The 144,179-nt window shown below is 34.0% G+C and overlaps 4 protein-coding genes and 1 non-coding gene across 9 annotated transcripts; all 5 read right to left on the bottom strand.

Annotated features, from left to right (window-relative positions):
• Window positions 1-36,852: 36,852 nt before the first annotated feature.
• LOC139876703 (mediator of RNA polymerase II transcription subunit 33A-like) lies at window positions 36,853-87,654 on the bottom strand. 5 transcript variants are annotated; one of them, XM_071864074.1, is made up of 7 exons: window positions 87,545-87,654; window positions 87,345-87,455; window positions 86,899-87,247; window positions 85,680-86,214; window positions 84,887-85,233; window positions 41,910-42,120; window positions 36,853-37,001 (listed from the first exon to the last, which is right to left on the bottom strand). In XM_071864074.1, exons 2-4 carry the CDS (start codon window positions 87,361-87,363, stop codon window positions 85,836-85,838), a joined length of 747 nt encoding a protein of 248 aa, XP_071720175.1. In that variant the 5' UTR covers window positions 87,364-87,455; window positions 87,545-87,654; the 3' UTR covers window positions 36,853-37,001; window positions 41,910-42,120; window positions 84,887-85,233; window positions 85,680-85,835. The 5 variants fall into 5 exon arrangements, with proteins under 5 accessions (XP_071720175.1, XP_071720177.1, XP_071720178.1 ...); XM_071864076.1 differs by having other exon boundaries at window positions 36,853-36,996; XM_071864077.1 differs by having other exon boundaries at window positions 41,910-42,093.
• Window positions 62,715-64,388, bottom strand: LOC139874686 (uncharacterized). The gene is made up of 3 exons (XM_071862096.1): window positions 64,191-64,388; window positions 62,985-63,963; window positions 62,715-62,803 (listed from the first exon to the last, which is right to left on the bottom strand). Exons 1-3 carry the CDS (start codon window positions 64,386-64,388, stop codon window positions 62,715-62,717), a joined length of 1,266 nt encoding a protein of 421 aa, XP_071718197.1.
• LOC139878926 (small nucleolar RNA R71) lies at window positions 68,487-68,593 on the bottom strand. The gene has a single exon (XR_011769788.1). It is a non-coding gene; the product is annotated as a small nucleolar RNA R71 (small nucleolar RNA).
• A 19,508-nt stretch (window positions 87,655-107,162) lies between the features above and the next one.
• LOC139877686 (sm-like protein LSM2) lies at window positions 107,163-109,863 on the bottom strand. Its single transcript, XM_071865116.1, has 3 exons — window positions 109,738-109,863; window positions 109,491-109,649; window positions 107,163-107,306 (listed from the first exon to the last, which is right to left on the bottom strand). The coding sequence occupies exons 1-3, from the start codon at window positions 109,852-109,854 to the stop codon at window positions 107,187-107,189; spliced, it is 396 nt and encodes a 131-aa protein (XP_071721217.1). The 5' UTR covers window positions 109,855-109,863; the 3' UTR covers window positions 107,163-107,186.
• Window positions 109,864-128,146: 18,283 nt separating this feature from the next.
• Window positions 128,147-132,777, bottom strand: LOC139877685 (BTB/POZ and MATH domain-containing protein 1-like). Its single transcript, XM_071865115.1, has 4 exons — window positions 132,109-132,777; window positions 130,691-131,039; window positions 129,555-129,831; window positions 128,147-128,518 (listed from the first exon to the last, which is right to left on the bottom strand). Exons 1-4 carry the CDS (start codon window positions 132,510-132,512, stop codon window positions 128,337-128,339), a joined length of 1,212 nt encoding a protein of 403 aa, XP_071721216.1. The 5' UTR covers window positions 132,513-132,777; the 3' UTR covers window positions 128,147-128,336.
• Between the last annotated feature and the right edge of the window lie 11,402 nt (window positions 132,778-144,179).

Genomic DNA, 144,179 nt, shown 5'->3' with positions numbered 1-144,179 from the left:
TTACACTTTATCGAAGCATGGTTGGTTCTTTAATGTATCTGACTGCAAGTCGACCTGATATTACACTTGCTGTAACTGTCTGTGCCCGCTTTCAGTCAAACCCTAAGAAATCTCATTCCAAAGCGGTTGTTAGGATTTTTCAGTACCTTAAAGGTACACCTAACCTTGGGATCTGGTATCCTCATGGATCCGATTTCAATCTCACTGCTTACACTGATGCGGATCATGGCGGTTGCCATGTTGATAGAAAAAGCACATCTGGATCAATTCAGATGTTGGGGAATAGGCTAGTTGGTTGGTCATCCAAAAAGCAGAACTGTGTGTCTTTATCAACAGCTGAGTCTGAGTTCATTGCTGTAGCTCATTGTTGTTCACAAGTTTTGTGGATGCAAATTCAACTTTTAGACTATGGCTTTAAGTTTTCTAAGACCCCGATTTACTGTGATTCACAAAGTGCTATTGCAATAACAAGCAACCCGGTCCAGCATTCTAAGACTAAACACATAGATATTCGCTATCATTTCATTAAGGACCATGTAGAGAAAGGGGATGTAGAGTTATACTTTGTGCCTACCAAAGTGCAATTAGCTGACATGTTCACTAAGCCTTTAGATGAACTTAGGCTAAAGTTCTTGATCAAAGAGATTGGCATGGTAGAGTATAGTGCTTGATATTCCTTAGATCTGTTGGGACTTATTCTTGGGATCTTGTGTTTAGGGGGAGTAGATACTTTCTAGGGGGAGCAACTACTTTCATATGCTTTGGATATCATCTTTTAAGGGAGAGCCTTTAGATTTATGATAACTTCCTGGATATAATTGTTCAATGGTTACGAAAGGGGGAGGTAACTCATTGATACCATATTTCAAGGGGGAGTTAATTCATTTTCTTGGGAATTTTATCAAAATGCTGATTTACATTCTTTTATATCACATTTTGAGGGGGAGAAAAAGGGAGAAAATGAGAAAATTACTAAAAAATGTTGTTTTTCAAAAGTGAATTCATAAATTCTTTGTTTTATATCTGAAATAATTCACTAAGGCTTGTATACATTTCAGTATGCAACCCGTTTTAATAATTGGTATCACTGAAGATTTGTACTTTGTTCACTAATTCAAAGTTCTTTTAAGTACAAAATCTTATTTTGAAAAATTCATAAAAATTGGAAAAGATAAAATCCAAAAATATTTGATTTTTACTGAATAAATGCTATTTTTAGCATTATACCGAATCTGACATCCAACAGTACAGATTCAGTAAGTTCAAAGTTTTCAAAAATTATCCCAGAATTGTTTACCATGAAAAGATTGAAATGAATTTTAATAGGAAAAATCAATTTGTCAAGATTTTGAAGTTAAAATTGATAAACTTTTGAAAAGTGGACTGTATTCGGTAAAATAGGCCCATTCGATATTTTATCTTTGGTATCTATAAAAGGAGGGTCAAAGTCAAACTAACTCTCTTACTGTGCTTAATTACCTACCGAGTCTTACTGATCATACCGAATCTGCCTAAACTACCGAATCCGTTCTTCTATTTCTTCAAATCTTTGGTATAATTTCATTTTTATCATTGCTTTAGTTACATTCGTGTAGATCTGAGATAATTAAATGTTTTTCAATCAGAAAAGATCAAAATAACTAGATTGTGACTCTCAATTTTGAAATTCTGTTGTTTATACCGAGTCTGAGTCGTATTCTTTTAAACTTTGATTAAACTCAATTGATTTGGTTAATTAACATGAATTCTTGTCTACTCTGAGTTATACTGATTGATCTATCATTTGACCAAGCTTGATTACATGTTTAATTAATTGTTTGATGGATTCTGTATCTACCGAATATGTTCTGTCTACTGTACCGAGTCTGTTCATACGATTAACATGTTGATCTGCTTCTAATTGAGTGGTTAATTGATTATGGTTGTGATTTTACATGATAGAATATGCATGTTTGAGTGACTTTATGTTAATTTTGGAGATACCGAATCTGTTCTTCTCTTGATGCCGAATCTGACTTTTGGTACCTTGAAACTTTCTGATTTTTATCTTCAAACACTTAACATGTTTATTCTATATCTTTCTGATCTGAAAACTCAAGCTTATTTGGTTACAGAATCTCAAGTTTTCATGACTACCGAATCTGCTTGATATTGTATTTAAAAATTGACTAAGTGTTGTTCTGATTCTTTGTGTTATATAATTGATTTTGCATGATGAATTTGTATTGTGATGAATATCATATGATTGTCATGATTGTCAATTACTTGTTCATATTTGAGAATAAAGGATTTTTATATCTTAGAAAAACTATAAAAATCATAAAATATAAAAGATAAAACATATACAAAGGATTTCAAAGGCAAATAAGAATAGAGATATATGCTTAATGTTAAATATCTTGTGGTCTTCTATTTCTTATTTATATAGTTAAATGACGAACAATCACTTCATCAACTCTGAAACCAACATTCCCTGCAATTACTGGATTGTAATTCTAGAGAGGCCCACTCTGTGGCCTGCTCTAAACTCTACAGTCAGTGTACCTGTAACAGATCTGGAGCTACTTAACAGAACAATTAGGTTTGCGGAAGCTTCACAACCTACTGGTGAAAATCCAGAGGGAACACAAGCTCGTTTTGAATTTCAACTGAGAGGAGTTCAAGGGAGGAGGAGTATCACTAAGGCTGATTTCAGGATGATATTCAGACTTCCTGTTGTGCAAAATGCTCCTGTTTTTCCTGCTACTCAACAGATGATGTCATCTGTCTTTGATCTTGGTTATGTTGGAGCCCGCAATGTTCCTCCGGCTAAGTTTCAGAAGAAATATCTGCACTCAAGGTGGTATGTGATCTTCTCAATCATCAATAGATGCTTGCTGATGACAAGGAGGGGATTCGACAGCCTGACTGTGCCTATGCTGAAGTTGTTCTACTCTTTCATAAGAGTAGAAGCTCCTGACTATGCAGAACTAATATGGGATTTGGTTCAAGCTCAAGTTGATAAGCCAAGGGGTTCATACATCCCTTGCGAAAGGTTTTTCTGTATCTTTATCCATGATGCTATAAATGCTTGCAGAAATGCAAATATATTTTTACCAGGTACACATGGATTACAGATGAAACGATTTGGGGAGCTGAAGATGAATACCCCGATGGTATCTGATAATCAATTCACTGCACCGATTCTAAATTGGCTAGTGAGGCTAGCTGAACCCCAAGACGCTCGTATGCGTTCTTATTTTGAGGCTGTAGGAATACCTCTTCCAAACCCGGTACAACAAGAACAAGTTGAACCCGTCGCGGTTCCAGCCCCAGAGGTTGTAGAGGAACCTGTAGTTCAACCACCCGGGCCAGCTAATCCTCCACTTAGGGTGAACCTTAAACGTTCTAGGGCAGCACACCAAGCTCAACCCGTGAGGATCAGGGAACCTAGTCCAACTAGGATTGAATCAACTCTTTCCACAACACCCGAAGTGAGCAGTGACACCGACACTTCAGCAACAGCATCTGAATCGTCTCCCGAACATTCTCCTAAGAGAACTCGATATATACTTGATGAGATGATTCAGACTCCACCAACCCAACGAGTAACTAGATCTAGGACTTCGAGACCTATCGTCTGCCAAACAGTTACTACAACCATTGGTGATACGGACCAAGACCTAGAACAAATTAGGTCACCCTCACCCATCTCCATATCACATCCAATAATAACAGTAAGCCCTACGCTAAATGAAGTGCAAGTTTCGGTAGGCTAGAGATTTAAATGCACGGATGGTACAAAGACCACTAAGCCTATCCAATCTAAACAGGACTTAATAATAAATCCTACAAAGCAAGGTGCTTCAGCATCTAAAGAAGTAAAGTCTTCCTCTGCAGTAAAGTCTGCGTTGACTCAATCGATTGAGGAAACTCAATCATTGAAGTCCAGAACGACCGAAGGGGAGCCGAAAAGTCTTGAAAAGGCACCCTGCGTATCGGCTGGAAATCCTCCTGTGCCTCAACGTACAACAGGGTGTCGAGGTCTGGCTTATCTTGATGAGGGAGATCTGCCGCGTCCCATGGAAACGAGTCAACATGACAATCCTTCGGGATATTTATCAGACTTCCAGCAGACTGATCCCTTGATTCATGAAAGTGATTCATTGGATCAAACCACTTCTCTTCCGGATTCTGAATCTCAGGGTCTGGAGGAAGAGTCTTTAACTGAAAGAGTTTTGCCACCTCATGGTATATTAATGATTTCAGGAGTCGGAGATAGTAATATCTCTGCGAGAGCTAAACCGACGGGTAGTTCTGCTACTCTGTCAGAGTCCCATGAGACTAAAGTCATGGAGGCGGATGCTTAGAAAGAAACTTCGCCGGTGACAACTCCGGTTGTTACCCAACCTCCATCAGAAGGGGATATCACGAATCTGACTAGTAGTATGTACAACCCTACATATAAGAATAATACCACACAATCATCCTTACTTGCCCTCACGGCAGCTCACACACTTCCATCGACATCACCTTCAACAGATGCTGCTGATGCTGCTTTTGTTCATGGTTACACCGTTGTTTCACCAACTGGGTCACCTTCTCGGATTTCAAATAGATATGGATTACAGTATCTCTCTGACAATGAGGTGGAGGAGCTCTATCTTGCTGAGCTAAACGGACTGATCTTGATGAAGTTCGCGAGACTATGATGATTTATCTTGAGCAAGCATGGATAGTGTATCCTTTCTCTCCATGCAAGTTACCTGGACCAATTCACATGCCTGATCATGATGATTTCGATCCCGATAATCTTCATGAGGGGGAGAATAGACAAAGTGGTCATCGGTCCAGTGGTTATGAAGCTGGTACATCTAGTCAATAGAAGGATAAAGATGTTGTTGATATATCTGATTCCGGTAGTGATGAAATTGAGGAAATCCAGCAGTGTGAAAGTTTTCTAGATGAATCAGAAAGTCAGAGAGAGGGTGACTCAGGGATGTTAATGATTATGGATACAACTGATCAATCAGAGAATAAGTCATCTCAAGAGAACAATCAAAATTTTGACAACATTGAAGATATTTTGAAGGGGTCATCGAGTATCGCCAATGAATTCAATGATCATCAATTTGTTAACCTGACATCTCCAACTGTTGAATTTGGAATACACTTCGAAAAGGAGATTTTCTCTAATGGCAAAGAAGATACTACGACTCCTCCTGATTTGAATGTTCCATTTCAAACTGCAGAGATTGTCCTTGAGCGTGATGCTGATTACCAACTAGGTGAGGATGAAGAGAAAAAGATTCTTCGTTCACCATTCATTGAACAACAAGCGTATAGAATCTATGGTGATTCTGATCTCGTCCTTTCTGCATCAATGAGTGTTCTGGGTGCATGGAAATATCATAAGAAGCCAGAATATCTCAAAGCTTATCTGAGTGTTCGCAATAAATTCAAATTGAAGAATGAAGAGAAACTTCAAAATTAGCGGAATTCAGAGATCAAAAGCATAAATAAGATTTTGATGATTAATAAGGATGAAGTGAAGATGCCATTGTTTCAAGTTACAAGAATGGATGATGAGGATTATCAGTTTTCAGAAGCGGATTTTGATAAACTAAAGATGGACGACATTATTTTCATTTACAATTATCTGATTAACTTGAATGAATCTGCAATAACTTATCATGCTACTGCAATGAAGGCAGTCTACAGGTTTATTCTTGATTCAATGAGATGGATGTCTGTTCATGATTTTCAAATGGGATTGGAATCTGGACACAAAAATCTCGGAATCAAACCTCCAAATCAAGTGATTGAAGAGCTAAGATACATGTCCTTACTTGAAGTGAGTGACTGTCCATATGGGTTTGCATTTGTCAATTCTCACTATACAAAGATCTTCATCAGAGTCTCAGATTTCAGAAGATGCTCAGACGGAACGTTGATGTATGCTTTCAAATACATGAGATGGAGACTGATCAATAAATGCTATTCAACTGAAGATAATGAGATTGTCAAGTACATTCTCACTAGATTGAAAAGTCGTCTCAAAACAAGAGTGAATATACGAAGATATGAGAATCTCAAGGGATTCAAATCTAAAGTTCACTTCAGAGGAACAAAGTTCCTTTAGATGTTTTCAATAGGATTATATTGTAAAGTTCACATTTAACACTAAGGGAGAGATTGTTCGGACCCCGAAGTTGTATAGTGTTAATGTGAATTAAGCTTAAATGAAGGTTCCTTATAAGAGGGCTATATAAGGAACCTAAGTAGTCCTAATTAGATAGCCATTGCATTGTAACCGAGTTCTAGAAGCTGTGGAATGTAATTTTACCGATTCTCTCTCATACCGAGTCATCTCCCTATATACCGAATCTCACTCTATCTTATCTTTTCTCTCAATCTCAACATGATCTGACCTATCAGTTTTGCTACTTTGGAGAAATCTTGGATGAATCTTCTGTAGTAACCAGCCAATCCTAAAAATTGACGTATATGCTTTGGAGTTTTTGGGGTTTCCCACTTTTCAACGGTTTCGATCTTTGCCGGGTCCACCTGGATACCTTCTTTGTTCACTATGTGACCGAGGAATTGAATTTCTTCCAACCAAAATGCAAACTTTGAAAACTTAGCGTACAGTTTTTCTTTCCTCAATACTTCTAGCACTTTTCTCAAATATTCTTCGTGCTCTTGATCATTCTTTGAGTAAATAAGTATGTCATCAATGAAAACAATGACAAACTTGTCAAGATATGGCCCACACACTCGGTTCATAAGGTCCATGAACATAGCTGGTGCGTTAGTCAATCCAAACGGCATAACCATAAACTCGTAATGACCATAACGCGTCCTAAAAGCAGTTTTTGGAATATCATCCTCCTTTACTCGCATTTGATGATATCCAGAACGTAAATAGATTTTCGAATAAACCGACGAGCCTTGTAGTTGATCAAATAAGTCGTCAATTCTCGGTAGTGGATAACGGTTTTTGATAGTAAGTTTATTCAACTCTCTGTAGTCAATATACAACCTAAATGTACCATCCTTCTTCTTGACAAATAAAATAGGAGCTCCCCATGGTGATGTGCTTGGTCGAATGAAACTACGTTCTAATAGTTCTTGCAGTTGGCTTTGCAGTTCTTTCATCTCGCTGGATGCGAGTCTGTAAGGAGCACGAGCTAATGGTGCAGCTCCTGGTACAAGATCTATTTGAAATTCAACAGATCGATGTGGAGGTAGTCCCGGTAATTCTTTCAAAAATACATCGGGAAATTCTTTTGTGACGGGAACATCATTGATGCTCTTTTCTTCAGTTTGTACTTTCTCGACGTGTGCTAGAACAGTATAGCAACCTTTTCTTATTAGTTTTTGTGCCTTCAAATTACTAATAAGATGTAGTTTCGTGTTGCCCTTTTCTCCGTACACCATTAAGGGTTCTCCTTCTTCTCGTACAATGCGAATTGCATTTTTGTAACATACGATCTCTGCTTTCATCTCCTTCAGCCAGTCCATGCCAACTATTACATCATAACTCCCTAACTCTACTGGTATCAAATCAATCTTAAATATTTCGCTACCCAGTTTAATTTCTCGATTCCGGCATATATAATCTGCTGAAATTAATTTACCGTTTACTAATTCGAGTAAAAATTTACTATCCAATGCCGTCAATGGACAACTTAATTTAGCACAAAAATCTCTACCCATATAGCTTTTATCTGCACCCGAATCAAATAAAACGTAAGCAGATTTATTGTCAATAAGAAACGTACCCGTAACAAGCTCCGGGTCTTTCTGTGCCTCTGCCGCATTAATATTGAAAACTCTTCCGCGGCCTTGTCCATTCGTGTTCTCCTGGTTCGGGAAATTTCTAATAATGTGGCCCGGTTTTCCACATTTATAACAAACTACATTGGCATAACTTGCTCCGACACTACTTTCTCCGCCATTACTCGTTCCGACATCATTTGTTCCTTTCGTTCTGTTAACCCCTGGTCCGTAGACCTCACACTTCGCCGCGCTATGACCATTTCTTTTACACTTGTTGCAAAATTTGGTGCAGAACCCCGAGTGATACTTTTCACACCTTTGGCATAGCTGCTTCTGATTGTTGTTGTTGTTGCGGTTGTTATTGTTGTTGGGATGATTATTGTAGTTGTTGTTGTTGTTGTTGTGTCGTTTGTTGTAGTTGCGATTGATGTTGTGATTGTTGGGATAGTTGTTGTTGTTTTGGTGACTCTTATCATCGTTTTCCTCCCACTTTCTTTTGACTAGCTTCACGTTGGCCTCTTCAGCTGCATGTTCTTTAATTCTTCCCTCAATCTGGTTCACTAGTTTGTGAGCCATTCTACATGCCTTTTGTATGGAGGCAGGCTCGTGTGAACTTATATCTTCTTGGATTCTCTCCGGTAACCCTTTCACAAACGCGTCGATCTTCTCTTCATCATCTTTGAACGCTCTCGGACACAATAGGCACAATTCTGTGAATCATCTTTTGTACGAAGTAATATCAAATCCCTGTGTTCGTAACCCTCTAAGTTCTGACTTGAGCTTATTGACCTCGGTTCTGGGATGGTACTTCTCGTTCATCAAGTGCTTGAATGCTGACCACGGTAGCGCGTAAGCAGCATCTTGTCCCACTTGCTCTAGATAGGTATTCCACCATGTTAACGCAATACCTGTGAAGGTATGCGTAGCGTACTTCACTTTGTCTCCTTTAGCACACTTACTTATGGCAAACACCGATTCAACTTTCTCGGTCCACCGTTTCAATTCGATTGGTCCTTCGGTCCCATCAAATTCTGAAGGTTTGCAGGCAGTGAATTCCTTGTAGGAGCATCCTACACGATTTCTTGCGCCGTTAGCTGTATTGCTAGATTCAGAGTTATTGTTGGTATGTAGCGCGGCCTGTACTGCGGCTATGTTTGAAGCAAGAAAGGCATGAAATTCCTCTTCGTTCATATTCAAGGTGTGTCGAGTAGTCGGTGCCATTTCCTTCAAAATAGTCAAATGAAACAAGTTAATCATACAGAATATTAAGAGTAGTCAATAGTATCTCGTAGCATAATATGAACTCATTTATAAAAGCTTTTTCTTCATATTAGCATTTTATAAGTTTAAATTCGGGTACTACCTACCCATTAAGTTCATACTTAGTAGCTAATATACAATTAAACTACTACAATTTCATATGAAAAACTGATTATAATAATATATCACATACAAATATTCTTCAAACTTACAACTTCGCTATATTACATATAACATGAAATATAGTACACTATGATACAAGACAGTTTTGAAGATAAATCTAGTTAATACGCAAGTTGTTTAGCAAAGGAAATAAAGACACGTAATTCATAAGTCCAGAAATAAGTCATGCATTCTGGTTTTACGAAGACGACTTCCCATCCTTGGTCTTGTGGAAAATAACCGTTATGACCATTGGCTAGGCAGCATGTTGTAATGTTGTCAAAAGGACTAGGGTTTCGTAATGTCCAACAGCCCCGTAATAATCTAAAAACCTTGTTTCTCACCCCAACTACTGAATCCGTCACTTGTGGGAAAGTTTTATTTAAAAGCTGCAATCCTATGTTCTTTTTCTCACTTTGGTAATAAGCGAACATCACTAACCCGTAAGCATAACATGCTTCTTTATGTTGCATGTTAGAAGCTCTTTCTAATTCACGAAATCCTATGTTGGGATATGTTGAGTCAAAATAGGTTCTTAACCCGTAGCGTAAAATTGCATTTGGGTTCCCCGCATTTAACGCTTTAAAGAAAACACGGCATAACTTAAAGTCTCCCCAATGTGATATACCCCACCTATCAAAGGAAAGCCTTTTATAAACTAAGGCATTTCTGGAAAGTCTTTCAAATGTTTGACAAGTTAATTTCGCCATAACTAGATGTGCTGATGAATTTTGACCGACTCTAGACAAGATTTCCTCAATCATATCCTGTGGTAGGTCTTCTAAAATATTCGGTTGTCTACCCTTAACGTCCATTTTGTTTTTATACTGTAAAATAGACAAGGATTAGATTCGTAATAATAAACAATACAAGAAATTTTTACATAGAACATAAAAGTACAAGCATACTACAATACATTTATTACACAACATGCTCACACCCCTCTAATCTGAATCACTGATTTCTTATTCTTTGGACTTGGTTCTTTTTCCTAATTTTCTAGGGATATATGATGTTCCTCTAATACGAGCTGTCGTTTTCCACATTGGTTTAGAAAAACTTGGTGGTTTAGAGGTTCCCGGGTTATTGTCACGATATTGAAAATACGGGTGTTGACGGTACATATAAAGTTCATCGGGGTCGGAATCAGATTTCTCTATTTTGATGCCTTTCCCCTTATTATTTTCTTTTGCCTCATTAAATTGGGTCGGGGTAATTTCTATAACATCATCGGAATCCTCATCAGGATCCGATTCATCGAAAAATTGGTAATTTTTCCAATATTTTGCCTCCTTAGCGGAAACACCATTGACCATTATTAACTTTGGTCCATTGGTTGAGGATTTTCTTTTATTTGACCGGTTTTCTGTGGTTCCTACTATTCCCCCCTCCGGAACCTCTTCTTCTTCCGGTTCCGTTTCCTCTTCTTCCGGTTCTTCGGGAACTTGTGAATCTTGCCAATATATATTCGACTCTTCGTTATTATTAGGTGAGTCAATGGGATTTGTGCTAGAGGTAGACATCTATCACACAATATCAAACATGTTAAGAGATTAATATATCACATAATATTTACATGTTAATAATATATAGTTTCCAACAAAAATGTTAAGCAATCATTTTTAAAGAAAACACGGTCGAAGTCCAGACTCACTAATGCATCCTAACAAACTCGATAAGACACACTAATGCAAATTTTCTGGTTCTCTAAGACCAACGCTCTGATACCAACTGAAATTTCCCGTTCATATTGATTATAAACATTCCATATTAATTGATTTCGTTGCGAGGTTTTGACCTCTATATGAGACGTTTTTCAAAGACTGCATTCATTTTTAAAACAACCATAACCTTTATTTTATCAATAAAGGTTTTAAAAACATTACGTAGATTATCAAATAATGATAATCTAAAATATACTGTTTACACACGACCATTACATAATTGTTTACAATAGAAATATATTACATCGACATATGTTTCTTGAATGCAGTTTTTACACAATATCATACAAACATGGACTCCAAATCTTGTCCTTATTTTAGTATGCAACAGCGGAAGCTCTTAGTATTCACCTGAGAATAAACATGCTTTAAACGTCAACAAAAATGTTGGTGAGTTATAGGTTTAACCTATATATATCAAATCGTTACAATAGACCACAAGATTTCATATTTCAATACACATCCCATACATAGAGATAAAAATCATTCATATGGTGAACACCTGGTAACCGACATTAACAAGATGCATATATAAGAATATCCCCATCATTCCGGGACACCCTTCAGATATGATATAAATTTCAAAGTACTAAAGCATCCGGTACTTTGGATGGGGTTTGTAAGACCCAATAGATCTATCTTTAGGATTCGCGTCAATTAGGGTGTCTGTTCCCTAATTCTTAGATTACCAGACTTAATAAAAAGGGGCATATTCGATTTCGATAATTCAACCATAGAATGTAGTTTCACGTACTTGTGTCTATTTTGTAAATCATTTATAAAACCTGCATGTATTCTCATCCCAAAAATATTAGATTTTAAAAGTGGGACTATAACTCACTTTCACAGATATTTCCTTCCTCGAAAATAAGACTTGGCCACGGATCGATTCACGAACCTATACAAATATGTACATATATATCAAAGTATGATCAAAATATAATTACAACCATTTTTATTATGTTTTAAAGATTTGAGTGTATTAAGTCAGCTGTCCTCGTTAGTAACCTACAACTAGTTGTCCACAGTTAGATGTACAGAAATAAATCGATATATATTATCTTGAATCAATCCAAGACCCAGTGTATACACGTATCAGGCTAAATCACAACTCAAAGTATATATATTTTTGGAATCAACCTCAACCCTGTATAGCTAACTCCAACATTACTGCATATAGAGTGTCTATGGTTGTTTCAAATAATATATATACATGGGTCGATATGATATGTCAAAACATTTGCATACGTGTCTATGGTATCCCAAGATTACATAATATATTAGAATACATGTATAATACAATATAAGTTAGCTAGGATATGATTTGTATAGATTTGTTAAACATTTCCCGTAGCTAAAAAGATCAAAAATATCCAATCTTGTTTTACCCATAACTTCTTCATTTTAAATCCGTTTTGAGTGAATCAAATTGCTATGGTTTCATATTGAACTCTAATTTAAGAATCCAAACAGAAAAAGTATAGTTTTAAAGTCGGAAATTTAAGTTACATGTCAATTACTAAAGAGGTAGTCATTTCCGTCGAAAGAATGACATCTTGATGACCATTTTGAAAAACATACTTTCACTTTGAGTTTAACCAAGATTTTTGGATATAGTTTCATGTTCATATGAAAAATCATTTTCCCAAAAGAACACCTTTTAAATTAAAGTTTATCATAGTTTTTAATTATCCAAACCAAAACAGCCCCCGGTTTCACTACGACGGCGTATATCCGATTTTATGGTGTTCATCGTGTTTTCAGGTTTTAAATCATTAAGTTAGCATATCATATAGATATAGAACATGTGTTTAGTTTATTTTAAAAGTCAAGTTAGAAGGATTAACTTTTGTTTGCGAACAAGTTTAGAATTAACTAAACTATGTTCTAGTGATTACAAGTTTAAACCTTCGAATAAGATAGCTTTATATGTATGAATCGAATGATGTTATGAACATCATTACTACCTCAAGTTTTCTGGATAAAACTACTGGAAATGAGAAAAATGGATCTAGCTTCAAAGGATCCTTGGATGACTTGAAAGTTCTTGAAGCAGAATCATGACACGAAAACAGTTCAAGTAAGATTTTCACTCGAAATAAGATTGTTATAGTTGTAGAAATTGAATCAAAGTTTGAATATGAATATTACCTTGAATTAGAAAGATAACCTACTGTAAATAACAAAGGTTCCTTGATCTTAGATGATTACTTGGAATGGATTAGAAAGCTTGGAAGTAGACTTGCAAACTTGGAAGTATTCTTGATTTTTATGAAACTATACTTATGGAATTTATGAAGAACACTTAGAACTTGAAGATGGAACTTGAGAGGGATCAATTAGATGAAGAAAATTTAAGAATTAAAGTGTTTGTAGGTGTTTTTGGTCGTTGATATATGGATTAGATATAAAGGATATGTAATTTTGTTTTTATGTAAATAAGTCATGAATGATTACTAATATTTTTGTAATTTTATGAGATATTTCATGCTAGTTGCCAAATGATGGTTCCCAAATGTGTTAGGTGACTCACATGGGCTGCTAAGAGCTAATAATTGGAGTGTATATACCAATAGTACATACATCTAAAAGCTGTGTATTGTACGAGTACGAATACGGGTGCATACGAGAAGAATTGTTGATGAAACTGAACGAGGATGTAATTGTAAGAATTTTTGTCAAGTAGAAGTACTTTGATATGTGTCTTGAAGTCTTTCAAAAGTGTAAGAATACATATCAAAACACAACATGTATATACATTCTAATAGAGTTGTTAAGTCTTCGTTAGTCGTTACATGTAAGTGTTGTTTTGAAACCTTTAAGTTAACGATCTCAATTAATGTTGTTAACCCAATGTTTATTATATCAAATGAGATGTTAAATTATTATGTTATCATGATATTATGATGTATAAATATCTCTTAATATGATATATACATTAAAATATCGTTACACCGATAATCGTTACATATAAGTCTCGTTTCATAATTCTTGAGTTAGTAGTCTTGTTTTTACATATGTAGTACATTGTTAACACACTTAATGATATATTTAAATATCATTTTATCATGTTAAATATAGTGTATCGATATCTTAATATGATACATATGTATTTAGTAGACGTTATCATAACGATAATCGTTATATATATCATTTCGAGTTTCTTAACTTAGTAATCTCATTTCTTATGTAAATCACACATTGTTAATATAATTAGTGAGATACTTACTCATCATAATCTCATGTCAACCATATATATATGTATATATATACCACAACATGTAGTTTTTACAAATTTGTAACGTTCGTGAATCGCCGGTCAACTTGGGTGATCAATTGTCTATATGAAACTTATTTCATTTAATCAAGTCTTAACAAGTTTGATTGCTTAACACGTTGGAAACATTTAGTCATGTAAATATCAATCTCAATTAATATATATAAACATGGAAAAGTTCAGGTCACTACAATCGATTCATATTATTGATATTCACCTAACCCACCCACCATGTAACCACACCAAAAACGGATTTATTTGTAAGCAAAAAAATAAAATAAAAGATATACAACAATATGTAGATTAAAAAATATATTTTACACTTGTTGAAAGGAAGTCAATCGCAGGTAGCTCAACACCTCGATAACAGAAGTTTTCAGAATGCTCTTGTACTTGAAGACCCTACAAAATCAAAAGAAGAGTCAATGGGATGAGCTTGACTAATTGTAACACCTTTGAAGACTATGAGTGGTGGCAATCTCAACCCATAAACAATATGGATCAATTCGTGTAATGATTTATTCTAACCAGTAAAAGAGTAAAATTACTTTAAATGGTAATATGCCGAAATTCACCCAAGTATAATTATACTAACCAAATTAATCCAGTTATGGGAATAAGGAAAATGTTGTCCTCATATTTGAAATGCTAATTGTTTTTGAAAGATTGTACATAAACTTTTCAACCCATATTGACTCATTTTTGCCTAACCCATATAAAAATTCACGATTTGCATAATCAGAAATGTAAGAATCTCCATAAAGTAGGACACATCTTTTAACGTACCAACACATCTTTTAACGTACCAACCTTTTGGCCATTGCAACGGGATACGTTCCTTCATGGAACTATGGAAGTAACGCTTATACAATTAATGCTTCATATTTGGATTCAGAATTATAAAGTTCAAAGCGAACAATTACCTCTTTAGCCCAAACAGCAATAGAACCATTGATGTTTTCCATCACTGTTTCTCAGTTCCGGTACATCCACAAAAATACAAACTCCAGCCTTCTTTAGCTCGACACACTCCTTAAAAAATTCTAAAATCCTTGTGTACATCATCACGACACAAAACACGAACAAACACATTTGTCAGTTTATTAACAAAGTGTAAATTAAAAAATTATAGATACGTAAAAAAATAAACGAAAGACACCATATGCGTAGCCAAGGCATAATTAAGCAATTAGCCAATGATCTTCAAAGCAGCAGATTTGAGAAAAAATGGCAGAAAATTTGAATCACTTCAGCCTATAAAACAACACATAATATATATGAATATAACAGTATTAGCAGATATATGTTACACATTTGAGCAATTTATACGTTTCCATGTTAAATTTCAATTCATACCACAATGTAAAAAATTATGAATAAAGAAAATTAATAATAATAATCATCAATTAATAAATATATTTGATTTCATTCGGTTTGTATACATGAATTCAAATCATCAATTTATAAATATATCTTATTCCATTCGACTATATACATGAATTCAAACAAATAAATTAGAGATGTAAAAAACTACCTATATCAGTGATGCCAAATAAATCATGTGTAGATCAAAATTGTTGAAGAATTAATTAATTCAATGAAAGTTTTCAATTACAACTACAGAATTAAAGCAAAAAAAAAAAAAAAAAAAAAAATCTTATGACACGATGTAAAAATCTTGACAACGCTACGATTCTTCATCGAATAACTGTGTAAGGTTTCAACGATTTGCAATTTGGCATCGATACTGTGTAAGGTTTCAACGATTTGCGATTTGGCATCATCGATTTAGCGTCGTCGTTTTTGGCATACTGCAACGCGTATGACTGAATCTTGTTGTTCTTGCTAGAGGATTATGTCGTTTTAGATCACAATCGTCATAGGAAAGGATAGGGAATTTCGGGGAGAGAAGAAAGACCATACGGTGTATAACCCTAATTTGTGCCTGGAGTTTAATCGACCCTATCTCACTTTTCTTTTACGGAGTATTTATTTTTTTAATTTTGATTAACATTAATGACATCATGTGAGGGCTTTAGATTTTTTTCTTTTTATTTTTGATTTTGTTTTATGAAGGAAAATAGTCTTTTTATGACATCATCATTTTAGGATTTTAATAGAACATATATATATATATATATATATATATATATATATATATATATATATATATATATATATATATATATATATATATGTATAAATGTGTTCAAATGAAAATGTTCTCACTTTAAGTTTTGGTGAGAACAAATTTCAACCACAAATTTTTAAGATGGCAGTTACAAAAATTAAGGGAGTAATTTAATTAATTAACCTTAATTTTCTTTCAAATTAATTAACTCCCATGTTCCTATTATTTCTCAATGGTTAAACACACTCTTTAGATCTCGTTAGCAGCAATGATAGTCAAATTATGTTGGGAAATTCATGATGTTAATAGTTACAGTACATACGTATTAACATATGGATGAGTAAATCCTTCACATACAATTATATGTAGCCATACATGCATCCAATAATAATATATAATTATATATGATACATCATGCATATTATATTCTCTGTATATACGTATACATATATGCATCTGCTGATCTGCATGCATATTAAATATGTAAGCATACTACAAATAACAAATTAACTCATATATCTATGGATGCAGCAATATAATTATGCATCTTTTTTTTATTAATAAGTGAAAATACATCATACATATTAAATATAAATATAAAAGCATTCGTATATTAACATGAGGAAGATTGAATGTGTATACACCATCTATATGTGTACGTACAGATACAAATAGGTTTGCTCACTAAAATATTTGATAATATAATGTTAAAAACAAAATTAAAGTAATAAAAAAATTCATCTTAGTAAAAAGAATTGTGCCTAAGTAAATGCCTAGTTTTAAGGGGAGGAAGAAAATCTCATTTTTACTAAATTATTGGTTAAATATTTGAGTGGATCAAAAGTGTTCTCACCAAAACTAAATATGAGAACATTATCACTAGATCACTACCATATATATATATATAGTATGCTTACATATTTAATATGCATGCAGATCAGCAGATGCATATATGTATACGTATATACAGAGACCCCATGTTATATATATATATGAGCAAATTTCATTAAAAAGTAACTATTTTACCTCTTTTTCCTATTAAAGGTAACCAGTTTCATTTTACATCATTTAAAGGACTTGTTTTACAAAAGTTAATAAAAAAAAGGGGGTGTCGTTAACTTTGTCCGTTAAGTGCCAAAGTGGCAGTCCTAGTCACCATTTTTTTCCACGTCAATCTATTATGTGTACAGATTCATCGTATCATATTCAGATTCATCATCATAAAGTGTTCAACAATACAAATTGAGATCATAAAAATCATCAAAAATCGAAACTAAACCTTCGTGATTCATCAGAAAGCATCAACAACAACATATTCAATAAATTTTGGATCGAGTTCATCTTTATGCGAAGAACGTGACCAATTTGGCCTTCTGTTCAATCTAAAAGGATTTGAGGAAAAGTAAAAATACAGAATGATTCATTATATACTCGTGAATGTTTCTGCATAATTTGAAGGTCTGATTTGAAGATTTCATCATCAATTCGTGAAGTCAAATTTTGGATTTCAAAACTCAACGAGATGTTCATCGTCAAATTCAAAGATTATGTTATGATTCTGGTTCAATCAATGATTTTCGAGTGTTCACATGATCATTTCAAACAATTTTCATGAAGGAGATCGAGTCCTAAAACACATCAAATCGAAATTTCAATTTTCAAGTGTTCATGAAGGTTTGCAAATCGAAACTTAACAAGCTAAGTACAAAATATAGTATGTAACTTACAAAAGCTTATACCTGTAGAGAGACTAGGGACGTTAGCTCCAGTTGCAACCAATAATTTATTCATATTTTGCTCCAATACCAAGAAGCTTGTTGCAGGACTTGGACAATCAGTTCTGTTCATGGATGCAGGTTTCTAGAGACCCCATGTTATATTCATTCTTTCATTATTTAATTAATTTAATAATTATTAATAATAATAATTATATAGTAAGTATATATATAATCAAAAGTGACACACTGATTATTATTAACAAAATGATGACATCCAACCCCCACAAAGATTAACCTTTTGACATGTTCGACTACCACCCAACAACCCACCAATTATGCTGCCTCTATAAACATGCAAGTTTGCAAAAATCGCTACCCAGGGAGTACTCGGGGTTGACCAAGTTTGACTTTGACATATTTGACCAAGTTTGACTTTCACCGGTTTTGACCAACTTTGACTTTGGCCGGTTTTGACCAAATTTTTACCAATATTGAATGATTTTCCGAACAATCCCGACATTTTTTCCGAATTTTGACCGATTTTATGAGCAATCCCGAGTTTTGACTGAGTTTGGCCCAAGTTTGACCGAGTACTCGCTGAGTGATTCCGAGTTCTACAACACTAAAAAAACGTGTCATTGGAACACTTGATCAAACATTGAAAACCAATCCTTAGTGAGTTCACGTGGCAACAATGTTTCATGTTCACAGGCTATAAACGCAGCATCCAACGCAAATGGGACAACTTCCAAAATATCTCAAGCAGGAACTTTAAGACAAAAAGTCCAATCCTCATCTACAAATAGAGATGTATTATTGCTATCTCCAGATGTTTGACAAGTCAAACTTTGACCACCTGGTTTGAACATCAAGTTCAAAAGTGCATCAAATATCTAGTAAACACAAGTTCCAGGTTTAAGATCGGATAATGTCCAATCGATACACGTTTGATCTTGTAGGTACCAATCAAACACATATCACACTTGTTAAAAAAAACCTGTTTCTTTTCTTTTGGTTTTTAAGTGAATTTTGATATGAAGATATTTGGGAGTTGAGGGCTAGTAATAGAAACTCGGGTGTTAGTTGTGATCCAACATTAGTTACATCCCCAAGACGTGGTTTATCGAACCTCCATAGTTTTAGTAAAAGAGTGAACCCATTTGAGAATACAACGAGCGGGCATAAATGGTCACCATTTGCATGAGACCAAGATATTAGAGGGGAACATGATCCGAAAACCACGCATATCGGCATCAAACACTGATAGTTAAAGCTAAGGGTATAAAATACTATTAAATTTTACTAGAAAAAACTATTAAATACGATACAATTTTACACAAGATATTTATTTATTTATAGAATGGATATACTTAAACCTTGCTACAACACTTATAGGCAGTGTACCTAATCGTACAGTAGTGTAGTTTTTAGTAAGTCCGGTTCGTTCCACAGGGAATCTTTAAACAAAGCTTAACGCTATATTAGTTTTAATTTATAAAAATACAAATATATATATAAGTAATATTATTATTATAAAGGGGGGTTTTTACCGTTTAATGACCGGTTTGTCGATTTTAAAACTTTAGTCGCAGTTAAAACCTAATGTAAAATATTAAAAATAAATATAACTTAATTTAAAGCGTAAAGTAAATAACGATAATGAAATTGCGATAAATAAAAGTGCGATAAAATAAAATTGCGATAATTAAAAATACGATAATTAAAAGTGCAATTAAATACAATAACAATAAATAAAAGTGCGATAATTAGAAGTGCAATTAAATTTAAAATAGAGGAAATTAAATATGAAATAAAATAATTATGCTTATTTAAACTTCCGTAATCATGATGTTTGACGTGTTGATTTTAGTTTTATGCCCATGGGTTAATTGTCCTTTGTCCAAGATTATTTAATATGTCCGCCTGGTTTTTGTCCATAACAGTCCATCAGTCATAAATATAAAGTGCGAGTGTCCTCGTCAAATTATCCTTATACCCGAAGTTAAATATTCCAACTAATTGGGGACTTAAACTGTAACAAGGTTTTAATACTTTGTTTAATAATTACACCAGGTTATCGACTGCGTGTAACCCAAGGTTTTAATACTTTGTTATCAATTATGCCAAGTGTCCTTGTACATAATTTCACCACTGTTTTAATAATTCTAGTGACTATTAATCCATTCCCGTGTCCGGTTAAATGAACGATTATTCGTACATATAAATATCCCGCCCATCGTGTCCGATCGAGTGTATATGGTTATTTATAGGGACGTCCAATTGTAAATCTTTATATTAAAATTAACAAACTATCATTTAGTTAAACAAATATAAAGCCCATTAATAGCCCATAGTCTAATTTCCACAAGTGTCGTTCTTTTGTCCAAACCCCAATTATGGTACAAAGCCCAATTACCCAATTTTAGTAATTAGCCCAACATCATGATTACTTCGATTTAAATAAGCATAATAATAACTTAGCTACGAGACATTAAATTAAAAAGGTTGAACATAACTTACAATGATTAAAAATAGCGTAGCGTTACACGGACAAAATTTCGACTTACACCCTTACAACATTCGCTAACATACCCTTATTATTAGGATTTAAAATTAAAATTAAAATTAAAATATAAATATATATATATATATAATTTACGTATGATGAAGAAGGAAAAAGATGTGTTTTGATGTTCACCAAGCTGCGAATTTTATAGGCATGTGGGCTGGAAAAGTGGCTCATGCGATCGCATGAGCTTTACCCTTCAAGGCCATGCGATCGCATGGCCAGCTGGAGAGGCTCACATGCCTTTGTTTTTTCTGCCGACGGTTTTTAATAATATAATATATAATATATAAATAATTATAAGAATTATTTAAATATTATATTATATTTATGTGCATAGTTGACTTGTAATTTTTAGTCCGTTGCGTCGAGCGTTGAGAGTTGACTCTGGTCCCAGTTCTGGATTTTCGAACGTCCTTGCGTATAATTTAATATCTTGTACTTTGCGTTTCGCGTCTTGTACTCTTGTAATTTTGAGACGTTTCTCATCAATAATTTGAACCTCTTTGATTGTACTTTGTACTTTTGAGCTTTTTGGTCATTTGCGTCTTCAATTCATCGAATCTGTCTTTTGTCTTCATGTTTTATTATTTAAACGAATATCACTTGTAAATAGGTCAATTGCAACTAAAAGCTTGTCTTTCTTGAGGGATAATGCTATGAAATATATGTTCGTTTTTAGCATTATCAAATATTCCCACACTTGAGCGTTGCTTGTCCTCAAGCAATATAGTCTTGAAATATACTAGAATCACTTCTTTATTCTTCACACTTTGTACATCAGTGATTTCTATATGGCGGTATAAACAATGGTAGTAACGATGTGGTTTACAGTCCCACATGACTATAAAATTTAGATCCTTTAAGGAAATTGGATCTTTATGAAAACATTTGATCTTTTGAAAATTAAATCTAGTTTTTACCCTAGATAAGTTTTCCGGAATAACCCTTCACCGGTGTTTGCAAATTCTTTTTGTGGGTTTGGTGGGTTTTAGATTTGAAAACTTTAGCTCAAAACTTGTGGTTTTGTGTCACCCACTTGCTAACCTTGTATTGGGAAAGCAACACGTCCAGTATACTTGCTCCGTATATTACCTTTTGATAAACTACCGTCCGGTTGTAAAGGAAAGCGTTGAACAAGCAACTGTTAAGACAATGTCCCCTGACATGCTTTTAATTATGGTATATAACTTGTCGGACGCAATTACTATCCTTTGTAGGAGCAATAGTAAAGCTCACCCTTATAATTTTTCGGTCTGGCACAAGGTCCTGTCTTTGACCATGCTATGCAACCACCGTTCTTAAGGTTTACACCCGATTTGGTTCAAGTGACCTAATGGATTCCAGGTGAATTCTTAGGATTTTACGTTCAATGGTAATGAACGCATTGAAAATGGGTTTTCAGAAAACAAATCGGTTTGTAATTTTGATCAAAATATTTTCTCGTTCAAGCTCGAGTTTAGATATCATTGAATTCCATGAGTTTGTAATTCTAAATTTTTAAGGTCAATCTCTATGATTGAGTAATATCAGTCTTAAAAGCTGATTTTTGATCTTTAAGGAGATTATCCTTTCTGGGGATCTGATTCATTAGTCTTATCAAGCTAATTTGCACGGTGCCCCCCATTGTACGAGACAGATCCTCTCATGGTTAGGATAAGTCTGACCACTTGGCGACCCTGTTTTATGCTGAGGTCCGTGGATTTCCTGCTGATTTTAGTGATGACTTTTCTAGATTTTTCGTCAACCTACAGCTGGTCTGGACGACAACTTCATGACCTAAATCAAGAAGCGCGTTTCTTTTTCGGAAGACTTTACTTCCTTTTAATGATGGAATTGATTCATCGTGTAGATCCATCTTTTCTTTCAAATATATTACAGTAAATTGGGTAAAACTGATTATTTTAGTCCAAAACAAAAGTATTTTCAATTATTTGTACAAAAATATGTGATATATGTTTTGAATAACTTGGTAAAAATTTCTCACACTTGGCTTTTATTTTCCTTTCTTTGCCTTTTTATTCTCCTCTATTCCATTTTAAATGAATTCTAATATTTTGGGTTGTTTCTCAATTTATGTCCTTTCCGAGGTAACGACAATTTCAGTGTTAACACCTAGTTTTCATCGTTCATAAATATGTATAAACATGATTTTGAATTCATTTAGTTGAAAATTTTGAAAAATTTTACTAGAATTGGGTAGTCAGTATATAAGACTAGGGCTGTTCTTTATTATCAGAGAGCACTAGATTCTAATACAACTACTGTGTTACTAGTATTTTTAATGGTAACCAAGTGTTTAAATCAAAAAAAAAAAAAAAAAAAATTTAAAATCCGAAAGAATTTAACCCCTTCCCACACTTAAGATCTTGCAATGCCCTCATTTGCAAGAAATCAGTAACAATTTAAATTATTGAGGGTGATTAGCGTAGAAAAATGATTAAATTTTACCAAAGTTTCCAAACATATTGGCGTTTGTTTGCTGAATGATAAATGGTGCATATCATTTGTTCATTCCGTCTTGTTGTTACATCACATTTGTTTTTCGTTTTGTCGTCAAAATTAGTTGCTTTTGCTGAACTTAATGCTAGTCTTTGAAAATGCGCTGTTTTACCCTGTTTTGTACAATCGACAATATACATACATACAAATATAAACATGCATGGCAATTTGAAATGGGACTTAATATCCCACTTTCAAATCCTAAATGTGAAATATTAGTACACAATAATAATAAAAATGATAAAAATTACACAAATATATTCAATAACATAAGTTTAAACATGAAAAAGTAAAAAGATAAAAATATAAAAATCATAAAAATAACCAAATGGAACCAAATCAGTCTGGATAGGGGTTCCAGTTCATCTCGTCAGGTGGGTTCCATTGTTGGTTATAGGTGTCCTGATAGGCTTGGTTATAGTCATACCGGTTAAAGGGTGGTCGGATCTCGGGGCTGTGTGGCGGAAAATAAGCAGGTCGAGTAGGTACATAGTTATTTGGTACATGATATGATAGTTGGCTCATGATTTGGTGCTGATGAACTAACCAGCTATCGTGTTGGCGTCGCCTATAATCCTCGTATACTCGCTCGGAGTTCCACTGCTCGTACATACTATGTCTGGCCGCGCTCGTCATTGATTCCTCATCTATACGAACGTGGACGTCAAGAATAGCATCTCGTAAGACATCCCTAATGTCTTCCGCCTCCTCCATTTCCTCGTCTGAGCCCCTTTCTACCTGTGGATGAGGGCCCTCATAGGGTACTGCCTAGTTGCGTCTACTTTTCAATACCTTAGCACCCACATAAACTTTCAATCCTAAAGGCTCAACCTGTTCTCTACAAAGCTGTAATGGACCCCCTTGGTTCCTATCAACACCTAAATACTCTCCAATGAGAGTAACAAAAATACCTCCTCCTATTATACTCCCGTCCTGCATTCCTTCTACCATTTTAGATAAATAGAAACCAACACAGTAAGGGATATTGACAAAGCTTCTAGGATCCCGAATACACTTTAGGTAGAATAAATCATGTAAGGTTATTTTTTCTTTATTGTTACCTCTTTGTGTAATCGAGTTAGCCAAAAATCTATGAATGATATGAAGCTCGGCTCTGTCAATATGTGTATAGGAGTGTCCTCCCGCTCGTGTAAAAACATCAAAATGTGACATACGCCTCCAAATGGCGTCAGCGTCAAAGTTGCTATCTACCCTTTCACCATAATGAATCAAATTTGTACAATCGGGTAGTAGCAACTCACCAGGAGTATATACCTGTAAAGCCCTGGCCATGTCCAGCATGGACATTCTGTACATCCTACCGCCAAGGATAAACCTAAGAAATCTTCTATCATCTATTCTAACTATGTTTGTATCAAGTGATACAGTACTCATCAACTCAACACACCATTCCTTATATACAATCCTATGAATGGTGAAAAGACGTTCCCAATCTGTAAAAGAAGAGTTCCCGTACCTTTGAATCAGTAGCAGTCTGACTCTATTAGCTAGCTGAACTCTCTCCAAAGGATCCCAATCGATTACCCTCGGCACCTCTACATTTTTAGTTACCAATCTGAATTTGTTCCTTTGATATGTCTTGTAATCTCTCCATCTTCTATCAAATCTCAGATTAGGATGCAAAGTGTGCTCAGGAATTGTTGGGAATTCTACTGGCGGCCTCATCGGGAATACTATGAATTCATTAACAAACTATACCGGATCATAATAAGGTACATGTTGATCAGGCTGTTGTGGTGGTTCCTGTTGTGGTTCTTGTTCGAGCTCTGGCTCGTGTTGCATTTCTGGTTCTGGTTCTGGAGCTGGAGCAGGTCGTCTAGATGATGATGCTCCTGAACCTCCAGTATCGGCTTTCTGCAAAACACATTAAACACAAAATTTGTGCATCCAAATATGCATTAGTGTTAGCAAAATAACAACTTAAAACAATCACAATAACATGTTAAATCAAAATTAAACTTATACACATTTTCACAATTTTTACAATTCTATACTTTTTCAATTGAGCACATATGAAAATGTATACAAAGTTCATAAGCATTTAACTCAAATAACATGTCAAAATAGTCATTACTAATAATTAAACAAGTCTCAAATGACAAATATATCAAATTAATCAAGTTCATGAATTTTGCACCTAAAAAGTCCACTTTAATCTTTAAAAATCATGTTTAGGATCAATGTTTGGATCATTTAACTACCTAAACATGTTACATTACTCAATTTAGCAATAATTCATGACAAAAATTGGCCATAACCTGTTTATATCAAAAAGCCCCAAATTGCTCAAGAACACAAACCCTAGATTTCTAAAAATTTTGAAGTTTTTGGCTTCAAATCATGTTAAATAGCATCAATCTAGGTTATACATGCATAAAATGCTACCAATTTAATACTAATTACACTAGAAATCAACAAAATTGCATTAGGTAAAATATTGGTAATTATCATAAAAACTAGCAAATTTATGAGTTTAGGGGTGTAATTTTTACTTTTTTGCTGAAGAATGAGAATCTAGGCATGATTAGAGCAAGAAATTTGATGAATTACGGTGAAAAATTGCGAATTTTAGAGGTGATTTTGGGGTTGGTTCGAATATGTGTGTGTGTTTTGTGTTGAGACAGAACCGCTGAGCAGCTTGTATCAGGCCTGAAATATAGGTCCATGCGATCGCATGGCTTCAAAGGCCTAACTCCATGCGATCGCATGGAGTCCCGGGTACAGTGTTCTGGTTTTTTTTTTATTTATAAAACCTTATACTTAATAAAACATAAAATTAATAAAATTTTAAAAATTTGTTTCTTTTTAGGATGAGAGCTTTTCGGATCGATGTCCTAGTCCGTCCCTAGACAAAATTTTAAAATTTGTCATTTTTAAGCGCGATTTTTAAAAGTAAATATTTTTGAGTTTTTTAATGTTTTTGGCATACTTTAATTCAATAAGATTAAAAATAATGATAATAAAAGTTCTCGTCCCTCCCTCTGGTAAAGCAATTTCGGTTCAATGACCTAGTCTTCAACTCACGACGAATTTTTAAAAATCATATTTTTAACTTAGCGAAATAAAGTAAATTTTTGTTTTTAAATTCACACAACTTAAATTTAAAATGCATAAAATTCAAAATTAATATTAAAAATTCACACCAAACTTAAATTTAATTTTTGTTTTTATACATACAAACTTATATTAAAAATATTAATTTTCTAAATATTTACAATTTTAAATATATTGATTTAAAAAGTTTACAATATTATTTTAATATTAATTTATTAATTTTTTTAAAAATAAAATTAAAAATCTTTTTGGCTTTTATCCCACTTTAATCAATCAAATATTATCAAAAATATACGCCCATCTTTTCGGTAAAGTAATTTCGGTTCCATGACCTAATTTAACTCATGATGAATTTTTCAAATATTTTTGGGTTGATTGATTAAAGATATTTATACCTTAAGAATAAACGTTAAATTTCGCAGTGATGTAATAAATTTTTGTATGATATCAATAATTTCGGTCGCAAGACCTAATTTCACCGAATACCAATTTAATACTTTATAACAAACAAATTAGCGTTTATTATCAAAAGGTTAAAAATAAAAATAAAAATAAAAACTGTACAAACTTACCTGTGAAATATATTCTTAGTGATATGCTCTAGCCCACTCATAAGATAGTCGGACTAATTGATTTTCCATGGCTACATAGGCGTAGCCTCGAGCATTCAGTGTTTTTTCTTCTAAACATATGAACGGTCCATCTCTGCATAAAGTAACAAATTCGGTGTTTGAATAGGTTTGATTATTTAAACATTTACCTTCGTGTGACCATTATCCGCATTTGTGACATTTTTCAAGGTGTCGTGCTCTCCTTTTCGCTGCGGATTTTGATTTTCCTTTACCAAATTGTAACTTATTATCTTCGCATCTGGATTCTTTTCTTACTCCGTCCAATTTACCTCTGATTAATGATACTATTTCACTTGGAAGTGTATCATTATTACGTTTAGTGATCAAAGCGGGTAGCATTAGACCATGGTTTAGTTCACAGGAAGTCTTCATCTCGTAAATCCTAAAAAAATAAAAAATTCAGAATGGGGGGAGAAGACTAGTTCTTTAGGGTCTGCTAGGGAAAGACCATTCGGGTTCCATTTTCGAGAACTACGCGAAAACAGAAAATCTAACTCTAACAGAAATACATATTATCCTTTAAAGACTTGATTCTCCCCACACTTAGTTAGCTGTGGTATCGAAATTGTGATTAACTTCGTTGTCGACTTCCATCGGACTATCTATATAGTGTTTAACTCTGTGACCATTAACTTTAAATTCAATCCCATTTGAATTTATTAATTCTACTGTTCCGTACGGGAAAACTCTTTTGACTATGAATGGTCCAGACCATCTTGATTTCAATTTTTCAGGAAATAGCTTGAATCGTGAATTGAAAAGAAGAACTCTGTCTCCTTCTTTAAATTCTTTTGAACTTCTGATTCTTTTATCATGCCATTTCTTCGTTCTTTTTTTATAGATTAACGAATTTTCGTATGCTTCATGTCTTAATTCTTCTAATTCGTTTAATTGACTTAACCGTAGACGTCCAGCTTCATGTAAATCAAGATTACATGTCTTCAAAGCCCAAAATGCTTTGTGTTCAATTTCTACTGGAACATGACATGCTTTTCCGTAAACGAGTCTGAAAGGTGTGGTTCCAATTGGAGTTTTGTAGGCTGTTCTAAAAGCCCAGAGTGCATCCTCCAATTTTATGGACCATTCCTTCGGATTTGATCCTACGGTTTTTTCTAGAATACGTTTTAAAGCTCGGTTGGTATTTTCAACTTGTCCACTTGTCTGTGGATGATATGCGGTGGAGATTTTATGAGTTACTCCATATCTTTTAAGAACTTTCTCAAGTTGATTATTATAAAAATGAGTTCCCCGATCACTTATTAAAGCTTTCGGTGTTCCAAACCTTGCAAAAAGACGTTTTAAAAAGTTGACTACAACTCGTGCATCGTTATTTGGGAGAGCTTGTGCTTCCGTCCATTTAGATACATAATCAATGGCTACAAGAATATAGAGATTATTATGAGATTTTGGAAATGGACCCATAAAGTCAATACCCCAAATGTCAAATAATTCACATACTTGAATGACATTTTGTGGCATTTCATCACGTTGACTTATTTTTCCGGCCCTTTGACAAGCATCACAGGATTTGCAAAGAAGGTGTGCGTCTTTGTAAATTGTAGGCCAATAGAATCCAGCATCATAAACTTTTCTTGCTGTGAGTTGAGGCCCATAATGCCCTCCTGTTGGTCCTGTGTGACAATGGTTTAAGATTTTACTAGCTTCATCTCCGAATACACATCGGCGTATTATTCCATCGGGATAACTTTTAAACAAATGTGGATCTTTCCAGAAATAGTGTTTTATATCACTGAAGAATTTCTTTCGTTTTTGGTATGATAATCCTTTTTCAAGGAATCCACAAACTAAGTAGTTTGCATAGTCTGCAAACCATGGAATTTCATTATAATCTATCTTCAATAGATATTCATCAGGAAAGTTGTCTTGTATGGCTGATTCATTTAGAACTTCTAATTCGGGATTTTCAAGACGAGAAAGATGATCAGCGGCGAGATTTTCTGCTCCTATTTTATCTCGGATTTCAATATTGAACTCTTGTAAGAGTAAGATCCAACGGATTAATCATGGTTTAGCATCTTGTTTCGATAATAGGTATCTAAGAGCAGAATGGTCAGTATAGACCACCGTTTTAGCTAGAACGAGATATGAACGAAATTTATCAAAAGCAAAGACAATAGCAAGGAGTTCTTTTTCAGTAGTTGTGTAATTTGTTTGTGCTCCTTGTAACGTCTTACTAGCATAATATATAGGTTGAAATCGTTTTTCAATCCTTTGTCCTAAAACGGCTCCTATTGCAAAATCACTTGCATCGCACATTAGTTCAAACGGTAGATTCCAATTTGGTGTTATCATGATCGGCGCATTAGTGAGTTTCTCTTTAAGAATATTAAAAGATTTGATACATTCATCTGAAAAGATGAATGGAGCATCCTTTTCTAGGAGTTTATTCATAGGAGTGGCAATTTTAGAAAATCTTTTATGATACGTCGGTAAAAACCGGCATGCCCTAGAAAACTCCTAACTCCTCTAACATTGGTGGGATGTGGAAGTTTAGCAATTACATCTACTTTAGCTCTATCCACTTCAGTTCCTTCTTTTGAAATTTTATGTCCAAGAACGATGCCTTCTTTATGCATGAAATGACATTTCTCCCAATTAAGTACTAGATTTGATTGTTCGCATCTAATAAGCATTCATTCCAGATTAACTAGACATGATTCAAATGTATCACCGAAGATTGAAAAGTCATCCATGAAAACTTCCATGCATTCTTCTATCATGTCGTGAAAAATCACCATCATACACCTTTGAAAGGTTGCAGGGGCGTTGCAAAGTCCAAATGGCATGCGTTTGTAAGCAAAAGTACCATAAGGGCACGTGAATGTGGTTTTCTCTTGGTCCTCAGGTGCTATTGGAATTTGAAAATATCCAGAAAATCCATCAAGAAAGCAATAGTAACTATTTCCGGCTAATCTTTCCAACATTTGATCAATGAAAGGTAAGGGAAAGTGATCTTTTCTGGTGGCGTCATTTAATTTTCTATAATCAATACATACACGCCATCCTGTTACAGTCCTAGTAGGAATAAGCTCATTTTTCTCATTTGTAATGACAGTCATGCCACCCTTCTTAGGCACGCATTGAACTGGGCTTACCCATGGACTATCAGAAATTGGATATATCAAACCTGCATCTAGCAGTTTAATAATTTCTTTTTTAACTACATCTTGCATATTAGGATTTAGTCTTCGTTGGCGTTGCACATACGTTTTATGACCTTCTTCCATAAGGATTTTATGTGTGCAATACGAAGGACTTATTCCTTTAATATCATGAATCTTCCATGCAATGGCTGGTTTATGAGCTTTCAACACAGAAATGAGTTGTGATTTCTCATTTTCAGTAAGAGAAGACGATATTATTACAGGTAATTCAGATTCACCATGTAAATAAGCGTATTCCAAATGGTTTGGAAGTGGCTTTAACTCTAATGTCGGTGGTTCTTCTATCGATGATTTGTATCGATATCTGTCTTCTTCTTTTAGCATTTGAATTTCTTCTGTTGTTGGTTCATATCCATTAGCTATTAGTGTAGCTAACATTTCGGTTTCATCAATTGGTTCAGTTTCTTCTCCTAAAGAATATTCTCCTGTTCCTTGTAATTCTGTAAATTGTTATAACAATTCTGCATGTGAGTCTATAGTTTGAATATAATAACATGTATCATCTGCAGATTGCGGTTGTTGCATTGCTCTATCAACTGAAAAGGTAACACTCTCGTCCTCTATACTTAGGGTCAATTTCTTACCGAACACGTCTATCATTGCTTTAGCCGTGTTTAAGAATGGTCTTCCTAATATGAGAGGAACTCGAGAATCTTCTTCCATGTCCAGAATAACAAAATCTACTGGAAATACTAAAGTACCAACTTTAACTAGCATGTTTTCCATTATCCCTCTAAGATATTTTACTGATCGATCGGCTAGTTGTATGCTTATTCGTGTTGGTTTCAATTCTCCGAGGTCTAGTTTAGCGTATAGTGAATACGGCATTAAATTTATACTAGCACCTAAGTCTGCCAATGCTTCTATTGAACTAAGACTACCCAGAAAACATGGAATTGTGAAACTTCCTGGATCAGATAATTTTTCTGGTATCTTATTCAACAGCACTGCTGAACAATTAGCGTTCATAGTAACAGCCGAGAGTTCTTCCATTTTCTTTCTATTTGTGATCAGATCTTTCAAGAATTTAGCATATCTAGGCATTCCTGAAATCACATCAATGAAAGGAAGATTGACATTTATCTGTTTAAACATATCCAAGAATTTGGATTGCTCGGCTTCAAGTTTCTCTTTCTTCATTTTACTCGGGTAAGGAATTGGTGGTTGGTATGGTTTAACATAAGGTTTATCCTTAATTGTGTTATCTTCATTAACATTTTCAACTACCGGTTCTTTTTCCTTATCTTGATCAGGTTGTGGTTCTTGTGGAGTAGGAATAGCTTCATCAGAAGTTACAGGTATTTCAGGTGGTTTAAGTGTTGTACCACTTCTTGTGGTAATGGCTTTAGCTGTTTCATTCCGAGGGTTAGCATTTGTATCACTAGGTAAACTTCCCGGTTTTCTTTCACCTATTAACCTTGCTAGGTTACTTACTTCTTGTTCCAAATTTTGAATAGAAGCTTGTTGATTTCTAAATGCTTGAGCATTTTGTTCATTAGTTTGTTTCTGAGATGTGAAAAACTGCGTTTGAGTTTCAACTAGCTTCGTCATCATATCTTCTAAATTCGGCTTTTTATCATCGGGTTGTGGTGGTTTGTTTTGAAAATTAGGTCTTTGCTGGTTGTAAGTATTATTGGATACTTGTTGATTGCTAGGACCTTGTTGGTTGTTGTATGGAACATTTCTGTTATAATTCTGGTTTTGATTGTAAATCGGTCTTGGCGGTTGATAATTATTCTGATAATTATTTCCAGGCCTTTGGTTTATGTATGAAATATTCTCTCTTTGTTCCATTGTTAATTCAATACTGAGACAATCTTTTGTCAAATGTGGTCCTCCACACTGCTCACAACTAATTCGTATTGAGTGAATATCCTTAGTCAACTTTTCCATTCGTCTCTCGACAGCATCTATCTTTGCGAAAATGGAATCTAAGTCATGGCTAGAATCGGCTCTAGCTGCTTTAGATGATCTAACGATATCTTTTTCTTGGTGCCACTCATGTGAGTGGGAAGCAGTGTTATCAATAATTTTATAAGCATCAGTTTCGGTTTTCTTCATAATAGAACCACCAGCTGCTATATCGATGTCTTTTCTTGTAGTGATGTCGCATCCTTGGTAGAATATTTGTACTATTTGACAGGTGTCTAAACCATGTTGCGGACATCCTCTCAATAACTTTCCAAATCTGGTACATGCTTCATATAGAGTTTCATTTGGCTTTTGTGTGAACGTAACAATTTCTCCTTGAAGTCTCACGGCTTTAGATGCCGGAAATTTAAGAAATTTTTCAACTAAAACGTCCCATGTATCAATCGCCCCTTCAGGTTACGATTCCAACCAATCTTTGGTTTCTCCCTTTAAAATCCAGGGAAATAACATGAGATATATCTGTTCATCCTCAACTTCTCGAATTTTAAATAGTGTGCAGATCCTATTAAAGGTACGAAGATGTTCATTTGGATCTTCCTTCGGCGCACCACTAAATTGGCATTGATTAGTCACCATATGTAGAATTTGTCCTTTGATTTCATAATCTGGCGCATTAATGTCAGGATGAGTAATTGCGTGACCTTGGCCAGTGCGTTTAGCTCTCATTCGGTCTTCCATACTTAAAGGTTTCAGATTCTCCATAATTGAATTTGTTGAATCTGAATCACTAGAGGATTCTGATTTAATGATTCGTTCCTCAACAATCTCTGTTTGAATGATTGGTGGTTCTGGAGGAAAAATTAATGGTTCAGGATCTATGAATCGTCCCTGAATATTCTCCGGATTCTCAATTGTGAGGTCGGGTTCAAAAAATGGATTATCGGAAATTTGAATTGGAGTACTTGGTCGACTGGATGACGATTCTAAAGAAAAATCAACGGCGACAATATTAGCTAGATGTCTTGATCGAGTTACAGGTGGTGAACGTACAAAAGGTGGTGAACGTTTTGCTCGGTGCATTCACTGAATATCCTATTAGCTTTTAAAAGGAAAGAAAAATTATATAAGTTATCCAATTAATAGACTTTTCTGATTTTGCCCACGTTTTGAATAGCCAAAAGATGTAGCAGAGGGGCATGATTCGTTTGGTCTCAATATAATTGAGTACTGTTTGGCTCCAATAACCCGGTCCACGTACAAATCCAACTATTACTACGAACCAGAAAATTTTGATGTCTATCAATTTAACCACTTAAAATAAATTTTCGTAATTTTAAGAAATTTAGAGAAGAAGTAGAAAAAAATTCTATGTCCTAAAACTAGAATGGCGAGAAATAAGAAAGAAAAAGTGCGCGTCGAAAAAGGTCAAAAAAGAAAAGGGTTGAAAAATAAAAGGCGTCAAAAAATAAGAAAGAAAAAGAATGACTTATAAAACTTTAAAACACTCGACTAACCTAACCTTATTACTATCACTAACTTAAAATTAAAATTGCAAATTGAGATTACTAATTGGAGTGATAATTGATACATAGGTAAAAGGCGTCGAAAAATAAAAATAAGAAAATAGTGCGTTGAAACTTAAAAAGGAACTAAAAACTAAACACTAAAAGTTGCGTCTAAAAATTTTAAGGCTTACAAGTAAAACTATATCCCAAATGGCAATATCTTAAAAAGGTACTAAAACTTAAAAAGGCGTCGCAAAATTCTAAAGCACCTAGATCTTAGTTTAAAGAAAAAGCACTTAAGGGATTTTACGGCAAAGCCTAAAAATCTAGAAATAAAAATAACTATGGCAAAAACTATGGATTAAAACTAAATACGAGCGAAAAACACAAATATTACTCTAAAACAAATAAAAAGGAACAAAATATAAAAATATACTAAAAGTTGTAAAAAGTACAATTTTTATAAAAATATTATTTTTATATTATTTATTTTATAAAACTATTAATTTTACAATTTAATTAAACTAAATATACAAATTAAATAAATAAACTAAACTAAATAATAAAAAAAACAACCCTAATTAGGGTTAAAGTAAAAATAATATAATTAAACTCCGTAATTAATGCTGGTTGCAGTCAACTGTGGCGTGTCAGCAGAGCTCATGCGATCGCATGAGTTCTTAGTTACCCAGCCATGCGATCGCATGGGCTAGGGTTTCGGGCCAGACACTGGGCTGCTACAGTACTGGACTCGAGTTTTAATATTTTTTTTTTCTGTTTTGCTGTATTATATATTTATAATATATTTATATAAATTAAATAAAAATTCTATTTTTACAAACTAAAAATAGAAATAAAGAAATTTTATAAAACTTAAATATTTAACAAACTCTTAAAAATATTTATATTTTTGTTTTTCTTTTTATATTTTCGAATATTTAAAACGTATTTTTACAAAAGCGTATTTTTTTTTATATTAGCGTTGCGCTTCCGGCGTTTAAGCAAGAAATTGGATTCCCCGGCAGCGGCGCCAAAAATACTTGATAGTTAAAGCTAAGGGTATAAAATACTATTAAATTTTACTAGGAAAAACTATTAAATGCGATACAATTTTACACAAGATATTTATTTATTTATAGAATGGATATACTTAAATCTTGCTACAACACTTATAGGCAGTGTACCTAATCGTACAGTAGTGTAGTTTTTAGTAAGTCCGGTTCGTTCCACAGGGAATCTTTAAACAAAGCTTAACGCTATATTAGTTTTAATTTATAAAAATACAAATATATATATAAGTAATATTATTATTATAAAGGGGGTTTTTACCGTTTAATGACCGGTTTGTCGATTTTAAAACTTTAGTCGCAGTTAAAACCTAATGTAAAATATTAAAAATAAATATAACTTAATTTAAAGCGTAAAGTAAATAACGATAATGAAATTGCGATAAATAAAAGTGCGATAAAATAAAATTGCGATAATTAAAAATACGATAATTAAAAGTGCAATTAAATACAAAAACAATAAATAAAAGTGCGATAATTAGAAGTGCAATTAAATTTAAAATAGAGGAAATTAAATATGAAATAAAATAATTATGCTTATTTAAACTTCCGTAATCATGATGTTTGACGTGTTGATTTTAGTTTTATGCCCATGGGTTAATTGTCCTTTGTCCTGGATTATTTAATATGTCCGTCTGGTTTTTGTCCATAACACTCCATCAGTCATAAATATAAAGTGCGAGTGTCCTCGTCAAATTATCCTTATACCCGAAGTTAAATATTCCAACTAATTGGGGACTTAAACTGTAACAAGGTTTTAATACTTTGTTTAATAATTACACCAGGTTATCGACTGCGTGTAACCCAAGGTTTTAATACTTTGTTATCAATTATGCCAAGTGTCCTTGTACATAATTTCACCCCTGTTTTAATAATTCTAGTGACTATTAATCCATTCCCGTGTCCGGTTAAATGAACGATTATTCGTACATATAAATATCCCGCCCATCGTGTCCGATCGAGTGTATATGGTTATTTATAGGGACGTCCAATTGTAAATCTTTATATTAAAATTAATAAACTATCATTTAGTTAAACAAATATAAAGCCCATTAATAGCCCATAGTCTAATTTCCACAAGTGTCGTTCTTTTGTCCAAACCCCAATTATGGTACAAAGCCCAATTACCCAATTTTAGTAATTAGCCCAACATCATGATTACTTCGATTTAAATAAGCATAATAATAACTTAGCTACGAGACATTAAATTAAAAAGGTTGAACATAACTTACAATGATTAAAAATAGCGTAGCGTTACACGGACAGAATTTCGACTTACACCCTTACAACATTCGCTAACATACCCTTATTATTAGGATTTAAAATTAAAATTAAAATATAAATATATATATATAATTTACGTATGATGAAGAAGGAAAAAGATGTGTTTTGATGTTCACCAAGCTGCGAATTTTATAGGCATGTGGGCTGGAAAAGTGGCTCATGCGATCGCATGAGCTTTACCCTTCAAGGCCATGCGATCGCATGGCCAGCTGGAGAGGCTCACATGCCTTTGTTTTTTCTGCCGACGGTTTTTAATAATATAATATATAATATATAAATAATTATAAGAATTATTTAAATATTATATTATATTTATGTGCATAGTTGACTTGTAATTTTTAGTCCATTGCGTCGAGCGTTGAGAGTTGACTCTGGTCCCGGTTTCGGATTTTCGAACGTCCTTGCGTATAATTTAATATCTTGTACTTTGCGTTTCGCGTCTTGTACTCTTGTAATTTTGAGACGTTTCTCATCAATAATTTGAACCTCTTTGATTGTACTTAGTACTTTTGAGCTTTTTGGTCGTTTGCGTCTTCAATTCGTCGAATCTGTCTTTTGTCTTCATCTTTTATTATTTAAACGAATATCACTTGTAAATAGGACAATTGCAACTAAAAGCTTGTCTTTCTTGAGAGATAATGCTATGAAATATATGTTCATTTTTAGCATTATCAAACACCAGCAAGATGTGGGGCCTGAAAATGAGCACTTTTTTACATTAAAATAAATATTATCTAGGGCTAATTGTTGAATACAATTATTGTCTCTAGGACAAATACAATAGAGATGACACCCGTAAGCAACGGGTATCGCGACCCGCGGATACCCACGACCAACAAGCAATACCCGTATAGAAATAGCATTGAACTTTACCTACCAGGCCATATATAGAAAAGATATGAACACAATCAATTGATGATATCCGAGTGAGAAGAACGTTTAAAAGGGGAGCACAAGTCAACAAATGACTCTCGTGTCCAGCATAATATGGGGGAATTGAAGGTGACAACAACTTAATGATGAACATTCCGGTATGTTCCAACAAACACATCCCACAAAACATATGATCGTAATTGCATGTTATGTTATGTTAATATCATAATTTCTGATAAGATATGTGATAGTGTAATAAAATGATATTGAAGTATAATAAGCGGTACTCACCTGTATATTCCAACCACTGAGTTAATGAGGCCCCACATAGAATGGTAGCAGCAGATATATTGTCAGCATCTGAACCATCAGTTGCAATTTCATATACTTTCTCAATTTCAGCTAAGCTTCCATCGAATTCAAGAACTTAAATTTAGTTTACAACATCACATATTCACATACCTCTGAATGATTCGGAAAACTAATGTAATGACCCGGAAAATTTCGACTAATTTTAAATCAAACTCTCGATACGATTTAATATTTTTTTGAAACGTTAAGCTAAGTCTGTAATCCTGAGTCTCAAAATTTTTGAACTGTTTTCATTATATTCATTTAACTCGACCAGTTTCGACGATTCACGAACAACTATTTGTAAATAGATACATATATATTTAAAAATATAAATATATATATATATATTAATTCGAAATATAATTTGAAATATCATATTCTTTAGTTATTAGAATTGATTTTGTAAAATAAAATAATATAAGAAGTAATAAAATTTATTATTAAAATGAATCTATATATAGATATAAAAGTTTATTGAATACATTTATTAATCAATTGTAATACTCAGTTGGCATTTCACTAGTGTTCATATAGATCTAATAAGAATTTATGAAGATTTAAAATAAAAGTTGAAATGTAAATCGATTAAAAGATTTTAGGTTTGATAAAAAAATATATTTTTTTACCTTTTTAGTTTAAATATTAGTACTTCGTACATATTAATTGGAACAGGAAATAAATAATTAACGAACATTATTGATCAGGTTTCAAACAGTTAATGACTGAAATAATTAGATGAATATAATATAAAATTTTGGGATTTTTAAGATGACTTTTGTATGTAAACTGTTTAGCAAAGAAGCACGACATATTAGTCCGAGAGAAAGTGTCGGCAGAGAATCATTTGTAAACTCCTGTGAATGAATTGTTAAATTATTGGATTTTAACTATTATATCAATTGATTGCCTGATTATCTCTATTATTACATTTATCATATTTCTTATTATATCTAATACATTCTATATCTAAATCACACATACATGATACTTGATTTCACACCAATCACCAACTTCATCGGCCACCATACAACCATATCACCACCCACCACCTTCAAACTCCCACCGTCGATAACCATAACCTTTTGATCACCATTCAAACCTACCAACGCAAACCATGTGTATATGTCTGTACAGCTTCGGCAATCACCCCCATGATCACCCATGATCACCGCAACCACGATCATCATCAACTAACCTGCTACTATTTTTGGTACATCTTTATTTCTTTTGTTTTTGATCAACCCACAACCATAAACCACCCACTGTATAATTCTGCTCAATCAAATAACTAGTTGATAGCTGATGCAACAATTCGAAACCCCACCATCATGAATCACCACTAGTTGAACACTATTGTTGATCAATCATGACTGCTATTTTCTGTCCAAGAAATAAACCCGAACACCCTTTGGTTGTGTTGCTATCGGAAACCCAAACCCCACCCGTGATCACCAACATAACCATCACCAACTGCATACTTCTATTTTTGGGTTCCATCGTCATCATCATCTTATGAACATCATCAACTTGACATCTTCAATAACCCACCAACTGGTTACTGTTACGGTCTCTGCTACTCTCTTTTGTGTTGTTGTTCGAAGACCCAGAAATCACTATCTTCAACACCTTCATTAAACAAAACACCATGAAAACATTCTGCTGTATAATTGATTCGATTGTTGTGATCGTCACAACCTGTGCTGCTATTAGTACAATCATAAACCACCATGACCATGATAAATGTTTCTGTTTTCCAGTCGTGATCAAACCTAGACCCACTTAAAAACTACCATAGTAAACCACCTATCTCTCTTCTTCTTTCTTGTTTACTTTTTCATGAACTATCACCAACAACTGTTTGGTTCAAACAAACTCAAATTCAAGAACCCACTTATGTTTATGTTACAGCTATATTCTATTTCTGTTTTTCTATCAAAACCAAACCTGTAACAGCTTGCTATGTGATGATATATTGGTTGTTTATTCTTTTAAATGAAAACACAGCCTTTATTCATTATTTTATTGCTACTACTGCTTTTGTTTTTCTATTATGTTGTAAGATACACCCAAAAACAGCCAACACTTGCAGTTAACTACTGCTGCGTTTTTATTTTTAATTTTTTTTTGTTACGAGCTGAACCAAAATCTTGAAACTCACTTTGATACTACCACAACTGTTGCACCTGCTTGTCCTTGTTTTGAAAACGAATGGTGAAGACTATGAATTTTTGAATGATGACTCAGAGTTTGGTTGTTTGTTGATGATAAATATTCAATGATGATGAATGATTGTTACAGCCGTTTGTCTCATGCTGCAACTAGTGTTTCTATTTTCAATTACTTTTAACAAATGAAAGAAAAAGCCCCACTTCAATCACCTAACCCCACGAAATTACTTTTAATACGGACTGTTTTGGATTCTTGAGACAGCATGGGCCGACACATTATAATCAAGAGAACCACTTGAATTGATTATGGTATGATATTGTTGCTGCTTCATTCCTTTTCTCTCGCATACCAGGATTTGTTTTTGGGCCGTTGAATAAATTGGGCTTATGAGGAACTTGGGCCATGAATTACAAACACACCGTATATTTTTCTCTAGCTTCTATTGACATAACACACTATACATTTATCTAAGGTATAAATATTATTATAGTTATTATTAATCGTTATTATTGTTATATATTTACTATTATTATTAATATTATTATTATTATTATTATTATTATTATTATTATTATTATTACTATTATTATTATTATTATTATTATTATTATTATTATTATTATTATTATTATTATTATTATTATTATTATGGTATAATTATGATTATGATCCAAGGTGATGTTGATACGAATGATATCTTATAAAGATGATGTAACGAGAAAAATAATGATAAATGATACGATGATAATGATCTTAATATTGATAATGAAAATAATAAGATGATGATGGAATAAAAAGATAATGAAGAGATGATTATGATTGTGTCACAATGGATGATGATGATAGTAAACACGATCTTAAAACGATAATATGATGTTATTAATAATGTTAAAGATGATGATACATGATATTAATGATGATGATGTATATTACATGATATAAAAGTTATAAATGATAAAGAAGATGAAGTTGGAAACAGAAGTAATTTGGGGTTAAATAGAAATGGTGACGGAATTAAATCGGAAATAAGGTGATAGAGGAATGGTTAAAGGTGTTAACGGGTTAGCGGGAGGTCGCGGGTTCGAGCCCGGGCCGGGGCAGTTTATTTTTAAACCTTTCCCATTTAAGGTAGTTATTTTATTTATTATCATTATTATTACTATTATTATTATTATAAGTATTATTATTAAGTATTATCATTAAGGTTATTATTAGTAGTATTATTATGATTAAAAATCATTATTATTATTATCATTATTTATAAAATTATCATTTTTATTAAAATTACTATTATTACTATCAGTATCATTATTTTTCTTAATCCATTATTACTACAATTAATAATTTTACAAAACAAAAGATATATATATATATATATATATATATATATATATATATATATATATATATATTCATTACATAAAGTATACTAATACTACATAAAATTTTGTTTTAACTAATAACATTAATAAAAATCAAATAAGTATCATAATGTATCATAATGTATCATAAGTATTAATAAAATTATATGTATAAGAATATTAATCTTAATACATAAAATAATATATATATATATATATATATATATATATATATATATATATATAGGTTCGTGAATCTGAGGCTAACCTTGCACTTGTTCAATGACGTCATATGTATTTTTACTACGAAATACAGTATAGTGAGTTTCATTTGCTCCCTTTTTAAATGCTTTTGCAATATATATTTTTGGGACTGAGAATACATGCGCTGCTTTTATAAATGTTTTACGAAATAGACACAAGTAATCGAAACTACATTCTATGGTTGAATTATCGAAGAATATCACCCTTTTTAGTCTGGTAATCTAAGAATTAGGGAACAGAAACCCTAATTGACGCGAATCCTAATGATAGATCTATTGGGCCTAACAAACCCCATCCGGGTTATGGATGCTTTAGTACTTCAATTTTATCATGTCCGATGAGAGTCCCGGAATGATGGGGATATTCTAGACGCATTTTGTTAATGTCGATTACCAGGTGTTCACCATATGAATGATTTTTAATTCGCGGGTTACGCGTATTATTTTGTACTCGGGTTACGTGTATAATTAAATATCTAGAAATCTTGTGGTCTATTAAAATGATGAAAATGAATGATTATGATAAACTAATGAACTCACCAACCTTTTGGTTGACACTTGAAAGCATGTTTATTCTCAGGTATTAAAGAAATCTTCCGCTGTGCATTTGCTCATATTACATGGAGTCGTTCAAGGCATATTTAAGTCAGTACCTCGCAATGGGACCAAATGTTGAAGACTTCGTCCAGATGGATTAGGACGGGTCTCTACAACTAATAACACATTTAAATGTTAGCAATGCGTACTAAATATGCACCACTTCAAGAAATTTAAGACTTCAACAGTTTTTAGTTATCAGACTTCTACAGTGCTATTCATTGTATAGTTACATCTTACAAATAAATGCAAACTTCAGACATTATGATACTATATAATCCAAGGTTTATTAAAATGAACATACATGTAAGAGTATCAAATCAAATGGCTAGTAAGTAGAATCTAATTAATCTCCCCGATCATACGAATATCAATAAAATCAAAATTTAATGAATAAGGCTCCTTTAGCTTTTTTTAAGGCAGCTGATGAATATGAAAACTTAAGGCAAAACAAGGTTATCATGAAATCCCCCAACAATAGTAGACCCTAAATATGAACTATATTGTTCAAGGTTTATTAAAATGAGCATACAATGCAAGAGCATGCACTTTGAAAACAGTGCAAGTGTACCTTGAAGCAGGAGTTGAAATCAAAGCATGCACCATTGGAGGAGTTAAAGGAGACCCGTTCATCAACGATGACCAACCAGGTGTCTGACCAGCAATAGGGTTAGGTACATGGTTGGTGGGTCCCTTGATGTAGCCAGGCCACATATATGCTGACGTGTTTAAAAGTTGCCTTGCAATACAAGCCTCTACAATCAGATGTCCCAGATCACCAGCTGCATATAAAGTTTAATGTATAGAACTCATATAAAGAGATAAAGATGGCAAACCAAGTTTCGACCTCCAAATATCTATCATAATAATGTTTGTAAGTCTTTAGGATTGAGTTGTTATATTATCTTTATTGTCAAATCATGGTGTATATTAAAAAAAAAGTCGTTTTGGGGTAGCAAACATGTAAGATGTTAGTACGATTTTTCGTATAGCGGCTGTAAGGTACTAGCATAGAAAATTAGTTGCTCAATGTGTGGCGTATACTTTTGATTGTTGTTTGCCCTTGAGAAATAATCTCTTCAGACCCGGAACACAGATGTAAGATCTGTGGGGTGGCCTCAATCAATATGTGGACCAATCTGTAATGATCCGTCTAGCGCACTGCTGCTAAGTTGCTAATGTTGTTTTAGAGTGAGAAAGAACTGTGTGAGAGAGAAAGTATACTTCTCTCTGACTGAAGTTCAGATCTAAGATGATGTAATGTGGTGACCCAGGGGGTCTATTTATAGGCGTAGAATGTCCGAAATTCACGGGATACACATGTCAATCACTGAATGGCTCTGTTACGTGAAGTATCCGAAATGTCAGTGGCGTGTGCTGACATGGCTGCGTGCCGTTCACGCACCGAGTTAAAGGGCTTATGCATAGAGGCTGCCTGCAGGGCTTACGCTTGACGCTGGGTGTCCTGCTGGACGCTGGGCGGTAAATTCTGAAGATCAACAAATTTAATTATCATAAAAATGATGTTTTTATGCGTGTATCTCCTAGGATACACCATTAAGTCCCCCCAGTTTAATGTCTTTATTTTTCTAAAAAATAAAGTCATTAAACTAAAAAATAAGTAATGCCTTTTCCTCGGGAACAAGAATCTGCTGTAGCCGAACTTTTTTCTGCTATGTCAGTTACTTTTTTTATCATGACCTGCAGAAAGTACCTTTTTGAAATTTGAATTTCATTTTCAATTAAATTTACTTCTCCCGCATTTTTGTACGTCCGACACGTGGGAGCACATCAACCATGCGATTAACCGTCACCTGTTCATCTTCTGTTTGCCATTTAAAACCAAATTTTTTACTGTGTCATATTTACTTCAATCTGAATTTATTTCCTTCATCTACCTTAAACTTCTGTCATAAAATTCCCTTCTTAACTTCCTAATCAATGGCTATTTTTAATGTTGAAGATGTTCCAAGCAGAATTTCTTCAATCTACCTCGATCGTGTCAGAGTTGCTTTTCCCAAATTTTTTTGGTGCCGATGCTGTTGTTCCAGGCCCACATGATCGTGCCTGTCACCCTCCTCTTGGAAAAGTTGCTATTTACGGCCGTGCTTTGTACTTTTCTCACCTTCGTATTCCTTTTACAAAATTTTACCTGGACGTTTGCTGCTTTTATGGTGTTAGCGTTGGACAATTTGAGCCTATGTCCATTCGTAAGATCATGTTGTTCGAGATGTATTGTATGGCTCGAGATATTACCCCTTCTGTTCGTCTTTTTTCTAATCTTGCAACCATAAAACGTTATGATAAAGGATGGTTTTGTCTTACTCTGGATGAGTTTTTGCTTAATTCTGGTGAGACAAATGAGAATTGGCAGAGTACATTCTTCTTTATTAATAGCGAAGTTATCCTTAATGAGTGCCTGCAAGCTAGCTATTAGCGTACTTCGCTTGATCCTCCCAAAGTTATTCATCCAAGGTTAACATCTGAAGAACGAAAAGTATTAAATGTGATTAAAAAAGTGAAGATTCTAAACCGTCATTATCCAGAACATACGCTCTCTCTATGCTCCCTTAATGCTGAATGGGATGCAGAAACACGCGGTTGTGCCATTGTTATGGTGAGAAATAAAGGTATAATTTGATTAGGATTTAGTTATCTATTGTTATTATCTGTATAATAAATAATAATTACTGGTATTCTTATGTTTTTTAGTGATTACTCCGCTCGCCGCTCTGCGTTACACCAGATTTAATGATCTGCAATTTATATCTGAAAAATTAGCTGATCAGACGCTCGAAAATAGTTTATGTGAAAATGAGCTTGAAGATGAGGATGATGCTCCTTTAAATCGAGCAAATTCGAGGAAACGCCGTGCTGCTGGTAACCTCTCTTTTGAATCAATAGCAGAAGAAAACCTTTATTGCTTTTTCCATATGCCTAGCAATGGTGGCTATTATAATGTTGATCCTGATAAATATGCAATATTGAATTGTGAATCTTCTTTTCTGGATTGGAAAAACTTCTTGAATAACAACTGTTATTTTAATTCAGCCCTGGCAGCGAGAGAAGAAGCACAGAAGAAACTTGCTCTTCCGCCTCTCGCTCAGCGTAGCGGAATAGGGGAAAGCAGTTTACAAATAAGCATTCCCAACTTAGATACTACTGGCTTAACAACTCTCTTAGCTGGTCCTCCTGGTAATTATGAGGATTTTATGAAGTATCTTGAAGCGATGATGTCGCCTTCACTTATTAAATTCTTTGAGAGTTTATCTGATGGTGATGCTCGAAAATGTCAAGCACAAGGCATTATTTGGAATATTGCATCTGAATTCAATAATTTGAAGCGTCTGGAGCGCTCTGATCAAATACATCGTGACAAATATGAAAAAATTAAAAAAGATGCAGAGGCACTGAAAATTGCCTAACTTGAACTAGAGGCTGCTGTTACCGCTAAAAATGCTGCAGAGGCGCGCTATGTTCAAATGGCAACAAAGGAAAAATGGTATCTACATAAAATTGATACTTTAACTCGGTCTGAAATGTCCTTAACTCAATCTAAAACATCGTTGAAGGAACAACTGGAGTTAAGCAAGGGTGAGACCAGGTGTCTGATCGAAGGTATTCCAAAAATTGTGAAGAGTGCTTTCTCTTCTGATGATAATGCTAAAAATGAACATATATTTCATAGCATTATTCCTCAAGAAAGACAAGCTTTTAGTTGCAATTGTCCTATTTACAAGTGATATTCGTTTAAATAATAAAAGGTGAAGACAAAAGGCAGATTCGACGAATTGAAGACGCAAACGACCAAAAAGCTCAAAAGTACAAAAGACAATCAAAGAGGTTCCAATTATTGATAAGAAACATCTCAAAATTACAAGAGTACAAGATTCAAAACGCAAAGTACAAGATATTAAATTGTACGCAAGGACGTTCGAAAATTTGGAACCGGGACCAGAGTCAACTCTCAACGCTCGACGCAACGGACTAAAAATTTCAAGTCAATTATGCACATGAATATAATATAATATATAATTAATTCTTAAAATTAATATATATATTATATTATATTTAAAAATCGTCGGCAGAAAAAACAAAGGCATGTGAGCCTCTCCAGCTGGCCATGCGATCGCATGGCCTTGAAGGGTAAAGCTCATGCGATCGCATGAGCATCTTTTCCAGATCACAGGCCTATAAAAATCGAGCTTTGGTGTAACACAAAACACATCTTTTTCTTCTCCTCATTCAACGTATAATATTTATATTTATATTATAATTTTAATTTTAATTTATAATAATAAGGGTGTGTTTGCGAATGTTGTAAGGGTGTAAGTCAAAATTCTGTCCGTGTAACGCTACGCTATTTTTAATCATTGTAAGTTATGTTCAACCTTTTTAATTTAATGTCTCGTAGCTAAGTTATTATTATGCTTATTTAATCTGAAGTAATCATGATGTTGGGCTAAAATTATTAAAATTGGATAATTGGGCTTTGTACCATAATTGGGGTTTGGACAAAAGAACGACACTTGTGGAAATTAGACTATGAGCTATTAATGGGCTTTATATTTGTTTAACTAAATGATAGTTTGTTAATTTTAATATAAAGATTTACAATTGAACGTCCCTATAAATAACCATATACACTCAATCGGACACGATGGGCGGAGTATTTATATGTACGAATAATCGTTCATTTAACCGGACATGGGAATGGATTAATAGCCATTAGAATTATTAAAACAGGGCTGAAATTATGTACACGGACACTTGGCATAATTGATAACAACGTATTAAAACCTTGAGTTACATTCAGTCGACATCCTGGTGTAATTATTAAACAAAGTATTAAAATCTTGTTACAGTTTAAGTCCCCAATTAGTTGGAATATTTAACTTCGGGTATAAGGATAATTTGACGAGGATACTCGCACTTTATATTTATGACTGATGGACTGTTATGGACAAAACCAGACGGACATATTAAATAATCCAGGACAAAGGACAATTAACCCATGGGCATAAAACTAAAATCAACACGTCAAACATCATGATTACTGAAGTTTAAATAAGCATAATTCTTTTATTTCATATTTAATTTCCTTTATTTTATATTTAATTGCACTTCTAATTATAGCACTTTTATTTATTGTTATTGTATTTAATTGCACTTTTAATTATCGTACTTTTTAATTATCGCAAGTTTATATTATCGCACTTTTATTTATCGCAATTTCATTATCGTTATTTACTTTACACTTTAAATTAAGTCTTTTATTTATTTAATATTTTACATTTTGTTTTAACTGCGACTAAAATTTTAAAATCGACAAACCGGTCATTAAACGGTAAAACCCCCCCTTTATAATAATAATATTACTTATATATATATTTGTATTTTTATAAATTTAAACTAATATAGCGTTAAGCTTTGAAAAAAAGATTCCCTGTGGAACGAACCAGACTTACTAAAAACTACACTACTGTACGATTAGGTACACTGCCTATAAGTGTTGTAGCAAGGTTTAAGTATATCCATTCAATAAATAAATAAATATCTTGTGTAAAATTGTATCGTATTTAATAGTATTTCCTAATAAAATTTAAGCTATTTTATATACCCCTTAGCTTTAACTATCAAGTATTTTTGGCACCGCTGCCGGGGACCATCTAGCTTAAAAGCCGGAAGCGCAACGCTAATATATATAAAAAACAAAAAGATTTTTATTTTTAGTTTACTTTTATAAAAAAAATACGCTTTTGCAAAAATACGTTTTAAATATTCAAAAATATAAAAAGAAAAACAAAAATATAAATATTTTTAAGAGTTTGGTAAATATTTAAGTTTTATAAAGTTTCTTTATTTCTATTTTTTAGTTTGTAAAAATATAAGTTTTATTTAATTTATAAATATATTTTACAGCAAAAACAGAAAATAAAAAAAAAATATATATATATATTAAAACTCGAGTCCGGTACTGTAGCAGCCCACTCTGTGGCCCGAAACCCTAGCCTATGCGATCGCATGGCCGGGTAGCTTAGGACTCATGCGATCGCATTAGCCCGTCTGACACGCCATAGTTGACTGCAGCCTGCATTAATTACGAATTATAATTATTATTATTATATTTAAACCCTAATTAGGGTTATATATTATATAATTTAATTTAGTGTTATTTATTTAATTTGTATTTTTAGTTTAATTAGTTTATTTAAATTGTAAAATTAATAGTTTTATAAAATAAATAATATAAAAATAATATTTTTATAAAAATTGTAATTTTTACAACTTTTAGTATATTTTTATATTTTATTTTTTTTAATTGTTTTTAGCGTAATATTTGTATTTTTCACTCGTATTTAGTTTTTAAACATAGTTTTTGCCATAGTTATTTTTATTTCTAGATTTTTAGGCTTTGCCGTAAAATCCCTTAAGTGTTTTTTCTTTAGACTAAGATTTAAGTGCTTTAGAATTTTGCGACGCCTTTTTAAGTTTTAGTACCTTTTTAAGATATTGCCATTTGGGATATAGATTTACTTGTAAGCTTTAATATTTTTAGACGCCTTTTACCTATGTATCAATTATCACTCCAATTAGTAATCTCAATTTGCGATTATAATTTTAAGTTAGTGATAGTAATAAGGTTGGGTTAGTCAAGTATTTTTAAGTTTTATAAGTCACTCTTTTTCTTTCTTATTTTTCGACGCCTTTTATTTTTCGACCTTTTTCGACGCGCTCTTTTTCTTTCTTATTTCTCGCTATTCTAGTTTTAGGACATAGATTTTTATTCTACTTCTTATCTATATTTCTTAAAATTACGAAAATTTATTTTAAGTGGTTAAATTGATAGACATCAAAATTTTCTGGTTCGTAGTAATAGTTGGATTTGTACGTGGACCGGGTTATTGGAGCCAAACAGTCCTGAATTATATTGAGACCAAACGAATCCTGCCACTCTGCTGCATCTTTTGGCTATTCGAAACATGGGCAAAATCAGAAAAGTCTATTAATTGGATAACTTATATAATTTTTCTTTCCTTTTAAAAAACTAATAGGATATTCAGTGAATGCACCGAGCAAGACGTTCACCACCTTTTGTACGTTCACCACCTGTAACTAGATCAAGACATCTAGCAAATATTACCGCCGTTGATTTTTCTTTAGAATCGTCATCCAGTCAACCAAGTACTCCAGCTCAAATTTCCGATAATCCATTTTTTGAACCCGACCTCACAATTGAGAATCCGGAGAATATTCAGGGACAATTCGTAGATCCTGAACCATTAATTTTTCCTCCGGAACCACCAATTATTCAAACAGAGATTGTTGAGGAACGAACCATTAAATCAGAATCCTCTAGTGATTCCGATTCAACAAATTCAATTATGGAGAATCTGGAACCTTTAAGTATGGAAGACCGAATAAGAGCTAAACGCACTGGCCAAGGTCACGCAATTACTCATCCTGACATTAATGCGCCAGATTATGAAATCAAAGGACAAATTCTACACATGGTAACTAATCAATGCCAATTTAGTGGTACGCCGAAGGAAGATCCAAATGAACATCCTCGTACCTTTAATAGGATCTGCACTCTATTTAAAATCCGAGAAGTGGAGGATGAACAGATATATCTCATGTTATTTCCCTGGACTTTAAAGGGAGAAGCCAAAGATTGGTTGGAATCATTACCTGAAGGGGCGATTGATACATGGGACGTTTTAGTTGAAAATTTTCTTAAACAATTCTTTCCGGCATCTAAAGCCGTAAGACTTCAAGGAGAAATTGTTACGTTCACACAGAAACCGAATGAAACTCTATATGAGGCGTGGACAAGATTTGGAAAATTATTAAGAGAATGTCCGCAACATGGTTTAGACACCTGTCAAATAGTACAAATATTCTACCAAGGATGCGACATCACTACAAGGAAAGACATCGATATAGCAGCTGGTGGTTCAATTATGAAGAAAACCGAAACTGATGCTTACAAAATTATTGATAACACTGCTTCCCACTCACATGAGTGGCACCAAGAAAAAGATATCGTTAGATCATCTAAAGCAGCTAGAGCCGATTCTAGCCATGACTTAGATTCCATTTCCGCAAAGATAGATACTGTCGAGAGACGAATGAAAAAGATGACTAAAGATATCCACTCAATACGAATTAGTTGTGAGCAGTGTGGAGGACCACATTTGACAAAAGATTATCTCAGTATTGAATTAACAATGGAACAAAGAGAGAATGTTTCATATCTAAACCAAAGGCCTGGAAATAATTATCAGAATAATTATCAACCGCCAAGACCGATCTACAATCAAAACCAGAATTATAATCGAAATATTCCATACAACAACCAACAAGGTCCTAACAATCAACAAGTATCCAATAATACTTACAACCAGCAAAGACCTAATTTTCAAAACAAACCACCACAAACCGATGATAAAAAACCGAATTTAGAAGATATGATGACGAAGCTAGTTGAAACTCAAACGCAGTTTTTCACATCTCAGAAACAAACTAATGAACAAAATGCTCAAGCATTTAGAAATCAACAAGCTTCTATTCAAAACTTGGAACAAGAAGTAAGTAACCTAACAAGGTTAATAGGTGAAAGAAAACCGGGAAGTCTACCTAGTGATACAAATGGAAACCCCCAGAATGAAACAGCTAAAGCCATTACCACAAGAAGTGGTACAATACTTAAACCACCTGAAATACCTGTAACTTCTGATGAAGCTATTCCTACTCCACAAGAACCACAACCTGAACAAGATAAGGAAAAAGAACCGGTAGTTGAAAAGGTTAATGAAGATAACACAGTTAAGGATAAACCTTATGTTAAACCATACCAACCACCACTTCCTTACCCGAGTAAAATGAAGAAAGAGAAACTTGAAGCCGAGCAATCCAAATTCTTGGATATGTTTAAACAGATAAATGTAAATCTTCCTTTCATTGATGTGATTTCAGGAATGCCTAGATATGCTAAATTCTTGAAAGATCTAATCTCAAATAGAAATAAAATGGAAGAACTCTCGGCTGTTACTATGAATGCTAATTGTTCAGCAGTGCTGTTGAATAAGATACCAGAAAAATTATCTGATCCAGGAAGTTTCACAATTCCATGTTTTCTGGGTAGTCTTAGTTCAATAGAAGCATTGGCAGACTTAGGTGCTAGTATAAATCTAATGCCGTATTCACTATACGCTAAACTAGACCTTGGAGAATTGAAACCAACCAGAATAAGTATACAACTAGCCGATCGATCAATAAAATATCCTAGAGGGATAATGGAGAACATGCTAGTTAAAGTTGGTACTTTAGTATTTCCAGTAGATTTTGTTGTTCTGGACATGGAAGAAGATTCTCAAGTTCCTCTCATATTAGGAAGACCATTCTTAAACACGGCTAAAGCAATGATAGACGTGTTCGGTAAGAAATTGACCCTAAGTATAGAGGATGAGAGTGTTACCTTTTCAGTTGATAGAGCAATGCAACAACCGCAATCTGCAGATGATACATGTTATTATATTCAAACTATAGATTCACATGCAGAATTGTTAGAAGAATTTCCAGAATTACAAGGAACAGGAGAATGTTCTTTAGGAGAAGGAAATGAACCAATTGATGAAGCTGAAATGTTAGCTACACTAATAGCTAATGGATATGAACCAACAATAGAAGAAATTCAAATGCTAAAAGAAGAAGACAGATATCGATATAAATCATCGATAGAAGGACCACCGACATTAGAATTAAAGCCACTTCCAAACCATTTGGAATACGCTTATTTACATGGTGAATCTGAATTACCTGTAATAATATCGTCTTCTCTTACTGAAAATGAGAAATCACAACTCATTTCTGTGTTGAAAGCTCATAAACCAGCCATTGCATGAAAGATTCATGATATTAAAGGAATAAGTCCTTCGTATTGCACACATAAAACCCTTATGGAAGAAGGTCATAAAACGTATGTGCAACGCCAACGAAGACTAAATCCGAATATGCAAGATGTTGTTAAGAAGGAAATTATTAAACTGCTAGATGCAGGTTTAATTTATCCAATTTCTGATAGTCCATGGGTAAGCCCAGTTCAATGCGTGCCTAAGAAGGGTGGCATGACTGTCATTACAAATGAAAAAAATGAGCTTATTCCTACTAGGACTGTAACAGGATGGCGTGTGTGTATTGATTATAGAAAATTAAATGACGCCACCAGAAAAGATCACTTTCCCTTACCTTTTATTGATCAAATGTTGGAAAGATTAGCCGGAAACAGTTACTATTGTTTTCTTGATGGATTTTTCGGATATTTTCAAATTTCAATAGCACCCGAAGATCAAGAGAAAACCACGTTCACGTGCCCTTATGGTACTTTTGCTTACAAACGCATGCCATTTGGACTTTGCAACGCCCCTGCAACCTTTCAAAGGTGCATGATGGCGATTTTTTACGACATGATAGAAGAATGCATGGAAGTTTTCATGGATGACTTTTCAGTCTTCGGTGATACTTTTGAATCATGTCTAGTTAATCTGGAACGAATGCTTATTAGATGCGAACAATCAAATATAGTTCTTAATTAGGAGAAATGCCATTTCATGGTTAAAGAATGCATCGTTCTTGGACATAAAATTTTAAAGGAAGGAATTGAAGTGGATAGAGCTAAAGTAGATGTAATTGCTAAACTTCCACATCCCACCAATGTTAGAGGAGTTAGGAGTTTTCTAGGGCATGCCGGTTTTTACCGACGTTTCATAAAAGATTTTTCTAAAATTGCCACTCCTATGAATAAACTCCTAGAAAAGGATGCTCCATTCATCTTTTCAGATGAATGCATCAAATCTTTTAATATTCTTAAAGAGAAACTCACTAATGCACCGATCATGATAACACCGAATTGGAATTTATCGTTTGAACTAATGTGCGATGCAAGTGATTTTGCAATGGGAGCCGTTTTAGGACAAAGGATTGAAAAACGATTTCAACCTATATATTATGCTAGTAAGACATTACAAGGAGCACAAACGAATTACACAACTACTGAAAAAGAACTCCTTGCTATTGTCTTTGCTTTTGACAAATTTTGTTCATATCTCGTTCTAGCAAAAACGGTGGTCTATACCGACCATTCTGCTCTTAGATACCTATTTTCGAAACAAAATGCCAAACCAAGATTAATCTGTTGGATTTTACTCTTACAAGAGTTCGATATTGAAATCCGAGACAAAAGAGGAGCAGAAAATCTCGCCGCTGATCATCTTTCTCGTCTTGAAAATCCTGAATTAGAAGTTCTAAATGAATCGGCCATACAAGACAACTTTCCTGATGAATATCTATTGAAGATAGATTATAATGAAATACCATGGTTTACAGACTATGCAAACTACTTAGTATGTGGATTCCTTGAAAAAGGATTATCGTACCAAAAACGAAAGAAATTGTTTAGTGATATAAAACACTATTTCTGGGAAGATCCACATCTGTTTAAAAGTTGTCCAGATGGAATAATGCGCCGATGTGTATTCGGAGATGAAGCTAGTAAAATTTTAAACCATTGTCACACAGGACCAACAGGAGGGCATTATGGGCCAACTAACAGCAAGAAAAGTTTATGATACTGGATTCTATTGGCCTACAATTTACAAAGACGCACACATTCTTTGCAAATCCTATGATGCTTGTCAAAGAGCCGAAAAAATAAGTCAACGTGATGAAATGCCACAAAATGTCATTCAAGTATGCGAAGTATTTGACATTTGGGGTATTGACTTTATGGGTCCATTTCCAAAATCTCATAATAATCTCTACATTCTCGTAGCCATTGATTATGTATCTAAATGGGCGGAAGCACAAGCTCTCCCAACTAACGATGCACGAGTTGTAGTCAACTTTTTAAAACGTCTTTTTGCAAGGTTTGGAACACCGAAAGCTTTAATAAGTGATCGGGGTACTCATTTCTGTAATAATCAACTTGAGAAAGTTCTCAAAAGATATGGAGTAACTCATAAAATCTCCACCGCATATCATCCACAAACAAGTGGACAAGTTGAAAATACCAACCGAGCTTTAAAACGTATTCTAGAGAAAATCGTAGGATCAAATCCGAAGGAATGGTCCATTAAATTGGAGGATGTACTCTGGGCTTTTAGAACAGCCTACAAAACTCCAATTGGAACCACACCTTTTAGACTCGTTTATGGAAAAGCATGTCATCTTCCAGTAGAAATTGAACACAAAGCATTTTGGGCTTTGAAGACATGTAATCTTGATTTACATGAAGCTGGACGTCTACGGTTAAGTCAACTAAACGAATTAGAAGAATTAAGACATGAAGCATACGAAAATTCATTAATCTATAAAGAAAGAACGAAGAAATGGCATGATAAAAGAATCAGAAGTTCAAAAGAATTTAAAGAAGGAGACAGAGTTCTTCTTTTCAATTCACGATTCAAGCTATTTCCTGGAAAATTGAAATCAAGATGGTCTGGACCATTCATAGTCAAAAGAGTTTTTCCATACGGAACAGTAGAATTGATAAATTCAAATGGGATTGAATTTAAGGTTAATGGTCACAGAGTTAAACACTACATAGATAGTCCGATGGAAGTCGACAACGAAGTTAATCACAATTTTGATACCACAGCTAACTAAGTGTGGGGAGAATCAAGTCTTTTAAGGATTTTATGTATTTCTGTTAGAGTTAGATTGTCTGTTTTCGTGTAGTTCTCGAAAATGGAACCCGAATGGTCTTTCCCTAGCAGACCCTAAAGAACTAGTCTTCTCCCCCCATTCTGAATTTTTATTTTTTTAGGTTTTTACGAAAAGAAGACTGCCTGTGGACTAAACCATGGTCTAATGCTACACGCTTTGATCACTAAACGTAATAATGACACACTTCCAAGTGAAATAGTATCAGTGATCAGAGAAAGATTGGACGGAGTAAGAAAAGAATCCAGATGCGAAGATAATAAGTTATAATTTGGTAAAGGAAAATCAAAATCCGCAGCGAAAAGAAGAGCACGACACCTAGAAAGATGTCACAAATGCGGAAAATGGTCACATGGAGGTAAATGTTCAAATAATCAAACCTATTCAAACACCGAATTTGTTACTTTATGCAGAGACGGACCGTTCATATGTTTAGAAGAAAAAACACTGAATGCTCGAGGTTACGCCTATGTAGCCATGGAAAATCAATTAAACCGACTATCTTATGAATGGGATAGATCGTATCACTAAGAATACTATCTCACAGGTAAGTCTGTACAGTTTTTATTTTTATTTTTATTTTTAACCTTTTGATAATAAACGCTAATTTATTCGCTATAAAGTATTAAATTGGTATTGAATAAAATTAGGTTTGGCGACCGAAATTATTGATATCATACAAAAATTTATTACATCACTGCGAAATTTAACGTTTATTCTTAAGGTATAAATATCTTTAATCAATCAACCCAAAATATTTTAAAAATTCGTCATGAGTTAAATTAGGTCATGGAACCGAAATTACTTTACCAAAAAGAGGGGCGTATATTTTTGATAATATTTGATTGATTAAAGTGGGATAAAAGCCAAAAAGATTTTTAATTTTATTTTTACCATGTTTTTAAAATTAATATATAAATCTTAAATTAATATTGTAAACTTTTTAAATTAATATATTTAAAATTATAAATATTTGAACAATTGATATTTTTAAGTTTGTATGTATAAAAACAAAAATATAATATAAGTTTGGTGTGAATTTTTAATTTTTAAAAAATGTGAATTTTTAATTTTATGCATATTTTAAATTTAAGTTGTGTGAATTTAAAAACAAAAATTTACTTTATTTCGCTAAGTTAAAAATATGATTTTTAAAATTCGTCGTGAGTTGAAGACTAGGTCGTTGAACCGAAATTGCTTTACCCGAGGGAGGGACGAGAACTTTTATTATCATTATTTTTAAACTTATTGAATTAAAGTATGCCAAAAACATTAAAAAACCCAAAAATCTTTACTTTTAAAACCGCGCTTTGATTTGACAAATTTTAAAAAAAAATTGTCAAGGGACAGACTAGGACATCGATCCGAAACACCCTCACTCCTAAAGGAAAACAAATTTTTAAAATTTAATTAATTATAAGTTTTATAAAGTATAAGGTTTTATTTAAAAAAAAAAGGGCAAAACACTGTAGCAGGGTACCCATGCGATCGCATGGGAATCACCCTATACCTCCATGCGATCGCATGGAGGCAAAAATCTGGCCTGATACATACAGACAGCGAGTCTGTCTTCCTCACCACAACACACACACAAACACGAAACTCTCTCAAATCTTCACCAAATTTCATCATTTTTTCACCGTAATTCATCATTTTTCTTGCTCTAATCATGCCTAGATTCTCATTCTTCAGAAAAATGGTAAAAATTACACTCCTAAACTCATAAATTTGCTAGTTTTTGTGATAAATTCCAATTTTTTACCTAATGTAATTTTGTTAATTTTTAGTGTAATTAGTGTTAAATTGTTAGTATTTTATGCATGTATAACCTAGAATGATGCTATTTAAAATGATTTAGAGCCAAAAGCTTCAAATTTTTTAGAAATCTAGGGTTTGTGTTCTTGAGCAATTTGGGGCTTTTTGATATAAACAGGTTATGGCCGATTTTTGTCATGAATTATTGCTAAATTGAGTAGTGTAACATGTTTAGATAGTTAAATGATCCAAACATTGATCCTAAACATGATTTTTAGAGATTAAAGTGGACTTTTTAAGTCCAAAATTTATGAACTTGATTAATTTGATATATTTGCCATTTGAGACTTGTTTAATTATTAGTAATGACTATTTTGACATGATATTTGAGTTAAATGCTTATGAATTTTGTATACATTTTCATATGTGCTTATTTGAAAAGTGTAGAATTGTGAAAAATTGTGAAAATGTGTATAAGTTTAATTTTGATTTAACATGTTATAGTGATTGTTTTAAGTTGTTATTTTGCTAACACTAATGCATATTTAGATGCACAAATTTTGTGTTTAATGTGTTTTGCAGAAAGCCGACACTGGAGGTTCAGGAGCATCATCATCTAGACGACCAGCACCAGCACCAGAACCAGAACCAGAAATACAACACGAACAACAACCACAACAGGAACAACAACAACAGCCTGATCAGCACATACCTTATTATGATCCGGTACAGTTTGTTGATGAATTCATAGTATTCTCAATGAGGCCGTCAGTAGAATTCCCAATGATTCCTGAGCACACTCTGCATCCTAATCTAAGATTTGATAGGAGATGGAGAGATTACGAGACATATCAAAGGAACAAATTCAAATTGGTAACAAAAAATGTAGAGGTGCCAAGGGTAATCGATTGGGCCCCTTTGGAAACGGTCCATCTAGCTGACCGTGTTAGACAGCTTTTGGTACAAAGGTATGGCAGTTCTTCTTTTACAGATTGGGAACGTCTTTTCACCATTCGTAGACCTGTATATAAGGAATGGTGTGTTGAGTTGATGAGTACTGTATCACTTGATACAAATATAGTTAGAATAGATGATAGAAGATTTCTTAGGTTTATCCTTGGCGGTAGGATGTACAGAATGTCCATGCTGGACATGGCCAGGGCCTTACAGATATATACTCCTGGTGAGTTGCTATTACCCGATTGTACAAATTTGATTCATTATGGTGAAAGGGTAGATAGTAACTTTGACGCTGACGCCATTTGGAGGCGTATGTCACATTTTGATGTTTTTACACGAGCAGGAGGACACTCCTATACACATATTGACAGAGCCGAGCTTTGTATTATTCATAGATTTTTGGCTAACTCAATTACACAGAGAGGTCACAATAAAGAAAAAATTACCTTACATGATTTATTCTACCTAAAGTGTATTCGGGATCCTAGAAGCTTTGTCAATATCCCTTACTGTGTTGCTTTTTATTTATCTAAAATGGTAGAGGGAATGCAGGACGGGAGTATAATAGGAGGAGGTATTTTTGTTACTCTCATTGGAGAGTATTTAGGTGTTGATAGGAACCAAGGGGGTCCATTACAGCTTTGTAGAGAACAGGTTGAGCCCTTAGGATTGAAAGTTTATGTGGGTGCTAAGGTATTGAAAAGTAGACGTAACTAGGCAGTACCCTATGAGGGATCTCATCCTCAGGTAGAGAGAGGCTCAGACGAGGAAATGGAGGAGGCGGAAGACATTAGGGATGTCTTTCGAGATGCTATTCTTGACGTCCACGTTCGTATAGATGAGGAAGCAATGACGAACGCGGCCAGACATAGTATGTACGAGCAGTAGAACTCCGAGCGAGTATACGAGGATTATAGGCGACGCCAACACGATAGCTGGGTAGTTCATCAGCACCAAATCATGAGCCAGCTATCATATCAGGTACCAAATAACTATGTACCTACTCGACCTGCTCATTTTTTGCCACACAGCCCCGATATCCGACCACCCTTTAACCGGTATGACTATAACCAAGCCTATCAGAACACATATAACCAACAATGGAACCCACCTGATGAGATGAATTGGAACCCCTATCCAGACTGATTTGGTTCCATTTGGTTATTTATATAATTTTTATGTTTTTATCTTTTTACTTATTCATGTTTAAACTTATGTTATTGAATATACTTATGTAATCTTTATCATTTTTATTATTATTATGTACTAATATTTCACATTTAGGATTTGAAAGTGGGATATTAAGTCCCATTTCAAATTGCCATGCATGTTTATATTTGTATGTATGTATATTGTAAATTGTACAAAACAGGGTAAAACAGCGCATTTTCAAAGACTGGCGTTAAGTTCAGCAAAAGCTACTAATTTTGACGACAAGATGACAAGATAAATGTGATGTAACAACAGACGAAATGAACAAATGATATGCACCATTTTTCATTCAGCAAACAAACGCCAATATGTTTGGAAACTTTGGTAAAATTTAATAATTTTCACACTAATCACCCTCAATAATTTAAATTGTTACTGATTTCTTGCAAATGAGGGCATTGCAAGATCTTAAGTGTGGGAAGGGGTTAAATTCTTTCGGATTTTAAAATTTTTACTTTATACACTTGGTTACCATTAGAAATACTAGTAAAGTAGTAGTTGTATTAGAATCTAGTACTCTCTGATAAAGAATAGCCCTAGTCTTATATACTGACTACCCAATTCTAGTAAAAATTTTCAAAATTTTCAATTAAATGAACTCAAAATCATCTTTATACATATTTATGAACGATAAAACTAGGTTTTAACACCGAAATTATTGTTACCTCGGAAAGGACATAAATTGAGAAACAAACCAAAATATTAAAATTCATTTAAAATGGAATAGAGGACAATAAAAAGGAAAATAAAAGCCAAGTGTGGGAAAAATTACCAAGTTATCTTAAACATATGTCACATATTTATGTAACAAATAATTGAAGATACTTTTGCTTTGGACTAAACTAAACAGTTTTACCCGATTTACTGTAATATATTTGAAAGAAAGATGGATCTACACGATGAATCAATTCCATTGTTAAAAGGAAGTAAAGTCTTTCGAAAAAGAAACGCGTTTCTTGATTTAGGTCATGAAGTTGTCGTCCAGACCAGCTGTAGGTTGATGAAAAATCTAGAAAAGTCATCTCTAAAATCAGCAGGAAATCCACGGACCTCAGCATAAAACAGGGTCACCAAGTGGTCAGATTTATCCTAACCATGAGAAGGATTTATTTCGTACAATGGGGGGGCACCGTGCAAATTAGCTTGATAAGACTAATGAATCAGATCCCCAGAAAGGATAATCCCCTTTAAAGATCAAAAATCAGCTTTTAAGACTGATATTACTCAATCCTAGAGATTGACCTTAAAGATTGAGAATTACAAACTCATGTAAATCAATGATATCTAAACTCGAGCTTGAACGAGAAAATATTTTGATCAAATTATAAATCGATTTATTTTCTGAAAACCCATTTTCAATGCGTTCATTACCATTGAACGTAAAATCCTAGGAATTCACCTGGTATTCATTAGTTTATCTGAACCAAATCGGGTGTCAACCGTAAGAACGGTGGTTGCATAGCATGGTCAAAGACAGGACCTTGTGCCAGACCGAAAAAATCATAGGATGATCTTTACTATTGCTCCTACAAAGGATAGTAATTGCGTCCGACACGTTATAGACCATAATTAAAAGCATGTCAGGGGACATTGCCTTAACAGTTGCTTGTTCAACGCTTTCCTTTACAACCGGACGGTAGTTTATCAAAAGGTAATATACGGAGCAAGTAAACTGGACGTGTTGCTTTCCCAATACAAGGTTAGCAAGTGGGTGACACAAAACCACAAGTTTTGAGCTAAAATTTTCAAATCTGAAACCCACCAAACCCACAAAAATATTTTAAAAACACCGGTGAAGGGTTATTCCGGAAAACTTATCTAGGGTAAAAACTAGATTTAATTTTCAAAAGATCAAATGTTTTCATAAAGATCCAATTTCCTTAATGGATCTAAATTTTATAGTCATGTGGGACTGTAAACCACATCGTTACTACCATTGTTTATACCGCCGTAAAGAAATCACTGATGTACAAAGTGTGAAGAATAAAGAAGTGATTCTAGTATTTCAAGACTATATTGCTTGAGAACAAGCAACGCTCAAGTGTGGGAATATTTGATAATGCTAAAAACGAACATATATTTCATAGCATTATTCCTCAAGAAAGACAAGCTTTTAGTTGCAATTGTCCTATTTACAAGTGATATTCGTTTAAATAATAAAAGGTGAAGACAAAAGGTAGATTCGACGAATTGAAGACGCAAACGACCAAAAAGCTCAAAAGTACAAAAGACAATCAAAGAGGTTCCAATTATTGATAAGAAACGTCTCAAAATTACAAGAGTACAAGATTCAAAACGCAAAGTACAAGATATTAAATTGTACGCAAGGACGTTCGAAAATCCGGAACCGGGACCAGAGTCAACTCTCAACGCTCGACGAAACGGACTAAAAATTTCAAGTCAACTATGCACATGAATATAATATAATATATAATTAATTCTTAAAATTAATATATATATTATATTATATTTAAAAACCGTCAACAGAAAAAACAAAGGCATGTGAGCCTCTCCAGCTGGCCATGCGATCGCATGGCCTTGAAGGGTAAAGCTCATGCGATCGCATGAGCATCTTTTCCAGATCACAGGCCTATAAAAATCGAGCTTTGGTGTAACACAAAACACATCTTTTTCTTCTCCTCATTCAACGTATAATATTTATATTTATATTATAATTTTAATTTTAATTTATAATAATAAGGGTGTGTTAGCGAATGTTGTAAGGGTGAAAGTCAAAATTCTGTCCGTGTAACGCTACGCTATTTTTAATCATTGTAAGTTATGTTCAACCTTTTTAATTTAATGTCTCCTAGCTAAGTTATTATTATGCTTATTTAATCCGAAGTAATCATGATGTTGGGCTAAAATTATTAAAATTGGGTAATTGGGCTTTGTACCATAATTGGGGTTTGGACAAACGAACGACACTTGTGGAAATTAGACTATGGGCTATTAATGGGCTTTATATTTGTTTAACTAAATGATAGTTTGTTAATTTTAATATAAAGATTTACAATTGAACGTCCCTATAAATAACCATATACACTCAATCGGACACGGTGGGCGGGGTATTTATATGTACGAATAATCGTTCATTTAACCGGACACGGGAATGGATTAATATCCACTAGAATTATTAAAACAGGAGTGAAATTATGTACAAGGACACTTGGCATAATTGATAACAAAGTATTAAAACCTTGGGTTACATTCAGTCGACATCCTGGTGTAATTATTAAACAAAGTATTAAATCTTGTTACAGTTTAAGTCCCCAATTAGTTGGAATATTTAACTTCGGGTATAAGGATAATTTGACGAGGATACTTGCACTTTATATTTATGACTGATGGACTGTTATGGACAAAAACCAGACGGACATATTAAATAATCCAGGACAAAGGACAATTAACCCATGGGCATAAAACTAAAATCAACACGTCAAACATCATGATTACGGAAGTTTAAATAAGCATAATTCTTTTATTTCATATTTAATTTCCTTTATTTTATATTTAATTGCACTTCTAATTATAGCACTTTTATTTATTGTTATTGTATGTAATTGCACTTTTAATTATCATACTTTTTAATTATCGCAAGTTTATTTTATCGCACTTTTATTTATCGCAATTTCATTATCGTTATTTACTTTACGCTTTAAATTAAGTCTTTTATTTATTTAATATTTTACATTTTTTTTAACTGCGACTAAAGTTTTAAAATCGATAAACCGGTCATTAAACGGTAAAAAACCCCCTTTATAATAATAATATTATCTGAGAAGTTAACTAAGCCGTTCAACGAATTTATAACTGTTGCTCTGGACGCTGACCGGATACGGTTTCTTGAGAGATTTAAAAATGATATACCTGACTTTCCAAAGTCATTGTCGGAATCTCTTATATCTCAATTGAAGCCAAATGCAGAAGATAAACTTAAAGTGCTTGGTGATGAAATAGAACATCTGTCTTTTCCTGAATTAGAGAATTTGTGTAATAATGCTGCTACATCGGTAGACGATGTTCTAAATTTGAAGTTATAAGCTGTATTGCTTGTGTTATCTGTTAATTTTATAATGTATATAAATGTTTTTTACTTTGCTGATAATTTTGCCAAAGCTTTATATGTTTGATTTAAACAATCAAAATTATGACTAGTCATATACTGTTTGTATAATTTTTACGTCATGACGGCCGTAGATACATTATATTGCCTGGATGCTCAGCGGAGTTCTACGTTATCCGCTGCCATTTCAATCTTTTGCTTATGATTGAACTTCTGCCACCGAGGAAAAAACCTCTCTTTTGTGGGCAGGGATGACACACAGCTTTGTGACATCTGATTAAAATCCTTGGCCGGATAAAAATTATGAATAATATGCCATAAGAAATTTTTCTGAATTCTTATTTCTTTTAAAGAAATTTTTACATTTATGATTGCATCTCATGCTCTAAATAGTTGATCAAGCTATTCGAACATGCAATACTACGCATAAAATTTCTTTAAACTCATTGCATTCCATGTTCGTGGAATTTCTTCGCCGGAGGGCGCTGAGAGGGTGTATGACCCATTAGGATGTGCCTTTACAACTTTATATGGGCCTTCCCAACGTGGTCCTAACTTCCATTGTTTTTCCTGTCTACTTGCCTCATTATCTCGTAACACCAAATCCCCCTCTTTTAATTGCACATATCTGACCCGCATGTTATAATATTTTGCCATTATCTATTTTGCATCCGCTTGACGGATGGCGGCCATGATTCGCCTTTCTTCCAATAAATTCAATTTTTCACGTAAAATGGATGAATTATTTTCTGTATCAAATGCCAAAATCCTTTATGTTGGTATATGGATTTCAGATGGTATCACTGCCTCAGTGCCATATACCAAACTGAATGGTGTTTCACCCGTGCTCCGTTTTGGCGTTGTGCGGTGAGCCCACAATACATATGGCACTTCATCTACCCACTTAGTCTAACTCCAACCCAACCTAACCTTTATGCCGGCTACAATTTCTTTGTTTTTTTACCTCAACCTGCCCATTGGCTTGTGGGTGAGCAACTGAGGTAAATGTTTGTTTGATGTTTAGCTCTTCAGACCAACTTCTGAAGGGGTTATCTGCAAACTGTTTTCCATTGTCACTAACAATTTCATTCGGTAATCCATATCTGCACACAATATCGTTCCACACGAATTTCTTGATATTCTCTCCAGTTATTTTTGGTAATACCTTCGCTTCAACCCACTTACTGAAGAAATCAATTGCAACAACCAAAATTTTTACATTTCCTACACTTCTTGGGAAGGGGCCTACTATGTCAATTGCCCATTTACAAAATGGCCATGCCGATGATACTGAAATTAAATCATACTTGGGTAAACGCTGTACGGTTCCATGCCACTGGCAGGCATCACATGTCTTAATTACGTCTGCTGTATCTTTGTAAATTGACTGCCAATAATACCCTTGTCGCATAATCCTTCCAACTATAGTTCTATAACCGGAATGCTGTGCACATAATCCCTCATGCATTTCCTTGACTACATCAATTGCTTGCTGTGGTGTTAAACACCTTAAATTTGGTCCACTGAAGGATTTTCTATAAAGTATTCCGTTTTTCAGGACGTAAAGTGGAGCACTAACTCTTATCCGTCTTGCTTCCATGGTATCTGTTGGCAGTATTCCGTCCTGCAAATATTTCACATAGGGGGTTATCCAACATGATTCTCTTTCTTCAACTATTACAACCACTACCTTTTCATCAACCGATTTATCTTTTAAGACCTCCACCAAAACTTTCTTGTGCAAATGATCAAATGTTAATGTTGCTAATTTGCACAAAACATCTGCCTTCTTGTTTTTATTTCTTGGTATCTGCACGACCTCTAAGGTCTCGAAATGTTTTGATATTTTTTCAACTAATTGCAAATACTGTTTCATAGAGACATCTTTAGCTTCAAACCCTCCATTAACCTGTTGTGCCACAATTTAAGAATCAACATATGCACGCAAATATTTTATTCCCATTTCTGACGCTATGCGGAGGCCGGAAAGCAATGCTTCATATTCTGCTTCATTGTTAGATGCATAGAAACAAAACCTCAATGCATACGTATACTCCTCACCTTCTGTACTAGTAAGTACTAACCCTGCACCAACACCTTCCTCACTTATGCACCATCAGTGTGCAACTCCCAAACATGATTACTAGCTGTAACGTTTGGCGGATGATCGACCTTTTCTGTTGTTTCTAATAAAAGATCTGCCAAAATTTGACCTTTGACTGCATGTCGAGGCGAAAAATTTATTTCATATTCTCCCAATTCAATTGCCCATTTTGCTAGTCGTCCTGATGACTCTGGATTTCTCAAAATATATTTTATCGGCTGGTCTGTCATTACCAGGATTGAATGTGCCTGAAAATATCGTCTGAGTCGCCTAGCTGTGTGTGTTAAAGCATACACCAATTTTTCAATTGGTGGATAGTTAACTTCACTCTTAATAATGCTAAAAACGAACATATATTTAATAGCATTATCCCTCAAGGAAGACAAGCTTTTAGTTGCAATTGTTCTATTTACAAGTGATTTTCGTTTAAATAATAAAAGGTGAACACAAAAGACAGATTCAACGAATTGAAGACGCAAACGACCAAAAAGCTCAAAAGTACAAAGTACAATCAAAGTGGTTCCAATTATTAATGAGAAACGACTCAAAATTACAAGAGTACAAGACGCGAAACGCAAAATACAAGATATTAAATTGTACGCAAGGACGTTCGAAAAACCGGAACCGGGACCAGAGTCATCTCTCAACGCTCGACGCAACGGACTAAAAATTACAAGTCAACTATGCACATGAATATAATATAATATAATATAATATATAATTAATTCTTAAAATTAATATATATATTATATTATATATTATAAATGTCGGCAAACAAGAAAACAAACTTATGTGAGCTGGTACCTACCTCCATGTGATCGCATGGCCTGTAGGCTTGTTTTCCATGCGATCGCATGGGCCACTTTTTGTGGCCACATGCCTATAAATTTCGCGGTTTTGCTCGAACTTTAACACATCTTTTTCCTTTCATCTATCAACGTATATATATTTATATTTATATTATAATTTTAATTTTAATTTTAAATTCTAATAATAAGGGTATGTTAGCGAATGTTGTAAGGGTATAAGTCGAAATTCTGTCCGTGTAACGCTACGCTATTTTTAATTACTGTAAGTTATGGTTAATGTTATTTTTAATTTAATGTCTCGTAGCTAAGTTATTATTATGCTTATTTAATGCCGAAGTAATCGTGATGTTGGGCTAAATATTAAAATTGGGTAATTGGGCTTTGTACCATAATTGGGGTTTGAATAAAAGAACGACACTTGTGGAAATTAGACTATGGGCTATTAATGGGTTTTATATTAACTAAATGATACCTCGTTGATTTAATATATAGACTTATAATTTGACGTATTTATATATAACCACATACGCTTGACTGGGTACGGTGGACGGGATATCTATAAATACCAATAATTGTTCATTTTACCGGACACGGAACTGGATTAATAGTTAATAGACTTGTTGAAACAGGGGTGGATTACATTCAAGGGTAATTGGTGTAATTGTTAACAAAGTAGTAAAACCTTGGACTACACGCAGTCGATAACCTGGTGTATTCATTAAACAAAGTATTAAGACCTTGTTACAATTCGAATCCCCAATTAGTTGGAATATTTAACTTCGGGAATAAGAATAATTTGACGAAGACTTTCGCACTTTATGATTATGACTGATGGACTATTATGGACAAATCCGTATGGACATATCGAATAATCCGGGACAAAGGACAATTAACCCATGGGAATAAACTAAAAATCAACACGTCAAACATCATGATTATGGAAGTTTAAATAAGCATAATTCTTTTATTTCATATTTAATTGCACTTTTAATTATCGCAATTTTATTTATTGTCATTTTATTTAATTGCTTTTTTAATTATCGTACTCTTTAATTATCGCATTTTTATTTTATCGCAATTTCATTATCGTTATTTACTTTACGCTTTAAATTAAGTTATATTTATTTTTAATATTTTACATTAGGTTTTAACTGCGACTAAAGTTTTAAAATCGACAAACCGGTCATTAAACGGTAAAAACCCCCTTTATAATAATAATACTACTTATATATATTTTTATATTTTTACAATTATAAGTTAAAACTAATATAGCGTTAAGCTTGTTTAAAAGATCCCTGTGGAACGAACAGGACTTACTAAAAACTACACTACTGTACGATTAGGTACACTGCCTATAAGTGTTGCAGCAAGGTTTAGGTATATCCATTCTATAAATAAATAAATATCTTGTGTAAAATTGTATCGTATTTAATAGTATTTCGTTGTAAAAATAATACTATTTCCTAGCACACCTCGCACACATCAAGTATTTTTGGCGCCGCTGTCGGGGAACTTCTTGCTTAAACACCGGAAGCGCAACGCTATATATAAAAAAAAGATTTTTATTAATTTTTAGTTTACTTTTATAAAAATATGCTTTTGTAAAAATACGTTTTAAGTATACGAAAATATAAAAAGAAAAGAAAAATAAAAATATTTATATATTTTTAATAGTTTGTTATATATATATATATATATATATATATATATATATATATATATATATATATATATACATATAAAGTTTCTTTATTTTTATTTTTTTTATTTATGTAATTATTTATTAAAACAGAAAACAGAAAAAAAAAATATAACTCTCGGCCTGGTACTGTAGCAGCCCAACACCTGGCCCGAAAACCTAGCCCATGCGATCGCATGAGCCCGAAGGCAAAATTTCATGCGATCGCATGAGGGTACCTGACACGCCAGGTTTGACCATCCAACAGCAATCATTACGGAGTATTATTATTAATTATAATTAATTAAAACCCTAATTAGGTTTTTATTTATTTATTATTTAAGTTTTAGTTTTATTATTTAATTTGTATTATTTAGTTTATTTAGTTTTATAAATTATATAAAAATTAATAGTTTTATAAAATAAATAATATAAAAATAATATTTTTATAAAAAGTGTACTTTTTACAACTTTAAGTATATTTTTATATTTTGTACCCTTTTAATCGTTTATTCATAATATTTGTATTTTTCGCTCGTATTTAGTTTTAAGTTATAGTTTTTGCCATAGTTATTTTTATTTCTAGATTTTTAGGCTTTGCCATAAATTCCTTAAGTGCTTTTTCTTTAGACTAAGATTTAGGTGCTTTAGAATTTTGCGACGCCGTTTTTATATTTTAGTACCTTTCTAAGTTATTGCCATTTGAGATATAGTATTTCTTTTAAGCTTTAATATTTTTAGACGCAACTTTTAATTCTTAGTTTTTAGTTCCTTTTTAAGTATCGACGCGCTACTTTCTTATTTTTATTTTTCGACGCCTATTATTTTTCGACCTTTTATTTTTCGACGCGCTCTTTTTCTTTCTAATTTTTCGCCGCTCTAGTTTTTAGGACTTAGAATTTTCTATTTCTTCTCTAAAATTTCTTTAAATTTCAACGAAAAATTATTTTAAGCGGTTAAATTGATAGACATCCAAATTTTCTGTTTCGTAGTAATAGTTGGATTTGTTAGTGGCTGAGTTGTGAGCTTCCGATTTAAAGGGTTTTGGCTCCCTGCTGCATCTATTGGCTATTCGAAACGTGGGCAAAAGCAGAAAAGTCTATTAATTTGATAACTTATATAATTTTTATTTTTAAAACTAATAGGATATTCAGTGAATGCACCGAGCAAAACGTTCACCACCTGTAACTCGATCAAGACATCTAGCAAATATTGTCGTCGTTGATTTTTCTTTAGAATCGTCATCCGTTCGACCAAGTACTCCGATTCAAATTTCTGATAATCCATTTTTTGAACCCGACCTCACAATTGAGAATTCGGAGAATATTCAGGGACAATTCAGAGATCCTGAACCATTAATATTTCCTCCGAAACCACCAATAATTCAAACAGAGATTGTCGAGGAACCAACCATTAAATCAGAATCCTATAGTGATTCAGATTCAACAAATTCAATCATGGAAAATCTGGAACCTCTAAGTATAGAAGACCGAATGAGAGCTAAACGCACTGGCCAAGGTCATGCAATTACTCAACCAGCCATTAATGCACCAGATTATGAAATTAAAGGACAAATCCAACACATGGTAACTAATCAATGCCAATTTAGTGGTGCGCCGAAGGAAGATCTAAACGAAGATCTTCGTACATTTAATAGAATCTGTACTTTATTTAAAATAAGAGAAGTGGAGGATGAACAGATATATCTCATGTTATTTCCCTGGACTTTAAAGGGAGAAGCCAAAGATTGGTTGGAATCGTTACCTGAAGGGGCGATTGATACATGGGACGTTTTAGTTGAAAAATTTCTTAAACAATTCTTTCCGGCATCTAAAGCCGTAAGACTTCAAGGAGAAATTTTTACGTTCACACAGAAGCCAAATGAAACTTTATATGAAGCGTGGACAAGATTTGGAAAGTTATTAAGAGGATGTCCACAACATGGTTTAGACACTTGTCAAATAGTACAAATATTCTACCAAGGATGCGACATCCATTATGAAGAAAACAGCAACTGATGCTTACAAAATTATTGATAACACTACTTCCCACTCACATGAGTGGCACCAAGAAAAAGATATCGTTAGATCATCTAAAGTAGCTAGAGCCGATTCTAGCCATGACTTAGATTCCATTTCTGCAAAAATAGATGCTGTCGAGAGACGAATGGAAAAGATGACTAAAGATATTCACTCAATACGAATTAGTTGTGAGCAGTGTGGAGGACCACATTTGACAAAAGATTGTCTCAGTATTGAACTAACAATGGAACAAAGAGAGAATGTTTCATACATAAACCAAAGGCCTAGAAATAATTATCAGAATAATTATCAACCGCCAAGACCAATCTACAATCAAAACCAGAATTATAACCGAAATATTCCATACAACAACCAACAAGGTCTTAGTAATCAACAAATATCCAACAATACTTACAATCAGCAAAGACCTATTTTTCAAAATAAACCACCACAAACCGATGTTAAAAGCCAAATTTAGAAGATATGATGTCAAAGCTAGTTGAATCTCAAATTCAGTTTTTCACATCTCAGAAACAAACCAATGAACAAAATGCTCAAGCATTTAGAAATCAACAAGCTTCTATTCAAAATCTGGAACAAGAAGTGAGCAACCTAGCAAGGTTGATAGGTGAAAGAAAACTGGGAAGTTTACCTAGTGATACAAATGCTAACCCCCGGAATGAAACAGCTAAAGCCATTACCACAAGAAGTGGTATTACACTTAAACCACCTGAAATGCCTGTAATTTCTGATGAAGCTATTCCTACTCCACAAGAACCACAACCTGAGCAAGAAAAGGAAACAGAACCGGTAGTTGAAAAGGTTAATGAAGATAACACAGTTAAGGCAAAATCTTATGTTAAACCATACCAACCACCACTTCCTTACCCGAGTAAAATGAGAAAAGAAAGACTTGAAGACGAGCAATCCAAATTTTTGGATATGTTTAAACAGATAAATGTAAATCTTCCTTTCATTGATGTGATTTCAGGAATGCCTAGATATGCTAAATTTCTGAAAGATCTAATCACAAATAGAAAGAAAATGGAAGAACTCTCGGCTGTTACTATGAATGCTAATTGTTCTGCAGTACTGTTGAATAAGATACCAGAAAAATTATCAGATCCAGGAAGTTTCACAATTCCATGTTTTCTGGGTAGTCTTAGTTCAATAGAAGCATTGGCAGACTTAGGTGCTAGTATAAATCTAATGCCGTATTCACTATATGCTAAACTAGACCTTGGAGAATTGAAACCAACACGAATAAGCATACAACTAGCCGATCGATCAGTAAAATATCCTAGAGGGATAATGGAGAACATGCTAGTTAAAGTTGGTACTTTAGTATTTCCAGTAGATTTTGTTATTCTGGACATGGAAGAAGATTCTCAAGTTCCTCTCATATTAGGAAGACCATTCTTAAACACGGCTAAAACAATGATAGACGTGTTTGGTAAGAAACTGACCCTAAGTATAGAGGATGAGAGTGTTACCTTTTCTGTTGATAGAGGCATTGCAACAACCGCAATCTGCAGATGATACATGCTATTATATTCAAACTATATATTCACATGCAGAATTGTTAGAAGAATTTCCAGAATTACAAGGAACAGGAGAATGTTCTTTAGGAGAAGGAACTGAACCAATTGATGAAACTGAAATGTTAGCTACACTTATGGCTAATGGATATGAACCAACAACAGAAGAATTTCAAATGCTAAAAGAAGAAGACAGATATCGATATAAATCATCGATAGAAGAACTACCAACATTAGAGTTAAAACCACTTCTAAACCATTTGGAATATGCTTATTTACATGGTGAGTCTGAATTACCTGTAATAATATCGTCTTCTCTTACTAAAAATGAAAAATCTCAACTCATTTCTGTGCTAAAAGCTCATAAACCAGCTATTGCATGGAAGATTCATGACATTAAAGGAATAAGTCCTTCGTATTACACACATAAAATCCTTATGGAAGAAGGTCATAAAACGTATATGCAACACCAAAGAAGACTAAATCCTAATATGCAAGATGTTGTTAAGAAAGAAATTATTAAACTGCTTGATGCAGGTTTAATTTATCCAATCTCTGATAGTCCATGGGTAAGCCCAGTTCAATGCGTACCTAAGAAGGGTGGCATGACTGTCATCACAAATGAGAAAAATGAGCTTATTTCTACTAGGACTGTAACAGGATGGCGTGTTTGTATTGATTATAGAAAATTAAATGACGCCACCAGAAAAGATCACTTTCCCTTATCTTTCATTGATCAAATGTTGGAAAGATTAGCCGGAAATAGTTACTATTGTTTCCTTGATGGTTTTTCCGGATATTTTCAAATTCCAATAGCACCCGAAGACCAAGAGAAAACTACATTCACGTACCCTTATGGTACTTTTGCTTACAAACGCATGCCATTTGGACTTTGCAACGCCCCTGCAACCTTTCAAAGGTGCATGATGGCGATTTTTCACGACATGATAGAAGAATGCATGGAAGTTTTCATGGATGACTTTTCAGTCTTCGGTGATACATTTGAATCATGTTTAGTTAATCTTGAACGAATGCTTATTAGATGCGAACAATCAAATCTAGTTCTTAATTGGGAGAAATGCCATTTCATGGTTAAAGAAGGCATCGTTCTTGGTCATAAAATTTCAAAGGAAGGAACTGAAGTGGATAGAGCTAAAGTAGATGTAATTGCTAAACTTCCACATCCCACCAATGTTAGAGGAGTTAGGAGTTTTCTAGGGCATGCCGGTTTTTACCTACGTTTCATAAAAGATTTTTCTAAAATTGCCACTCCTATGAATAAACTCCTAGAAAATGATGCTCCATTCATCTTTTCAGATGAATGCATCAAATCTTTTAATATTCTTAAAGAAAAACTCACTAATGCGCCAATCATGATAACTCCAAATTGGAATCTACCGTTTGAACTCATGTGCGATGCAAGTGATTTTGCAATGGGAGCCGTTTTAGGACAAAGGATTGAAAAACGATTTCAACCTATTTATTACGCTAGTAAGACGTTACAAGGAGCACAAACGAACTATACAACTACTGAAAAAGAACTCCTTGCTATTGTCTTTGCTTTTGATAAATTTCGTTCATATCTCGTACTAGCTAAAACGGTGGTCTATACTGACCATTCTGCTCTTAGATACCTATTTTCGAAACAAGATGCTAAACCAAGATTAATCCGTTGGATCTTACTCTTACAAGAGTTCGATATTGAAATCCGAGACAAAAAGGGAAAAGAAAATCTCGCCGCTGATCATCTTTCTCGTCTTGAAAATCCTGAATTAGAAGTTCTAAATGAATCGGCCATACAAGACAACTTTCCTGATGAATATCTATTGAAGATATATTATAATGAAATTCCATGGTTTACAGACTATGCAAACTACTTAGTATGTGGATTCCTTGAAAAAGGATTATCGTACCAAAAACGAAAGAAATTCTTTAGTGATATAAAACACTATTTCTGGGAAGATCCACATTTGTTTAAAAGTTGTCCTGATGGAATAATACGCCGATGTGTATTCGGAGATGAAGCTAGTCAAATATTAAACCAATGTCACACAGGACCAACAGGAGGGCATTATGGGCCTCAGCTCACAGCAAGAAAAGTTTACGATGCTGGATTCTATTGGCCTACAATTTTCAAAGACGCACACCTTCTTTGCAAATCCTGTGATGCTTGTCAAAGGGCCGGAAAAATAAGTCAACGTGATGAAATGCCACAAAATGTCATTCAAGTATGTGAAGTATTTGACGTTTGGGGTATTGACTTTATGGGTCCATTTCCAAAATCTCATAATAATCTCTACATTCTCGTAGCCATTGATTATGTATCTAAATGGGCGGAAGCACAAGCTCTCCCGACTAATGATGCACGAGTTGTAGTCAACTTTTTAAAACATCTTTTTGCAAGGTTCGGAACACCGAAAGCTTTAATAAGTGATCGGGGTACTCATTTTGGTAATAATCAACTTGAGAAAGTTCTCAAAAGATATGGAGTAACTCATAAAATCTCAACTGCATATCATCCACAAACAAGTGGACAAGCTGAAAATACCAACCGAGCTTTAAAACGTATTCTAGAGAAAACCGTAGGATCAAATCCAAAGGAATGGTCCATGAAATTGGAGGATGCACTCTGGGCTTTTAGAACAGCCTACAAAACTCCAATTGGAACCACACCTTTTAGACTCATTTACGGAAAAGCATGTCATCTTCCAGTAGAAATTGAACACAAAGCATTTTGGGCTTTGAAGACATGTAATCTTGATTTACATGAAGCTGGACGTCTACGGTTAATTCAACTAAACGAATTAGAAGAATTAAGACATGAAGCATACGAAAATTCGTTAATCTATAAAGAAAGAACAAAGAAATGGCATGATAAAAGAATCAGAAGTTCAAAAGAATTTAAAGAAGGAGACAGAGTTCTTCTTTTCAATTCAAGATGCAAGCTATTTCCTGGAAAATTGAAATCAAGATGGTCTGGACCATTCATAGTCAAAAGAGTTTTCCCATACGGAACAATAGAGTTAATAAATTCAAATGGGATTGAATTTAAAGTTAATGGTCACAGAGTTAAACATTACATACATGGTCCGATGAAAGTTGACAATGAAGTCAATCATAATTTCACCACCCAAGAAAACCTTCAAAATGAAAACATAAATATGTTATCAACAACATATGAAAAATCAAAATTGGAAAATAAGAAGGATTCAAATTGGAGTGATGAAGAAGAATTCTTATACAAACCTCCCATTCCAAGAAACGAAGAAAAATGTGAACAAGAAGTTCAAATAGAAGTGAAAGAACTAAGAAAAGAACACCCGAAAAAGGTTTACAAACCAACTCGACTTACTGAAGCAGGAGACCCGGGTGAATTTATCATTTCTTGTTTGCTTAATGATGGTGCTGTATATAATGGACTCGAAGATTTAGGAGCAAGTGCAAATATTATGCCTCTTTCCTTATACAAAAAATTAGGTATGGGTAAATTAAAACCAACCAAAATAGGGGTTCAATCATTTGACCTAACTATTAAACACCCGGTTGGAATAGCAAATAATTTACTTGTTAACGTGGGAAGTTTGACCTTTGTTGCAAACTTCATAGTGATTAATATGGAGGAAAACCTTGATATTCCTCTAATCTTAGGTCGCCCATTTTTAGCAACCACTGAGGCATTCATTGATGTAAGAGAAGGTAGAATGACACTTAGGGATGGTGATACATCGATCACCTTTGTGAATCGAAAGTTTAGATCTCCACCAACCAAAACTGTTAAACCAATAAAAATGCATAAGTGTGGGAAAGATGAAGAAACACTTAATGATGATCCGATCACAAAGAACCCCGTTGATGATAAGAAATTAGATGAACCCGTTTTTAACAGTTCAACGAAGAAACTTTATAAACGGATTCACGATGCTAAGATTAAGGGAAACTTTAAGTTATGTAACCGATTACTATCCAATTTATCACCAAAAGAAAAGGAAATGTTAGTTGAATTTGTGAAAGTTACGGAGGAAATCAACAATTGGCTTGAAGCAAAAGTCAAAGATATACAAGTTGTTGATAGTCCAATTAAAAACGAAGTTAATCACAATTTCAACACCACATCTAACTAAGTGTGGGGAGAATCAAGTCTTTAAAGGATAATATGTATTTCTGTTAGAGTTAGATATTCTGTTTTCGTGTAGTTCTCGAGAATGGAACCCGAATGGTCTTTCCCTAGCAGACCCTAAAGAACTAGTCTTCTCCCCCCCATTCTGAATTTTTATTTTTTTTAGGTTTTACGAGATGAAGACTTCCTGTGAACTAAAACATGGTCTAATGCTACATGCTTTAATCACTAAATGAAATAATGACACCCTTCCAAGTGAATTGGTATCATTAATCAGGGGCAAATTGGACGGAGTAAGAAAAGAATCCAGGAACGAAAATAATAAGTTACATTTTGGTAAAGGAAAATCAAAATCTGCAACGAAAAGAAGAGCACGACACCTTGAAAGATGTCACAAATGCGGAAAATGGTCACACGAAGGAAAATGCTCGACGAATCAGACATATTCCAATACCGAATTCGTTACTTTATGCAGAGATGGACCGTTCATATGTTTCGAAGAAAAAACGTTGAATGCTCGAGGTTACGCCTATGTAGCTATGGAAAACCAATTAGTCCGACTATCTTATGAGTGGGCTAAAGCAGGTCACTAAGAATTCTATTTCACAGGTAAGTATGTACAGTTTTTATGTTTATTTTTATTGCTTTTAACCTTTTGATAATAAACGCTAAATCGTTCGCTATAAAGTATTAAATTGGTATTAAATAAAATTAGGTTTTGCGACCGAAATTATTGATATCATGCAAAAATTCATTACATCACTGCGAAATTTACCGTTTATTCTTAAGGTATAAATATCTTTAATCATTCAACCCAAAATATTTCAAAAATTCGTCATGAGTTAAACTAGGTTATGGAACCGAAATTACTTTACCGAAAAGATGGGTGTATATTTTTGATAATATTTGATTGATTAAAGTAGGATAAAAGACCAAAAAGATTTTTAATTTTATTTTTACTTTGTTTTTAAAATTAATATTAAATTAATATTGTAAACCTTTTAAAATCAATATATTTAAATTTATAAATATTTGAAAAAAATTAATATTTTTAATATAAGTTTGTATGTATAAAAACAAAAATATAATATAAATTTGGTGTGAATTTTTAATTTTAATAATATGAATTTTTAATTATGCATTTTTAAAGTTTGGTGTGAATTTAAAAATAAAAATTTACTTTATTTCGCTAAGTTAAAAATTGATTTCTAAAAATTCGTCGTGAGTTGAAGACTAGGTCGTTGAACCGAAATTGCTCTACCCAAGGGAGGGACGAGAACTTTTATTATCATTATTTTTAATCTTATTGAATTAAAGTATGCCAAAAATATTTAAAAAACCCAAAAATCTTTACTTTTAAAACCACGCTTTGAATTGACAAATTTTAAAATTTTGTCGAGTGACAGACTAGGACAACGATCCGAAATTCCCTCATCCTAAAAAGAAACAAAATTTTTATTTTTATTTAATTATATGTTTTAATAAGTATAAGGTTTTTATAAATAAAAAAAAAGGAAAAAGTACTGTACCCGGACCCCATGCGATCGCATGGGGTTTGCACTGCAACTCCATGCGATCGCATGGAGCTGGAATCCAGGCCAAAAACATAAAACCCTGCGAGCTGTGTTCTGTCTCCACACTTACACACACATATACACACGAACACACACTCAAATCCTCACCAAAAATCACCAAATTTCACCATAATTCGTCAATTTTCTTGCTCTAATCATGCCTAGGTTTGAATTCTTCAACAAAAAGGTAAAAATTACACCCCTAAACTCTTAAAATTTCTAGTTTTTGTGATAATTACCAATATTATACCTAATTTAATTTTGTTAATTTCTAGTGTAATTAGAGTTAAATTGTTAGTATTTTATGCATGTATAACCTAGATTGATGCTATTTAACATGATTTGAAGCCAAAAACTTCAAAAAATTTAGAAATCTAGGGTTTGTGTTCTTGAGCAATTTGGGGCTTTTTGATATAAACAGGTTATGGTCGATTTTTATCATGAATTATTGCTAAATTAAGTAGTGTAACATGTTTAGGTAGCTAAATGATCCAAACATTGATCCTAAACATAATTTTTGGAGATTAAAGTAGACTTTTAAGTCTAAAATTCATGAACTTGATTAATTTGATATAATTGTCATTTGAGACTTGTTTAATTATTTGTAATGACTATTTTGACATGTTATTTGAGTTAAATGCTTATGAACTTTGTATACATTTTCATAAAAGCTTATTTGAAAAAGTGTAAAATTAATAAATTGTGAAAATATGTATAAGTTTAATTATGATTTAACATGTTATTGTAATTGTTTCAAGTTATTATTTTGCTAACACTAATGCATATTTAGATGCACAAATTTTGTGTTTAATGTGTTTTGCAGAAAACCAATACTGCTGGTGCTTCATCATCATCTAGACAACCACAACAAGAACCTGAACCAGAATATGAGCCGTAATACGAGCCAGAACCCGAACAAGAACCACAACAGGAACAACAACATCAACCTAATCAACACGTACGTTATTATGATCCGCTAAAATTTGTTGATGCCTTCACAGTATTTCCAATACATCCGCCAGTAGAATACCCGACAATTCCTGAACATATGTTGCATCCTAATCTGAGATTCGATAGAAGCTGGAGATATTACCCGGCATATCAAAGTAATAAATTCAAATTAGTAACGAAAGATGTAGAGGTGCCTAGGGTAATTGATTGGAATCCTTTGGAAACGGTACATCTAGCTGACCGTGTTAGACTGCTACTGATTCAAAGGTATGGCAGTTCTTCTTTTACCGATTGGAAACGTCTATTCACCATTCGTAGACCTGTATATAAGGAATGGTGTGTCGAGCTTATGAGTACTATAGCATTAAATGCAGATGTAGGTAGGTTAGATGATAGAAGTTTTCTTAGATTTATACTTGGTCGTAGGATGTACAGGATGTCCATGCTGGACATGGCCAGGGCTTTGCAGATATATACGCCTGCTGAATTACTACAACCCGATTGTATTAATTTGATTTATCATGGTGAAATGGTAGATAGGAATTTTGAAGCGAACGCCGTCTGGAGGCGTATGTCAGATTATAATGTTTTTGGGCGGGTAGGAACACATACCTACTTACATATTAACAGAGCCGAGCTTCGTATAATTCATAGATTTTTGGATAACTCGATTACACAGAGAGGTCACAACAAGGAAAAATTGACCTTACATGATTTATTTTACCTAAAGTGTATTCGATACCCAAGAGGCTTTGTTAATATCCCTTACTGTGTTGGTTTTTATTTATCTAAAATGGTGGAAGGAATACAGGAAGGGGGGATAATTGGAGGAGGTATTTTTGTTACTCTCATTGGAGAGTATTTAGGTGTAGATAGGGACCAAGGGGGTCCACTTTTGATATGTAGAGAACAGGTTGAGCCTTTAGGATTGAGCGTTTATGCTGGTGCTAAGGTATTAAAGAGTAGACGCAATCAGGCAGTACCCTATGAAGGTAGTCATCCACAGGTAGAGAGAGGATCAGACGAGGAAATGGAGGAAGTGGATGACATTAGGGATGTCATTCGAGAGGCTATGACTGATGTCTACCAGTGTGTAGATGAGGTAGACATGACAAACGCGGAGAGATTTTGTCGGATGGAGCAGTGGCAAGCCCGGAATGATTACGAGCATTCCAGGAAATGACAGCATGATAGATGGGACTATCATCAGCATCAGATTATGAGCCGGCTGTCACCTCAGGAGCACTATGTCCCGACCCGACCAGCTTACTATCCTCCACACCAGCCCGAGATGAGACCGCCATTTACTCTCTACGACCCTAACCAGGCATACCAGTACACCTATCACCAACCATGGAACCCGGACGACGACATGAACTGGAACCCCTATCCAGATTGATTTAGTTCCGGTTGGTAATTTATATGATTTTTAATTTTTATTATTTCTGTTTATTTATGTTTAAACACATTATATTATGATACTTTTATTGTAATGTTTAATATTTTTATTTGTTGTACTAATGTTTCATATTTGATTTGAAAGTGGGATTTTAAGTCCCATTTCAAATTACCATGCATGTTTATATTTGTATTGTATGTATTTTATTTCATGTACACAACAGGGTAAAACAGCGCATTTTCAAAGACTGGCATTAAGTTCAGCAAAAGCTAGTACTTTTGACGACAAAACGAAAAACAAATATGATGTAACAACAAGACTTAATGAACAAATGATGTGCACCATTTATCATTCAACAAACAAACGCCAATATGTTTGAAAACTTTGGTAAAATTTAATCATTTTTCTACGCTAATCACCCTCAATAATTTAAATTGTTACTGATTTCTTGCAAATGAGGGCATTGCAAGATCTTAAGTGTGGGAAGGGGTTAAATTCTTTCGAATTTTTAAAATTTTTACCTTATACACTTGGTTACCATTAAAAATACTAGTAATGCAGTAGTTGTATTAGAATCTAGTGCTCTCTGATAATAAAGAACAGCTCTAGTCTTATATACTGACTACCCAATTCTAGTAAAATTTTTCAAAATTTTCAATTAAATGAACTCAAAATCATGTTTATACATATTTATGAACGATAAAACTAGGTGTTAACACCGAAATTATTGTTACCTCGGAAATGACATAAATTGAGAAACAGCCTAAAATGTTAGAATTCATTTAAAATGGAATAGAGGACAATAAAAAGGCAAATAAAAGAAAATAAAAGCCAAGTGTGGGAAAATTTACCAAGTTATTTAAAACATATATCACATATTTTTGTACAAATAACTGAAGATACTTTTGCTTTGGACTAATCTAAACAATTTTACCCAATTTACTGTAATATATTTGAAAGAAAGATGGATCTACACGATGAATCAATTCCATCATTAAAAGGAAGTAAAGTCTTCCAAAAAAGAAACGCGCTTCTTGATTTAGGTCATGAAGTTGTCGTCCAGACCAGCTGTAGGTTGACGAAAAATCTAGAAAAGTCATCTCTAAAATCAGCAGGAAATCCACGGACCTCAGCATCAAACAGGGTCGCCAAGTGGTCAGACTTATCCTAACCATGAGAGGATCTGTCTAGTAAAATGGGGAGGACGCCGTGCAAATTAGCTTGATAAGACTAATGAATCAGATCCCCAGAAAGGATAATCTCCTTAAAGATCAAAAATCAGCTTTTAAGCCTGATATTACTCAATCCTTGAGATTGACTTTTAAAGATTGAGAATTACAAACTCATGGAATTCGATGATATCTAAACTCGAGCTTGAACGAGAAAATATTTTGATCAAAATTACAAACCGATTTGTTTTCTGAAAACCCATTTTCAATGCGTTCATTACCATTGAACGTAAAATCCTAGGAATTCACCTGGAATTCATTAGGTCACCTGAACCAAATCGGGTGTCAACCGTAAGAATGGTGGTTGCATAGCATAGTCGAAGACAGGACCTTGTGCCAGACCGAAAAACTATAGGGTGAGCTTTACTATTGCTCCTACCAAGGATAGTAATTGCATCCGACACGTTATAGACCATAATTAAAAGCATGTCAGGGGACATTGCCTTAACAGTTGATTGTTCAACGCTTTCCTTTACAACCGGACGGTATTTTACCGAAAGGTAATATACGGAGCAAGTATACTGGACGTGTTGCTTTCCCAATACAAGGTTAGCAAGTGGGTGACACAAAACCGCAAGTTTTGAGCTAAAATTTTCAAATCTGAAACCCACCAAACCCACAAAAATATTTTGCAGACACCGGTGAAGGGTTATTCCGGAAAACTTATCTAGGGTAAAAGCTAGATCGTATTTTCAAAAGATCAAATGTTTCCATAAAGATCCAATTTCCTTAAGGATCTAAATTTTTATAGTCATGTGGGACTGTAAACCACATCGTTACTACCATTGTTTATACCGCCGTATAGAAATCACTGATGTACAAAGTGTGAAGAATAAAGAAGTGATTCTAGTATTTTTATTTCAAGACTATATTGCTTGAGGACAAGCAACGCTCAAGTGTGGGAATATTTGATAATGCTAAAAATGAACATATATTTAATAGCATTATCCCTCAAGGAAGACAAGCTTTTAGTTGCAATCGTTCTATTTACAAGTGATATTCGTTTAAATAATAAAAGGTGAACACAAAAGACAGATTCGACGAATTGAAGACGCAAACGACCAAAAAGCTCAAAAGTACAAAGTACAATCAAAGTGGTTCCAATTATTGATGAGAAAAGTCTCAAAACTACAAGAGTACAAGACGCAAAACGCAAAATACAAGATATTAAATTGTACGCAAGGACGTTCAAAAAACCGAAACCGGGACCAGAGTCATCTCTCAACGCTCGACACAACGGACTAAAAATTACAAGTCAACTATGCACATGAATATAACATAATATATAATTAATTCTTAAAATTAATATATATATTATATTATATATTATAAACGTCGGCAAACAAGAAAACAAACTTATGTGAGCTGGTACCTACCTCCATGCGATTGCATGGCCTGTAGGCTTGTTTTCCATGCGATCGCATGGGCCACTTTTTGTGGCCACATGCCTATAAATTTCGCGGTTTTGCTCGAACTTTAACACATCTTTTTCCTTTCAGCTATCAACGTATATATATTTATATTTATATTATAATTTTAATTTTAATTTTAAATTCTAATAATAAGGGTATGTTAGCGAATGTTGTAAGGGTATAAGTCGAAATTCTGTCCGTGTAACGCTACGCTATTTTTAATCACTGTAAGTTATGGTTAATGTTATTTTTAATTTAATGTCTCGTAGCTAAGTTATTATTATGCTTATTTAATGCCGAAGTAATCGTGATTTTGGGCTAAATATTAAAATTGGGTAATTGGGCTTTGTACCATAATTGGGGTTTAGATAAAAGAATGACACTTGTGGAAATTAGACTATGGGCTATTAATGAGTTTTATATTAACTAAATGATACCTCGTTGATTTAATATATAGACTTATAATTTGACGTATTTATATATAACCACATACGCTTGACTGGGTACGGTGGGCAGGATATCTATAAATACCAATAATTGTTCATTTTACCGGACACGGAACTGGATTAATAGTTAATAGACTTGTTGAAACAGGGGTGGATTACATTCAAGGGTAATTGGTGTAATTGTTAACAAAGTAGTAAAACCTTGGACTACACGCAGTCGATAACCTGGTGTATTCATTAAACAAAGTATTAAGACCTTGTTACAATTCGAATCCCCAATTAGTTGGAATATTTAACTTCAGGAATAAGAATAATTTGACGAAGACTTTCGCACTTTATGATTATGACTGATGGACTATTATGGACAAATCCGTATGGACATATCGAATAATCCAGGACAAAGGACAATTAACCCATGGGAATAAACTAAAAATCAACACGTCAAACATCATGATTATGGAAGTTTAAATAAGCATAATTCTTTTATTTCATATTTAATTGCACTTTTAATTATCGCACTTTTATTTATTGTCATTTTATTTAATTGCATTTTTAATTATCGTACTCTTTAATTATCGCAATTTTATTTTATCGCATTTTTATTTATCGCAATTTCATTATCGTTATTTACTTTACGCTTTAATTTAAGTTATATTTATTTTTAATATTTTACATTAGGTTTTAACTGCGACTAAAGTTTTAAAATCGACAAACCGGTCATTAAACGGTAAAAACCCCCTTTATAATAATAATACTACTTATATATATTTTTGTATTTTTACAATTATAAGTTAAAACTAATATAGCGTTAAGCTTGTTTAAAAGATCCCTGTGGAACAAACCAGACTTACTAAAAACTACACTACTGTACGATTAGGTACACTGCCTATAAGTGTTGTAGCAAGGTTTAGGTATATCCATTCTATAAATAAATAAATATCTTGTATAAAATTGTATCGTATTTAATAGTATTTCGTTGTAAAAATAATACTATTTCCTAGCACACCTCGCACACATCAACTCTGTTGCAATACTTTACTGACAAAGTATATAGGCATTTGTATTCCCTTTCGCTCTGCGATCAAGACCGAACTGATGGCCTCTGCGGAAGCAGCCAAATACAAAATTAACGTTTCTCCTTCTATTGGTGCAGTTAAAGTAGGTAATTCTTTCAAGAGTTGTTTAATATCCTGAAAAGCTTTTTCTGCTTCCTCTGTCCACTTAAAATCTTTTTTGTTCAAACAGCTTTTTAAAACCTTCATAAATGGTAATGATCGATCTGCTGCTCTTGATAGAAACCTTGTTAAAGCTGCCAATCTTCCATTCAGGCTTTGAACTTCTTTCTTTGTTTTAGGAGATACCATATTTTCAATTGCTTGAATCTTTTTTGGATTAGCCTTGATTCCTCTCTCTGTAACAATATAACCTAAGAATTTACCTTCTTCTACACCAAAAGTGCACTTCTTAGGATTCAATTTCATATTGACCTTTCGTAATGATTCAAACGTTTCAAGAGTATCTCTGAGCATACTGTCTTCTGTATGGCTCTTGATAACAATGTCATCAACATAGGCTTCTACATTTTTACCTATTTGATCTTTAAATGCTTTATCAATTACGCGCTGGTAAGTTGCCCCTGCATTCTTTAATCCGAAAGGCATCATGATATAGCAAAAAATTCCATCTGGTGGGTGGAATGCTGTTTTATCTTGATCACGTATTGCCATTGGGATTTGATGATATCCTTTTAATGCATCCAAAAAGGATTTAAACTGATACCCACTGACAGACTCCACTTTCCAATCGATTTCTGGTAAAGGATAATTGTCTTTTGGACATGCTTTATTTAAATCTGTGAAGTCTACACACATCCTCCATGAATTATCTGGCTTTCTTACCATAACTGGGTTTGCTACCCATGTCTGGTATTTTACTTCCCTCAATATTCCAGCATCCACCAATTTTTTAACTTCTTCTTTGAGAAATTTTGTTCGATCCGGAGCCATGCCTCTTTTCTTTTGACACACTGGTGGAATATTAGGATTCACACCAAGCTTATGTTCAGCTACATGACGTGGTACTCCAGTCATATCATAATCTTGCCATGCAAAAACATCCAAATTTGTGGATAAGATTTTGTAAAGCTTTTCCTTTGTTTCTTTTGTTATTGTGTTTCCAATTATGATTTTCTGATCTGGAAACTCTGGATTTGGTGATATTGACCCATCTTCATGAATGATTGGGTTAACAGCTGTTCTGTTTATTTGTACACATTCTATTGGTCTTCTCCGTTCAGCGTACAGCGTGGCGATGCCAGCCGGTATGGGGAATTTCATCATTCCGTGTACCGTTGACGTCACAGCTCCGAATGCCATCATGGTTGATCGTCCTAAAATGACATTATACTGTGAATTTGCTTTTACAACCAAAAATTCAATATGGGCAGTTCTTTTAAATGGCGTTTTTCCCAATACGACTTCTAAAACTATGCTTCCTTCTGACCATGACGGATCATTAGCAAAGCTTGCTAAGGGAACAAATGTGTCCTTTAGCTTTTCCTTAACTCTGTCCGGTAGTTGTATAAAACAATGTTCATACATGATATCTGCTCCTGCTCCGGTATCAGTATATATTCCTCCAACAACACAATTTTCTATTCGAGCTTCAATCACTACAGGAGCATCAGATGGATTGGTGTTAAACATGGAAGGAAAAGCAATCATTTCTTGTTTCCAATCTTCTAAAGTTTCTGCTTTTCTCCGCTGTCCGGCTTGCCATGAATGTATCATGTTTGCTTCAATGGGTGCTGTCTGACAATTACGCCTTTTGGTGCTCTTGAAAGTTTAGTAGTTCTTTAGAACGGGTGGCGCCATCTGTTAGTACGATTTTCCGTATAGCGGCTGTAAGGTACTAGTACAGAAAATTAGCTGCTCAGCGTGTGATGTATACTGTTGATTGTTGTTTGCCCTTGAGAAATAATCTCTGCAGACCCGGAACACAGATGTAAGATCTGTGGGGTGGCCTCAATCAATCTGTGGACCATTCTGTAATGATCCGTCTAGCGCACTGCTGCTAAGCGGCTAATGTTGTTTTAGAGTGAGAAAGAACTGTGTGAGAGAGAAAATGTACTTCTCTCTGACTGAAGTTCAGATCTAAGATGATGTAATGTGGTGACCCAGGGGGTCTATTTATAGGCGTAGAATGTCTGAAATTCACGGGATACACGTGTCAATCACTGAATGGCTCTGTTACGTGAAGTATCCGGAATGTCGGTGGCGTGTGCTGACGTGGCTGCGTGCCGTTCACGCGCTGAGTTAAAGGGCTTATGCATAGAGGCTGCCTGCAGGGCTTACACTTGACGTTGGGCGGCCTGCTGGACGTTGGGCGGTAAATTCTGAAGATCAACAAATTTAATTATCTCTTATGCTCTTTGATCGAGTTTTCTGTATAAAAATGATGTTTTTATGCGTGTATCTCCTAGGATACACCATTATAAGATAAAGACATAAATAAAACTCTAAATGAAGATGTAGGTAAAACGAAAAGATGATTACGTATAACAAGCAGCAGGAAAATCATTCGAGCTTACACCATCATGGTAACCATTACCAACTCCTCGAGTGGAAATATACATGATAGCTTTAGCAGCTGATTGATTTGCTAAAGATATTACAGATGCTGGCGGGGTCAATAAACCTTCAAAATCACCCAACTGTTGTAGGCTTGAAATTAGACTCCTACGAGTTTCATTTCTAATATGCATGTTTTCATGCTCATTTTCCTTAATAAGAACACTGTCATCTTCATCAATGATATTGACAATTGCAAGTGTCGTTGTACATAAAAGTAAGCATAAACATGTATCGAGACGGGGTATTGGACCCTCAACAGCATCCCTTTCCTAAAAATCCAAAAAAAATGTAGAATTATAGAACCATACAGAACCACAAAGATTGTAATGTATTGTATTATTGTATTGTGGTTGTTAGTAATAATGAATTACACAGGAGAAAATATAGACTAAGTAAATTTGGAGCCTAATTTAACCTAAACCTTAAAGCCCATTATATCAATGGGCTAAATACCTAATATATATTAAGTAACCCTAATCCATATTATGTCTAATAAGGATTAATAAACTAGTAATGAAAGGTAAGTACTTAGGAAAAGTATAGAATAACATTTTTGAGGTTAAAAATGTTTGCTTTATGTGTATTCGATCAAGCGAAAGGTCACCTATGTAAGTATGTTAACAATAACTAAAGAATCTTTAGAGTTTAGACATATTTACCCTTTGAACAACTGCAATCCATAAACCAAGAATCTTTAGAGTTTAGACATATTTACCCTTTGAACAACTGCAATCCATAAACCAAGAAACGCATCCTGTCAGGAAGACTGAGTAATTGCCCGATGGGCTTTCAGTAGACCTATAATAAGAACTTATTTTTTTAGAGGACCTTATGAATAATGTTTCCCACTCAAGTATATTTTACAACTTTATCAAAACAACAATATAGATATGGATATGGATATGGATATGGATACGGAATGGAGTTCACCAGTAAGACTTTCAGCAGAACTTGTGGTAGCCACAACAGTACCCTCCATAGTGTCTTCAAGAAACAGATCAATTGGTAGCCAAAAAGCTGACCAACTCGCACCATAACTTGAAACTGCAGATGGTACATGTGATACGGAAGCAATAACTGCATGAAACTGTTGCAAAGATATTGTTTTGCATTCACGTGATAGTGGTACATAATTATCAGATGTTAACTGCAAAACAGCTTCGAGAGTAATATCTTTTGAATTTCTTAAAGACATTGAGTTTGCTGCCAGCAGTTTCAGATTGTAAATGAACGATCCCCAATGTATTGGCCTACACGAAGAAATTATTATAGCATAAATCATAATTTTTATAACAGAGACAACAAATGTTAACAATGTGCCAAAGGGGATGGGTCGTGCAGGTTGTGCCAGTAATTTTTGTCCAAAATTTTAGTATTTCTTTAAATGTCAAAGAATTTTTGAAACAACTATACTATTACAATAGTAATCATCTTTTCAGATGCAAAATAGTTAGAAACAGAGAAAATAATTTACTGGGGGCAAAAAAAAATATTTAAAAGTGTTCACATTCACTGTAAAAAAAATTTCTATCATTCTTGCATGAAAAATACAACCTTTTGGGTCATAGGATTTTGGGTTGGGGGCAAAATCTGAAGGCTTTTGGGCAAAATCTGGAGGCTTTTAGGCGAAATATGGAGGTGTTTAGGCCTGAAAAAAATCCACTGGGGGCAAATTAAAAATCCCAACATTTTAAGCCTGAAAATTTCAAATCCACTGGGGGTAGGTGACCCCTGCCCCTTAGAAGGTATTATATACCTTAAAAGTACACTTTGGGTTGCTTTTTGACACCTTTCATTCTTAAGCTATTCCGATAGTAATCATGGTTTTAGTAAAAGGGTCAAAATTGTCACCTCTAAAGTTAACCGTATTCAAAATACAAATTAATAATTCTGATATAAATAAGATCATGGATGTACAAACCCTCAGCACTCACATATTTTGACGTGCCAAGCACAGGATCTTGGAAGTTACTTTATTTTGGTTAAGTTCTCCAATTATCTCAATGGCCAATAATGTATTTGTTCTGAACAATCTGTCATTGCAATCAATTTTATTTTCTCTGATATTATGATCATCAGTTTCCATTTCATTTGGTTTAATTGACCAAATAGACTGTTTTTCAGGTACAAGTTCTAACAAGTCTTCATCATCTAGCGATGCATCAAGCAACTGCCACACTATAGCAAGAACAAATTCAACTAGGATTAAACCTGGCTCACTTGATGAAATGCCAAATCTTTGGGAGAGTTGAAGAGTGTTATTGATAGCTTCCATATATGATTCTGCAATTGCATTGTTAAGATATCTCAAACATCAAGAACTAAATCAAGCCACTCAACAGCATTAATCAATGCAATAAAAAGAGCATAAGAAACATACTTGCAATACATTGGACCATTGATTTCAGAAACCAATGGAAAAACGTGTCTCTTGAGGAGCTCGAGATAGAGCCTGTATGCAGCAGGTTGGCTTCTTCGACACGGGGTTACACTACAGCAGTTCAATAATTTTATATTCAGTCACTTGAAATCACCAACAATTATACAGCAAAATTCAACTAAAGTTGTGCAGCACTCAACATTGAACATGATACATCATCCTCTTGCTCACTATAAATAGCAGGCTGATCTATTTCAAGCCATAGAAATTATGATTTCCTTCTTTCATACACCATTTCTGTATGTCTGTAACTATAGCTTTTTGTTTCGGCTAAGTAAGAAATACAAAAACATCACTACAATGATCATACAAGAATTTAATGTTCAATTATATACTGATTTGACCTAAGGCTACTCTCAAAAGTTGTTTTGAAAATCAGGATTACTAGTATTGGTATTTCATTTGAAAATTTATTTTTTAATGTTGATACTGTAAAATTGATCAAAAATATAAAATTATGTTATAATGGCGTTTTCTCTTTTTTTGTGGATAGAGGTGAATTGTAACACTTTTCTTCTAAAAATAACTGAAGCGTAGAAAATGTAGATCTAATTAAGATAGCCTTATATACGGTTAAGAAGATAATTTACAAGATTAAATAATCTTACATGGTTGTCACTTTTCACTGACGATAAAATAATAAGACCTTTTAACTAACATGAAATTATGGAGATTAGATAGTTAAGCATTCTTACAATTTTTTTTATTTTTTTTGGACAACGATTGATCACCCGAGCGGGACTAAACCACCCGTTGCGATCATCTCCCGTTTCAACTATACAGATGCAGCGATAATAACCCCGCCCCCATCGCTGCCCGGGAGTAAACCTTAAAACCGATCCAATGGCACGGCAAAGTAAAACCCCCTTCCCTTTATCCCAAACTATATGGGAAATGTGCCAATCATAATATCGTGAGTGTAAATAGTTGGTAGAATTTATCAAAAGACTTTTGACCTTTTAGACCGGTTGTATTGGTGGTGGGCAACGGTGTGGCCGTCCTACATGGCACTCAGCCAACGCCCCCATGGGCTGTATCCATGCGTGGGTTGAGGCTTTTTTGGATCTGCACGTTGCCATTCAACGTAACAAGCAACACTCGTTGGTTGTTTAATTTTTTATTATTTTAAAAATATTATTTTTATCCATTTTTATTACTTAACCCAATTATATTTTAAAATATCATCACAATACTCCTAACTCACACCAAAAACTCACACCACCACTACTCCACATTAAAAACTCACACGTCCTAGTCAGGGGCGGAGCCAGGATTCGAAGATAAGGGAGGCTTACTTGATTAATAGATAACTATGATAAAAAAAAACTATATCCATTTTCTTAACAAAGTTGTATTCACACATCGATAGTTAGATATTTAGACGAATAATTAAAAATTAAATTAGCTTGAATTGAGGGTGGCTTAGGTAAAATAATTAATCAAATCCTATTAATTTTTCATTGCGGTTGGGCTCATTGAGGGAGGCTCGGCACCCCTCCGTCCCCTCCCTGTCTCCGCGACTGGTCCTAGTTATAAAAAAAAGTACAAAAAGCAACTCACACCACTAACCCACGCCCCCAACCACTGCAAATAGTCTTGGTATCCGTCAACATTATGGTTATAACTTATAAGTTCAAGTTTTCTATAAGTCAATCTGTACATATGTGTAGTTGTATAGGCGTATTGCGTATATATACATATAACGTGTGACAGTTATAGATTTTGTCTTACATAAACTTCATGCGATATCTATTAAGAAAACTCTTAAAATAACCAAAAGTCCAAGAAAGTTTCTATCAAATGAAGTAAGTGTTGGTTTTGTTTTTAATAGAAAAATTGATATGGTTACTTTGTGAAGAATGTTATCCCACATCGGAGGAAGAAGTTGGAGGTGGATGACTTGGTTATAAAAGGAGGTCATGGGCATCATTCCAACTTGCACCAATCAATACACTTTAAGTATTTGATTATTTCTTTTTTTTGTTACCCTTGTTTGGGAGTTGTTTTAGTTAAATACTTTGGAGAGTGTAGTTGGTTTAAGAGAGTTATCTATGTCATTGTAACAATTTGTGATATAGTGTATTTCTCTCTTTGGAGGCCCGTGGTTTTTCTCCTGTTTTGGAGTTTCCACGTTAAATTCCTGTGTTGTGGATTGTTCTTATTTCTTTACTGTTATTATTGGGCTGGGTGGTGAGAATTATTGAGACCGTAATTTTCCAACAGTAAGCTGTCAAGAATTAAAGATTTATGAATGTATTGATCAGTTTGATATATAACTTGAATTGATACAATTGTTGTTTTGCAATCTGCTATGTGTTGCTTTTATATCCTAAGTGTTACAACGGCTATTTCTAAATATGGTTAGGCTCCACTAAGACTTTTGGAACCACCATTACACAAATGGAAAACTGTTGCTGAGCAGCCTGTTTGTAGCCGTTTACTTGTTTACATTTGAGCATGCATGTGACCTTTCAAATTGGGATATGATGAAGTGGACACTTCTGATCCCAAAGTCAACTTACCTAAAATGGTAAGTTGACCTTTTTTGTTGACTCATTCTAACACTCCCCCTCAAGTTGAATAGTGGAGTTTTCAATATTCAACTTGCCAAGAACTTCGCTGAAGAGTCTTCCGTTGACAGATTTGGTGAGGATGTCAGCTAGCTGATCTTCGGATCTGATTGATGGAAGGGAAATGATTTCATCATCTAATTTTTGTCTAATAAAATGTCGATCAACTTCCACATGTTTGGTTCGGTCATGTTGAACTGGATTTTCTGATATGGCAATGGCTGCTTCGTTGTCACATAATATCTGAATGCTATCTTCTGGTGGAAATCCGATCTCTGTTAGTAGTTTTCGGGTCCACAATGCTTCTACAACTCCTTTGGCTATCCCTCTAAACTCTGATTCTGCACTTGATAGAGAAACAACCTTTTGTTTCTTGCTTTTCCATGCAACTAAATTACCTCCGACTATTGTAAAGAATCCGGATGTAGATCTTCTATCCCCTTTTTCTCCAGCTCAACTTGCATCTGTATATATTTGAGTTCTTAGATGCCCATTTTTCTTGAAAACAACTCCATGATCCGCTGTTTTCTTCAAATATCTGATGATTCTCATTACGGCTTCCATATGGTGAACCTTTGGTTGATGCATGAATTGACTCACAACTCCAACTGCATGTGCTATATCAGGTCGAGTATGAGCAAGATAGATGAGTTTTCTCACCATCCTTTGGTATTGCCCTTTATCAGCAAGATCAGCTTCATCTTCCATATATAGCTTCTGGTTTGGAATCATCGGAGTATCAGCTGGTTTGCAATCAATCATACCTGTTTCTGCAAGAAAATCAAGAACATACTTCTTTTGACAGATAAATATTCCCTGTTGGGATCGTAACACCTCAATCCCCAAAAAATATTTAAGTCTGCCCAAGTCTTTCATTTCAAATTCTTTAAATAAGTTTACTTTTAAGTTAGAAATTTCCTGTTTATCATTTCCTGTTATTATCATATCATCAACATAGATGATTAAACATGTAATCAAATTTCCTCTTCGTTTAAAGAATAGAGTATGATCCGAGTTACTTTGTTTGAAATCGTATTTTTTCATAAATAAAGTAAATCTCCCAAACCAAGCCCGTGGGGATTTTTTTAACCCATATAAAGCCTTTTTAAGTCGACAAACTTCCCTGTTTTTGAAGTTGTCACTGAATCCTGGCGGTGCTTCCATATAGACCTCTTCCTTTAATTCACCATGTAGAAAAGCATTCTTCACATCAAATTGGTGAAGTGGCCAATCTTCATTTGCAGTGATAGAAAAAAGAACTCTAATGGTATCAATCTTTGCGATTGGTGAAAAAGTTTCGGAGTAATCAATCCCGTATGTCTGAGTATATCCCTTGGCAACTAGCCGGGCTTTGTATCTTTCAATGGTACCATCTGGTTTGTATTTAATCGTAAACATCCATCGATTTCCTACTGGTTTTTTTCCTTGAGGTATGACACATTTTTCCCAAGTGTCATTATCATTCAAAGCTTCCATTTCCACTTCCATTGCTTTTTTCCAGTTTTTTGATTTTAACGCTTGTTCAACAGAAGTTGGAATATTTTCAGAGTAAATTGCGGAATTAAATTTTTGAGCTTCTTTTGACAGATTTCCTTGTGCTATATTAGCCATAGGATATCTAGATCTTTGCGCTGCTTTCTCTGGAGAATATCGTTTTGGTGGGACACCTCTATTGATTCTTTGAGGTAGGACATATCGTTGGGTGGTTTCATCGGAATTTGTGTCATTTTGTTCATCATGGGTTTGATGTTCATTGTTCGAGGAGGTTTCAGTAATCTCATGGTTCGGTGGGATAGTTTCTGTAGGTTCATGGTCTTGTGTTGGCTCGGAGTTTAGTGTTGAAGTTTGTATAAGTTTGGGGTTTTGTGTTGGCTCGGGCTCTTGTGTTTGAGGTGGTTCATGGTTTTGTGTGTTTTGTGTTGGCTCGGGCTCTTGTGTTTGAGGTGGTTCATGGTTTTGTGTTTGAGGTATTTGAGGTGGTTCATGGTTTTGTGTTTGAGGTATTTGAGGTGGAGCCCATGTCATCCAACTGAGAGTGTCATTATCCTTCTCCCCCTCACTCGTGAGTTGGGTATCATAAAAATATTCGGTTTCGACAAAGTCACAGTTCATTGTAGTGAAAACATGACGTCTTTTAGGGCTATAACATCTGTACCCTTTTTGGTTAATTCCATAGCCCACCATGACACATTTTTCCGCACATGGATCTAGTTTGGTGCGTTCATTTTTCGGAATGTGAACAAAAACCGAGCACCCAAATATTCGAGGTTCAATGCTAAATGAGGTTGGAAGAGTATGAAATTGAGAAAGAGTATCTTTCGGAGTTTTTGTGCCCAAAACTTTAGTAGGTAGCCGGTTAATAAGGTAGGTGGCGGAAGCAAGAGCTTCAGGCCAAAAACTTTTTGGAACTTTTGATTCAATTAATAAAGCTCTTGTCATTTCTAAGAGTAGTCGATTTTTCCGTTCGGCTACTCCATTTTGTTCGGGGGTGTGAGCACACGATGTTTGGTGAATAATCCCGCATTCTTTGCAAAAATGTTTCATTGAAGTATTGACAAATTCACCCCCATTATCGGATCTCAAAATTTGTATATTTTTGTTAAATTGAGTTTGTATCATTTTGTAAAAATGGGAAAACTTCTCAAACACTTCAGATTTGTGAGCCAGAAAATAAATCCATGTCATACGTGAATGATCATCAATGAATAAGACAAAGTATCGAAAATTCTTTCCCCCATTAACCGGTGCAGGACCCCAAACATCCGAGTGGATTAAAGCAAACGGTACATCTTTCCTTGTATCACTTGGTTTAAAAGTACTCCGGTGGCTCTTGGCCAAAATGCAAGTTTCACAATTTAAAGTAACATTTGATGAAATAAGACTTGGAAATTGTGACGACCCGGAAATTTCCGACCAAATTTAAACCTAACCTTTATATGTTTCCGACACGATAAGCAGAATTTGTAATGTTGAATCTCAAAAAGTTTGGAACTACATTCATGTAATCAATTACCCTTTGACCGTGTTCGACGATTCACGAACAATTATGTGTATATAGATATGTATATATAATATATAATAACTGAAAACATTAACAAAGTATTTGATATATATGATACTTTACATGAACGTATTTGTTTCGATATATTTATCGACAGAATTAAGAGATAATATCAAATGATTGAATTATCAGATACATTATGATATGATTACGGGCCAATGTTATGAGGTCCACTGTGATTTAAGAAATCTATTCTTTTTGACAATATTCGGAAAATGGTAAAGTGATCTATAAGTAAGAACGTCGAGTGTAAATAACTTAGATGTTGGATATCGACAAGTTAAGTAACTCGACATTTTTCATTAAGATGATTTCATACGTTTATTAAACCTTTGGACTTTATCCCATGCTTCACCAACAGACTGTAATTTAAAAACTTGAAACCTATTATGAATATATATAATTCTACTTTTCTAAAATGTTTTATGATATAACGATTTAAATTAATATTAAATATATTTATACGTGTATTATACGTACATAGTTTTATACTTTTACTATACTTTAACTTTACCTTTACTTTACTTTTACTTTACTTTTACTTTACTTTAACTTTAATAATTCACTTTAATAATTCACTTTAATAATTCATACTTTAATAATTCACTTTAATAATTCATACTTTAATAATTCACTTTAATAATTCATACTTTAATAATTCACTTTAATAATTTAAAAATCTATTATAAATAGAATTCAATCGGTTTCATTATTTCATAGAAATTTGAAAATATATTTCTCTAAACTCTCTCAATCAAATTACATATATATATTTACTTAGTATTATTTCAAGATATTATTAGTATACATAAAATACTACAATGGAGTTATATTCAGACGATTTCAAAATAAGTTTTCAAACGGGATAGAGCTAAGGAAATTATGGGTTATAGCTATGGAGGTTATGGGTATTGTTCGAGGGTATTGCTCGTGAGGTCAACCTAACGTTTATCATTTTCATTGCGTCTACGTACTTTCCTGCAATATTGAATCACAATATTGATACGTGAGCATTCATATCTTATCTTTTATATATTAATAGTGTATCCCTGACTAGTGCTCGAGTATATATGATTATGCATGTTTGTATGCTTAGTTTTGTCGTTAAATAGTTTATGATAAATCACGAATTTGATACATATGCTACTGAGATAAGGTATATGATATGCATGTCGTTGAAAAGCTAAAGAAAAATTAATAACTTTTCATTTAGAAATCGTGTGGGTTCGATGAACGGATTAAAAGATATGGTCAACTGAATTATTATTAATTTTAATATTATTATTAAAATGATTATTATAATTGTTATCAGTTGATGTTATTACTAAAATTATCTTTATTACTAAAAATTAATATTTTTATTGAAACTATCATTTTATTATCTTTATCATTATTATTATTATCAATATTATTTAATCAAATAAATATGCGTACAAAGATATTTTTACCACACGTAATATAATTACATTAATAATACATACCATTATATTTTTATGATATTAAGTGAATTTTATAAATTTTATTACTTGAGATATATAAAAGTATATTTTTATCATATATAAATTTAAATATAAATTTTTATTTATTAATAAATGACTGGTATTATTTAGTATAATAAGATCTGATAAATATATTTAAATATATAAAATGACTATATATAAGTTATATAATAAACATGTATAGATTTTGGAAGTCATTTTGGGTCAAGTTGACTTTTGTTGACTTTTGCATGTCGGTCTCGAGCATTAGGATTGTGATACACTACGACTTGACCTAAATTGTTAGGCAGATATTGACCAACATATAAATATATATATACTTAATATAGGTTCGTGAATCCGAGGCCAACCTTGCACTTGTTAAATGACGTTATATGTATTTTTACTATGAAATATACAGTATGGTGAGTTTCATTTGCTCCCTTTTTATATATATTTCTGGGCTGAGAATACATGCGTTGTTTTATAAATGTTTTACGAAATAGGCACAAGTACTAAAACTAATTCTATGTGGGTTTAAACCAGAAATATACCCTTAGCTTGGTAACATTAAACTACTTGTCTATGTACGATAGGCGCGAATCCTAAAGATAGATCTATTGGGCCTGACAAACCCCATCCTGACTATGGGATGCTTTAGTACTTCGAGGTTATTTTAAACACACCTGATCTGGTGTACTTCAGAGGGTAAAACATGAACGTTAAGGCTTGTTACCGGGTGCCTACAACTTATAGAATACTTTTATACACTTGCGAGTGTACATATATTTATAAACGGAAATCTTGTGGTCTATTAATATATTGAAATGATTGTTATGATAAACCTATGAACTCACCAACCTTTTGGTTGACACTTTAAAGCATGTTTATTCTCAGGTATTAAAGAAATCTTCCGCTGTGCATTAGCTCATTTTAAGGATATTACTTGGAGTCATTCATGGCATATTTTGAAAGACGTTGCATTCGAGTCATTGAGTTAATCAAGATAATTATTAAGTCAATTATAGTTGGATGTATTATGAAATGGTGTGCATGCCGTCAACTTTCGTTGTAAAGAAAGTTTGTCCTTTAAAAACGAATGCAATGTTTGTAAAATGTATCATATGGAGGTCAAATACCTCGCGATGTAATCAACTATTGTGAATCATTTATGATGTATATGAACGGGTCCTTTCAGTTGGTATCAGAGCGGTGGTCTTAGCGAACCAGGTCTGCATTAGTGTGTCTAACTGATAGTCGTTAGGATGCATTAGTGAGTCTGGACTTCGACCGTGTTTGCATGTCAAAAGTTTTGCTCATCATTTTTATCAGAAATTACCTGCTTATCATTCTTAGTCTAGACACATCTTATTGCATTGATTGCGTGAATAGTGTATAGATAAAATTCATATCTTAGCGTATCTGCTAATTCATATCTTAGCGTATCTGTTACTGTAAACTTTGACTGACATATTTCGTAAATTCCTCCGTAATCTACGAAACCTTTTGCTCTATATAATTAGAATACCACCCGATAACCGGAAAATCATTTCATATCGAAAAAATTCTTTATTCAATCGTACGAAATGGAATTCGTCATTAGTTCAAGTCCCTCGGATTCCGAAATGGAATTCCACTCAAGTTTCGAAAGCAGTGTGACCGGAATGGATCAACCAATTATCCATCATCTATTTTGGATGAATTGGGGATGGGTTCGTAATCTACTTAACCATTGGAGACAAGAAGAAGGTGATCCCTTTCATCCACCACATTGCCCTCTTGGCAATGAACCTGAAGCACTTACCGGCGAACCTGTCCGAAACACCATTTTCTCTCTCATTTCCAGAGTATCTCGTCATGATTATATACTACACCAAATTCTAGATCTTATCTATCCGCTCATCCGAACCGACAATCACCCCAGTGTAATAGAAGAAGTCAACGAGCTTCGCGCTCGGGTAGTGGCTTTGGAGAATATGGTGCAATGGTTACAAACACCAGCAGCAGCACCAGCAGCATAACAAGTACCACCATCAACAACATCAACAGTGCCATTACCACCACCAACAACAACCGCATCGCAAACCTCAACTTCACAATCTGTCCTACGAGCATCGACGTCATACGCCATGTAGATACCAAGGAATACCACAACGATGAAGTATTGATTCATAACTTCATTGGGAAAACATTCTACGACGATTATGTAATTTCTAAAGTTTAGAAATTATCTATCCTAGCCTTAACCATAAATCAAATGAGTTTAATTTAATATTAACTCATTAAATCTATATTACATCTGAAGAAATATACACATATATATTTCCATAAAGACTGTAATAAAATTCTTTTGTACAAAATATTAATTGTGAAATATTTTTTAACAGGTAGGTAATACCCGAGAGATATATAAATTCACAATTAATATGTTACATTCTTCGAATCAGATTCAGCAAATCATCCATTATACTCCCTTCTTTCACAACAATATACATTCTTTTATAGAAATCAAAACAACCATACTCATTCAAAATCTAATTACATATTCTGATTTTGAAATCTCAGAATTCGATTCAAGATATAACCGAAATCATCACTCTTAGATTTCTACATCTTTCAAAACTATACTTTGACTTCAAAACTGTCCTAGAACCTCATTTCTATTCATGGAACTCACAAAATATTTGTATCATTCAAAATCTTAGAACATCATATGTATATTAACAATTACAATATGTGTTCAAACACTTCAAAATTCTTAAAGACATGCGAGATGATGATCCAACCACACATTACCCACTGTCATGCACCTGAAAAGCTCTCGAAACCAAAGTTATAGTTTAACACGTATCCTTGTCAGATCCTTTGATATTTATTACTAAATATAATTTTTCAATCTCTTTCCAAAATAGACAGTTTTGTCATAGCTTCAACAAATCACCTTCATTTGTTTATACGAATAAACCTTATTATAACAATTACCCCTTCATCATTGTTACCGGGGAACCTTTCATATCTCGCCACATTAGCAGTAAACTTATCAACAACTTCATTAACCTTCGACTTAAGCCTCTCCGAAAAGCCACTATACTTATTCATTAAAACCACATCATGTACTCACCTACATCCTGTAACAATAATTGTCACACCAACTACTGGGAATTAGCAATCAGTATTTTGAATTTCGCGACAATTTTACGTCAAAAGTTATATGTATACATATAACGTCTATCTCCTAGACTTACATACTTCGAATGTGAATTTTCTGAAAAACATCCCAAACTATGAACTAGTTCTTCGAAATTGGAAAAATGCTGATGAAGCAGCAAAAACTGTAAACGACTTTAACAGTCAAAAGTTTGATGATAAAGAATAGTATGGTGGTAAAGCTGAGAAAAAGAGAAGGTTTGATACTGGAAAACGGATTGAGCAGACCATGAAGGAGGCTGTGGATAAATCACAAAGACTAAACCTGCCTTCAAAGGATCCAAATGATTCAGTGTCTACTGAAATCGTTAGCAAACACCTTACTTCTTATTCTAAACCTTCACAGACAAATCTTCTTCATCATCCATCTATGTTAAGAATTCTAAGATATCATCGTATCTTTTATTATAAATATCTTCGATATTCCTGAAGATATTTTCACAACTATTCTTATCCGAAATATTCTATCTATTCACAATATCTGCGTTACAACATAAAAAGAAACTGTGTTAGTTTCTAAATTCTGAAGAAGAAAAAAATTCGAATTTAAAATAGGAATATTTTTGAAGTAGTGTTGGGAACTGAAGCATGAGTTAGTATAATATAATAACACTTGATCAATGTGATTATATTACAGTAAGTCATACTGAGTTTCTAATGGAACGTGATGATTCACAGAACATACCATCATCATGTACTATTTACACGACTCTTACATTCTACCCAATTTCCAAACATATTAAGAACATATCATCTTGATAGCTCTATATTTTCGGATATTCTGGTAATTTGCCAAATCAAGATCGTGCCATTACGATTTTCTTCTTGGAACATTAACTATGTTCATCCAAAAATTCATATCTACAAATTCTGGACCATTATCCACTTGACTTAAGGTCGGGAAGAGAAAACGAAAGCATGAAGCTCCGAAATATAATGGAGAATATAAAGCCCGATAACAACCCTGAAATTACAAACCTTGTATATCAATGCGTATAGCAATATAAAGACACGGGAGAATGAAAAACACAATAACCCCAAGGTAATGGTAGAAGAAAATAACTTCCTCCGGTGGTAGATGAAAAAGAAGAATGACAGATATGAAAGTTAAGAGTATATCAAGAATCAATACTGGATGAAGCATATTAACGAATGCTTTAAAGTATGAATTGGGGAGAAAGACTAGAAGGTGTGAGCTGTGGAAATAAAGAAACGAAGGGGGTGGATTTATAGTAAAATATCAGACAGAGAAATCGAGACAGATTATCGCATTTAATCAAATAAGATCATGATTTCCTTAATCGCCGAAGAACCAAATCTTATTGCAAAGATTTTCTTTAAATTCCATGAATTCCGAAAATCAATCATAACTACGTCATCGGTTAAAACGAATATACGTTTACTCATTTCACTCTCTTGCGATAACTTCACTTATACACTTCGCGTAATCAAATTGTTTTATCTATATTACTCAATGATGATAAAACTCTATTTATCAACTCATATTCGTCATGAAAACATTTTTAAAGTTAGCCATGACGACCTCGATCAAATTTCGGGACAAAATTTCTTTAACGGGTAGGTACTGTGACGACCCGGAAATTTCCGACCAAATTTAAACCTAACCTTTATATGTTTCCGACACGATAAGCAGAATTTGTAATGTTGAATCTCAAAAAGTTTGGAACTACATTCATGTAATCAATTACCCTTTGACCGTGTTCGAAGATTCACGAACAATTATGTGTATATAGATATGTATATATAATATATAATAACTGAAAACATTAACAAAGTATTTGATATATATGATACTTTACATGAACGTATTTGTTTCGATATATTTATCGACAGAATTAAGAGATAATATCAAATGATTAAATTATCAGATACATTATGATATGATTACGGGCCAATGTTATGAGGTCCACTGTGATTTAAGAAATCTATTCTTTTTGACAATATTCGGAAAATGGTAAAGTGATCTATAAGTAAGAACGTGGAGTGTAAATAACTTAGATGTTGGATATCTACAAGTTAAGTAACTCGACATTTTTCATTAAGATGATTTCATACGTTTATTAAACCTTTGGACTTTATCCCATGCTTCACCAACAGACTGTAATTTAAAAACTTGAAATCTATTATGAATATATATAATTCTACTTTTCTAAAATGTTTTATGATATAACGATTTAAATTAATATTAAATATATTTATACGTGTATTATACGTACATAGTTTTATACTTTTACTATACTTTAACTTTACCTTTACTTTACTTTTACTTTACTTTTACTTTACTTTAACTTTAATAATTCACTTTAATAATTCACTTTAATAATTCATACTTTAATAATTCACTTTAATAATTCATACTTTAATAATTCACTTTAATAATTCATACTTTAATAATTTACTTTAATAATTCATACTTTAATAATTCACTTTAATAATTCATACTTTAATAATTCACTTTAATAATTTAAAAATCTATTATAAATAGAATTCAATAGGTTTCATTATTTCATAGAAATTTGAAAATATATTTCTCTAAACTCTCTCAATCAAATTACATATATATATTTACTTAGTATTATTTCAAGATATTATTAGTATACATAAAATACTACGATGGAGTTATATTCAGACGATTTCAAAATAAGTTTTCAAACGGGATAGAGCTAAGGAAATTATGGGTTATAGCTATGGAGGTTATGGGTATTGTTCGAGGGTATTGCTCGTGAGGTCAACCTAACGTTTATCATTTTCATTGCGTCTACGTACTTTCCTGCAATATTGAATCACAATATTGATACGTGAGCATTCATATCTTATCTTTTATATATTAATAGTGTATCCTTGACTAGTGCTCGAGTATATATGATTATGCATGTTTGTATGCTTAGTTTCGTCGTTAAATAGTTTATGATAAATCACGAATTTGATACATATGCTACTGAGATAAGGTATATGATATGCATGTCGTTGAAAAGCTAAAGAAAAATTAATAACTTTTCATTTAGAAATCGTGTGGGTTCGATGAACGGATTAAAAGATATGGCCAACTGAATTATTATTAATTTTAATATTATTATTAAAACGATTATTATAATTGTTATCAGTTGATGTTATTACTAAAATTATCTTTATTACTAAAAATTAATATTTTTATTGAAACTATCATTTTATTATCTTTATCATTATTATTATTATCAATATTATTTAATCAAATAAATATGCGTACAAAGATATTTTTACCACACGTAATATAATTACATTAATAATACATACCATTATATTTTTATGATATTAAGTGAATTTTATAAATTTTATTACTTGAGATATATAAAAGTATATTTTTATCATATATAAATTTAAATATAAATTTTTATTTATTAATAAATGACTGGTATTATTTAGTATAATAAGATCTGATAAATATATTTAAATATATAAAACGACTATATATAAGTTATATAATAAACATGTATAGATTTTGGAAGTTGTAACGACCCGTCAAAATCGCTATTGACGCAGCACGTTAATCATTGATTCCACAGTGAGGTTTTGACCTCTATATGATACGTTTTGATAAAATATTGCATTCATTAAAATAAGTGACTTTCTAAACATAGAAAGTTATAAACATGTGGGCGAGTGCTTAGGTATAAGCAAAACCCCAAAATACATAAGTCTTTAATTTACAGGTTGACTTCACAGTCCAATTATTTATTACACAACGCAGTTTTATTTTGAATGCAATAAACTTTGTACAAAGCATGAGAGACTCCATGCAGGCAACAAGCACATCACAGCGGAAGCATTCTAAGGACCTGAGAATAAAACATGCTAAAAAGTCAACACGAATGTTGGTGAGTTATAGGTTTAATTGCTCGAGTCATAAACATATATAAAGATAGACCACAAGATTTCATCAAAAGTTAATAGATTCTACGTAACAGAGCACCCTGGTAACTAAACTTAACGCTATAGTGATAATTACCCCATTCGTTTTAATACACGCAAACCAACGTGTCTTAAACTTAAATAACATACGTCCGTTAAAAGGCTAGCGCTCTAGCTCGGACGGGGATGTCAAGCCCTATGGATCCATATACAATTATTCGCGCCCACCAGTCCATATCCTATGTACTGGCAGCTACTAGTTACCAAAGCTAAGGGATTTTCGGTTTAACTCAGTGTAGAATTTAGTATGTACTTGTGTCTTATCGCGTTTAAAATAAATTGCATGTATTCTCAGCCCAAAAATATTTAAAGTATTTAAAAAGGGAGACTATAAACTCACAGTTCAATATTGCGATTCAATATTGTAGGTAAATTGCGTAGACGTAATGATGGTAGATGACTGTATGGTTGGCCTTGGATTCAAGAACAATACCCAATATTTCCTTAGCTTAAAGCGGTTTGAAACCCGAATTAAAACACCCGCGTATATACGTTATTATTATTAAACTTAAATTATAAATTATAATTATAATTATAATTATAATATAAACGTAAGAATGAGCAAAGAAATATAGATGGTATTACTTCGTCGAGCAAACTGACCTTTTATAATACTTTTCCATTTACTGTAGCTCATGCGATCGCATGAGTTTTCAGTGTTTTTGCCATGCGATCGCATGGCCGCCCTTTCTGTTTTTGTTTGTTTGTTCGTCGACATCAAATAGTATTTTACTGTAGCAAATAGTGTTTTACTGTAGCAAATAGTGTTCTACTGTAGCAAATAGTGTCACTGTAGCAAATCACTGTAGCACTGTAGCAAAATACGGTTTCACTGTAGCAAATAGTGTTTTACTGTAGCAAAGTCATTTTTACTGTAGCAACTAGGGTTTTACTGTAGGAAAGTCGTTTTTTACTTGTACATATATATATATATATATATATATATATATATATATATATATATATATACATACATATAATTGTTCATGAATCGTTGAGAGTAATCAAAGGTAATTGTATATATGAACAGTTCTAAAATTTTGAGACTCAATCTAACAGACTTTGTTTAACGTGTTAAAATAATAAATCGTATAGAGAATTGGTTTAAATAAGTCAAAAATTTTCGGGTCATCACAGAAGTCATTTTGGGTCAAGTTGACTTTTGTTGACTTTTGCATGTCGGTCTCGAGCATTAGGATTGTGATACACTACGACTTGACCTAAATTGTTAGACAGATATTGACCAACATATAAATATATATATACTTAATATAGGTTCGTGAATCCGAGGCCAACCTTGCAATTGTTAAATGACGTTATATGTATTTTTACTATGAAATACAGTATGGTGAGTTTCATTTGCTCCCTTTTTATATATATTTCTGGGCTGAGAATACATGCGTTGTTTTATAAATGTTTTACGAAATAGGCACAAGTACTAAAACTAATTCTATGTGAGTTTAAACCAGAAATATACCCTTAGCTTGGTAACATTAAACTACTTGTCTATGTACGGTAGGCGCGAATCCTAAAGATAGATCTATTGGGCCTGACAAACCCCATCCTGACTATGGGATGCTTTAGTACTTCGAGGTTATTTTAAACACACCTGATCTGGTGTACTTCAGAGGGTAAAACATGAACGTTAAGGCTTGTTACCGGGTGCCTACAACTTATAGAATACTTTTATACACTTGCGAGTGTACATATATTTATAAACGGAAATCTTGTGGTCTATTAATATATTGAAATGATTGTTATGATAAACCTATGAACTCACCAACTTTTTGGTTGACACTTTAAAGCATGTTTATTCTCAGGTATTAAAGAAATCTTCCGCTGTGCATTAGCTCATTTTAAGGATATTACTTGGAGTCATTCATGGCATATTTTGAAAGACGTTGCATTCGAGTCATTGAGTTAATCAAGATTATTATTAAGTCAATTATAGTTGGATGTATTATGAAATGGTGTGCATGCCGTCAACTTTCGTTGTAAAGAAAGTTTGTCCTTTAAAAACGAATGCAATGTTTGTAAAATGTATCATATAGAGGTCAAATACCTCGCGATGTAATCAACTATTGTGAATCGTTTATGATGTATATGAACGGGTCCTTTCAGAAATAAAGCATGTAAGTATCCGGCAGATGGGTGACCCAACCTCCTATGCCATAACCAAGCTTCCCTCGTAGGTGTTCCGTGAGCAAGCATCACGGTACCTTGTTGGGTTACTTCGTTCACATAGTACAACCCGCCCCGTTCGGTACCACGCCCAATAATTACCCCAGTCCTGATATCTTGAAGGATACAGAAAGTGGGGTGTAATAAAATGGAACAATTTAATTCTTTTGTAACGTGACTAACGGATAATAACTTATGAGACAGGGTTGGAATATATAAACAGTTGGATAATTTCATAGTTGGAGTAATTTCGATTTTCCCTCCCCCTTCTACTTGTACAATGTCCCCGTTAGCCGTTTGAATATTATTTACCCGAGGTTTTGATTCGGAACAAAAATCCGATTTTTCAAAGGTCATGGTGTGAGTAGCACCACAGTCAAAAATCCATTCATCGCTTTTTTGTTGTTGTTTGTGACAACATTAACTTTTCCACAAAAGCTTTTATTTTTTAAATTTAAAGGTTTAATATTAAAAGGACATGTACATGTAGATTCTATACTTGAACTACTGCCTTTTTTAAAAGTGTTAATTTCAGTTGGGCCATTTCTTGGTCCATTTGCCATAGAAAAATTAGACTTAAAACCATTATTTGAGATTTCACTTTCATTAACAGATTTATTATTTTCAAAACAAATTTGTGATTCCTTATAACTCAAAAAATCATACGACCCTTTTGACCTCTGCTTTCTTAAAGGGTCATTTAGCTCTTGATTACTTAAAGGGTCTTTTGAGTTTTTCACATGGACAGAGTGTTTTACTTTACAGCTCATATCACTTCTTTCTATGTCATCTGCCATTTGCAAAGATCCAGATATAGATCTTAAATTTTCTTTTTCAATTGTATCTTGAAGGCAATGGAAGCGATTAGGGTTTACCCTTGTTGCTTCATAATCTATTGATTTTAACTTTGATCTTCTTGCGAAGCGATTAGGGTTTACCCAGGTTGCTTCTATCGATTTTAACTTTAATTTTCTTGCTTTGGCCGATTGATTTTCTGCCACCTCAGGGTTTGAGGCTTTTTCCCTCACCCTTTCGATCGGTTTATGAGATTGAAACAATAAATTGGGGTTTGAATTACCTCTTGTTGCTTTCTGTGTTGACCGATTGTTGGGTTTTGAGTTGCCGCCGTTGTCGGTAACCTGATGGTGGCCGCCGGCTGCTTCTGTTGCCGTCGTTACCACTTTGCCCGGTTTCTGCTTTCTCCACCATTTGGGGTAACCAATTAACTTAAAACACTGGATGATTGTGTGATGTAACACACCACAATAAACACAGCTTAGCTGTTGTGGTGGTCTATGATGGTTTATGAAGGCGTTTTCTGTTCTGGTAATGGTTGAAGGTTGACAGAGCACGTCCAGGTAACTCCGTTCATTGTATTTTAGACTGCCGTCTAAGATTGACATGGCAGCTTGGTTTTCTAGGCTACCGTCAATCTTAGACATGGTAGCTATGTTTTTGGTAGATGATTGAGACATAAAAAACGAGTATCTTGATCACCGGATCGATACCGTTAGCTCTGATACCATGTCAAGAATTAAAGATTTATGAATGTATTGATCAGTTTGATATATAACTTGAATTGATACAATTGTTGTTTTGCAATCTGCTATGTGTTGCTTTTATATCCTAAGTGTTACAACGGCTATTTCTAAATATGGTTAGGCTCCACTAAGACTTTTGGAACCACCATTACACAAATAGAAAACTGTTGCTGAGCAGCCTGTTTGTAGCCGTTTACTTGTTTACATTTGAGCAGACATGTGACCTTCCAAATTGGGATATGATGAAGTGGACACTTCTGATCCCAAAGTCAACTTACCTAAAATGGTAAGTTGACCTTTTTTGTTGACTCATTCTAACATAAGCTAGTTAGAACCTCTAGAAGATGTTAGTTTTTTTTTTTTTTTAATTTCCTTGACAAATAGAAGAATGGTAAAATTAAGTGGTAATATGGTGATACTTACGCCAACTATTTAATCGTCATATACAACTATAATAAGTAGTAAATAAATAAAATAACATCGTGTACAAATGGAGGCTACAAGTAGAGCAAACTGCAAACCTCACAAGTAATTGTGACGAAGTATAGTTTAGTTTCTAGAAGAAGAATCATGTGCCCCCTAATTGTCAATAACTGCTAGAAACAAAATATCGCTTACAAGGCTACATGTAGTGAAAACCTATACACCTAATTGTCAATAGTTTCTAGAAGGAATCCTATGCAGCTGATTGCCAATAATAACTTCTAAAAGGAAACCACATAATCCTCATGTGTTCACACTTTACTTTCCTTCCCCTGATTTCTCACTTGAAACAGAAACTTGATTAGTGCTAAATTACATGATGAGTTATTATGACATTCAACATATTCTCGTTGAAATCGAAAGCATCTGTTATGCCAATTTGTCTGTTGAACGAGTCACATGACATAATGACATATAAACCAAGTAAAACTAGAAAAATGTCAATGTGATGGTCACGAAAGTCCCCGACTAAGCTGATTATCGGGATTTCATATAGTCTTCAACTTGGCTTATTTATTCAGTGAAAGTTGTCAAAAGTTCAATTTAGTCGTTCAAAGTTGGATTTATTCGGTTGAAATCGGTCAAATTCAATCAAATACAATCAAAGTTAAGGTTAGTTAACATTCAACTAGTCAACGACCTGACCAATTAATCCCTACAAGGACTAGTCCCCAACTATCGACATTTACACCCATGGTAAGTGACATGAATTATTTATATGAAAATGAAAAAATAGATTGGTAGCAGTGATTATAAAAACTTCAATATCAACATCATATCATAATTAGCTAACATATACCAATTTACTTGGAGAGCAGTATACTTGTAGAACAGCATATGCAACTACAACTATAATCCAATATGGCAAGTCCCCGCAATGGTAGCTTAGTAGTTGAGGGATATGCAACATAAAGCGGTGGTAATGGGTTCAATACCTGCCCCATGTGCCCCATGTCAGTCATTTTAAGTATGAGTTACGCGATTTTCCTCTCACATGTTGGTCGTGGGACCGGTTGTCGTTTTACCCCCTTTTTTAGTCCAATTTGGCACTGTTCACAATTAGCAATTTTTTTTTCAAAGTTCACTCAAACCAATCTATCCATTTTTAGGTAAATGAGTTAAAAGTATTCACCTCTTCTTACATCTGCAATATATGGCTAAAGCACAAATATGATGTCCACAACAGAGGTTCAAAAAGGGTAATAATCATACATGACGAAACATCAAATAGAGAAATACAGAGTTGTGCAACAAGAATCTATTTGAAATGGCTGTAAAATAAACTACAATTTCTAACCACCCCGAGCTTCTCTTCGAGTGGCATCATGAAGCAGCTCAATGTCAACACCATCGGGTGGCAACTGCACATATCGCACAACGGATCCTCTGATAAAACAGTTCCTCACTGAAAGCTGCCATATAACCATAGATGAGCAAAAACAGTATAAAGCTATGAAAATATGTATTGGGATTTCAAATTTAAAATTATCAGGCATTATAAACAGATTATGCATATGATTATCTCAACATTAGGTGTCAAGTAATCTGTTTGGGATCATGTATACCACAGCTGCAACAAAAAACTTGATCATAAATGGGTCAGATGAATTTTCTTATCAGCCCAGATTTCTTACTTTCACTTTAAAAAACTAACATTTTTTAGAAAAATTATAGCATATTAATTATTTTGAACCAAAATGTGTCACGCTAGTAAACATGAGTAACTCATTTAGCAAAAGCACATTCAAAAACTATTTTCTACAAAATTTTCTGTTACAGCCAAGGTTGTAAAAATCGCTAATCGGGGATTAATCGGTCAGGACTAGGGGTATAAAAGATCCGAGCTACTCGAGCTCGCTAAAAACTAGATTCGAGCCAAGCTTAAACGAGCCCGAGCCACAACTTAAACATATTTTGAAGCTCGTTAAATAAACGAGCCCAAGCTCGAGATTGATATGTCGAGATCGAACAAGCTCGCGACCACAATTGAGCTTTTCATTATATACACCAATAGCTATAACTGTTAACTGTTTCTATAATAAATAATATATAACTACATAACATAAAATATAATTAACCCTATTAAATATAATAGTTAAAAAGTTTATAGTAAATCTTATTTATGTAGATAAAAAATATACAAAAATAATTACTTATTATAATTCGATTAAATTAATAATATCAAAAAATATCACGTTATAAACGAGTCGAGCTCGAGCTTTTATGATATCAAATGAGCCAAGCTCGTGCTAGAAATATTAAGCTTGAATCGAGCCGAGCTCGAGCCTAGTCGGGCTCGAGCTCAGCTCGTTTACACCCGAACTAAGAGGGATTAATCGATCAAATCGGGGATTAATCAGATTTTACTTTTACATGTAAATAATAAATTTTAAAAATACATGAAATAAAATCATATCAAACCTAATCAGGAACTAGTTCTTACAAATCTATTACCCAAGCCATTACCCAAAAAGTACAAAAGGTACAAGCCATTACCCATTGTTAATCGCAACGGACAGTCTCTTAAACCGGTAAATCGCCAATTAATCGGCGATAATATCCGATTTCTGCAACAGTGGTGACAGCTGATTATGTGATACCGATCATTATGCAAGCAGTGAATATGACAACTAGATTTAGCCTCTGTGTTTTGTGATACATCCTAGCTAACACTTTAGGGTACGTGTAATAAAAGAACCTGATGACCGTTTACCGTTGTTATAAGTGTACAGCTTGATACTGTCACTTACTTTCTTAACCATGAACATATCTAAAACCAAAATGTAAGTTTTAAAGACTCAATCCCCCTAGCTAAAACACAATCACAGTATAAAAATCAAAACTTTTTATGACTTCAAGAATAATGGCATACGCAAATCACGAGAGAAGTTTTAGAAAAAAAAATTCAATATACAAACGCACGATAGAGTGGAGCTGGGAGCATGAAACATCATTCACCAAAAATCACTTCATAAGAGCCAACAGTATTCAGCAAACTTATCGCCAATTATATGTACAAAAATAGAGTGAACAGACTACTAGTTGTTAGAGAGCTCCCAACGGTAGCCACCCTGCTACCGCCCTCGCCGCCGTCCTGCAGCACCGTTGGCACCACCCCGACCTCGTTCCCACCCTGCCGCCCTGGTTTGTTTCTTTTTCACGCACATTTGAGGACGGATAGATCGGAATATTAGTAGTACCTTCTGCTTGTATACTTGTACATTTAATTATTAATTAATACAGTGGGTCCCAATTTTTATGAGGAGGTATGTCATGGTTGTAAGTATTTAGTCCTAGGTTAGTCGTCGTGCTGATGTGGCAGCTAGTCCTGGTGAGGAAGCTTGTCATGGTTGGGAGCACTGTTATATTTAGCCCTAATTTCAATGTTTTATCATCGACACTATTGCCCCTAAAACAGAATTTTAATCAAATTTTAAATTTTTTCTAGATTCAAGCATATAAAAATGGATCTTACGTGACTAAAACTAAATCAATTTACAGTATACACATTTATCGAATCAAATAATCTATAATTCACATCCTGTACTCATACCATATAAATTATAAAACCCTAATTTCCTAAAAATCAAACGTACCATGTGAGGAAACTTATCCTGATCAACAACTCGAGTGTTTTCAAGTTTGATGTTGAGATATTGATCTACAGAATGAAGCGTTCCTCTTATTGCTAAATCATTCTTCAGTTCAACCGTTACTTCCCTTCCTACTAAATCCTTGAAATACGAGAAGAACAACTGCCAAAAATAAGAAATTAGTTACGTAAATTGATGAATATGATGTTAATTATTTGAAAAGTTTGAAGATTATAGAGATGATTGTTACCATTGGTGTGCTAGGGTTTCGTTTCGAGAGTAACTGGAGTGAAAGAGTTTGTTTTTTAGAGGAAGTAAACCCTAATTTTAAACAGGAGGGGCGGTTGACTATTTTGGTCAATTGCATCAGCTCTCGTAATTTTGCATTACAAATATGTAAAAAAAATGACCACATATTTATTTGACATAATAATAATAAATAATAAATAATAAATACTCCTTAGTACTTGTTTTAAAAAAAAAAAAATATAAAAAAAAAACAAGGAACCATAGCATAAATAAAAGATACAATACATAAGCAGCTCATTTAGTGTCCATTATAACAATTGTTGAGGCTTAAAAAAATACAAGTGAATGCTACAAATAACATAATGAATTAAAAAAGCTTAAAAGCCTAAACAACAATGAGCAATAATCTGAGTATGAAGCTGTAATGAAAAAGATCCAAGCTGCTGTTGTCTTTTAGTAAAACCCTTGGATTCTAGTCCTATATGTAGAATTGATGTGAATAACATAGATTTGCGTTTGATACCCACTCTAAGACCTTAATCTAAACATTCTTTGATATAGTCGTTCAACATGTAGCTCACTATGCCCACTCCGTAGTACTTGTATAAGTATTTATTTTAGAAAAAGTAAATATTTAAACATATTTGGCAATGCTATCTGGTAGCTACTTTTTTTTTTTTTGAAAAGCAAGAATATCATTCACTAAAAAACCACAAACAAAGGGGAACATGGATTACCCCATGCTCGGAGGAAACAGAAAACAAACAGGTTTGTGAGAGACCAAACCCAAACACGAAGCCAAACAAAACGAAAATTACAAAAAAGATAAATAAACACTAGGACTATTTAGCCAAGTAAACCAATCTATCGATCTTCCACGTAGGCGTTGCGAAATCCATTCGAAAGCCTTTACTTGAACCTCGTTAAGTGCTACCGGACCGTTCCAACTTTTATCCCGAAAAACCTTGTTGTTCCGATTCTTCCAAATGTAGTATGCACACACCCATTCCGTTGCTTGCCAAATCAAGTTCCCAATCTTTGATGTTGTGGTCGGGGCATTCCCTCGCAAAATCTCGTTTACACTAAGATTTGAGAAGGAGCCCAAACTCCACCATCTAAAAACCCTTTCCCATAAATCCAAAGAATGTTTACAAAAAATTAAGGAGTGCTCCACAGTTTCGATGTTGTCATCACATAGCGGGCACCGGACACTATGGAGATCAATCCCCCTCTTATCAAGCTCACACCTTACCGGAAGCCGTTTTTTGATTGCTCTCCAAACGAAAATTTCCAATTTTTTAGGAACAAGCTTGTAACACCGGCCATTTTTTTTTTTTAAATACACAGCGGAAGACTTTATTAACAAACACAATATAAGTCACGTCATTACGTTTAAGTTTACACAACGGTGTTACGTTATCACAAAACATTATTTATACAAAAGTCCACATCAGAGTTGGGTTGTCAAACATGTCTTCTGCAATAGCACCCTTCCCGACTAGCAGTACCTAAACCTGCAAGGGGAGAATATGTGGGGGATTAGCGCACCGCTAAATGAATGGAATCTATCTAACAGATATAGCTTAAGTCACACACAAGCTATATACTAACAACAACACATGCTAACTATCAACTAGCATACAATAAGACAATACGAGGATCGGCGGCTTGTACGAGCACACGACTCCTAGCTGATCGGACTTAAGTCTACCGATAGTCCCTGCTACTCAATTCACAGTATAGTTATCCAGATGCAGGGGATGCATCATTCACACTATACTCTACAATCAGTAGCCTATGGACCCAACCTCCCCTAGGCACGGTTGACCTCATACGGACTCTAACCTCTCCTAGGCACGGTCTCGAGTCCCCAGTCTCCCTAGGCCCGACTGGTGTCATTCACACAATGTACACATAAATCACATACAACATTAGGCATACTATATCATTCTAACATGGCAATTTCTACACTATGCATGGTAAAAGAGTCAACCACAGTAGCATGATATGCTACTTAAACTCTATCCGGAGATAGACCCACTCACCAATTACCACCAACTGCTCAGTTATTATTTCTGAGCTTCCTCCTTGTCCTTATAACCTGAGAACAACACAAATAAAGTTAATATACATATCCAATAAATAATATAATTATTTCATACGATTAACTAGGTCATAACACCATATATTCATAATTTTATGAGTCTACATCATGACTCCACTCAATAATGACATACAGGTGCGTGCAAAACACGACATACACACTAAAACTCCTTTTCCGGCCCAAAAACAGTTTGATCTAGTTTCTTAAAAGTTCACCATTAAAAAGTATTCTTTATTACGATTCTAACGATAGTTTATTCATCAAAAACGGAGTTACGTTTTGAAATTTACGCCCGTTTCAATTTCATAAAAGTACTGTAGCAAATAGTGACACTGTAGCAACTCGGTACTGTATCAAATAGTGACACTGTAGCAACTCGTGTACTGTAGCAACTCGAGCACTGTACCAACTCGGTACTGTAGCAACAGTGACACTGTAGCAAATAGTGACACTGTAGCAGTTCGGGTACTGTAGCAAAATACTGTAGCAAAATACTGTAGCAACTGGTTTCGAACACATTCGCTGATTTCGTGAATTTTTCCCCAAAAACTCGATTTTTGAGCGATTTTGATCAAATTTTAAGCACATGAAATCTACTAAACATATATACAACCTATTTCTAACATCAATTGAGCATAACAAACACAATCCACTAAGATTCAAGCATCAAAGTGCATAAAACCCATTTAACCTCAAAATTCAATTTCTAAGAATTAAAGCACGAATTCAATCAATCAAACCTGAATAAATGATGACAAGGATGATATGATTCAGTTCCTAAAGCTTCTTGATTCAATTTCTTACTTATATCAATTAGGGTTTGTGAAGGGTATGAAGTGTAGGTACGTACTTGTTTTAGAATGTTCAAGAAATGAGAAGAAACAAGCAATCTGCACTCTAAATGGGTTATTAAAACCCATACCCCACAACACACGGGTATTTACCAGTTATCTAATATCTGATAACCTTTCGTATCTCCTTTGGCGGTCCTAACGGAGTCCAAATTAAATAAACCAACCTGTTCTGGAACCCTTGTCACAAACTGGTCACAACACAATTATAATAAAACACTAATAAAATAATTAAAATAAAAGCACTTAAGACTAAGCACAAACCCTAAGGGTCAACCACCATCGGAATCTCTTTCTTTCTCAGCTTAGTCACCTTTTGGTCAACCACACGGACCGGCTCTTCCACCAATTTCTTATTCAAATCGACCCTTAAATCTTCTAAAGGAAGAAGTTGTGTTTCATCGTCGACTTTACACTTACGAAGATAACATACGTTGAATGTATTATGAATACCAGCTAACTCTGGTGGAAGATCTAACACCACAGTCTGATCATTCAACACTTCACTGATTAGAAACGGACCAATAAATCTCGGTGCTAACTTACCACGTTTACCGAATCTGATAACCCCTTTCCACGGCGAAACTTTCAGATACACTCGTTCACCCACATTAAAAGTTACCGGACGTCTACGCGGATCAGCATACATTTTTTGCCTATCTCTAGCGGCTTTCAACTTTTCTCTCGCAATTGCAACTTTTTCGGCTGTCATTTGAACAATTTCGGGACCTGCAAACTGTTTCTCCCCGGCTTCTAACCAACAAGTCGGAGTTCTGCAACGACGACCGTATAACATTTCATAGGGCGGCATCCCTATACTCGAATGATATGAATTATTATACGCAAATTCGATCAACGGCAAATGTGTATCCCACGAACCACCGTATTCTAACACACAAGCCCTTAACATATCCTCCAAAGTCTGTATCATTCTTTCACTCTGACCGTCTGTCTGAGGATGATAAGCTGTACTTAAATTCACACGTGTACCCAAATTCTGTTGAAGACTATTCCAAAAATTCGACACAAATCTGGAATCTCTGTCTGAAACGATCGATAATGGCACACCATGTCGACTAACTATCTCGTTTATATACAATTCGGCTAACTCACTTAACGAAGCTGTTTCACGAGTAGCAAGAAAATGAGCACTTTTAGTTAGGCGATCCACTATTACCCAAATCATATCATGTCTTTTCTGAGTTCGAGGTAATTTGGTCACAAAATCCATCGTTATATGTTCCCATTTCCACTCTGGAATCTGTAACTGACGTAACGAACCATAAGGTTTCTGATGTTCGGCCTTCACTTGAGCACATATATGACACTTTTCGACATAACGGGCGATATCTGATTTCATTGTTGGCCACCAATACACTGTTTTCAAATCATGATACATCTTATTACTACCCGGATGTACTGTCAATCTGGATTTGGGAGCTTCCGTCATGATTAAATCCCTCAAATCTCCAAGCTTAGGCACCCAAACACGATTGTTTAAGGTCTTTAGTCCACGTGAGTCATCAATTAAGTCCACTTTTCGTTTAGTCATTTGTTCAGATTTAATATGTTCGTCCTCTAAAGCACAGGCCTGAATGGTTTTTAAGCTGTTAATCAAATCTGAAGTTATATTCAAACGAAGAAATTTCACATTTTCACTTGACTTTTTACGACTTAGCGCATCTGCAACCACATTTGCCTTACCCGGATGGTATTTAATTTCACAATCATAATCTTTGATCAACTCTTGCCATCGTCTCTGACGCATATTCAATTCTTTCTGTGAGAAGATATACTGCAAACTCTTGTGATCTGTACATATAACACAATGGGTTCCATACAAATAGTGTCTCCACAGTTTCAAAGCAAACACTACTACAGCCATTTCAAGATCATGCACTGGATAATTCTTCTCATGAACTTTCAACTGTCGCGAGGCGTAGGCGATTACTTTATCTCTTTGCATTAATACACAACCCAACCCAGCATATGATGCATCACAGTATACCACGAAGTTGTCTGAACCTTCTGGTAAAGCTAACACTGGTGCCTGACACAGTAGCTGTTTCAAAATCTGAAAAGCCTTTTCCTGTTCATCAGTCCATCGAAAGGCTACATCTTTACGAGTCAACTTAGTCAACGGACCCGCTATTTTCGAGAAATCCTTGATAAATCTGCGATAATAACCGGCTAATCCCAGAAAACTCTTAATCTCAGTCAGAGTCTTCGGAGAATTCCAATTCATTACCGCTTCTATCTTTGTCGGATCAACTTTTATACCTTCGGCACAAATCACATGACCCAAAAACTGCACTTCACGTAACCAAAATTCACACTTTGAAAATTTTGCAAATAGTTGTTCACGTTTCAACATGTTCAAAACCTGTCTCAGATGTTCAGCATGTTCACTTTCGGTCTTTGAAAACACTAGTATATCATCTATAAACACAATCACAAACTTATCTAAGAACGGGCGACACACTCTATTCATTAGATCCATGAAGATTGCTGGCGCATTCGTCAACCCAAACGGCATGACAAGAAATTCATAATGACCATACCTTGTTCTGAACGCTGTTTTCGGTATATCTGATTCAGCAACACGAACCTGATGATATCCGGATCGTAAGTCTATCTTAGAAAAGAATGAAGCACCCTGTAACTGATCGAACAAATCGTCTATTCGAGGTAACGGATACTTATTCTTCACTGTTCTTTTGTTCAATTCACGATAATCAATACACATACGCATTGACCCATCTTTCTTTTTAACAAACAATACCGGAGCACCCCACGGTGAAGAACTCGGTCGGATAAACCCACGATCTAATAGTTCTTGAATCTGTGACATCATTTCACGGATTTCAGACGGCGCTAATCGGTATGGAGCTTTTGCAACTGGAGTTGTTCCAGGAACCAATTCAATCTTATATTCAACTTCCCTTACCGGCGGCAGACCTGGTAACTCATCTGGGAACACTTCGGGAAATTCTGATACTATCGGAATATCGGCCACTGTTTTCTTTTCTTTCTTTGCATCAATCACATATGCAAGAAATGATTCACAACCCTTTGCCATCGACTTTTTCGCTTTCATCATGGTTATCAACAGAAAATTATACCCTCCCCGCTCCCCTCGGGCCACAACACGGGTTCCATCGGTCGAACGAAAGGTAATCATTTTCCTATCACACTTAATATTAGCCCTAAGCGAGCTCATCCAATCCATTCCTAGTACTACATCAAAGCTAGGAATAGGTAACACTAAACAAGTCACCGGGAAAGACTTCCCTTCGATCTCTATACAAACCCCAGTCACATAGGTTGTGACGGGTGTGGTCTTACCATCAGCTACTTCTACACTAACCGGCTTGGGTAACATAGTAGCTGGTAAATTCAACTTAGCACAGAAATCTAGGGACATAAAACACCTATTGGCACCACAATCAAACAATACGCGAGCAGGTATTGAGTTGATTAGAAACATACCGGTGATTACTTCGTCGGTTGCCACAGCATTTTCCACCGACATCTGAAAAGCTCTAGCCTCTGCTGTTGGAGGGTTCTTCCTCTTCTGCCCACTCGAGGCAGTTGACCCTCCAGCTGATGCTGAACGCGCCCCTGACCCTGCCCCGGAACTACCACTCTTCGACGGACAACTAATTGCACGATGCCCTGGTTTGTGACAACTCCAACACACACTATTCGGATACGGGCATACTGAAGACTCATGCCCAACAACACCACACTTTAAGCATCTTCTTGTAGCCTCAGAACACTGACCACTATGAGAAGATCGACACATGTGACACCAATTCCCTTTACCTGATCCAGATCCAGTACTACTCTGACCACTTTTACCCTTCGATTTAAACCCACTAGACTTCTTGAATTTAGATCCTGATTGACCAGATACTTGCCCACCTTGTTATAGCACATTACCAAACATTCTGTTTCTGGCAGCCTGAACATCACTTTCTACCATCTTAGCCATCACAACAGCTTGAGACAATGATGTAGCTGTTCTAACAAAAGTTCTGTACTCAGGCAGAATGATATTAATAAAATGCTGGATACGAGATGCTTCGTCTGGCACCCATTGTTGTACAAACCTCAGTTTATCTATAAACTTCTCTACTACCTCATCGATAGTCATTTGAGGTGTCATCTTTATTTCAAGAAACTCAGTCTTGATTCGGTTCATATCAAATGGATTACAATATTGTTCACACACCTTCCTATGAAACTGCTCCCATGTGATCATACTCACTTGTTCTTTTGATATACTAGAAATCAAAGAATCCCACCAAATCATAGCCCTACCTTTCAACAGTCTACTAGCATATGTTACCTTCAGCTTGGGTTCACACTGACACGCTTCAAATACCCTTTCAACTTCTCGCAACCAATTGAGAGTTACAGTCGGATCAGTACTTCCAGAGAACTCGGAGGGTTTGCAATCACGGAAGTTCTTATACGTACATCTTTTGGGTGGTTGCATGTAAGGTTGATGGAACATTTGCATTTGGTATGGATTCATCATCATGGGATTTTGGTAAGTAAAGGTGTTTTGTGGTGGCATATAATATTGGTTAGGTATTTAATTCTGAAACTGGTTCTGGGGCACATTAGGTATCGTTTGGGATTGCGCGGTTGGAAATCCAGGTGGTGTATCATTATTTCCAGAATGCCTCGCCAATTCAAGCTCATTAATTTTGTCCTCAGCCTCTTTTAGCTTGCTTTCTAACTGAAGGATGTAACTACTCTGATCATCATCCGACTCAACACCTTCTTCTGGTGCTCTGAATGTTTCGGGGTTAGATGGGCCAGTTGCGTTTCTATCAGCCATACCTGTGCTACAAAACAGCTCACACAAAAGCTTAGTGGATAATAGTTAGTTCAATCACAACTAACACACGTATATCCTATTTTCACTTAGCCCCCACTCCCACAGACATGTTTGACTTGCCTCAGGGTTTGGGAACAAAATACGCGCACGTATTTCCTGCCAAACCATGCTCTGATACCAACTTGTAACACCGGCCATTTTTTTTTTAAATACACAGCGGAAGACTTTATTAACAAACACAATATAAGTCACGTCATTACGTTTAAGTTTACACAACGGTGTTACGTTATCACAAAACATTATTTATACAAAAGTACACATCAGAGTTGGGTTGTCAAACATGTCTTCTGCAATAGCACCCTTCCCAACTAGCAGTACCTAAACCTGCAAGGGGAGAATATGTGGGGGATTAGCGCACCGCTAAGTGAATGGAATCTATCTAACAGATATAGCTTAAGTCACACACAAGCTATATACTAACAACAACACATGCTAACTATCAACTAGCATACAATAAGACAATACGAGGATCGGCGGCTTGTACGAGCACACGACTCCTAGCTGATCGGACTTAAGTCTACCGATAGTCCCTGCTACTCAATTCACAGTATAGTTATCCAGATGCAGGGGATGCATCATTCACACTATACTCTACAATCAGTAGCCTATGGACCCAACCTCCCCTAGGCACGGTTGACCTCATACGGACTCTAACCTCTCCTAGGCACGGTCTCGAGTCCCCAGTCTCCCTAGGCCCGACTGGTGTCATTCACACAATGTACACATAAATCACATACAACATTAGGCATACTATATCATTCTAACATGGCAATTTCTACACTATGCATGGTAAAAGAGTCAACCACAGTAGCATGATATGCTACTTAAACTCTATCCGGAGATAGACCCACTCACCAATTACCACCAACTGCTCAGTTATTATTTCTGAGCTTCCTCCTTGTCCTTATAACCTGAGAACAACACAAACAAAGTTAATATACATATCCAATAAATAATATAATTATTTCATATGATTAACTAGGTCATAACACCATATATTCATAATTTTATGAGTCTACATCATGACTCCACTCAATAATGGCATACAGGTGCGTGCAAAACACGACATACACACTAAAACTCCTTTTCCGGCCTAAAAACAGTTTGATCTAGTTTCTTAAAAGTTCACCATTAAAAAGTATTCTTTATTACGATTCTAACGATAGTTTATTCATCAAAAACGGAGTTACGTTTTGAAAGTTACGCCCGTTTCAATTTCATAAAAGTACTGTAGTAAATAGTGACACTGTAGCAAATAGTGACACTGTAGCAGTTCGGGTACTGTAGCAAAATACTGTAGCAAAATACTGTAGCAAAATACTGTAGCAACTGGTTTCGAACACATTCGCTGATTTCGTGAATTTTTCCCCAAAAACTCGATTTTTGAGCGATTTTGATCAAATTTTAAGCACATGGAATCTACTAAACATATATACAACCTATTTCTAACATCAATTGAGCATAACAAACACAATCCACTAAGATTCAAGCATCAAAGTGCATAAAACCCATTTAACCTCAAAATTCAATTTCTAAGAATTAAAGCACGAATTCAATCAATCAAACCTGAATAAATGATGACAAGGATGATATGATTCAGTTCCTAAAGCTTCTTGATTCAATTTCTTACTTATATCAATTAGGGTTTGTGAAGGGTATGAAGTGTAGGTACGTACTTGTTTTAGAATGTTCAAGAAATGAGAAGAAACAAGCAATTTGCACTCTAAATGGGTTATTAAAACCCATACCCCACAACACACGGGTATTTACCAGTTATCTAATATCTGATAACCTTTCGTATCTCCTTTGGCGGTCCTAACGGAGTCCAAATTAAATAAACCAACCTGTTCTGGAACCCTTGTCACAAACTGGTCACAACACAATTATAATAAAACACTAATAAAATAATTAAAATAAAAGCACTTAAGACTAAGCACAAACCCTAAGGGCAAAATAGGCAACTTACAACTAGCCCGGGTTTCAGTCTGTTACAAAGCTTGTTTCAAAGGGTTGCCTCATGGTGACCGGTTGAAGAAGAACCACTATCATCAAGTAATTTTGCCAATTTGTTCACTGTAAAAATTCCTGAAGTCGCATGAACCCAAGACCATCTGTCCCGTTCGCCATCTGTAACCACTGTATACGCTAGAAGCCCGAGCAACTCTTACAATTCACCATTCGTGCGGCCCATTGGGTTTCCGGCCCAATCTCACACAAATTTAACACCCGAACTGCTGGATATCAACCTGTCACGAACCAAACAGGCCTTCGAATTTTCCAACCTGTACAGACTTTGAAATCTGTCACGCAAAGTAAACGGACCAGCCCACTGATCAGCCCAAAACGAAGTTGATGATCCGTCGCCAACGGTTTTCACGAAAGAATTCTTGAAACTAACGTGAAGATCTTCAATTGAGGTACCTGCTAAAACAATATTGTGTCATGTACTCGAAGTCGGGGAAGGATGAGAATCATTCCCGGACCCCAAGCCACCGCACACACCATGAATACTACGAATTAATTTGACCCATAGAGCATCGGTTTCAGTTTTAAACCTCCACCACCACTTGCCCAACAAAGATAAATTTTTATTTTTAAGCGACCCAAAGTTTAACCCCCCATTTTCATAGGATGCAATAACATCATCCCACTTGACCCAAGACATTTTTGACCCGGTTCCCGACCCGCCCCAAAAGAAGTTTCTCCTCACACTCTCAAGTAATTTTAACACACATGGCGGGGCACGAAAAAGCGAGAAATAGTACAATGGAAGACTATTTAGAACCGACTTAATAAGAACTACCCGACCTCCAAATGACAACGTTCGCATTCTCCAATCCGAGAGCCTACCCTTAATTTTATAGATGATAGGCAACCAATCATTAACTTTTTCCATTTTCTAACCAATCGGTAACCCAAGATAAGTGAAAGGGAAAACACCCACTTGGCAACCCATACGGCAAGCAACATGATTCACCTCGTCCATATCCACACCAATCTCGTACAAACAACTTTTATGAAAGTTGACTTTAAGGCCCGAAGCAAGCTCGAAACACTTGAGTAAATTCCGAAGACTATACGCGTTTTCTCTACTCCATTCTCCCAAAAAAATCGTATCATCCGCATATTGGAGATGAGAAATTAAAACCTTTTCCACGCCAATTTCCACCCCTTTGAACATCCCCTTATCGACGGCCGCTTTGGAAAGTATATTTAAACCTTTCGCCGCGAGGATGAAAAGGAATGGAGATAACGGATCCCCTTGCCTTACACCCCTACTTAGAGAGAATTCTTTTGTTGGAGAGCCATTTACAAGGATAGAGATGGAAGCGGTACTAAGACAAGAGTAGATCCATTTCCGCCATTTACAACCAAAACCCATACATCGCATAACTTCAAGAAGGAAATCCCAATTAAGGCAATCAAAAGCTTTCTCGAAGTCCACTTTGAAGAGGATGCTTTTTTGCTTTTTAGCCTTTAAATAATCAATACTTTCATTGACAATGAGTGCCCCATCAAGTATGAAACGGTCTTTTAGAAACGCGCTTTGTTCCAAACCTATTAGACGAGGGATAACCTTCCTCAACCGATTAGACAAGATTTTCGCAATTATTTTATAATAACTTCCAATCAAACTAATCGGGCGATAATCACCAAGGCTAATAGGATCATATTTCTTTGGAACCAATGTTACAAAAGAGGAATTACATCCTCTTGAAAATTCCGAGTGATTCCAAAACCAAGTAATCGCACTTACAAGATCCGATTTAATGACGTCCCAATAAGTTTTGAAAAATCTCATGTTGAAACCATCCGGGCCCGGGGCTTTTGTACTACCACAACTAAAAACCGCATCACGGATTTCCTTTTCATCAAAGGGTAGTTCAAGATCTTTTGCTTCTTCTCTAGAAATTGAGGGGTAATTAAGATCCTCAAGACTTGGTCGATCAACAATTAGTTCAACAAAAAGGTTCTTAAAATGTTCGAAAATAGCATTCTTCAAATCTTGCGGATTTTCATTCCAAATTCCATTTAAAGACAGACCCCGAATGTTGTTTTTGTTATTTTTTCTTCGGATTACGTTGTGAAAAAACTTAAAATTTTCGTCGCCTTCAAGAACCCAACGCACTCTAGCTTTTTGCTTTAACATTTTTGCTTTAACCCCCTCTTTTTCCAGCCACTGTTTCCTCGAATCACGCCATAACCCATAATCAGTTTCATTTAACAGCCCCTTTTCAGCTCGTAATTCAAATTGCTCGGCTGTTGATTTAAGCGCCTCTATATCAACATCCAAATCTGAGTACCTGTTTTTACTCCAAATTCGCAAAGCATTTTTAACAGACCCGAGCTTGTTCCTGTAGTTACAGTCAAGACGAGTACTGGTCTTGATTTCAGAATCCCACGCATCTCTAACAACCTGATCAAACCAATCTTCATCAAGCCACGCATCAAAAATCTTAAACGGTTTGGGCCCGAAATTTTTTTCCTCCACTTTAAGCATTATCGGGCAGTGGTCGGAATGTTTTCTATCGAGAGCAATCGCCGAGAGATCCGGCCAAATACTTACCAACTTTTCACAAACAAGGAAACGATCTAATTTGCTAAACTTTAGCCCATCATTGCTTACTCCAGTAAAGATCCTCCCACCAAGCGATATTTCGATGTCGGTTTAACTCGATGAAATCGTTAAATTTTTGTGCTCTACTATCAATAAATTCATAGTTTAATCTTTCGTTTGGATCCCGAACTTCATTGAAATCACCACACAATAACCAAGCCTCATTCACACTATTTTCAATAGCATTTGATAACGAATTCCACATAAGGTTCTTACTAGTATCATCATGTGGCCCATATACGTTTAAAATGTTCAACACATCACCCGTACTCTTCCAAACCCCTTGAACCCCAATAGCATAATCAAGAACAATAGGATTGGTAGCTTCGAACACATTGGTATCCCATATTAAAATTTGACCCCCCGATTTCCCAATCATCTCTCTTTGGACAAAATTACAATCACACGAACCCCAAAGTGAAGCAATCCAATTAAAATCCACAAGATGAAGTTTCGTTTCTTGAAAAGCAAAAAAATTTGGCTTCTCATTAGAGATTAAACTCTTCACCCACCCAAACTAATCCTCTTTACCCCCGATTTTGAAACTTCTAATGTTAAGAGAAATAGTCTTCATAGGAGAATTAAAGACGAAAAGGAAGGGAAAGAAATTACTGCTTAAGGCCTTTTGCCTTCCATTTGAGCCCCAACCGTGTACCGTAATCTTTAATCACAACATCATCATTAGAGTCGAAAGATTCCACGGAATTACCTGATGTCGAATTGATTTTCGAGCCAGTACCTAGGTTATCACCTGATTTCGAATTTGAGGAGCAGTTTGCTTTGGATGGTTTCGACCCAGGTTTTTGTTTCTTTGCAGAGCAATGCAGATTCATCATTCTTGATGATGATTTCCACTTGCCTAAATTTGACCAGCTACAATCGCAACTTCTTTGAGGGATAGCTTGCTGACTATTAAGCGGAATGTTGGGCCCAGAAGATCCAGTTAACACTTGCTTACTTTTATATTTTGCTTTAACACCTTTAACATGCCCACTAGGCTTATGGGGCGGCCCACTATTTTTAACGTCCACTTTAACGGGCTCATCACTTCGGTTGTTCCCAATATCTTCAGTTAACACCTTAGGCCCAAACTCCTCAGGCCCAGTTTGCTCGACAACATCCTCCGTACACCCACACTTAACCTTTTCATGTATTTCATTGGAAACATTCTCCTTGGAAGTAGGAGACACGTGAATAAATTTTGAGCCGCCAAGAGTAGGGTTTATAGGAGTCTGACAGTCATTCACGTTTCCAAGACAATCACCACCATTTTTTTCTTCTCGAAACAGTTCGCCTAGATCCCCACACCCAGACTCTTCATCTCCTACCTTTGAATTTTTTGGGATAGGACTTGGATTAATCCGGTCACCGAAAAACTCATTCTGCAAATTTGGACCTTCCAATATGAGTTCTTCATCCTCCGATTCAAAAACAGTATCGTCAATGAATTCTTCATCGTCATCATCATCTTCTTGGTTATCATAAGTATCCTTAATGAAATCATCATTACCACTATTAATTGCAGACTTACTGGACCTTCCATGAACATACCCTTCTATATCTTCATCAGACATAATTTGTATACTGGATGATTTCATATGATTTTCAAAAGCATAAGCTTTAAAAATCACACTCCGAACCGTGACTTCAACACAATCATTTATGGGTAGCCCAACCTTTGTGAGAATAAGAACATGACCGGAAGTCAAATTTTGATTACCATCAATAATGTTGCAATTTTCGAAATCAAGAACTTCCCCCCACTGCTCACCTATATGGTTGAAAACGTCTTTATTCCAACACGTAACCGGCACACCTCTTATTTCAATCCATGCAAGCCTCCCGGAGAATGAGTAGTTTGCATCTAGAATATCAACCTTGCTACACCATTTGTGGATAGCGTGCTCAGCATTGTTAAGAACACTTTTGGCTTCAACCGAAGAGTTGAAAACCCATACCACATCAAGTCCACCAAGGTACTTAAGATCACAATTTATCATACCTTCAGCTTTGCTAAGGATATGAATGGCATTAATAGATTTCCAGTCATGCACAACACCAACAATAGAACGTTTTAGAAGACTGCTACTGTACCCAACTCCTTTAAAAACGTATGTTTCACCTTCACTTCATCGGAACGAGTATTTTATTTGAGAATTTATCCCTCAAATCACGTCTTGTGAGTTTCTCTCTAAGATCTTCATACTTATTCCCCAATACTTCATTGTAACGCCTATCATCCCTAGTACTTCCAGACCAAGCACCTCCAGGGGCATTACCCATCGATTTGTATCCACCGTCATTACGCCTTTGATCTTGAAGCACCCCCTCATTCCTCTTTTTGAAAGCTTTGAACACCTTTATCTGCCTACCTTCGAATTTAATCTGCTCCAGATTATGCAAGTGTGCATCTTCCTTTGATACATTACAGAACCTAGCGAAAGCAAAACGCTCACCGTTTTTTAACCTTTTACCAGCGAGATAAATGTCACGAACATCACCATAAGGCTTGAAAGCCCTCCACAAATCTGATACTCCCCAACTCTCAGGAAAATTGAAGAACATAAACGAAGTTAATTGGATTCCAAATAGCCTTGTTAATCGATCTTGAAGTCCTCCGTTGTAATCATCCCTAACATTTTTCGTGCCTGCCCATTTTTGTTGATTCTCTCTCATCACCCTCTCTCTCCTCTCTCTCTCTCTCTCACACACCCCATCTTTTTCTTAAATATTTTGCTATCTGGTAGCTACTAATTTGTACTTTCTCTATTTCAAAATAATTGTCATGTTTTTACTTTTCAAAGTTTTTATTCTCAACTTTGACTATATATATCTTTGTTTGTGTTATATAATCTTTGATGAAAATTATATGAATTAATTGAGCCTCAAATGTATTACTATATGGCATAAATTTCATTAAATAATATATACTACAAATAAATATATTTAAAGTCAAAGTTAAATAAGACTGACTTTGAAAATTCAAACGGGACAATTATTTTAGGACGGATGGAATAGTTGATATCGGTTAGTTTTAGTTATTAGTTGGTATCTTGTAGCTTTTTATATGTATTTTAATTTAATGTTTGAAATATTACTTCTATTTGCTTTTAGCTTCTAGCTTTCCATTCGTTTAAAAGCTTTAATTTCTTTTATCCAAACGAAACCTATTATTAGACTAGAACTTTTTCATGAAAGGAAGAAGTTAAAATCGTCTAAAAGTTGTAAAAAAAACTACGTACTAACATGCCCTTAAAAAAGAAGTGTAAAATTGGACTATTTTTATTTTATTTTATTAAGCTAACAAAGAGGGCGATTACTTTTACTCAGATGTACATGATATAACTGAGCAATCACGTGATCGTTTTTTCGATACTTTCACTGATCACCTCAAGATATGATGCTAGTAGGCTTGAAATATTGTAACCTCACACTTCGTTATATTCGTCATATACATAATTTTAGATTTTAGAAGGTCGGATGTAGATTCATATAGACAAATGATAGAATGTTCACGATTGCCGTCTCATTGTTTTCGAGGGCCGTCTGCGAGACATAAAAAGGGGTCCTTAAACATCAATTATTTTTTAGTCAAACAGTGTATTCGATCCGTTTGTGAACTGACTAATACTATAGCAGCCACTTGCTTCACGGATTTTCTAGAAGTTATCAACCACAACAATTTTAGTATATATAAAAATATAATAATATGAACGAGTTAATGAATGATAAAATTAAAGGAACCTCTGGTTATGTCACCTTTGAACAAAAGCAAATTTCGGCTCAACACTAATTAATTAAAAGTAGCCTATTTCTTGTTAATTTCTAACTAGTACAAATTCAAACACATTTCGAGCTTTTTTAATAACTATGTAAGTTAATTTTTTATTTTTTTTTAAAAAAAAAACTCTGAATAAATATAATATTAAGTATTAAATATATAATTATACAGAGTTTTGAGCCTTTAAAATTTTCGGGCCTTGTACGACCACACACTTTGCACGTGTCCGAAGAAGCCCCTGAATGTTCAACTCACGTTATACTTCTCGAAATGTACATTACTTTTGTTTTTGAAGTTATAAACACAGATTAACCCTTCTAAAACATGATAAGAAGTTTGTGCACGTAAATATGTTTCAGTGCTCTTGACTCATTACTCATTAAACCATCTCCTACTCATCATTCGAAGCTGGCACGAAAAGGAATTTGGAACCCCTTATGAGCGTCTAAAGTTGTATATTAAGGAGATGGTGCCGGCTTTTGAACCACAACAAACACATTACCGAATAAAGATTTCATCTTTTTAAGAACAATCTAGAAGTAAAAAACATGTGGTTGATCTTACAAGGAGATTTTATGTGGCGCAACAGCTTAGCTTATTATTTCCATATGTTTATGATCATACAAAATTTCATTGTAATAATGCTTATAAAAAAGGTCTATTCATGCTCGTTATTATAAATGTGTTCATGGAGAGCTTAGTTATGTGATATGTAAATACGAAAATGAAAGGTAAATATAAAAGAAATGTATTATATTTGTGAATCTTTTTTATGATGGAAATGAAAGGATAACTCAACGACGTGAAAAGAAATGAAAGGAAACATTAGAGAAATGAAAGGAAATAAAGGAAATTAAAGAATGTTTTTATTTTATATACTTTACATCTAAAAATAAGTCGACTAGAGAAAAAAGTATGTTATTTTATCATAGTGTATAACATTCATTGATATTCTTTATAAATAAGTTGACTCTTTATTAACTTAAAATTTTAGTTCCACCTCTCACCTTCACTTTAACAGTTTAACAAACGTATTCAATCCTGATATTAGATAGCACATAACTCACATATAAAAATCATACCCAAATTCAAAATCAACTAACAACTGAACATAATGTTAGGACAACAATCTTAACAAACTTGCGGGCACAATGAAACGGTTTCCACATGTCCTTTGAGTCATGAGATACAGAAAGGTCATGAGTTCGATCTTTAGGGATGACATGATTTTCTTCAAACCAGTTGAACACCAATAATGGTGGTATATATTGACCCTATAGGGAGGTTTTACCGGATTCGTTCACAGACCTCTACCCGGAACACTGCCCGAATGGATGTGTTCCCGGGTACAGTCGGGTTCGGGTTTCTGCCCGAAGGTGTGTGTTACGTGCAAATGATGAGGGTCGTTGAAATAAATGATCTACTGATGTCAAAAAATAACCGTTAAAAAAAACAATCTTAACACAAACTACCGCTGTATTTAAAATGACTATAATGACTATGAACTCTTATGTCTTTCATTCTCACTTGGATCAATAAAAGTCCAACTCAAAAAGCGCACGAAGATCCTCTCTGTGCCAGCAACTAGCACGCCAAAAAAACACCCCCAACACACCGCGCTAAGGCGTGTTCGTGGCATGTTGGGTCTAAAATTTTGACGAAAACACCGCGTTACAATAGGTCTTGATGTGTCTCATCAATGATTGAGAGGAGGAAACATTTATCAGAAAGTATTTCCTTTGTAATCTTTGCTCACATCAACTGACAACCTAAAAATGATTTGGTTACAAAAATTTCATGAAATTTTAGTTACAAGATGGAGAAAGCAGCTACCACTCGCATCAAGATGGAGAAAGCAGAGTAGCAGTTATTTAACAACATAATCTTAAACAGAATAACAGATCAGATTGAGATTTTTTTTTATTTTTTATCAAACTATCATGAACAAACCAACCATTATGTGAACCTGATTTACCTCTAGTGAACTTTAATTTTCTGTTAAACCTTGTGAAACTTGACCTACTAATAAACCTAATAAAGATGAAGCAGAAAAATCAACCTAATTTATATTAAGTGGGTCAAAACTCAAAAAACCAACTAGAATGACAAAAACACATGAATAGAAAAATCGATGAAATATTATCGCACAAGGCAAATTCCAGAGATCCAGCTACAATATATGTATAAATTCGGTAAGTACATAGTTCGAATCGTACATAGTTCGAATCGTAAACTAAAGAAAATCTTTTTTCACAATTAACATCAATACAGTGCATCATTAGTAAAAATGAAAACACCAGTTATTCAACACTTGAACTTTCTAACTCTAGACAAGTTCTACAATAACAATCTGGGTTTGACCCTTCTACCATGAACATCACTTCCATCGAGCATAACGTTTGGGTGAGTGCGTAACGCAATTGAATGCTTGCTGACCCGAGCCACGTAATCCAACAACTCAGTCAACACGTGTGGACAACTTTCTTCCAAGTAGTCGTACCCATCTGTCTTCATCACAGCTGGTGAAAAAAAAGGTTAAAAAATTCAATTAGATGGTGATCAAAAAGATGGGAACATGTTAAAAAGTTAGGGAGAATTCTACAGTAATAAAAAAATAACGCCTGATCGTCATTCGAGTAACGGTTTTCTAATCCAAACCACCCGGTTAAAACAAGTTATGTTCTATCCGTGATTAATATGGGTCAAGTAAGCAAATAGGCCCAAAACGTGTAGTTTTGATGCGTGCAACTCCTAAATTAATTTATCTTATTAAGGTCATTTGTATAGTAGTATGGTGAAGTATATATGATCATAATTAATGAATTAAAGACTAGAAAAAATGTGGGAAAAGGACCAATTCCTGGTCAACTTAACCCAAACCGACCAGCACAAAACTATTTTCTTCGCACTAAAAATATCCATTTGACCTGAACCTGAACCCATTTTGCCACCTCAACCCATTATTGAAGATCGGACATGCTATGGAGTAGAACAAACCATCTAATCTAATAAAAGAATCTATTGATGACTAGACAGGCCAGACTATTAGGTACCAAAAGAACTTGTTCATGCTCGTTACACCAGGAAATTGAGACCCATACTCTCAAATTTGGGTCAAATGGGTCAAGCTTTCGGGTCAATTGGGTATTGAAAAAAATTAAGCCTTACAATGTAAAACAAAACTTAAAACAAGGTCCAATGAGTTTTTCTCCAACCTATTGTGTCTTATACAAAATATAAATAAACGGGTCAAATGGGTATCAAATCCCAAAGTTCAATAAATAGAGACGGGTCTAAAGGGTCTTGTGAATGGGTCAAATGGGTCGAGCATAACATATTATATCCATCAATTATTCGTGAAAGCATTAATGGTTATATCAATTATTATGTATATTAATTAATATTTTCTTATATATATAATAATAGAGATATTAATAACTAAAACAATATAATAAATGTAAAAAATCAAATGTAAAAGTATATGACCCGTTTGAGAAAAAAAATAAAAAAGAATAATTACAGAAACAGTAACAGAAGATAAGGATTTATAATAACCTCTGAGATTATCAGGCTTAGCAACAAACTTGATACACACGGATTTCAATTGAAGACAATGGTGTTGTTCAGCCAAGGCTAATGTTGTGGCAACCGTATCAACCGAAACGTCTTCACAAAGATTAGATTCACATAGCATTAAAAGCCTCTCTAAACCGTAACGATCAGCAGCCGCAAGCAGATGTTGATACATCAATGTTGAAGCCCATTTTGAATTTAAACCAGTAACCTCTTCCATGTTCGGCAGCTTATCCCAGTATATAAAATGAAGCAACGCCTGAAAGTATCAACGTATGTAAGACAGTTGCAGAAAATATGTATATTTTGTACAGGTCCTCATAAACACTTTTTAATTTTTCTTTATAAAATTAAATGAGTTAGAAATGGATACAAAATCAACCTTATTACAATTATAATCAATTACGTTGACCTGTAAAATATTTGCACAGAATCAATATCATTAGCAATTATACTCAGTATGTTCATATGAAACGACATAAGAGGTTGTATTCCATACGCGTAAAAACCAACTTTGAGCACAGCCCAAATTCACCATTTATAAGTGGCCACCTCTAACTTTCACTAAATATAAGGTTGCAGAACTCGGGATTACTTAGAGAGTACTCGGTTTTTGCATCTCGGGGAATATTCGGTCGGTCAAACTCGGCCAGAATTTGGGATTACTCGGAAAATATGTCAAACTCGGTCAAACCTCAGCCAAAACCCTCGGGAAATTCAGTCAAGATTCGGTCAAAGTCAAACTTGGTCAACATCCAAGTGCTCCCCAAGTTGATAAGTACCCCTAAAAAGTTCCGACTTACTTCGTGAGTAGAGATTTTTGCAACCTTGCTAAATATATTAGCTAACAGGATGGGATAGAAGTTACAATGGTTTGAAAGATTCACATAGCACATTGGATCATAATTTGAACAGTAGATTTGCTTTAGTTAACACAATAATTATTAATGAAACATAAATATAAAAAACAGAATATATTGATTTCTGACAGACTTGACATTTCACCTGCTTTAACCCACACCTTTAGCCCAATTGTATGACAGAGATAAGTGAAGCAAAGTAAGAAAACTTAGTTTTAACAAACTATTTTGATGACTGGCCATAAATACGAAACAAACCTTAAAAACCGATGCCTCTATCTCTTCCACTTTGATACAACGCACATTTTGATCTTTCATTGGACCATAAAGCTGAGCCCTAAAAACGGGCGAGCGAGCTGCAAGTACCAATTTATGAGCAGCAATAGATTCTCCATCTACTTCAAAACAAATATCGGTTCCCTTTCCACATTCTAGAAGCTGCCCGAAATGCTGCCCAATATCTGAAGGTGGCACAGGAATGGAATATGACTTAGGACCCTCTGTGTGGGACCTAACGATGCCAACACAGCAATGTACTTGAAGGCAGTCGTCTTTTAAGTAGTCTGATGTTTCTAAAGAAGATCTTCTAAAAAACCGCTTGTAGCCCCTGCAGCATGCCACAATTATAACCCAAAATAAGAAAGATGTTCATTTAGATAAAATCCAACAGAATTAATTTATAACCAAAACGGTTTTCAACATAAGAACATAAGTTGTAGAACAAGGGCTATTAATTTGGCTTTACATCATAAATTGGTCAAACATGAAATACTGCAAAGGTGGCTAAAAATGGATGTATAGTTTCAGAATCACGCACGACAATTACAACGTCCTGAATTGTTCTATTTTAACAAAATTTTATGCAGTCTAGTAATCTATAGCAATTTACAAAATTAACGCTACTGATAAAGACGGCAAATAAAGGTTAGCGGGTCAACCCAACCCTTTTGATACATTCCTCAATTTGCTACACATAGTTTTAAGTTGAGCACCATATGAAAAACCAGAAAAAAATATATGCATAAAGATGTATAAAACCATATATTGAGGTGATGTTTGGTTTGCGTTTAAAATCATCTAAACCAGTAAACCCTCAAACTAAACAAGGCAAAAAGATTCCTTTTTGCCCGTACTTTCAAATCCCTACTCGAATGTTCAGTCATGAAAGAATTATAAGATTCATTCCTTCATACAAAAACTCCATAGTTAGAACTTGCAAATTTACAGTGGTTAATGGGCGCCAGAAAAAAATGGTTCCTTCATAACTTAAAAGCTAAACTGAGTTTAACGAAATTCCCAAAATCTCATAATACCTACTCTAATGAAAGAATTCATAGCCTTTCATGTGTACCAATTGTGATTTAACAAAACAGATGGATTATGCAACTAAAAAACTATGCAAATTCACCATCAAACCAACAAGGCACGCAATACTAGCTTAAATTGGAAACTCGAAGGGTATTCCAATATGCATACTAAATCTAATTACTGCAAATTTAATTGTTTGGGTAACCTAGTTCTTGTTATCAGGTTATCAGAGGCCATATATACTTACTAACATATATCCCTATTATAACTATAACATAATTCACATATATAAAATTATGATTACATATATCAAACCGAAATTCATAACCAATTAACTACTGAACATAACGATACGACACTAATCTTACCACATACTACCCCTGTATTTAAGAGTATAAGGACCACTTTCCAATGCTCTACCAAAATGACTATGAATCTTATGTCTTTCATTCCCACTTTGATCAATTAAAGTCAACTCAAAAAGTGCACGAACATCCGATCCGTTACTTGCTAATGCAATAAACAACGAAACATAATTCGCATTATCCTCTGAACTCTTGCCATCAGGATAAAAATATATCGCCCATTGATATCCACCAACCATAAACGTATCAGACGCTATATATTTCCCTATACCAATCCCTTTCGATAACGAATACCCCGAAATCTTGAAATCGTGTTCGCCATTCACCGTTTCGGTAATCGAAGTCGATGTCGTCAAGGCAGATGATGATGATGATGGTTTTGATGATTCTGTACACGACCTACCCATTATCGATTCAAATTCAAACCCTAATTATTAACAAAGGGTATGAATTCTGAATTTTCAATTGAATTTGTGGAAATTGGAACGTGATTTGAGAGGATTGGAGGGAGCTGTTGCTTGATCTCGTGGTGTGATTGTGATTTGAGGTAACTGATTGAAGTATTGAAATCTAGGGTTAGGGTTTGATAAAAGTTGGGGAAATTTTTCAACGAACACTTTTTTATTTTAGGCGATGAAATGTGAATTAGTTTGCCGTGAATTTAATAGGTCACTAGATGTTGAAAAATTGATTTTGAATCCTTTATTTAATGAGTCTACTACTAATTAAAGTATATCGTTTGTTCTTTTAAATAATCAATTGTTAGTTGGTAATTTTATTTATTTTATATTTTAAATATAAATATAAAAAAACTTAACTATGCCAATAATTTATCAAAAACTGAATATTGACAGAATTCATTCATATTGATAACTAGTCCGCACCGGTACGCGCGTTGCTGCGGAGCATTTCGGACTGCGTATTCATATTTATCGTAGCGTTGTGTATTTACAGAGGGAAACACGACCCATGTGTTAAGCGCCGTTTTAGATGTCGTTGTGTTAAGCGTTTTTTAAAAAGTATCTGTTTCGAACGTAGTTAGTTTTGTTTTGTTCAATAAATTTTTCCGAGTGTCACGGTGCTGTCTGTAGAGACCCGTCCTAATCCATCCGGACGAAATCCATATCGACTATAAACGATACACAACAGTTGATTTCATCGCGAGGTACTTGACCTCTATATGATACATTTTACAAACATTGCATTCGTTTTTGGAAAAGACAATCTTTCATTTCATCGAAAGTTAACGACATGCATACCATATCATAATATATATCTAACTATAATTGACTAAATAATAATCTTGATGAACTCAATGACTCGAATGCAACGTCTTTTGAAATATGTCATGAATGACTCCAAGTAATATCTTGAAAATGAGCAAATGCACAGCGGAAGATTTCTTTCATACATGAGAATAAACATGCTTTAAAGTGTCAACTAAAAGGTTGGTGAGTTCATTAGTTTATCGTAACAATCATTTCAATATTTTAATAGACCACAAGATTTCATATTTCAATACACATCCCATACATAGAGATAAAAATCATTCATATGGTGAACACCTGGTAACCGACATTAACAAGATGCATATATAAGAATATCCCCATCATTCCGGGACACCCTTCGGATATGATATAAATTTCGAAGTACTAAAGCATCCAGTACTTTGGATGGGGTTTGTTAGGCCCAATAGATCTATCTTTATGATTCGCGTCAATTAGGGTGTCTGTTCCCTAATTCTTAGATTACCAGACTTAATAAAAAGGGGCATATTCGATTTCGATAATTCAACCATAGAATGTAGTTTCACGTACTTGTGTCTATTTTGTAAAACATTTATAAATATTGCGCATGTATTCTCAGCCCAAAAATATAAAGGGTAAAAAGGCAAATGAAACTTACCTAATGTATTTTGTAGTAAAAATACATAGAACGACATTGAACAAGTATAAGGTTGGCCTTGAATTCACGAACCTATATCATTTGTATATTTATTAATATTCATAGTTGTAATTGAACACACACACACTCACACACATATTAGTTATATCCTTTTTATATTAAATATATATTTATATATGTTTCATATATTCATTTGTACATAAAAAGATATTTAAATCTTTGTTATGTGATATGTATTAGATATATTTATATAAATATCATTCATTTGTTAAAGTAGTATTTTAAGATAATATTTTAAGTGATAACAATAATAATAATGATAGTACTAATATTATTAATAATGATAATAATATTAAGAATGATAATATTAACGATAGTTTTTATAATGAATCTCACAATAAGGATAATATTAGCAGTTTTTAATGAAATGAATAATTTAATAGTAATGGTAATGAAAATATCAATTTTTAGAATACTACTTAATACCTGATAATAATAATAATTATTATAACAATCTTATTATTAGTGGTAATCTTAATTAATAATACTTTTGTTAATAATAAAATTTATAAATGTTACTAATACTTGTATTAGTAATGATGATAATTCTAATAACTAATGTTCGTAATACATAATCGTAATATTACTAATAATAATTATAATTCTAGTACTTAATGATAGTAATAATAATAATAATAATATTCATAATAATTAATAATAATAATAATAATACTTGTTATTACAATATTAATAATAATTCCTATATTATTAATAATAACAATCATAATAATAATTATAACAATAATATTGATCATGATAATAATAATAATAATAATAATAATAATAATAATAATAATAATAAGGATATTAATAATAATAAGGATATTAATAATGATAATGATAATGGAAGTAGAGTGTATACCTTTAAAATAGCTTTTCTAAAAAAAAATGTCCCATACGAGACTCGAACCCGCGACCTCCCGCTCATTACACACTCCCTAAACCATTGGGCCGTTGCCCTTTTTTCTGAATTAATACCGAACGCCAAAATATATAAACCGTTTTGTTTTATGTTTCCACTACTTCTTCTTCACAGAATCCAAATCGACCCAAGATCCAAAACCAAGCTGTTAACTAATTCCTTATTTAGTTTTAGAATTTGAAATAGATACATAACGATTTATAATTGTGATTTTAAATTAAAAGACACAAAAAAAAAATCGAAACAAACAGTGGTCTGGTACGCAAAAAAAATAAAAAATAAACTCAATATTAGTTTTCGAATTTAAGAGCGTTTTAGACAATACTTGCAACATGAAAAAGATTGGAATTCCTTCCTATAACACTTCTGGGTCGACAATTTAATTTAAAACATCAAAGAATTTACGAATTTTACTATGAACACAATATTTGACTTTTTTAAAGATTACCTTTGACTTCGAAATTTAAATTGAATAATAGGAATTGAAAGCCAATATTTTGCAGAAAGATTACATAGACGATTCTTAACAATGCTGCATTTAAGGATTTTGAAATTCATCAAGGAATCGTGTTATTTGAAAAAAGAATCAAGAACAGAGACTAACGGGTTTTTTTTTTTTTTTTTTTTTTTTGCCTTAAAATCCGTCAAACAAAGGTAGTAGTGCTTTTAATTGATAATGTCGATGGATAGGTGACTGGAGTAACCAATAATCTCGTGTAACTTATTCACTTAATAGTCAATAGGGTCGACAGAAGGCTTATTCCTCAGTACATAAGAAATAATAAAAAAATTAAAGTTTGATTAAGATTTCTAACAGATTTTGGAGTGTTATGTGATTCTGATTCGATCCTTAAAGACAAGAAACAAAATTTGATACAGGATCGATGGTGACATGAAACTGAATTGAATCCTTTATATATGAATACGTATTTTATCTATTTATATATATATACAGTCGTATTTATAAAAGTATATACATATATATCTATATATGTATCTTTCTATATATGTAATTAAATATTTCTGTATTTATATAACAGCAGGTCGATTTTTGCTATATCTGTATCTTAGATACTAATATTAATTATACAAACTTTATATTTAATTCTTAATTTTTAATAATAATGGAATTAATATGAATAAATTAATAATAATGATAATAATATCAATAATCCTAATAAATATATTAATTATAATGATGTCGTGCGAGGTGTACGTGAAATACTATATATTTTTGATACGAAAAGCGATACAAATTACACAAGTTTTAATTATTTATTTACAGATGGGATATACCTAAACCTTGCTACAACACTATAGGTAGTGTACCTAATCGTAGAGTAGTATAGTTTTTTAGTAAGTCCGGTTCGTTCCACAGGGAGATGGCTTATTTCACACTATATTTAAATAACTATATTTGTACAAAATATATATTTTTATATATAATAATAATATAAAAGGGGGTTTTTACCGTTTAATGACCGGTTTGTCGATTTTATATTTTAAGTCACAATTAAAACCTAATGAAAAATATAAATGACGATAATTTAAGTGCGATAATTAAAAGTGCAATAAATAAAATGATAGTAAATAAAATGCGATAATTAAAAGTGCAATTAAATATGAAATAAAGGAATTATGCTTATTTAAACTTCCGTAATCATGATGTTTGACGTGTTGATTTTTAGTTTATTCCCATGGGTTAATTATCCTTTGTCCTGGATTATTTAATATGTCCGTCTGGTTTTTGTCCATAACAATCCATCAGTCATAAATATAAAATGCGAGTGTCCTCGTCAAATTATCCTTATACCCGAAGTCAAATATTTCAACTAATTGGGGACTTAAACTGTAACAAGGTCTTAATACTTTGTTTAATAATTACACCAGGATATCGACTGCGTGTAACCCAAGGTTTTAATACTTTGTTAACAATTATGCCAAGTGTCCTTGTACATAATTTCACCCCTGTTTTAATAATTCTAGCGACTATTAATCCATTCCCGTATCCGGTTAAATGAACGATTATTCATACATATAAATATCCCGCCCATCGTGTCCGATCGAGTGTATGTGGTTATTTATAGGTATGTCCAATTGTAAATCTTTATATTAAAATTAACAAACTATCATTTAGTTAAACAAATATAAAGCCCATTAATAACTCATAGTCTAATTTCCACAAGTGTCGTTCTTTTGTCTAAACCCCAATTATGGTACAAAGCCCAATTACCCAATTTTAATATTTTTAGCCCAACATCATGATTACTTCGGCTTAAATAAGCATAATAATAACTTAGCTACGAGACATTAATTTTAAAAAGGAGAACATAACTTACATTGATTATTTATCGCGTAGTGTTACACGGACAGAATTTCGACTTTAGAACTCGTAAAAATAACTTTTACATAACCCAAACTAATCTAATATAAAACTAACCTATACTATATCTATATATATATATATATATATATATATATATATATATATATATATATTTATTTATTTATTTATTTATTATATATTACGGAGTATTATTATTATTATTATTGAACTCGGCAGCAAGCTCGTGCCTTTTATAGGAAATTTTGATCCTGGTGTGCTCCGCGATCGTGGAGGTTTAAGCCTTCACAGCTCCGCGAGTGCGGAGGTCAGGAATCCAGCTCACAAATTTTTGGCCATTTTCTTGTCGACGTTTTATTTAAATATATATAATATATAAATAATTTATATAATTATTTAAATATTATATTATATTCTTGTGCATAGTTGACTCATAATTTTTAGTCCGTTGCGTCGGGCGTTGATAGTTGGCTCAGGTCCCGGTTCCGGATTTCCGAACGTCCTTTCGTATAATTTAATATCTTGTACTTTGCGTTCCGCAACTTGCACTCTTGTCATTTTTAGACGTTTCTTACCAATAAATTGAACCACTTGGATTGTATCTTGTACATTTGAGCTTTTTGGACGTTTGCGTCTTCAAATCTTCGTTTTCGCCTTTTGTCTTCGCACTTATTTAATATAAACGATTACAACTTTAAAATAGGACAATTACAACTAAATAATTTACATATTGGGAGGACATTGCTACAAAATATATATTCATTTGGAGCACTATCAAATATCCCCACACTTGAACGTTGCTTGTCCTCAAGCAATACAGAACTTGAAATTAAATCACACGAATCACTTCTTTATTCTTCACACTTTATACATCAGTGATTTTGATACGGCAGTATAAACAATGATAGTAACATTGTGGTTTACAGTCCCACCTAACTATAAAAATTTAGATCCTTTAAGGAAATTGGATCTTTATGAAAACATTTGATCATTTGAAAATTCAATCTAGTTTTTACCCTAGATAAGTTTTCCGGAATAACCCTTCACCGGTGTTTGCAAAATATTTTTGTGGGTTTTGTGGGTTTCAGATTTTAAAATTTTAGCTCAAACTTACGGTTTTGTGTCACCCACTTGCTAACCTTGTATTAGGAAAGCAACACGTCCAGTATACTTGCTCCGTATATTACCTTTAGGCAAACTACCGTCCGGTTGTAAAGGAAATCGTTGAACAAGCAACTGTTAAGGCAATGTCTAATGACATGCATTTGATTATGGCCCAAAAACGTGTCGGATGCTATTACTATCCTTTGTAGGAGCAATAGTAAAGATCATCCTATAATTTTTCGGTCTGGCACAAGGTCCTGTCTCCGACCATGCTATGTAACCACCGTTCTTACGGTTGACACCCGATTTGGTTTAGGTGACCTAATGAATTCCAGGTGAATTCCTAGGATTTTACGTTCAATGGTAACGAACGCATTGAAAATGGGTTTTCAGAAAACAAATCGGTTTGTAATTTTGATCAAAATATTTTCTCGTTCAAGCTCGAGTTTAGATATCATCGAATTCCATGAGTTTGTAATTCTCAATCTTTAAGGTCAATCTCAAGGATTGAGTAATATCAGTCTTAAAAGCTGATTTTTAATCTTTAAGGAGATTATCCTTTCTGGGGATCTGATTCATTAGTCTTATCAAGCTAATTTGCATGGCGCCCTCCCCATTTTACGAGACAGATCCTCTCATGGTTAGGATAAGTCTGACCACTTGGCGATCCTATTTGATGCTGAGGTCCGTGGATTTCCTGCTGATTTTAGAGATGACTTTTCTAGATTTTTCGTCAACCTACAGCTGATCTGGACGACAACTTCTTGACCTAAATCAAGAAGCGCGTGTCTTTTACGGAAGACTTTACTTCCTTTTAATGATGGAATTGATTCATCGTGTAGATCCATCTATTCTTTCAAAAGTATTACAATAAATCGGGTAAAAAGTTAATTTAGTCCAAAACAAAAGCACCTGCAATAACTTTACAGAAACATGTGATAGATAGTTTTTAATTGAATAACTTGGTACATTCTCCCCACACTTGGCTTTTTTCATGCGTATTTTTATATCTTAATAAATAAATTCAAGCGTTTTAGTTGTTTCTCAATTTATGTCCTCTTTTTAGGGTAACAATAATTTCGGTATTAACACCTAGTTTTGTTCATAAATATGTATAAACGTGATTTTGAATTCATTTAATTGAAAAATTTTCAAATTTTCATAAAATTTAGAAAATAAACCAAGTATAAACCTGAGAGAATTTATAAACCTTCCCCACACTTGAGATCATGCAATGCCCTCATTTGCATGAAATCAGACTATTATTATAAATTCATGAGGGTGATTAGTGTAGAAAAGTGATTAAGAATACCTAGTTTGTAATTTCAAAGCTCGTCAAATGATAGATGGTGCACCTCATCGTTCATTCCTTCTTGTTTTATCACACATGTTTTTCTTCAAAAACGGCTACTTTTCTGAACTGTTTACTAATATCTGAAAATGCGTATTTTACCCTAACTCATCATGCATTTTTATTAACGAGTTATGCACTAACCCGAACCCCAAATTTAACATTAAGTGGGGTTAGACTTCCCCACACTTAGCTGACGACATGTGAAGTCGGTAGAATAAGTTCCACGAATTAAAATAGTGAGCCAGTTATTTACATCTCGGGTGGTATAAAATATATCAATGGGTTTAAAGTTTAGACCCACCCTATCATCACTACTTAATTCTTTTTTAAGTGTAGCTTTTAGTAAATGGATATGTCTCTTTTCTGGTTCTTGGTCAAATGGATCGTTATATACCGACATACATACTATAGGGTGGACAATTCCTAACATTTCCTCCCGTTCATTCTCGGAATAAAAGGTTTCACCTCTATTACCCAATTGGGTGAAATCTGAGGTGTCATTATCTATTACAGCTCGTAGTTCATCTTCGGTAGATGACTCGTCTATTGAGAATATTGGGTTGGAAGGTTGTGGAATGGTGAATTTCGGGATCGAAGCAAATTCTTCTTCATTAATGGTACTTATCGGTCCCACCATTTTGGTCTCGGGGGTAAAATTTTCAACGTTATCGTTTTCCCAAGAGTACAAATTTGTCTCCCTTACTTCTTCTTCATCCATAGATGGATCGATGATTTCGTCGGTTGAGGCTAATGTGTCAATATGTTGTGATATTGGTAAAGCTGAATAAAAAGTATCATCGGGATAGTTGGAGATTTCGGAGCTCTCGAATTCATCAAAATTCGATGATATGAGATTTTCTTGCACACGACTCCTCAGATCAACAGGTGTGTAATCTGATAGAGTTTCAGCTTGCCAATTTACAAACTCTCTCATTTGTTCATTTTGAGAATCAAGTTCTTCGAGTTTGATTTTCATATAATCTAAAGAATTTTCAGGCACATAATTTTCCTCGTCTTTTGGTTGTTGAGTTTGGATATATTCTTGGAAATAATCCCAATTAGAATTGTATTCCTTATAATCATTCCATTCAAGTTCCATGGGTGCATAATTTTCCATAGGAACGTAATAATAACATTCCCATGTTGAGTGATAATCTCCACAGATTTCACAACCAGTTATTGTTTCGTCATTCGTGATCCAAGATTGACCGAACGAATTGTCATCAACACCCGTTTGAGAGTATTGATTAAATTGATTTCGGATGTCATAAAGAGTTTCCAAAATATTCTCGAGATTTTCCATAATGCGCTTATTACTAAATTTTAGGTACAATGTGGTGCATTTACTTAATTATCCTATTAGTTATAAAAATAAAAATTATATAAGTTATCAAATTAATAGACTTTTCTGCTTTTGCCCACGTTTCGAATAGCCAATAGATGCAGCAGGGAGCCAGAACCCTTTAAATCGGAAGCTCACAACTCAGCCACTAACAAATCCAACTATTACTACGAAGCAGAAAATTTGGATGTCTATCAATTTAACCACTTAAAATAATTTTTCGTTGAAATTTAAAGAAATTTTAGAGAAGAAATAGAAAATCTATGTCCTAAAAACTAGTGTGTTGAGAAATAAGAAAGAAAAAGATTACGCGTCGAAAAACGTCGAAAAATAAAAATAAGAAAGAAAACGTCAAAACTTAAAAATCTAAAAATTTGCGCCTAAAGGTATTAAAGCTTAAAGGAATTCTATATCCAAAACGACAATAACTTAATTAGGCACTAAAATCTAAAAACTGTGTCGCAAAATTTTAAAGCGCCTAAATCTTAATTTTAAAGAAAAAGCACTTAAGGGATTTTACGGCAAAGCCTAAGAATCTAGAAATATAAAATAACTACGGCAAGAACTAAGTTTAAAACTAATTACGAATGATAAATATACAAATTTCGATTAAACGATTAAAAAAACAAAAAGTAAAAATAAAACTTAAGGTTGCAATTTTTATAAAAATATTATTTTTATATTATTTATTAAAAAGTATTAATTTATATAATTAAAAATAATAATAAAACTTAATATTACAAATTAATTAAAAACTTAAACTAAATAATATTATATATAAAACCTAATTAGGTTTAATAATAATAATAATATTTAATTAAAACCTAAATCGTATTAATTGCTGGACCAGGCTCGTGTCAGACGGCTCCGCGAGTGCGGTGCCACGTGCCAGGCGAACTCCGCGAGTCGCGGAGGGTGAAAATTCAAATGAGGTGCTGGTTTCATTCGACAGGTTCTGAATTTTTTTTTTTAAATTTTATATTGTTTTTCTAAAAATTATATATAAAAATATTTACACAAATATATATTAAAAATAAAAAATATAGCGTTTCGCCGAGTCCCCGGCAGCGGCGCCAAAAACTTGATGTCGTGCGAGGTGTACGTGAAATACTATATATTTTTGATACGAAAAGCGATACAAATTACACAAGTTTTAATTATTTATTTACAGATGGGGTATACCTAAACCCTGCTACAACACTATAGGCAGTGTACCTAATCGTAGAGTAGTATAGTTTTTAGTAAGTCCGGTTCGTTCCACAGGGAGATGGCTTATTTCACACTATATTTAAATAACTATATTTGTACAAAATATATATTTTTATATATAATAATAATATAAAAGGGGGTTTTTACCGTTTAATGACCGGTTTGTCGATTTTATATTTTAAGTCACAATTAAAACCTAATGAAAAATATAAATGACGATAATTTAAGTGCGATAATTAAAAGTGCAATAAATAAAATGATAGTAAATAAAAATGCGATAATTAAAAGTGCAATTAAATATGAAATAAAAGAATTATGCTTATTTAAACTTCCGTAATCATGATGTTTGACGTGTTGATTTTTAGTTTATTCCCACGGGTTAATTATCCTTTGTCCTGGATTATTTAATATGTCCGTCTGGTTTTTGTCCATAACAATCCATCAGTCATAAATATAAAATGCGAGTGTCCTCGTCAAATTATCCTTATACCCGAAGTCAAATATTCCAACTAATTGGGGACTTAAACTGTAACAAGGTCTTAATACTTTGTTTAATAATTACACCAGGATATCGACTGCGTGTAACCCAAGGTTTTAATACTTTGTTAACAATTACGCCAAGTGTCCTTGTACATAATTTCACCCCTGTTTTAATAATTCTAGTGACTATTAATCCATTCCCGTGTCCGGTTAAATGAACGATTATTCATACATATAAATATCCCGCCCATCGTGTCTGATCGAGTGTATGTGGTTATTTATAGGTATGTCCAATTGTAAATCTTTATATTAAAATTAACAAACTATCATTTAGTTAAACAAATATAAAGCCCATTAATAACTCATAGTCTAATTTCCACAAGTGTCGTTCTTTTGTCTAAACCCCAATTATGGTACAAAGCCCAATTACCCAATTTTAATATTTTTAGCCCAACATCATGATTACTTCGGCTTAAATAAGCATAATAATAACTTAGCTACGAGACATTAATTTTAAAAAGGAGAACATAACTTACATTGATTATTTATAGCGTAGTGTTACACAGACAGAATTTCGACTTTAGAACTCGTAAAAATAACTTTTACATAACTCAAACTAATCTAATATAAAACTAACCTATACTATATATATATATATATATATATATATATATATATATATATATATATATATATATATATATATATATATATTATATATATTATATATTACGGAGTATTATTATTATTATTATTGAACTCGGCAGCAAGCTCGTGCCTTTTATAGTAAATTTTGATCCTGGTGTGCTCCGCGATCGTGGAGGTTTAAGCCTTCACAGCTCTGCGAGTGCGGAGGTCAGGAATCCAGCTCAAAAATTTTTGGCCATTTGCTTGTCGACGTTTTATTTAAATATATATAATATATAAATAATTTATATAATTATTTAAATATTATATTATATTCTTGTGCATAGTTGACTCATAATTTTTAGTCCGTTGCGTCGGGCGTTGATAGTTGGCTCAGGTCCCGATTCCAGATTTCCGAACGTCCTTTCGTATAATTTAATATCTTGTACTTTGCGTTTCGCAACTTGTACTCTTGTCATTTTTAGACGTTGCTTACCAATAAATTGAACCACTTGGATTGTATCTTGTACATTTGAGATTTTTGGACGTTTGCGTCTTCAAATCTTAATTTTCGCCTTTTGTCTTCGCACTTATTTAATATAAACGATTACAACTTTAAAATAGGACAATTACAACTAAATAATTTACATATTGGAAGGATATTGCTACAAAATATATATTCATTTGGAGCACTATCATATAATAATAACAATAATGGTACTAATAA

The sequence above is a fragment of the Rutidosis leptorrhynchoides genome, chromosome 11, assembly GCF_046630445.1.
Source record: "Rutidosis leptorrhynchoides isolate AG116_Rl617_1_P2 chromosome 11, CSIRO_AGI_Rlap_v1, whole genome shotgun sequence".
In the NCBI taxonomy this organism is placed as follows: Eukaryota; Viridiplantae; Streptophyta; class Magnoliopsida; order Asterales; family Asteraceae; genus Rutidosis; species Rutidosis leptorrhynchoides.
This window is presented reverse-complemented; position numbering and strand designations above follow the sequence as displayed.

What these genes read in the sequence shown, in the direction of transcription:
- LOC139877686 (XM_071865116.1), bottom strand. Translation starts at nt 109,854, where the DNA reads ATGCAATTGACCAAAATAGTCAACCGCCCCTCCTGTTTAAAATTAGGG. An exon ending in GAAACCCTAGCACACCAATG is followed by an intron (nt 109,650 to 109,737) that starts GTAACAATCATC and finishes TATTTTTGGCAG; the next exon opens with TTGTTCTTCTCGTATTTCAA. An exon ending in AGGATAAGTTTCCTCACATG is followed by an intron (nt 107,307 to 109,490) that starts GTACGTTTGATT and finishes GTTATATGGCAG; the next exon opens with CTTTCAGTGAGGAACTGTTT.
- LOC139876703 (XM_071864074.1), bottom strand. An exon ending in TGCTTGGCACGTCAAAATAT is followed by an intron (nt 86,215 to 86,898) that starts GTGAGTGCTGAG and finishes TTCTTCGTGTAG; the next exon opens with GCCAATACATTGGGGATCGT.
- LOC139874686 (XM_071862096.1), bottom strand. Translation starts at nt 64,388, where the DNA reads ATGACAGACCAGCCGATAAAATATATTTTGAGAAATCCAGAGTCATCA. An exon ending in ACGTTACAGCTAGTAATCAT is followed by an intron (nt 63,964 to 64,190) that starts GTTTGGGAGTTG and finishes GTGGCACAACAG; the next exon opens with GTTAATGGAGGGTTTGAAGC. An exon ending in AAATTGTAGCCGGCATAAAG is followed by an intron (nt 62,804 to 62,984) that starts GTTAGGTTGGGT and finishes CATTTGATACAG; the next exon opens with AAAATAATTCATCCATTTTA.
- LOC139877685 (XM_071865115.1), bottom strand. Translation starts at nt 132,512, where the DNA reads ATGGGTAGGTCGTGTACAGAATCATCAAAACCATCATCATCATCATCT. An exon ending in AAATACAGGGGTAGTATGTG is followed by an intron (nt 131,040 to 132,108) that starts GTAAGATTAGTG and finishes GGCATGCTGCAG; the next exon opens with GGGCTACAAGCGGTTTTTTA. An exon ending in TAGAGGCATCGGTTTTTAAG is followed by an intron (nt 129,832 to 130,690) that starts GTTTGTTTCGTA and finishes TGATACTTTCAG; the next exon opens with GCGTTGCTTCATTTTATATA.